We start from the raw sequence: 144,179 nt of genomic DNA, 5'->3' as shown, positions 1-144,179 counted from the left end.
AGTCTCAGCCCTTAGCGCTTCTTTCCCATATACATGGCATCCAAAACATATGAAATATTTAGGTATAATGATACCAAATAGACTTACCCAATTGTTCCCACTAAATCATATTCCTATGCTCAATAAGTTACGTTCAGCACGGTCTCAGTGGCTCCTGCAAAAATTCTCATGGCTAGGCAGAATAAATGTTATAAAAATGAACGTGCTCCCTCGACTTTTATATATGTTTCAAGCAATTCCTATAGGGCAACCCCCTCGCTTTTTATCGATTGCCCATAATATTATTCGTGAATTTGTATGGGGAGGCAGGAAACCCATTTCAAACATCAGGTATTGTTTCGGCGAACATCCCGGGGAGGTAGACAGCTGCCAATGATTTTGCCTATTGCCAGGCAACTGTACTGAGTAGGGTAGTGGATTGGACTAGAGGCTCTAGGGAGAAACAGTGGGTGGAAATAGAATCAGTATCCACAAATCTACATTTACATGTTATCCCGTGGGGTTTGAAAGTGGTATGTTCCGATCACCCGACAGTAGGACCTACCTTGACACAATGGAGGAAACTACGCACAAAACCTGACGTTTCTTCGGAGGCATCACCTCTTACCCACATAATACATAAACCCCTTTTTGTCCCTGGGACTTCGGGGCAGTGTCAAATTGCGTGGCTAAGGGTGTCACTAGAATGGGTCACCTAGTTTCAAACTGAGTATTCAAGTCTTATGAGAAGTTACTAACTGACATGGGATTAACTAAAAAAAGATTATTGGTTCTATTTGCAAATTCGCCATTTTGGGAGGAATCACTACATTTAATAGAGATCTGACTGCCTTTGAGGTTTTGTGTACTAACCCTACTGCCTACAGACATGTTGTCTCTGCAATATACCAAATATTATTGACGAGCATTCTTCCGACTAGCACGACATTTCAAGAGGCTTGGGAAATGGACTTCATCTCCAAAGGCATCCAAGTAGACTGGGATAAAGTATATCAGACAACTAGTGCCTGTTCATCCAGCCTAGAAGTTTTGGAAACACAATATAAGGTGATATCGATGTCCAACCATATTACACAAGTTCTCCCCGGGTGCGTCGCCTCTCTGAAGGAGATGTAATAAAGAAAAGGGAACATTACTTCATATTTGGTGGGATTGCCCACTTATCGTACCATTTTGGAGTGGGGTAATGGCCTTGGCATCAGAGATTCTTGGCTTTCCTGTTCCGATTGGTCCTGATTTTTGGTTACTATCTAAATAGTCCCTTTTAAAATATATGAACAATGCAGCCAGAGCAGTGGTTCCGGTTCGATCGCGCTCCCACATGCCTCCTACAGTGTGGGACTGGTGTTTGCGCCTTGACTTTTATATGTCGATGGACGATATATTTCATTCGGCCCCTGAGAAACAGTCGGACTATGTAACGAGTTGGTTTAGTTGGATCGACTTTAAATCCTCTACCTCCTATAAGGCCTTAATACCTGGGGACTTATGCTGAATATAACGCTTTAAATGGTTTTTGAGTTGTAGCTCCACAAGGTCTACAAATTGTAAGTCTACTATAGTTTCTTTTTTTTTTATTGATGTCTGCATCTGTACTTTCATTTTTATTTTATTTATATTACTCCAATTTTTTCCCCCTCTTCTCCTCTTGTTCCAATGTCTGTATTTCTTGTATGTTTTTACATTTGTTTGTATTTAGAGGTGATATGGATTTTGGTTTGTGTATATTATATATTTTCATGGGTATATGTCAGTAGGGGTCTATTATGACTGGATTTACTATTGAAGTGTGCCCACTTGGAAGATAATTGATTTGCTGATATTGTATAGCCTCTATTTTGCATTTCTGTATTGAAATTCTTTTGTATATTGCAATGATTGTTTTTTTTTATATGAAAATACTAAATAAAAAATGTATAACATTTTTTTTTAATATATATATATATATATATAGTGATAGGATCATTGGTAAAGTGGTCTGTGGCAGGTACATTTGTCCCAGATTCCTGTCTTATGTGTTTTAAACCCCCAGGAGAAAGTCTGCAGTGTAGCAGGCTTGAGTTTCGGCTTTTTGAAAAGCCGGTTTGGGACCTGGGGGTTGTGGGTGAGAGGAGAGGGAGGGCTCGACCCACGGCCACTCCAGGTTTTGGTTCTCGCAGCCTGGTAACCGGCTTGTTAGGGTTTCCAGCTGAGAGTGGCCAATATAAGCCTAGTGTGTTTAGGACTGAGTGTCTCACCTGGGAGAGCAGACAGGGAGTTTGCTCAGAGACACTTGAAAACCTATCCGTGAGTGTTGTGCTGTACTTTTGTTGCTGGTGAGGGCATTAGGCCCTGCCAGGTTCTGGTAGTGAGGGAACCACCTGTGAAGTTAGTGCCCCGACAGGGCTAGGATTTATGTTTTCTTTATATTATTTCTGACATTGTACAATAAAGACTGGCGCCGACCAGCTTGTACTCGAATCCAGTCTGGCGTACTGTTTCCCAGCTGCTGTGTGTGAAAGGAAGGAGTCCTCTACCCAGGAGAGGGACCCCCTAACCTGACTGTGTCACAAATTATATATATATATATATATATATATATATATATATATATATATATATATATATTATCACTACTTGTTATTTCACACATACATTCTCATCTGAGAGTTTCTGGTAAGGAGGAAGGGCAAGCCTGAGTTTCTTATAATTCAGATTTATTTAGAAGAAGAAAATAAATAACCTAACCCACAGGATATGTGCCCATAACAAACACAAAAATCATAAAACATGCATTTGTTATTTTAAAATTACATTTGTGAATTTTATTCAAGCAATTACAAAACCTAAAAGGCAATATAACAGAAGACCACCCAACACTTCATATATAGTATGCTGACTTGTTATAGCATAGCTAATACATGTCATGTTACAGACTAATGATTCAGCTTGAACTGCTCTTGAAAATAACATGTTTCCAGCATTATTAATACGTAGTACACGCTCTCCTGTATGATGGTCCAACAAAAGTTTATTTAGTGTTCTTCCAGCATCGATACTTTTGATTGGATCCTATATTCAGGAACAGGAAGGAGTTGTGTATCCTTAGCTTTTCTCCTGTCTGTTGCTGTAAAGAACAGCTTTAGGTTTAAATTCCAACCTTTCCTTCAAACTGATGACCTTGGTAGGATCACTTCCTGCTGCCTCTAGTAAGGCTCTCTCTTCTCTCTTATCTAGAATGCTCTGCTCTTCCACAGTCTGTTGTGGGGTTCCACGGATAAACCTCTCCAGGTGGTATCCCACAGCGCCCACCACTACTGCCACAGGAAGGGTGATATATGGAGCATAGGTCCTTGCAGCAGCCCATAATAAAGGCAACATTTCACTTCAGATATATGTAATGCTAGTCTGATGCAGAGGTACAAATCCAGATCACAGCCTACAATGGAGACAAAGGCACTGATTACTGTTCTATTAATAATACAAGTTTTTCAATGTTTTTTATAAATAACACCAAAAGCTGCATACACATGGTACAATCTGTACCACCGACTTGAAAGATATCTTTCAGTGAAGTCATCCTGCCACATCTCTGAACAGGCAAAGTTGACAATATCGTGCAAGTTGGCCTGCATGTAAGGACGATCATAGATATCGTTATCGTTCATGCGGGAACGCGTATCGTTGGCTGCATAAAAATGAATAATATATCGTTGAACGATATCTATATCGTTCCGCGTGTATGCACCTTTACTCTGCAACAGAATACATCCTCAGATTTGCATATATTAACACAAATGGGAGCTGCTATGTTGCTTGCCATGCAAAGGCAATGTTATGCATATCAAACACCGCCCTCAATTGTCATGTCATTACAAGCAAAATATTTATTCTACTACATAGCTAACCAAGTACTGGTGTATTTTAAATTAACTTCTAAGGTTGAGTCTCCCATATCCAAAATGCTTGGGACCAGGGGTATTTTGAATAACGGAATATTCCGTATTTTGGAATATTTGCATTTAATAATTAAATATCTTGGGAATGGGACCCAAATATACACACAGAATGCATTTATGGTTATATAGACCCTATACACACAGCCTGTAGGTCATTTTATACATTATTTTTAATAATTTGTGCATTAGACCAGGGCTTGACAAATATTTCTACAATCTAGGAGTCAGGATGAAAGTGTAGGAGCCAGACCCGGGCAACCAACCGCCATGGCCACACCACTAACGGGATACCCTAGGTAAACCACCCTCCCACAGCCACATTACTGAGCAGCTAACCCCCCTCTCCAGGCGGAATGGGTATGAAATACCGCCGGCGGTTCGACTCCCGTCAGCGGCAGCCCGACAAAAGCAGAGTTAGAAGCAGCGGAAGCCCGATCGTGGATAGGCGAGTATATACTAACCTAACCCCCCTAACCCTCCTTAGGGGTGCCTAACCCTAACCACCCCCTTCCCCGCTGCCTAAACCTAAGTCCCCCGGGGGGTGCCTAACCCTAAGTCCCCCCGGGGGTGCCTAACCCTAACCCTCCCTCCCCCTAGCCTAACCCTAACCCTCCCTCCCCCTAGCCTAACCCTAACCCTCCCGGGGGGGGGTGCCTAACCCTAAGTCCCCCCCGGGAGCCCTAAACCTAACCCTCCCCCCCGCGGCTGTCCGCTCGTGGCGCCCGGCATCCCTACGATCGGGATGCCGGGCGCCGATCTCCCGGCGTCGGGGAAATGCGGGCGTCTACATCTAGACGCCCGGCATTTCACCCTTGCCGGGAAATGACAGTCGGGAAGCCGGCTGCCGTTATTTAGGCAGTCGGCTTCCCGATTGCTTCCCCTCCAGGCAACCAACCCCTAGAAAGACCACCCAAGGCAAGCAAAGTCACCGCCAGCAGTGGCCGAACTAGAGTGGTGGGCCCAGGTGCAAGTATATGCTTTGGGCACCCCTATGCAGTGTCCACAGTAGTGCCCCATTAACAATGCCCCTTATACAGTGCCCCCAGAAGTGGTCCCCCCTATACAATGCCTCCAGTAGTAGCCCTCACTATGCATTGCCCCTAGTAGCGCACCCCCTATACAGTGCCCTAGTAGTGGTCCCCTATGTAGTGCCCCTTTTTAGCAGTGCCCCGAGTAGTAGTCCCCCTATGCAGTGGCCCCAGTAGTAGTCCCCACTATGCATTGCCCCTAGTAGCTGCCTCACCCTGTACAGTGTCCCAATAGCGCCCCCACCCATACAGTGTCCCCAGTAGCGGCCACCTTCCCCCTCTGCATTGCCCCCTGTAGCAGCCACCCCCCTCATGCAGTGCCCCTTACACACAAAAAACTACTGTATCATTCACTGCCGGCTCCCACGCCCCCGCAGGCTGCCCGCTTTCCTCACCTCAGGAATCAGGATGATGATCGATGACAGTCACACACTGTGACAAACAGCCAGGAGCAGCCATCCCAGCCCTGTATCACCGACCGCCGGCTCCCATGCCCCCGCAGGCCGCCCGCGGTCCTCAGCACTGCACTTTCAGTCACACAGTGACACACAGCCAGGAGGAGCAGCCGCTGCCCAGCCAGCCCTGTATCACCACGCCGGCTCCCATGCGCCCGCTGCCCGCCTGACAGTGACTCCAGTTTCAGTCCAGTCTCCAGCGCAGGTACAGCAGTCAGCGCGGCTACCTCTCTCCCCTCATGTCTTTAACGCTGGTGCCGCCCTTGTTCAGTGCCACCCCCAAGCCACCGCGAGGCTGCAGGGACAGTAGATACACCACTGGGAGGCAGGGGGTTGCTGAAAATCTAGTCGCCAGGCAGCCAAATCTGGCCCCCGGGTTTTGTTGAGCCCTGCCTTAGACAAAGTTTGTGTACATTGAACCATCAACAATCAAAGGTTTCATTATTTCAGATTATTCCGTATTTCGGAATATTTGGATATGGAAGACTCAACCTGTAATTAGTTATTCTTAAATTAAACCATACACAAATAAAAATTGGTAAATAATTAAGGCATATTCAAGAGAAAAAGAATGAATATGAAGTAGTGGTGCTGAAGCCAGTCTGACATCTCCATCTCCTATAAAAAACGTAAACGTTTTTAATGAAGCAAGCCAAAGAAGGCAGTCCACTACTTGTTCCTTTGTCTAAACCACAGGTTCCCAAACTCTGTCCTCAGGACCCTAAACAGTGCATGTTTTCCAGGTCTCATCACAGAATAAATTATTATTTCCACCTGTGAACCTTTTAAAATGTGTCAGTGAGTAATGAATACACCCGTGCACCTGCTGGGTGAACTGTGGGCCCGATTCAGACCCGGTCGCAAGCGCTGAGCGATGGTGGCCCAAAGCGAATGCGCACGACGGAGCCGGCTCCGTCGTGCACATGTGCGAGGCCCGGATAGCGACAGGCAATTCGTCGCCTCGGGTCTCGTACCAAAGGGGGCGTGCTGTCGATGTTGAGTGACAGCATACCCCCTTTGGTGGGCGGGCCAGGGGAGTGGCTGCCCAAACGGAGGCGTTCCCATGTGAAAGCCTCCGTTTGGGGCCGGCCCCACTGACATCACGAGTGATGTCAGTGGGAGAGATTTCGGCTCTGTTAGACCCGAAATCTCTCTGGGGCTTGGGGCAACGAGACCCTACCACAAGGGTCTCGTCGCAAGCCCGATGGTTGCGATGGTCTTGACCATTGCGACCATCTTCCTGGCCACTCGCTATAGCTGTGGGTGGTCACCAACAGCTATGTGAGTGGCCAGGAGGCCGTTCTAAAAAAAACAAAAAAAAAAAACAGCCCTGATTCAGAGCGAGCGCTCTGTCAGAGTGTCCGGCTCTGAATCAGGGCCTGTGTGGGTTACTGAGGACAGAGTTTGAGAACCACTGGTCTAAACTGAACTATTTACACATTTATTTATTTACCAGAAAATTTATTAAGTCTTCATTCTAGCACCCTGCACCTGTCACAATCCATGCAGTTCGTCTTTCCTGCTTGGGGTGTCGCACTCTGCTCTTGTGATTATAGCACACTCAGCTGATGCGCAAACTGCTGACATTCAGCAATTTGTGTGCTGGAAGAGTAGAGAGCGACACCCCATGCAGGAGAGACGAACTGTCTGTGACGGGTTGTGACAGGTGCAAGGTGCTAGAATGAAGACTTAATACATTTACTCGTAAATAAATAAATGTGTAAATAGTTCAGTTTAGACCAGTTGTTCTCAAACTCTGTCCTCAGGAACCCACATACTAGAATGTTAAACAAACTTGTTTAAGTGGGGACAAAGTACTTCTTTAGCTGGCTCTCATGGGCAGGAATTGCACTTCCGCCCTCACTCGCATCACTTCCAGTTTCCTAGTACAAAGGGGGAAATACAGCCAACAGTAAAATAATGGAGGTGGTGGGTCTTTCACAGCCATTGTTCCAATTGCCTCATCACTTACATTTTTACTCTCTTCCCTGAAAGGAAGAATCTCTTAAGCTAGGGGAACTTTTCTTATGATTTGTTGTTAAGGCACTTAATTCTTTGTTACCCCAACCCTAACAATTGCAAAATATACGGGGAGACACCCAGATTTGAAATTGTGTGTTGAAAAACAATTAGCTCACCTTTCATCCCTTTCTATTAAACCATTCTAGTGAGGCAACCAGACCAGAAGGCATGAAAATCCATATTTTCAACTGTTTGCGTAAATATAATTTAATAAAATAAATGAAACATATTATTCTGCTGCACCATCTCTTGGTAAATTTTGTGTGTTGCAGACTAAAGGTGCATACACACGGTCAGATTTGTCAGATGAACGATTGAACTATCTGAATGATCTGATGAACGATTTGACCAACGATTTGACTACGAACGATTTTTGACTGCATTAAAATGAATGGAATCGTCCAAATCTGATTGCAAACACATCAGATGTCAGATATCGTTATCTGACCATCGGGAACGCGCATCGTTCAGACATGTCAGATTTTCCTTGAGATATGAACGATTTTTTAAATAGTTATCGTTCAGATCTGAAGAAAAATCTGACCGTGTGTATGCACCTTTAGGTTACAAAGGTAATGGATGCCTCATTAGATGGTCTAGTTTCCTAAGAAAATTATCGATAATAAACATTATAATGAGCATGTGATGAGCACAAACCTTGCCAAAAGTTTCAGAACAGGGTTGGAAAAAATGCCATAGCAGCAACAAGGTGAGTAGTACAGAAATTAGTACTGTATGTACAATCTGGCTTTTATGCTGAGGCATGTAAACATCATTAAAAGATGTCCCAGCTGCAGCAGGAATTATTTTTTTATTTCCATTGTGCACAAATAATAAAAATAATGAAGATTCAGTCACATTTTGCATTTACGGAGGCAGAATGAAGTAGGGACATACTTGCCGACATTCTGGTTCTCCCTCCGGGAGAGGGTAGCCTGGACTTCACCATAGTGGGGAGTGAGGGGGCATCGTGTGGCCTAGGTGGGTGCAGCGGGGTCGTGCCAGCATGATTGCATGATCGTTGCCACATCCCTACTATACAATGCTGATATTAACAGCATTGTAAAGCAGGGGTCAGGGCTAAGAGGACGCGACTCAGTGTGGATTGCGTCATCAGCTCAACCGAGCTGCCCACTTGTACTCGCTAAGTGGGTGGCTGCAAGGCAGATGGCAGCTGGCTCCTGCATACTCTTCCAGTCGCTGGGAGCGCCGCCCAATTTTCGGAAGCCTCCCGGATAGGGTTGCCACCTCATCCATTTAAAACTGGCCACATATGAATTACACAGATTCTGTGGCCTTTATCTCCCACGTCTTGTACAAAATAAAAGATAAAAGTGAGCTCTCATTTAATGTGGTAGGTCGTCTACTTTTTAAAATGCTAAGGCCGGTACACACTAGACGATGTCTAGAGTGCACCGACCTCGTTAGCGAAGTGACCCGGCATCGTCAAGTGTGTACGCACTTGCCGATGCAGGTCCGACGGGCAATGTCACTAACGATGTGCAGGAGAGTGCATCGTCAGTGACCTAGCGGGTACATACTGCCCGATATGTTGTTCAATCCGCCGGAGGGTGTGTGTGGGGGAGGGGGGCTAATGAGAATAGGACCTATTGAGGCCTATGGACCCAAGGGCATTTTGTTTTTCAATGAAATATTTAAATATATTTTTAAAAATACTTTATAAACTTTATTAAAAGTTTCTGACCGAATTTGGGGGGGGGGGGGGGGGAATTTTCACGGAAGTGGTTAAACATTGAAAATTTGTCAAAACCTACACAAATGAGGGAGCTCAATTGTTTTTTGGTAATGGCGCCCGACAGAGCTATTGAACCATTGGTCCAATAGGGCGCGAGTGCGGCAGAATCTGGCATTTCTGTGTGTATTTGAGTGAATTTAGTGGAATCCAACTTTTCCAATATACTTAGGGGTCAATCCAATTAGGTGCGAATTGCTATTTTCTCTTCGAATTCGCATAGAAAATTAATTTTCCAATCCAATTAGCAACTCGCACTGAAACAGTCAGACTGAATTCGCATTTTTCCATTTGCACTTCCCTGAGGATGAGAGATGGAATTAAAATGTATTTTAAAGGTAAAATGTCAGGACACTGTGCTGAACCCCTTGGACACCCACTCCTAATGACTAATTAGGCAATCGGAAGTTTCCAATTAGCTTAATTAGTCCAATAATTACATCATTTTTTAGTGTAAAAAAAATAAAATCCTAAAATTACCCCAAAATCAACTTTTTAGTTAGTTTAGGCACCCCAAATGTAATTTATATTTTTTTTTAAATGAACAACAACTGATTTTTTATCTTTTTGTTTTCTTCAATTTTTCAAAGTGCCCTCAAAGTACCCCAAAATCTCCTTTTTATCTTACTTTATTTTGCATTTTTTGATTAATTCGTTTGAGATGAAACGAAAAGATTGTTTTTGATCATTTTCTTGCATTTTTATTTTTTTTTAAAAGCACAAATGCGCCATTTGACACCATTTAAAACCTACAGTACCGTCCTAATGCCCACAAACAGCCTTCTATACAGTCCTGCTCACAAAATGATCCATTTTGGGAGGTCCAGGATGGTCTCCCCACTTTTTCATGCACTTCTCTCAAAACTCATTTGGCAGTCAATTCGTAAACCTCCACTGCGAGTAGTGCGAATAGGCATTTTTAATTGGTTTGGAGAGTTCTTGGGAGCACGCATCGATGAAAAGTCTGCGAGTTTCAAGAAACTAACTTGCTACTTGCAATTCGCACCTAATTAGATTGACCCCTAAGAATGGATCCAACTTTTACCCTCTTCCTTCAGTGACTGATCAACCAAACTGAAAATAATTATAATAATTAACAACTCGCACTGAATCAGACTGAGTTTGCATCTTTCCATTCGCACATCCCTGAGGGTGAGAAATTGAAAGGAAAATCTTTATTTTAAGTGCAAATAGGCATTTTTAATTGGATTGGAGAGTTCTCAGGAACACGCATCGATGTGAAGTCTGCGAGTTTCAAGAAACAAACTCGCTACTCTCAATTCACACCTAATTGGATTGATCCCTAAAGGCGGGTATTCCACTAGACTAGTGGTTCTCAAACTCGGTCCTCAGGACCCCACACAGTTCACTTTTTGCAGGTCACCCAGCAGGTGCACAGGTGTATTCATTACTCACTGACACATTTTAAAAGATCTACAGGTGCAGCTAATTGTTTCACTAGTAATTATGTGAGGAGACCTGCAAAACATGCACTGTTTGGGGTCCTGAGGACCGAGTTTGAGAACCTGTGCACTAGACGATATGCTCCATGAGCAATATCGTCTAGCGTTTGCCTTGCAGTGCCGGGCTCAATGTAATTAACGACATTGAGTATCCACACTGAACGATATCATTAACGATATCATTTAGTGAAGGCACCCTCCCTCATCTCCGTACTTGCAGAACCTGACGATATCAGGTTGCTCAGCAAGTACGGGCAATGAAAGATATCGTCAACGGCCAGCGGGAGCGCACATCGCTGGTCGTTGATGGCATAGCCACTGGACGATACTGCAGACAACGAACGATAACGTTATAGTTCGAATCGTCCAATTTATCATCTAGTGGATACCCGCCTTAAGAATGGTTCCGACTTTTACTCTCTTCTGTCATTGACTGATTAACCAAACTGAAAATAATAAATAATAATGTTGTTATTATTATTATATAGCTGCCAACTTATTTCCCAAAGTCACTTTTCTGCTGGGCAAGCACAGTGAAATTACAATATAGTTAAAGTACAAACAGTTCTAGTTGTTAAACAACACTGCAGGTGGCATCACATAATATGCTGAGCAGGAGATCTCCAACTGAGTCGTGCTAGATGTAAGTAAAGTAATAAACGTGACCTAAGAAAGCAGGTTACAAATCAACAGAGCATAACAAACTGGACATAAGACAATTAAGACAGTCTACACTATAAAACTAAGCTTTTTATAGTGTACTACAAGACCTGAATTAATATAATGTATAGCAAACTTTCCAAATCATGTAATATTACTTTTATCAGTCACCCACGCAATAACACGTTCTATACTGGGCCGCTTACCTATACGACGTAGGACACACTGAGATCACACTGCTGCTGCTGTGTGTCTGCTACTTCCTGGATGCCAAAACTGCCGTTATTGGCTGAACACTGAACTATGTCTGACTGGCTGAACTCTGTTCTTCATTGGCTTCTGCACCTGTCACTCACACAGCAGAGTCATCCACACCGTGGGCTATTTAACCCCTTCGCTGCTGGGGGTTTCTTGCCATTGTGCTGATGTAATTTTTTTTTTCACATTTGAGCTCGTCACATTCCAGCATCAATAGCAATGATTTCTTTATGCAGTACCTACACAAATTATGCCTTTTTTCCCCAGAAGACTATGTATTTTCAGAAACCACCTTTAGTCTTTTTTTTACTAATTCTAACATGTCAAACATAATTTAACCCCAATAGCCAATAAAAAGTTGGTTTGTTTTTGAAAAAGGGAATCAACAGGAAACATTTTTTTTACGTATTATTTTACCAATAATCCAACTTTCCAAAATAGTAAAAAGCAGGAATTGTAAGTTTTGTAAAAGAAAAAAAAAAACCTGTACTTGAAATGAAAATGCACTAAGTTATGTGCATAAAGAATATTGTAGCCCAACAACGGCAGGACATAGACTACTCACCTGGGCGGCCAGTTGAGTACAGGGTAGTCCGTGACCCGCTGATGGGGAAGTGCAGAAGCCGCACCCTCTGTGCCGGCTTCTGCGCACGCCTATGGAGACTGTACTGACTAAGGTTGTCATTGATTTGACAACTGCTAAATAAATAGGCCATTACTCACTTCTAACGGGATGCCATCAATATCCTGTCCGCGGGGATTCTGGCGGTCAGAATGCCGATTCCGGAATCCCGACACTAGTCATAATGCCAGTGCCGGCATCCCGGCTGCCCGAAGGTAAGTACTGGGGTTAGAGGGAGGGTTAGGGGTTAGGCACTAGGGGGAGGGTTAGGCACTAAGGCGCAGGGCCGTAACTAGGGTAGTGCGGCCGGTGCCATCGCACAGGGCACTGCAGGGCAGGGGGCGCTGTTTGGGCCTGTCAAATTTCTCATTATTATCATTCTCACTTATAACTCACTTATAACTTTCTCTTATTTCATCCCCAGCATCTCCTGGCCTCCCCTATCTCTTCCCTGGCCCTTCCCAATGAGGCAATTCCCTTTTTTTTGGGTGCATCATGTCCCTTTGAAAAATGAGGGGGCGCCAATGCTCTTTCTGGCACAGGTCACCAAAAAGTCTAGCTACGGCTCTGCTAAGGCGGGAGGGTTAGGTTTAGGGTGTGGGGAGGGGTAGGCTAGGTTTAGCACTGGGGGGAGGGTAGATTCAGGCACCGCAGAGGGTGGGTTAGGCATACTTACAGACATTGTAATATTTCCGGGAGCAGCCCGGTTCGGGGGACGGAAACAAATTGTTGATGTAATTAAGCCTTTAAGGCTAAAGGACGCAAATTGTGCCGTTTAGCACCGCCCCCTTATCGTGGACCCGCAAATTCCTCATAAATTATCCCCATCTGGCCCCCTTCACTAGGAAGTGGGCAAGATGCGGGGGATCTGCCTACACTCCCGAGGGTGTGGGGGGCTACCTGAAAAATCGGGAGCTTCCCGCTACTTCCAGGAGTGTAGGCAAGTATGGGGTTAGGGTAGGGAGAGGGGGAAGTTAAATCTGTCAGGATGCTGGCGTCGGGATTCTGACTGCCGGGATCCTGAGCGCTGGCATCCCGTACCCATCCCTTTTTAACTCTCCTTGCTCTTTCTGCTTATTTTGATACTGACCACTCTCTTCTTAACTGAAAGCTATTCTAATAAATACACTGAGAAATATCAGATGAATAGCTTCCATTGTGAATCATAAGGAGGAATTCAGTTAGCCACACGATATGCCCCACAGCTAATTGATTGTGCCACGCAGGGAAATGCTATTTAATTAAATAGCATTTTCCTTGCGTAGTAAACCAGGGGTTAGCGCGCGCTAACCCATTGATTCCGCATAAAGGGCCTGATTCAGCAAGGCAGCAGGCAGCTTTGCAATTGCGATCCTTGCAGATATGGTAATACACAGGAGTCATCACGCCTCCTGCTGCATTACTTATCCGAGCTGCATTATCCAACGCAGCCTCGGATACTCTGCGGGAACATCAGCCGGCTAAGGTGACCCCAGTGGCATCCCTCCCCATGGTGTCACCTGGTGCGAGGACGGACATTGTGGTCTCGTGGGTAGGAGGCGTGGCCTCGCATCCGAACCCCCGTGGTCCCGTTATCACTGGGACCCTGGAGGTAGGGGGGAGTGCCGGAGGTGCATGCAGTGCCGGCTGGCTCCCTCACAGTATGAGGAGGAGCCGAGTGCTGCACTTAATTATACAATGCAGTACCCGGCTCCTGTTACTGAGGGGGAGTCTGCACCTTGGTGTCACCCTTCGGCGAGTGACACCCAAGGGCGGCCCGCACCCCCCTTGTGATGCTACTGGGTGACCCATAGGGTCATGCAAGCCAGCCGCTGCAGATGAAAGGAAGAGGCCAGGAAATCTCCGTCAGCCTCCCAACGGTGGCGACACGAAACGGAGGCCATCAATGCCCTCTCCCCGGCCACAAACGACAGCAGACTGTCAATCACTAACAGTCTGCTGCCAGTCTGCATGCGGGATCTCAGGCCCGTTCTACACATGCGCAGAACAGGTCAGGCACCTGCGCAGATTCCCAATCATCGGGAATCTGCGTTCAGCAGTAAGGCCCAAAGTGTGGAACCAATGGGTTTTCCCCCCACATTAAAACTTTTTTTTTTTTTTTTTTAGCAGACCACCTCTGTGGTTTACATTGATTCAATCTGCAGACTGTTATAGCTACCACTGCAATAAAAATACCCTACATTTACTATATTTTTAATCATATTCCACAGTCTGTATTTCCTAATAATTATTTTTAAAGAATTAATAAAATTGAGCTTTAATATATAAAAAAATATATATTTTGTCTTTGTGGACATGAATGCATCATCTTAACCCCTTTCATATTTTTCATTGCTTCCTGTTTGAAATAAAAAGTGCTATATATAGAACGTTATACACAGGGAGATCCAGTTTCATTTTCTTTAACTAATAATATTCCTACCATTCAACAGAAATAACCTACTGGCGTCCCTATCTCTGTTGATAACACAACAAATAACTAGAGATGAGCGGGTCCGGTTCTCCGAGAACCGGACCCAACCAAACATAGGGGATCTGAGTCCGGCTCGGGTTTTCCCACTTAACTTGGAATCCAAAATAAGGCAAAACGTCATCATCCCGCTGTCGGATTCACGCGGGTTTTGGATTCTATAAAGGTCCCGGTGATAGGCGCTATTTTCACTCCAGCTGTGGAGAGTGTACAGAAGAAACGTGCTCTGTTTCTTCTCTATTGTTCAAGAGTGCAGTGTCGGGCTAGGGCTGCAGTACATAAAGTGGGGTGTGCTGTTGTGTCACTGTTGTCCTGTCAATCAAGGGGCTAGGGAAGCAGTTCATAAAGGGGCGCTGTGTTGTCCAGCGATGCTCTGTCAATCCAGGGGTGCTCTTCCTTAGTGTAAAATTAATAACTATAATTCCACAAAAAATAAAAAGATCTTTTTTTTTCTTTTCTTTTTTTTTGTGTGTGCTAACTATGCTATTATTGTTCGGTGACACTTCCGGCCAGGCCGCAGTTTATCATCCACTTATTTGTGACTCTCCAGGTTGTCCGTCCGCACTCCGCAGGGGTGCTTTGTTGTCCATAAAGGGGTGCTGCGTTGTTCATCAAGGAGCTGCTGCCTCGTCCAGTGGTGCTCTTTCCTAATGTAAAAATAACTATTGTTCGGTGACAGTGCCAGCCAGACCGCAGTTTATCATCCACATATTTGTTACTCTGCAGGTGGTCCGTCCACACTCCGCAGGGGTGCTGTGTTGTTCATCAAGGGGCTGCTGCTCGTCCAGGGGTGCTCTCCCCAGTGTAAAAAAAATAAAAGTTAAATAACATTAGCATTCCACAAAAAATAGAAATAAGATCTTTTTTTCATTTTTTTTGTGTGTGTTAGCTACGCTATTATTGTTCAGCGACACTGCCAGCCAGACTGCAGTTTATCATCCACGTATTGTGACACTATAAGTTGTAGAGCAGTGTATTATTCTTATTCATAAAAAATATTGTGACACTGTAAGTGGTAGCGCTGTGTTTTATTCATAAAAATCTTGTGACACTGTAAGTGGTAGCGCCGTGTTTTACTCATAAAAAATTTGTGACTGTAAGTGGTAGCTCAGTGTGTTATTCTTTTCTTATTCATAAAGAATATTGTGACACTGTAAGTGGTAGTGCAGTGTTTTACTCATAAAAAATCTTGTGACACTGTAAGTGGTAGCGTAGTGTTTTACTCATAAAAAATCTTGTGACTGTAAGTGGTAGCGCAGAGTTTTACTTAAAAAAATCTTGTGACACTGTAAATGGTAGCGCAGTGTTTTACTCATAAATAATATTTTGACACTGTAAGTGGTAGCGCAGTGTGTTATTCTTTTCTTACTCATAAAACATTGTGAAGTGGTAGCGCAGTGTTATTCTTATTCAACAAAAATTTTGTGACACTGTAAGTGGTAGCGCAGTGTGTTATTTTCTTATTCATGAAAAATTTTGTGACACTGTAAGTGGTAGCACAGTGTGTTATTCTTTTCTTATTCATAAAACATTGTGACACTAAGTGGTAGCGCAGGGTGTTATTCTTATTCATAAAAAATATTGTGACACTAAGTGGTAGCACAGCATTTTACTCATAAAAAATCTTGTGACACTGTAAGTGGTAGCGCAGCATCTTATTCTTTTTCATAAAAAATAGTCTGACACTGTAGGTCATTGATACCGCAGTGTGGTACAAATTGGCATTTGTGCTGTACCCCACTTGATTCGTGCTTGTTGATATGGAGAACGATCAGTTCAGAGGAGAGCAGGAACCACATACTAGTGCTGGAGCTGCTGCCAATGCCACCAGTCATGATGATACTAGTCCGTCTACATCATCTACTAAAGCCAATGCCCAAGGGCATATAGGGCTTAAGTCAGGGCATCTACAATCAAAGAACCAATATTCTACAGTGGTAAAGAAAAAAACCTCAAAGGGAAAGTTAGCTGTAGAAAAACATAAAATTGGCAATATGCCTTTCACCACAAGAAATGCCAAGGAAAGGCTAAGGGCTTGGCCTTTATTTATGACTGGTGGTTTGCCTCTTATGATGATGTAAGCCCTTCTCCCTATAGACATTTAAAACAAATGAAAATCGTTAAGGCACAGGAACCAACTGTGCACTTAGAAATGTCACAAATCCCTGAGTAGAGTCTAAGGCCCTCATTCAGAGGTGGTCGCAAGAAGCGATCGCTCTCTCTGAATGAGGGCGGCTGCTTGATATTTTAAGTGCGGCCTCCTGGTCGCTAGCTAAGCTGTGGGTTACCACAGCTTTAGCGACCGACCAGGGTGATGGTCGCAATGGTCAAGACCATCACAGCCATCGGGGCTTGCGATGAGACCCTAAGGTTGGGTCACGGCAACCGCAAGCCCCAGGGAGCTTCCTGCTCTGATCGAGCAGGAAGCTCCCCACTGACATCACTGCTGATGTCAGTGCGGCCACCCACTAAACGGGAGGCGTTCCTACAAAACGGGGCGAGCTGTCGATCAACATCGACCGCCGCCCCTTTTGTAGTGAGCTCCGGAGCAAGAGAGTTTCTCTCTTGCTCCGGGGCTTGCGCACATGCAGTGCGGCCGCTGCACATGCACAGGGCCTTAACATCGACCCAGTTGCGAGCTCTCAGCGCTTGCGACCGGGTCTGAATGAGACCCTAAGTGTGTCGGCGGGTGCCATGTGTGAGCCTGACCTTTCCAAAACTGTACACAAAGAGGAGCCTCCTTACACCACTTGTGCGTCCTCTGCAAATGTGGGGATGAGCAGCACAAGTCAACATGCTGACATAGAAATCGAGGATGCTTCTGTGGAAATGCACCAGGATGAGGATATTTGTGTAGCTGATGCTAATAAGGATGCTGATGATGAGGATGTTGTTGATGATTATGTTATTTGTGTAAATCAGGCCCCAGTGGAAACAGTTGTTGCCCATGATAAGGAAAAGCCCATTGTCATGCCTTGGCATAAAACAAAAAAATCTACTTTTTATGTGTGGAATAATTTCTACCAAAATCCAGACAACAATTGTCAAGCCATCTCTACCCATTGTCATGCCAGAGTAAGTAGAGGTAGGGACCCTAACCATCTAGGAACCTCCTCCTTTTTACGTCATCTACAGCGCATCCATCAAAGTGTTTGCAAAATTTAGAAACTTTGGCTAAAAAAGTAACAACAAGCAGTCCAGCGTCAGCCAGCTCCCTTGTCTCTGCTAGATCCAAGCACCTGGCATTTTTCCCACCAACACCTTCATCTACAATATCCTCAATCATAATCGGAAGTATTCCTGCATCCAGTTTGATAAGGCTAACTCAGTCCTCCCCTATCCTGGATTCCTCAGAAGAATTCTTTAGTGCTACGCCTGCTGCTGCTGGGAGTGGAGCTTCATCCCAAAAGGGGACCAGGAAGACTACTAGTAGTAGTTCTAAAAAGCAATTGACTGTTAAACAATCCTTTGCAAGAGGGAGCAAGTATGATAGCAGTCACCCAGTTGCACAGCGGATCACTGACATCATAACATCTATGCTAGTATTAGATGTGCGTCCGATATCCGCCATTAGTGCAGTGGGTTTTAGACAGTTAATTGAGGTCCTCTGTCCCCGCTACCAAATACCATCTAGGTTCCACTTCACTAGAAAAGACATTCCCAGCCTGTACAGGGACGTTAAAAAAAACTTAATTAAATGCCGTTCTACCCACTGTCCACTTAACCACAGATATGTGGACAAGTGGAACAGGGCAAATGCAAGAATACATGACTGTAACAGCCCACTGGGTGGGTGTATTTCCTTCAGCGGCACCAAAAGCAGCAGCAGCAGCAGCAGCAGCTAAGAAAAAAGCAACTTAAGCAGAGGCAGGCTACTCTGTGTATAACTGGTTTCATTAAGAGGCATACTGCTGCATACCTCTTAGAAAAACTCAGGGAAGTCATTGCAAAATGGCTTACTCCGCTTGGAATCTCCTCGGGATTTGTGATTTCTGACAACGCCACCAATATTGTGAGAGCATTACAGCTGGGTGAATTCCAACACGTACCATGTTTTGCTCACACTGGGTGGTGCAAATTTTTTTTTCAATGGCAGGGTGTACAGGAGATGCTCTCTGTGGCCCGCACAATTTCTGGGCACTTTCGCCATTCAGCAGGTGCATGTACGGTAGAAGATTGCAACACCTGCAAGAAATGTTGAATTTACCCTGTCACCAGCTGAAGCAAAAGGTAGTCACAAGGTGGAATTCCACTCTTTATATGCTTGAGCAGATGGAGGAACAGCAAAAAGCCATCCAAAGCTACACAACAAAGTGTGGCATAGGAAGAGGAGGGGGACTGTACCTTACTCAAGCTCAGTGTAAAATACTTTCCATGTTGTGCAGAGTGCTGAAACCCTTCGAAGTAGTCACTTATGAAGTGACTTCAGACACTGCCAGCTTGAGTCAGGTAATTCCCCTCATTAGACTGTTGGAAACTGAAACGAAGCGATTCCACTAAGTATGCTGGACTGTAGATCAAGTACTTCATTTGCTTTGCCAGGATCCAAGGGTTGTCAGGATCTTCCAATCAGAGCAGAACATTTTGACTATCATGCTCGATCCTAGGATTAAGTCATACATTGTATCTTTATTCCCAATGGACACAGTTCTGAATAGATGCAAAGAGCTGTTGGTAAGCAAACTGTCAGCTCAAGCAGCACGTGATGCAGCGATGACTCCTCCTTCAGTTTCTCCATCAAGTGTTGTTGCCAGGAAAAAACTAAACTTTCCCAAAAAAAAGACCCACTGGTGATGCAGATGAGTCAACACAATCAAGTTTTGACATCTGGTCGGGTCTAAAAGAATTTGCCTACAATTAATGAGACCTCTACCGTGACTCCATCTGATACGGTCACCATTCAAAGAATGGTTGAGGACTAATTTAATGATAACGTCCAAATAGGCATGTCAGACAGTCCGTTTCACTGCTGGCAGGAAAAAAAGGCAATTTGGAGGCCATTGCACAAACTGGCTTTGCTTTACTTTGAGCTGTCCACTCTCCAGTGCATACTCATAAATAGTTTTCAGCACACACGGGAACCTTGTCAGTGATTGGCGTAGTAGGCTACTTCCTCAAAATGGGGAGAAGATGATGTTCATCAAAATGAACTACAAATTTCACGAGAAAGACCTTTACCGCCAATTACATCCAAAAATTACAGAGGCATCTGAGGCTGTAATGGTGGATTCCAGCGGGGACGAATTAATATTGTGTGTAGATTATGTACACACTGATGAGGGTTAGTAATCGGATGATGATGGCGACAACACCTTGCCTCTGTAAAGCCAGTTTGTGCGTGGAAAGATTATTGCCAGTAATGTCAGCTGCCCGTTGGTAGCTTGTTTTGTGGGGGCCCAAACAAACCAATCGCTTCAGCCACAATTGGCAGTCCCTGTCGCTGAAGTGATTGGTTTGTTAAACTGTGCATGTCCTATATACAACATAAGGGTGGGTGGAAGGGCCCAAGGACAATTCCATCTTGCACCTCTTTTCTTTGCATTATGTGCTGTTTGGGGTATTGCTGCCTGACATTTTCAATTTTATAGTCTATGAAACTGCCAATCTGTCTGCCACTGCTGTGTTGCAAAAGTTTAATAGATGTCCTATATTTTTTAAAACTGTCATGCTTTTGTGCCGCTGCTCTGATGCTTACTTTTTTTTTTTTATAGTTTCATACTGTATTTATTTCAACTAAAATCACAAATAGGTATACTTGCAAAATACTGTTATGCCATTTTTTAACCTTGATTTGTAAATATCAAATACTGATAGAGAGAATAAAGAAATATCCACTGTGGTGCACTAAACAAATAATAATACATAAAACATAACTTTTAATAAATTAATACACATAATATCAAAGGACTAAAACAGCTAAATATTTTAAAAAAGGCGATTGTGTGTGTAATGTAAATGACCATGTTTAAAAGACGCGTGCGCTCCTAATCCACTAGATGTCCTGATTTTAGTATCTAATACAGGTTAGCATGTATCTGTATGAACTGATATAAGTAGAGATAGTATCACCATACAAATAATAACCCCATATATAGGTGGTATGTAGTCTGGATGCTAAAGTCAATGTGCAACAGGTTTTATTATGTTGTATTATAAACAAGATCTATCTTAATTCGGATAGTATAGGGGGCACCACCCTCTTATAGCTGTATGATTATTATAACTATCAAATCACGTGTCTAGGCAAGTGCTTAGTAGTATTCCACTATTTCAGGGGAAATGGACCCTTCCTTTGATATTCTTATAGAAATTAATGCACCGGCTATATCATATATTACAGTACATAGAGAATACTATTCCACTGTTCAGGAAAATAATGGAGAACAATTATCCTAATTAAGTTCTTGTACTAATCAGTTTTCACCTTATTATTCATATAGTGTTGATAGGCAGTTCATTTTTTATTGTATGTTTCAACATGTGACAAGTGAATTTCTGTGTACACAGGTATAACGTTCCTTATTTCTATTTTTAAACCACCATAGTATAAAACTTTATAAAAAACCATTTAACTTCAAAGTCTTTGTTAGGTCTTAACAAAGACTTTGAAGTTAAATGGTTTTTATAAAGTTTTATAATATTTATATATGTTTCTTAGAATGTCATATATGTCCCTGTTTTATTTGGTTTTATGTGATTTTAATATTTGATTCGTTACATTCTAGATTCATCATTCATTTTCTGTTTTTATTAACAATATCCGTGAAAATCTATAACAAAATGGCCGCCGCAAGTGAAGTCCGGATGTGTATTCCCCTGCAAAAGGAAGGATGTAAAAATAACTCCATGGATGCCGGATGTGACGTCTTAAACAGGACCACAGACAACGGAAGTGGTCATTATAGGATGCCGCTGCATTGACTTCCGGCTCCCGCAGGATGTGTGCGTCTGACGTGGTAATCACGCGACGCCTCTGTATCTCATTCTGGCTTCTGCCGGATGTTTGCATCTGATGGAACACATCATGGACTGTTTAACTGGATTCCACAAGAGCACCTGAGAAGCGGGGAATCGGGATAATATGAATACCGAAATGGCCTGAATCGGACTGGACTTTTTGCCGGATTTGGGTTAGGATGTTAGAGTTAGTAGATCCATGTCTGGCATTAGGAAGATTGTGTGTTAATAGGAAGGGGTATTTAAACCAGCCTCATACAGTCTCCCATCATGCCTTGATAAAGATACAAACCTAACATATAGAAACGCATTGGGTGGGAGAGACTGACCTTGGAGAATATTGTGGAACCTCTTGGGGGAATTTTGGAGTTCATCCCGGGACACTTGGAGGACTTTCCTAAATTCACTTTTTTTATCTACTCTTGAAACCGGTAGACAGAGGGGCCACCTTTTCTCCTTTCTTCTGTGTATATATTTTTAATGATTGTGTCTATATATTTTTGTGAATAAATGCAGTAATACACTATGGAGATTCTCTCTCTTTAAATTATATCTTCCATACATTGGACTGACGTACTAAATGGACAAATAAGAGAGGGATCATCATTGGAACAGCATTACAGCTTATATACATGCCTGTTTGTCTATACATGTGTGTAGACCACCTATTCTGGTAGGGGAGCCATCTACATACGTATCAGAACAGACAATTTATTTAGACTGTATTATGCTATGATATTTTTTTTTTTTTTTTTTTGAGTGTTATCATCTGACGGAGAACCCATGAGTGGGGTAGTTTGGAGAAATTGCAGTTGGTTAGAGCGCCAAATGGATCATTTTGGTGATATTTATTTTGTTTGTTCTTATTGTGTGGAGTTTCTAGGTGATACCACTACACCAAAGTTCTATAGGCAGCTTCCATATTAGCGCACCTATCCATTACACAATTTTTTTCTACACACCTATATATGGGGTTATTATTTGTATGGTGATACTATCTCTACTTATATCAGTTCATACAGATACATTCTGACCTGTATTAGATACTAACATCAGGACATCTAGTGGATTACGAGTGCACGCGTCTTTTAAACACGGTCATTTACATTACACAAACAATCCCCTTTTTTTCAAATATTTTACTTTTTTAGTCCTTTGATATTATGTGTATTCATTTATTAAAAGTTATGTTTTATGTATTAGTATTCTCTCTATCAGTATTTGATATAATATATTGTCCGTGGTAGCAGCCCCATTTTTCCAAGTGAGAGAAAGTGATTTTTGTGGGGCTCATGAAATGAAAACATTAGGGCATATATGGTGTCTGGTGCAACCGGAAATCCAATTTGATTTGTAAATACCAGCCTGGTGGGCTTGGTTTTCCTTGATCACAACAGCCATGTTTCGTCAGATGCAACTCAAACACCAAATGGAAAGGCTATTTTGTGAATGTATCTGGAGATGTTCTCGCTCATCCCCTCCCAGCCTTCTCATCCATAATCCCAGAAGCACAATGATAACAGATGTTTAGTACTAGACTTTAAAAATCCCTCTGCCCTCTTCCTGTTCAGAGCTTCCGTTTTGGGTGCTGTTACAGACAGCATCTCCTGCATGCCCCTTTCATTTAAAAAAAAAAAATACTGGACCACCACAAGAGCTCAACTGGGGCAAGGACTGATGTGAAGGATTAAAATATTATTTGAAAATTACTCCCTCCCTCATAAATGTGCTTTGAAATCAAAAGCTTAAATTAAATTTACTATGAATCAACCCTTCCTTTTCCTGCCTTCAATTACATACATACTCCATCTACCTCAGGCCTCTTGATTAATGAAAACATAGGTTTCCTTATGTGTCATGTTTGAAGTTGAACTGCCACTTGTTTGTGCCACCCACTGCTGCCACTTAGCCTAGTCAGCCAGCTAGCTTGGTGCAAATGATGGGCCTAAACTCGATGAAAATATTGTAAGCTGTGAGGTGGTCAAAATTGACTGAAACGAGTGGAAATTAATATTATTGAGGTTAATAATACTGTAGGAACAAAAACAGGCCCAAATGATGTGATTTTAGCAGTTTTTATAATTTTTTAGAAAAAACAATACAGATCCAAAACCAAAACACTCAAGGGCGGTTTTGCCAAAACCAAATTCAGATCCAAAACACGAAGGAGATACAGATCCAAAACCAAAACACGGGGGTCGGCGCACATCCCTATAAATAACCCTGCTCCTCAAGTCCATTACCTAGGTGCATATTTGCCGACTTTTCAGTCATCTTGTTGGGCTGCCATATTCTTCCTACACATAGGAAGCATTTAAATGGAGACAGTGAAATCTTGATATTGCATTTTCATTTAAAATGTAGATTGTTTTGTCCAAACCTACACATAGGGGGCGATTCAAATGTTTTGCCGGCCGCTTTTTTTTTTAAGAGGCCCGACACAACAATTCAATTGTTGCTCTGTCAGGGCGCGATAGCTGCCGGCGCCGGCATTTCTGCATGCACTCAGGAGGGTGCGAACAGAAATGGGTGAGAAACCCCCTGGTTAGGGCGCTCTAACTGCCATTTTACACGGCTAAACCTCGTCTCATAGGCAGCGAAGAAGGCGATAAATAATGAGCGCCCAGAACAATTGAATAGCAAACTGGGCACTCGTTAATTATCACGACCTAAAAAACATTTGAATCGCTCCTATAGAATCCTGTTTTTTCTTTTTTTTTTTCAAATTCTTTTTATTGAATCAGAGACAAATAGACAAATGATTCAAATCAACATTAAGTCACAAAGAAAGCAAATTGGTGGACATAGATTAACAAACATTTTTCAATTTGATATAATCAGAACATATTCAATACAATACATATATAACAGTATATTGAAAATAAAATTGTTTTAAATACTGTAAATAATATAAGTGAAGGGCGTGTTGTGTGGGATAACACTATGGAACCACTGGAGGATCACTGTCAAGCAAACGTAAAAGGTACCATGAAGAAGAAGAAAAACATTTAATGAGAAGTTGTTGAGTGATTACTGGGAGTGTAGAGATATAGCTCTCCCATATTTCAAAACATTTTTCCACCCTAGATTCTTTGTTCAAAGAAGCCTCCACCCAATCCATTTGGAATATATAATATAACTTCTCTTTAAATAGTGAAAAGGGGGGTGTACCTGGCTGATTCTACACCTGTAAAATGGTCTTCTTAGCTGCCGCGCTAACCGCCAACAGTAGTCTACGACAACCTTTTGTTATATGTTGATCTTGGGGAAAAATACCCAATACCGCCCATAAGGGGTCAAATGGCGCAAAATTAACTAAATTATCCATAGTATATTTGCGAACTCTCAACCAAAATATTCTAATCAAAGGGCAAGACCACAGACAATGAAAATATCCGCGTTGTCCTCTCCACAACGTCGACATGCATGTGAAGTCGAAGATCCCATCAGGAAACTACGATGTGGGCTAATATACGTTCTGTGGTAGACATTTAAAAATAATTCTTGATAAGAGCTAGCAGAGATAATTCGACAGGAGTCATATAAATTTTTAAGTAAAATATCAGGTGTGAGTTGGGGGAAGTGGCGCAACCACAAGGGCAAACCAGTTTGAAGAGTGTTGTAATCCAAGCTATCTCTCAAAAATTAGTAATGGTGGGATATCACTTTACATGAAGGTGGAGGGGCTGACAGTATGGCGTCCAAGTTATTGACCCAATCTTTTTCTGAAAAGTATTTAATGACTTGCTTTATATAATGTTGTGTTTGGTAATAAGCAAAGGGAAAACAAGATAAAAACTCAAATTTCTCTATTGCCCTATGGAACGTAAGAGGACCTCTAAGATCGAAATCTACCAGACAGCGCACAGACCCAATACCACGGGCAGCCCACATTGAAAAGGGAAATGTAGCACTACCATGCTGAAAATCTGGGTTTCAATGTAGGGAGACAAACAGAGTTTTATGGGCATTTAATCCCTGCTTATGTCTTAATATATGCCACATCCTACTTGTGGTCCATAAAAGAGGGTTAGATTTTTGATCTAAGGTAACCTCGCAGTCATGAAGATGTAAAAATGAGATTAGATTGTACTCTGTTAAGAAATTATCCTCTAGGGTTAAATCAATGTATATAGATGTGCCATTCAACCAATCTCGTAGATGGCGCAATAAAGCAGAATGGTTATAATGAACGATATTTGGGAAATTAATTCCCCCGTTAGATTTACATTGTTGGAGCCGAATCAGACCAATTCTACTCCATTTATTATTCCAAATAAACTTAACAAATGATTTGTTACGTTTTTTAACGTCCTCTTGGGACAGGAGTAGCGGTAGTGATTGAAACAAGTATAACAAACGAGGAATCACTACCATTTTGAGCAAGCTAGCCCGTCCCAGGTAAGAGAGCCGAAGATGCCCCCAACCATTTAGAACCCCAAGCAGAGTTTTAATGGCCCTTGATATATTAGTATAATATAAAGATGAGGGGATTTAGTTATCTGAACTCCCAGATATGTAAAACACCCCCTCGCCCAGGTAAAGGGTACAGTAGCATGCCACCGTGGGCGAATAAACCCCGGCCGTAAATATAGAGCTATTGATTTTTCCGAGTTTACCCGGAGTCCAGAAATATCCCTGAATTCTCTAAGTAAAGACAATAGATAAGTTATAGAATTTTTGGGTTGAGATAGATATAGGAGCACATCGTCTGCAAACGCCATCACCTTAAGTTCATTAGTACCTATCTTAATGCCCTTAATAGAAGAATCCTGCTGAATAAGACGAAGTAGGGGGTCTAATGATAAATTAAAAAGAAGAGGGGACATTGGACACCCCTGTCTAGTGCCTCTATGTAATCTCATCACACCTCCCAGTAAGCCATTGATTAAAAAATTAGTCTGTGGGGAGTTATAAAAGTAATGAATTAAATTAATAAAATCTTTTCCAAAGGCTCTACGTGACAAAATTGCAAATAAATGGGGCCAAAGAACGGTGTCAAAGGCCTTGTGTGTGTCAAGACTTAGCAATAAGTTGGAGGAGGATATATCTCGGGAAGAAATAACGGTAGCCGCTATTGCTGACCGAATGCCCTTGACTGAGTGTCTACCTTTTACAAATCCAAGTTGGTGTGACGTCAATAAATTAGGGAGAATAGATTGTAATCTATTAGCCATAATCTTTGCCAGAATTTTAAAATCAACATTGAGCAGGGATATGGGTCGATAGGAGGCCACCCACTGGGGGTCCTTATCGGGTTTAGGCAAAAAAATAGTATGGGAGGAGTTAAAGGAAGGGTATGGAGGAGATTGTCTATGTATTAAACGATATAAATCCAACAAAATGGGGGACACTTCCTGACGCAGCATCTTATAGTACTCACCACTAAAACCTTCAGGACCTGGAGCTTTATGAGAGCCCAGACCTGAAATAGTTTCCAAAAGTTCCTCCATCGATATATCCTCCTCCAGACAATCCACCTAATCCTGGGACAATTTAGGAAGACAAGCACTATTTAGTAAACTGTCTTTCCTAGCAGTGTCTACACTTTCAGAACTATATAATTGTTCATAATAAGAGTAAAAATGTGAGGTAATGTCTGTGAGACGGGTAAAGTAGGATCCTGTTGATTGATCCCTAAGAGAACGAATAAAAGTTTTTCTTTGTTTGGGCCTGGCCAAATTTGCGAGTAGTTTACCCGGCTTATTTCCCCACCTAATGTACTTATTTTTAATAAAGTCTAATTTAGACTTGGATTGGGACAAAAGATAAGACTCTAAGAGGCAACGGGCTTGTTTATATAATAAGAACGTGTCATCACTAGGCCCATCCACATACGCCTGAAAAGCCGAGGCCATAGTTCTCTGCAAGGAAGCATAGTGAGCTCTTTCTTCACGTCATTTTTTAGCAAGGTAGCTGATAATATGTCCCCGCATCACTACTTTGGACGTTTCCCAAAACAGAATTGGGGTATCCCAGTGACCAATATTGTCGTCTAAATAGTCGTTTCACTTACAGGTGAGTTAGTTTCTAAAGTCTTCTGAGTTTGATAAGTAGGAAGGGAATTTCCAAAGGCGTGAGGACAACATGGGGGAGGGGTAACATAAAGATATGCTTATAGGGGCATGGTCTGAGATTACAATATCTTCTATAGTCGCATTTTGTACATAAGAGATTAAGGATTCTCTGACTAATATACAGTCAATTCGCGATAGGGAGCGATGGACCGCAGAGAGGTGAGTGTATTAATGATCGGTGGGATTAAGAATACGGCAAGGATCAGCCAAGTCACACGATGTCATAAACCTAGTTAAGTGTTGCCAGGCAGAGCTGCGCAAAGAGGTAGGGGGCGGAGATTTATCAATTAGTGGATCAGTCACCGTATTAAAGTCACCCCCCACTACCAGTCCTGGGGTGTCTCGCTGAGCTAAAAATTGGGACAGGTCTAACAAAAATTCAGCAGGGTTATTGGGAGCATAAACATTCAATAAAGTATATCTAACCCCATAGATAAGTATGTCCAAAAGGATAAATCTGCCCTCCGGGTCCAAAAATCGGTCTAATATTTGGTATTGTAATGAACGACTGAATAGTATTGCAACTCCCCTAGCTTTGATGCGAAAGGGGGCAGAAATACATTCCTGGATCCATCCATCCCTTAGAACGGCATCTCCAGCCCTCCAGTGAGTTTCCTGCAAAAATACTATCTGTGCCTTATATCGCTTTAAATGTGTGGCAATTCTTTTCCTTTTAATAGGTGAGTTAAGTCCTCCCACGTTCCACGAGACTATATCAAGGCCCGAGCTCTGAGGCAGAGACACCGGATCCCGCTCCAAAGAACAGGAAGTCTAGTTGTTTGACCATCTATGTCAACTCGAAGGCTTGCCGGGAAAAGAAGAGCAAATCGAAGATTATTCTCCACTAAGTGACGACAAACTGGAGAGAAGGCCTTCCTTTTTTGAGCCACCGAGGCCGAGAAATCTTGGAAGATTAACACACGGTGGTCATCTATTATTATTTGGGTTTTTTTTCTGGTGGCTGACAAAATTTTTTCTTTAACCCTAAAATCTAAGAACCTGGCTATTACAGGACGTGGGCGGTCATTGACTCCGTCTCTCTCCGGGCCTAAACGGTGTGCTCTTTCAATTTGGGGTGGGATGGGGTCTGTAGATATGTTTAGAGCACGAGGTAATTTTGTACTGAGATAAGTGTGGGTTTTTTACTGATTCAGGTATTCCAATAAAACGCAAATTATTTCTTCGATTCCTGTTTTCAAGATCGTCTAATTTTTCAGAGTGTATAGTGTCCTCCGCGTCACTCAAGCGTTGTTCAAGACCAGAAATACGGGAGGTATTGGAATCTACTTTAGTCATAGCCACATCTAATGAGGCTTGCATAGTTTCGAATTGTTTGTTTATTTGGGGAAGAAAAGCCTTGGTCATCGCCTCCACCATCTCAGTGATTGATGCAGGAGCCATGACTACTCCCTGTTCTAAGGGGGCATTATCTGAGGTATACGAGGGACCTGAAGCCCCTTGTGAGGATGAGGCTTTGTTGTTTGTACCTCTATTTCTGCCCATTTTTGATGGAGTTTCCTGTGATATGTCACCGGGATTTGTTAACTTATCAACATATTTATCCATTCCACACTGATCGACCAATGAGAGAGGAAAAAAATGTTGCGGTCACCTGTTATAATATTTTGAACAGAAAATTTATGGCATGACAAGTATGATAGTAGACCTGGAGTGGAGTTCCCACATTTAAATTGAAAAAAATCACTTCATATTTTGCACAAGCAAAACACAGTAAAAGAGAGAAGAGAGATAAACAAATGAAAAAAGAATGCAGTAATTGTTATAGCTCTTATGGTTTAGAGAATTCAGTATGTAAAAAGAATGACATACGCAATAATTCACAGACACCACAAGAGGGCAACCTTGGCTGAGTAATATTGGGTATACAGAAATGCAGCAACATACATTAGAAATTTCTTCTCTGAATTTCCTATCCCCCAACCCTCCTGCTTCAACTACAAGTTACCATGTAAAATAAGAGATAACAGAAATGAGATATTAGGTCATACAAGCCTGTAATGAATTGTCAGCCAGTACCGGAAAGCGAACTTCTGTGCGGAAATGAGAGTCCCTTGAGAGTCCAGAACCAATAAGAGACAAAAGTCCCAGACAGTAGGTAACACAAAACTGTAGAAGATCCGTCTCACAATCCCACAGAAATGAAATCTCTTGTATTCCCTTCCTCTCCACGGCAATACGATAATTAGCTGTCAGCGGTGTGGATAGAGAGAAAAAAGGAGACCAAGGGGGGAGTAGAAAGGGGAACAGAGGGACAGAGATCGGGGTATGGAAGGAAACACCAGGGAAGTGAAAATAAAAGTAAATAAATAAGGGGGGTAGAGAACTAAAATGACAAACCGGGGAGGGAGAGACAAGCGGACAATTTCCAGCAGATATCCTCCGGCCGTCACAGCCAAGCGGGGAGCAGCACACCTCCAGGCAGTCAGATCACTTCTCTCGGGTGCAGGAAAGGGGATCTCAAGAAGGTGCCAATGTCAGAGGGATATCAGGAAATCTTTCCTCAGGGAACCCAGGCGATTGCGTCAGTCAGCAGCACAGCTCTGAACACATATTCCGGCAGCCACTGTTGCAGGCTCCTCACAGTAAACGGGCTCCAGATGCTGCAGTAACCTGCAATGTCAGGCACAGGTCTCAGCTCTCTTGCGCCGGGCAGACAGCTCCCCTCAGACGGAAAGACAACCTGACACACGCGGAGTCTCAGGCAGCCGTGTTCACCTCTCCAGCCAGAACAGCAGCCTCGCTTCAGGGATTCAGTTCCCGGCAGCTCTATCCCCCGCTACGATCCACGCGTCCTCAGCAGATGGGCGGGCAGTCAGAGGAAAGGACCAGTCAGCCCTGGCAACCCCTCGCAGCCAAAGCGGCAACACCAGACAGCAGTTTCCACACTACAAGCGGTGTCCACACAGGATTGAGAACTCGGCAGTCCGACCGCCGGGTGCAGGTAAGGGATTCTTGTAGGAATCACAGTGGTGCCGTCACAGCAGTCAGCGCAGCTTTCCAACAGCACGGCTATAACTCCAAGCGCAGTACTCCCTGCCTCCCCACGTTCAGGACTCTGCAGATGAAGCACTAGTGTGTACTTCAGGGTATGCTTAGCAGCTTACAGGGTAAGAGCCCGACAATTAGCTCTCTCTCCCCCCGCCAAATTTTTGCGCCAAATATATGGCGGTCATACAGGCCAGCAGTTCGTGTGGCCGGACTCCGGTGGATATAAATATCCTGCAGAGACAATATAGGTCTCAATCAGCTCACCCACTGTTTAGCTAACATATATGTCAGATGTGAGGAGCCTACGAATCCTCAAAATCACGGATTATCTCCGATAATATATGTCCCCTGCAGGAGCAAGACTAAAAGGCGGCCATGCTTGATGCCCCGCCCACCGGAAGTCCAGAATCCTGTTTTTTACTACTGGGGTATTCCATGAGAAGGTGAACCTAACCATTTTTTTTCAGAATCATTATCAAGGTTAATTTTTTTATTATTTTGATAATGAATACTTCAAATTTAATATTCCATTAAATAAAAATTATTTTCCATTTATTGTCTTAAATCATCATAGAAAATGATATGTTGGTAGCTGCCTACTGAAGAAGTTTTGTTTCCAAAGTTACCACCATTACATATGCATCAGCTGCTTATGTTCTGCAAGTTCTTAGTGAGTCTGGATGCTATTTAAAGTGTTTACTTCAAGATTCATCTGAGAATTTGTTTGAAAAGGTAAGTTTATGTATAGTATTTAACTTTCAAAAATAGAGTGATTTAATTGTCCTGCCCGTGACAAAAAAACAAATAAAAGTTTTTGTAGTGAGATAATGGTTTTGAGATTAGATGTACGGTTGATTAGAAGTAAGCATTTGCTTAAGTTCATTACCTCTAAAAATCATTATTGAATTATGCAGTTACATTATCAAGATTTAAAAAAAAATTAAACTGTCCCACTCGTTACACATTGAACACCAAGAGGGAATTCAAATAGCTGCTGTACTTCACCGGCTAATTGATTCACTCGGGCTACTTCAATTAGCCCCGAAGACTCGGGACTTATCGGGGGCGTGATCTAATCGCAGGAGGCATGGCCACGCCCCCTTTAAAAAAAAAAAAAGCTTCAGCTCCCGCAGCCTGACCAAAGGGGCAACCATTGCGAACATCCGCTGCGATGGTGATGTGGCAAATGCAGCAAGGAGTTGTCTGACATCCTTTCGCATTTACAATAATATTTGTAATACGATTAACATGTAATAGAAATAGGAGAGCACTGTTTTTGTTTTACATACATAAAATGGGTGTTACAGAGAATTATTTTGCACTGTGTCCCACCAGACACACATAATTCTCCCACCCTTCAAAAAAAAAATTTTGCATAAAACTAATACTAGTTTTTGTGTAACATATTCTACATTAACTTCTTACGTCACAATGGGTAAATATAAATGTTATCCCACCTGTACACTCACAGCTTGCTATGTGAGAAGGCATCCGTGACAAAAGTTTGAAAATCCATAATGCTATCAATGCAAATAAAGAGTTACTACACACATCTTATAATACCATGCACACTGCATGTAAGCTACAGTAATATTGTAAATCTACTTCATAATAGAAGAGATAGAGCCTCTTTTGATATGAAAACCTCAGTGCAAGTGTCCCACCCATGACAATGCAATGACCCGACTTTGGAAAGGTGGATTATTGGCGAAACAAGAACCACAACGTATTTCTTTGTGGTGCTGATAAGACAAAAAAAAATGCATTTACTTTTGGTTTCCTTTCTGAAATTTCAATAAAAAACACCTTTTCTTGGCCATTTGGGTTAAATTATTTTGATTTATTAGAATAAGTAAAAAGAGTAATGAAATTTCCTGAAAATATAAAGTTGACATTGATGTTGGAATGTGACAATTGCAAATGTGAAAAAAATCCCTCAGCAGTGATTGGGGTTAAAAGGCTATTGTATATAGTTTGTTTATGTTCCTATATAAATTATTTCCCTACATAAATGTAATTTTGCCATGCAATCATATTTATTTAGTTTAAAACTAAAATCTGTGAACCCTTGCATCGGTCCTCAAATGGGTTATGCTTGGGAATCTGTGTGTATTGGGGCCCAAACATGCGCGATGGATTGCCCCAATTCCCTGTTCTGCTGTGGTCAGCGAATCTGGTAAATTCAACAGATTGGAAATCTTCAATTCGCCATTTGACTGGCATTAATAACAACCAGACCCCTGTGTAGTAGTAGGCTGGAATTCATACTCCATTTGATTGTCTACCCAGCCTTTAAATAGCTGCCTTTCCATTTCATCTCTGTGTGTTGTAGCTTTCTGTTCAGATTTTAGGATGTAGTCATTAGGTCAACTATAACATTCATAATGTTGGCATTGTTAAAATGTGAACAGGAAGCATTTTGACAATATCCGAAAGTCATCATGTGAAAGGAATAGGTATGAAGTCCCAGCGACTGAATAGCGGCCAGTTCATATTTCGACACCGGCAGGCCAAAGGAAGAAGATCCCGACAGGGCAGGGAAGTACCCTATCCCTACCCCTCTAACCCTCCCTTAGTGGTGCCTAACTTTAATTCTCCTGGGGGGGTTGCCTAACCCTAACCCTCCCCTCTAGGGGTGCCTAACCCCCCCGTGGCTAATGCTAAGGGCACCCCGGACTTACCTCATTCGGGCTGGTGTCCTTCGATGTGCCGACATCGGGATTAAGATAGGCGTCCGTATTTTGACGCCTATCTTAAATACCTTGTCAGGATTTTCTTGTCAGTACTGAGACAGGTTGCATCACAGCCACCGGTCTCATAACTACATCCCATGTGAAATGCTGACATTGTCAAAATGTTGACATTATGGTTAGGCTGTGGGACAGGAGAGTTAGGCACTAGGGGTGGTTAGGGTTAGGTTATGGGTTGATGTTAGGGTTAGGCACTAGAGGTAGGTATAGAGGTAGGGATTAGGGTTAGCGATAGGAGGACTGCCCTTACCAGAACACCTATCCATCAGAATACTCTTCTAGAAGTGAAACGCACATGTCTGCTGGGACACAGAAGATGCAGATGGATCCGCTGCAGCTGTCGGGAGCATGTAAGACAGCATTGGGCTACCATGGACAATATGTCAACATTCTAACATGGCAACATTTTATTAGTGTCTACATGATGAATGTCGACATATCATACCAAACCTTTAGATTTTAGTTATGTTTCTGATTCGTTCTTTGTGGTTTCCTGGTGCTTTGCTAGTTCCTTGACTGTGATCCTGGGCTGCCTGCCCAGATCCTGTAGTGTTCCTGACAATTCCTCTGTCTCTGCCCTTGAATTCAGATACATTTCTGTTATCAGTTCTATTTACATCCATTATTTCTCTGGGCATTTGAGTAATTGACACGTATTTACAGTGGTGGGGTTTCCCTACCATAGTATCGCAATCATTAATCTGTGCGTGATACTGCTGCTGATACTCATACTCTCTATTAATGTTGAACCTTGCTGTTGATTCTTTATATCTGTGTCCCATATATAACTCTTGATGAGCCATTACTACCTACGAAGAAGTCCTGATGACGGCATCAAAGTATCAGTAAGGTACTGGCTTCAAGGGAAAAAAGGTTGTTTTAGGTGAAGCAATTGTTTCATAAAAATATGTAAATATCAACTATTATTGTGTAACATACTTTAGTCTAATTTAAAGTTAAATATAAATGCGTTCTGAATATAGGCCCTCATTCAGAGCCACTCGCTAGCGGCAGTACGCTCGTTCCGAGCGATGTTCGCACATCTGCGCATGCGTACGGTTTTTAGTACGCATGCGCGAACCAGTCAGTGCGGCCGAAAATCGTTGGTACGCAATATAGCGAGGGCCTGCTATTTTGAGTGACAGAATGAGGCGTATGTGGGTGGTAACAGGGGAAGGTGCTTGAAAACGGGGAGTGGAGATCCGAACGCAGGCGTGCTTAAAGGTCAAAACGGGCGTTTTAAGGGAGTGCATATTTAATACAGCAGCGTCATTGACCACGTCACTTGTTTTTTTTTAACTCAGAACTGCTCGCAAAATAGCGGTTGAAAACACCAACCACAAGAATAGCGAGCAGTTCATACGCTGTACGATGTACTCGATTAATCTAATAAATAGCGGACATGACGTATGGTGCGTGCGGCCAGGGGGCGTTTTTATAAAAAAAACGAGCGTATGTTTTGCTCGCTCGTTCAGACTTAGAGGTGGGAACAGACTGCAATTTGCGAACGGATCATTTGAATAGCCACCCCTTGTTTTTGAACGAACGACCACAAATAGCGAACGGCTCTGAATCAGGCCCATAGTCCCACAAACACATGAGTAAACATACAGTCTTACCTTGGTATTCTGAGTTTAGCAAATTGTAAGATACGTCTACTACAACATAAAGTCTAGAGATACATATGCGCATATATATATATATAGTTAGGGCTTCATGTAGAGTTGGACACAATTTGTAAAATGTGTGCAGCAGATAAGGCAAATTTATGTATTTATCTTGAGTAGCATATATCTTAAGATTATTGCAACTCAACAATGTCAGGATGCAGCCTGGGATCGGCCGTCACTCACGTCTGCGATGGCGTCTTCGGGCACCTAAGCGTCCGGACGTCAGCCGTGGAGACAGGTAGTGGCTGAGTATTCTGCCCAGGGACTGCTAGAGCTTTCATATGTGCATCCTGGTTGCTGGAGGTGCACATCTGGATGGCGCCATGTTGGTTCATGTCATCTGATCAGTATCCTCCGATGGTAGGTCTGCAGTCAGCTGATGTCTCTGGCCAATGACCAGCTACCAAGGGCACTTCCTGCAGCAGGAAGTTGCCTGTAAAACTTCGCTCCTATAGCGGTTTCTACTGTGACTGCATCTCAGGCTCCGCAGTATTCCTTCCCAGTGAACCCTCCTTGTGACTACCACCACTGTTCAGTGTTTCATACCAAGTACTAACTACCATCGCTTCTCAGTGTTTCATACCAAGTACTAACTACCATCGCTTCTCAGTGTTTCATACCAACTACTAACTACCATCGCTTCTCAGTGTTTCATATCAAGTGCTGGCTACCATCACCTCAGCATCTTATACCAACTATCGATTACCATCGCCACTCAGCATCTCATACCGACTATCTAGAACCATCGATTCTCAGTGTCTCATTCCAATTGCTGACTACCATCATCACTCAGCATCTCATACCAACTATCGTTCAGCATCGCTTCTCAGTGTTTCAAATCAAGTACTGACTACCATTGATTCTCAGTGTTTCATATCAAGTGCTGACTACCATCGCCACTCAGCATCTCATCTCAACTATCGATTACCATCGTCACTCAGCTTCTCATACAAAGTCCTGATTACCATCACTATTCAGCATCCCGTACCAGGTGCTGATTACCAGTGCAACTCACATATCAGTCTTTGGAGCATCATCTTTGCCCATCAGTGCTTATATAGTCCTTCCATATGTATCTGTGTTTTCTCCAGATACCTGCCTCAGGGGCCGTGACCTCTTCATTTTGTGCAGCGAAACCCACATCCCGCTTGGAGAAGTCAATGGTGAATACCATCGAGTGGACTAGACTCCGCACCCTGGGGTACGTCTCGCCAATGCCTGGGAGAGACGTGTTGGCGAGACCTACCCCAGGGCGCGGAGTCTAGTTCACTCGATGGTATTCACAATTGACCCCTCCTAGAGTCCGCGCTCTGGGGTAGGTCCCGCCAACAGCTGGGAGAGACGTATGAAGAGAACGTATATATTGCCTTCCTGTTTCCACTCACCCGCTTCCCTTAGCCCACCGGCCCAAGTTCCAGCAGTTGTAGCCCATATACATCCGGGAGTGACAAACAAGTGATCCAAGCACCAGCGCTCATAGCCTGCACTGGTTACCACAAATATAGGCAGATGAACAGAGTGGAAGTCACCACAAAATCCACAACCAGCAGCAGGATATGATAGCTGGCAATGAGGCCTGCAAAAATGAATACACACTCATCACAGCTAAAAACAACACACTGCTTATAGTTGTAAAAACCCTCCCAACACCCCTAGCTCGTAATTCATTGAAGTTAATAAAAAGAAAACATTTTCATATGTGGCACTGCAGGTCCCAGAAAGCCCTAAACTAATAGTAGTTTTATTATTACCCAAATAATTGTGAGGAACTCCAGTGCTATCAGCACAGATCTTTATACCAGGTCAAACCACAAGAGATAATCCATCAGACAGGTGTATCGGCAGATTAGTCCACCTTTGATTTAGTTGCAATTACAGTAACACACACTGAATTTTCTCAACCTATACTTGCCACCCATTTCCCCTAAAGGTGCCTACACACATAGCTAGATTTTACCCGATCTGGCAGATTCCGACGCATCGGAATGACAGATTGTGTCAAATATGTCCTAATCGTGAGTCCCCACTCACGATCACGATGCAGATGCGTGTCCCCGCTGGTGGCACATCGCATCTTCAGATCTGCCTTGCTGTAGGGCAGATCTGACAATCTGGGACACGATACACTGAAAAAAAAAAAGAAAGGATGCACGATGGATCGTTTGTACAAACACCAAATCATGTGCCAAATCATGAGCAGGACTGCCAGGGAGCTGCCGGGGGAGCTTCAAGGGAAATCGTACACATAGTCGGATCGTGAGCACATCGCTATGTGTGTAGGCACCTTAAGAGTAACAACATGTAAGATGCATCTATTGCGGGCCTGTATAGTATGGAAATGCAAGAGTAGAATAGAGTGTGGAGATGTACCTGTCTTGAAAGACAAAATAAAATAAATTTTATTCACCACATATATTTGTGCTTCACATAGTTCTGTGCGATATTTACAGCTTTGTATATACTGCATTTTTTTCACTAGACGCCTATCAGTGTTCCATTTACTATACCTGAACCCAGAGCCTGTTCTAGACCAATTAGAGCCCAGGGCGAAATGTCCCTTTGGAACACATAAGTTATATTCAAATCCCTGCAGCGTCAGCCCAACGTGGATGGAAATCCCGATCGTCTACAAGGTAAGTATTAACTAACCTAATCTACCCCCTAACCCTCCCTCCCCCTAGCCTAAACCTAACCCTCCCCCCGCGGCTGTCCGCGCTCGGCATCCTTTCGATCGAGATGCCGGGAACCGGTCTCCCGGAGTAGGTTAATTAACCCTCTCCGAGATTTTGTAGTGGAGATGCCAGTGGTCGGCATAGCGACCGCCGGCATCATAAACGCATCCCGTCCCTTTAGTGCCAGGTGTCCTCACCGAATCACAAGTAAACTAATTATTTTAAAATGTGTCAGTGATTAATGAGAACACCTGTTGGGTGACCTGGAAACCGTGACCTGTGTGGAGGGTCCTGGGGACAGAGTTTGAGAACCACTGCTTTAAATCCATAGAATGCTCATCAAGTCTTTAAGAGAGGGATTCTCAACCACGGTCCTCAAGGCACACTAACAGTCCAGGTTTTAAGGATAGCCATACATGTGTTAATTAGAAGCACAGTTATTTTGATTTAACCATATGTGCTCAAGCATGGATATCAATAAAACCTGGACGGTTAGTGTGCGTTGCGGACCAAGGTTGGAAAACACTGCTTTAAGAGGTATATTTTCGGGATCGGTACGAATGACATTGAAATCCCGACGCCGGCAGCTCAAACAGCGCAGATCCCAACAGGGCAGGAAAGTATGCTATCCCTACCCCTCTCCCATACCCCTAACCCTTCCTTATGGTTGCCTAACCCTAACCTCCCCCAGGGGTGCCTAAACCTAACCCCCCTCCCCGCACCCTAAACTTCCCGGGGGGAGGGGGTGCCTAACCCCCCCCTTCCCCTAGCCTAACCTCAAGTCCCCCTGGGAGCCCCTAAACTTAAACACTCCCAAGGCTGTCCACTTGCGGCACCCGGCTTACCTTCGTTCGGTATGCCGGGCGTCAGGATTTCAGCGGGTGGATAATGATAGGCGTCGGGATTTCGACACCTATCATTAGTCCCATGCCAGGATATCAGTCGGGAAGCTGCCGGTCGACAGTTCAACCGCCTGCTTCTTGACTACAAACCTATTATTCTGCCTTAGCATTTGCAGTCAATGAAATTCTCTGATATCTTTAATCATTTAGACATAAAAAGTTCTCCCTTGAATGTAGAATCGTATAGATTGCCCTGCAGGGCTATTGTATTCAAGTCACTCTCAATTGTCAGGCTCATTTTCTTCTACTCCATTTATCAATCTGTCAACTTTTATTGAATCAGCTTTCTGCTGAACTTTATCATCTGCATCCTGTAAGACTTTTCTTTCCTGTCTAAAGGTGCATATACGCTAGACTATTAAACAGGCCGAATGAACGATAATGATGTAGTTATCGTTCAATCGCTTGCAAATCGGCCACGTTAATGTCAAACACGACCAGGAATGCACGTGCCCGCTGGTCGTTTTTGACATCCATCATCGCCCGTACATGCTGGTCAACCTGACGATCACGTCAGGTTCAACATGTACGGGGATGAACGTTCAGTGTAGGAACATCACAGACTGTGAAACGACAGCATGATTACTATGTCGTAATCGTGCTCTCGTTTCACAGTCGGGAAGTGGATACGCACCTTTAGACTACCAAACCCATTAGTGATTGCGGCCATAAGAGGGCATACAAATGGATCGCAGCTGTACTCACTTGCCAACAGGCTCTTTCCTTTACTATTTCTCCTAATACAATAATCAAACCATTGAAGGTGCGAGTGAAGAATAATAAAAGTATATATATATTATTGCATTATTACCTTAGAAGGTACATACTTCAGCTTAGACTGCATCAAGGAGGTAAAAATTAGGGGAATATGCTTTAGTTAAAAATAAATGTTTATGACCGCAAGGGATTAAACCAAATCAAAAAACAACACTGTCCTGCTTGGCATTCCCTTGCTCTGTGAAATCCCTTTTTCTATTTAAGTACACTGGTATCTATTAGGTTGTGAATTAGTTGGATAGTTATTTTATAATTTGAAATTCTTTGTATTATTTGCAATATACATACACCTTTAAAAAAAAATATTTAAACATTAGCGTGAATAGTCCTTAAAACTTCAATCAACCAAAGTATGGTGGAAATTAAAATATAACAAATAGAGAGAAAACAATAAGAAAAAAAAAAAAACCACAAGTACGTTTTATTCAGATGAAAAGGAAATATTTGGGTCTCAAAACATTTAGTAGACATGGAAATTTAATATCAACCTTACATTGTTTCTCTCATTTAAGTTTGCTGTGGAAAGAGATAAAAACCTAATCCAGACCCAATTTTAACTTTATACAAAAGAAAAAAAAAAAAAAAAATGTATAGCTTTACATATTATAGTAAAATAATCCTGTTCACCTCCACAGGAAACAGAACATCCACTGTTAATAGTCTGAAGCATATCCTTTGATATAACAGTTTAAATTAAAGCACGCACAAAATAAAATGCAAAATAAGGCTCCATTGAAGAATTCAAATCATTTTCATTTAAAAGCAGAAAAATGTTATTTTATGAAAACAATGTACATATCATATATTCCTTTGCAGGTCTTTAAAATGCCCCCATGTAATGTATCATTGATACATGTAGAATTTTAAGTCTGCAATTTATTGTTAAACCATACATGGAGAGGACAAAACACAGCCTATTCATTCTTTTCTGTGAAGTTCTTTTCCATTATGTAGGTGACATTTTGTCAATCCTGTTTGTCACCTTTCAAGGCCTGCAGTCTTTCCAGTAATGGAGGATGTGAGTAATGCCACATTGAAAATATCCAATCGGAAACAGGAAATCCTAAATTGTCCTTGTTTAGTTTAATCAGGGCAGAATACAAGTCTTTTGCTTTCCCAAGATTCCTGGCAAATGCATCAGCCTGAAACTCAAACCTCCGGCTTAATACAGTAAGACAGAATGAGAGGACCTAGAAGAAGATATTGTAGAATTATAGTTAAGGCCTACAAAACCATTTTTGCTAGCAGCCAATTTAAAGGATCACTTACCATAAAACAAGTTACTTTATATCCAAGAGCTACAAGAGGCCATGATATTAACAAACTATGCCAATTTACAGTATGGTGCACAGTATGATGAACTACTATCTTTCCTATCTATCAGTAACAGCACTGGCTTACTGAGGGATGCAGTTTATATCCCGGCTGTCGGGATGCCTGCGTTCAGAATGCCGGCGCCAGAATCACAACACCTGTCGGAACCCGTCGCCAGCATCCCGGTGGTAAGTATTGGTGTTCGGCTGTTGGAGGAAAGGGAGGTGGTTATGGGGGCGGAGGGTGATTGGGTTTAGGCTGCGGGGAGGGAGTGTTAGATTTGGGTTTAGGATACTGACCTGCGAGTGTCGGTATCTTCACCCCGTCAGGACGCTGGCGTCGGGATAATGACAGCCGGGATCCTGACCGCCGGCATCCCCTACCCAGCCCCTTACAGAATGCACCAACGCAAAGTGTGCAGCATTGACATATGTATCAGCATTAGGGCATCAGTAACTTTGGGGATTTTTATACATAATGTCACAGGAGTATCAAAAACAGAACATGTCACAAAACTAGAGAAGTCCATGATAGGTTCCATTGTAAAGTGACATCAGCTTAGCCAAAACTGGAGGACCACAGCAGACCAGGTACTGAATATAATCACAGAAAAAACTGGTGGAGCGCTTCAGGGTAGTGATGGGATAAAGCAGCTGTTAATAGAGGTTAGTCAAGCCTCTAAATAGATATACATGAAACAACAGAATTACAGCGCTAGAACAACATTATAATGTCATAAAATTGTATTTAATATATAAAATAAAAATTAAGAAACATGTGCAATGAATTCATTCATTAAAAACAACATCCAATCCACATATCCTGGGAGGCGTGTGTGTCCAGTATAAGTAGTGCTCAAATACTGTGTAATCCAAGCCTGATATTTACAAAGTCCAATGTCCAAATATTATGGGGTCCCAATTAGCAGTGCTGACAAGCTTCAGCATACATCCGATCCCCTGTGCCAAAACCACAGCTGATAAAGCTGTGGTTTTGACACAGCGAAACGTGTCAGACTGTGGTTGTGATAGCCTCCACCACTCCATTTCCAACAAGGAGTGCGAATTTTGATCTTCACGTGCCTCTTCAGTTGTACCAGCAAATCGCCATACCTATGACCAGGGGATCGGATGTTGTTTTTAACTAATGAATTCATTGCACATGTTTCTTAATTTTTATTTTATATATTAAATACAATTTTATGACATTATAATGTTGTTCTAGCGCTGTAATTCTGTTGTTTCAGGTACTGAATATAGCCAACTAATTTAGTGGCACATTGAACAATCTTTTAAGCCTCAGAGTGACAAGAAGCAAGGAGTCTAAATGTACTTGCCCGTCTATGCCAGTGCTATGTACTGCATGTAACAACAGAGAACCACCTGGAACAAAGTACAGTACATGGAAACACAGCAAGTGTGCATAAAACATGGAATATCTGTTTCATGCAAGATACCTTTTCATATTTAAAAAAAAAAAAAAATGTCAGTCACTATTATGAATTCTCACCTCATTATATGGAGAGAAGATAAACTGAAATATAATCATCAGACCAATAAGTGTGGGTTGTGTTGTGTGAAATCCAAATGCTGCAAATAGCTCTTTACGTCCAATGAGTACCGCAAATAAAAAAAAACAAAGGAACGAATTCATCTGAAAGGAAGAGAAACAAACAAAAAAAAAACAATTTAAATTTCAATTCTATAAAAAAGGTCATAAAGTCTACAGTTCTCAAAAGAAAAAAAGTGTCTTCGTGAAAAAAAAAAAGCGCGGACTGAGACCTATCACAGGAGGTAAGCAGCAACACGCATCCTAGCTGGGATCTCACTATTGGGCGAGGTCCGGGTAGGAAAGGGGGAGGCTGTGAGGATGCAATGTTCGGCTCCAGTGCTGGGTGGGCCATGGTCGAGGTGGAGGCTTGCATTCTCCTTCTGGTGGGAATAGCTGAGAGCAGTGAGCTGCACTGTTATGACCAGTCAGTGATGTGGCCCGGTCAGTGCAGAGCGACTTTCAGCCGAGTCAGTGTTGGATGGCAGGGGAATTTTGCTGGGTGGACCATCCGAGAAATAAAGCATGGGGAGAGCACTAAAGATCTTAAAAAAATTATGTGATCATATTTGCTGCACTAATCCTTTACTTGCTGTAGGCACAAAACTGAGCTGCAAATATTATTAATTCCTAGTTTTAAATGTCAGTTTTCTATAAATCATTTGCCCCTAATTGATAACTATTTGATACATTGCCATCAAATCTGCACTATACAAAGTAACTATATGAATATGACAATAAATTAGACAAAATGGATTGCTTGGGTTTCTTTACAGGATGGCAGTATTACTATTATATCAACATTTACTTTTACAGTGCCAGCATACTCCATTGTGCTTTGCAATTGGTAGAATGTAATTGTTTCAGTCAGCAGATTGCATTACAAATAAACAGGCCACAATGATGAAGAAGAATACAACGTGATTTAATGCATTAGAAACAGGGCTTCTCATACATACCTGGCTAATCACTATGTTCTTTACAGTGTGTCCCAGCTTCCAGTGGCCCAGCTCGTGTCCTAGAACAGCGAGGACCTCTTGGTTGTTGCAACCCTGCTTCTTATTTGCATTCTAGTTTTGGAAAGTACACAGATCAGCTTTACCAATTGGTATCTAAAGACAAAGCTTCTGGAGTACTTATATACTATAAAAGCACAGTGTTATTTAAAATATATAAAAATTCAGCCTGAATCATTTTAAATATGAAATTGAAATACAATTAATAACTATATGAATTAAAATCACAAGAAAACCACAAACACTGACGTGGTGTCGAAGCTGAATAATTGGCTGAGACAAGTTCAGTTTAAAATTTAATCGCGGTGACGCCATCTTGCGACTGGCCGCAAGACGCCATCTTGAAAATGAGATCGCAAGACGCCATTTTGCGAATGGCCGCCTAAGCACCATTTTAGATAAACTCACAGTTTAGTACATGTGGCGATAATACTAATAGCACCATGCGTTTGCATCTTTCACCATTTCTCATACACACAATTGCGCTGTTAACTAGTCGCATATTAGCGAATGCATAGGACTTTGTATAAAACCGCTGATTTATTAGCTTTATGCGCACACATCTGCCCCAAGTTAACTAGCGTCCATATATCAAACCCGGAATACCCATACATTACATATTCACACATAAGGTTCAATACGCTTTAAAGTGTACGATTTAAGTTGGTTCAGTTAGTTTAAATGCTGAGAAATAAAGATATTTGATAACTAAGGTATTATACATGCCAAACAAGTCATGTTTGGATTTGTACTGATGTGTATTCTTTTTACAGTATTCCGGTGTTATCGGTGGGGAGGTCGCATCATGCAAACTCAAGTTATGGATCGCAGAGCCTACAAGCAATAAAATGTATATTTTATGAACACCTGTTAGGATGTTGCAGGGGGCGTGAAGAGGAAGATCCCCAGCTGTTAGAGGCAGGGAGAGTCTGTTTGAACCAGCCTGTTAAATGTGCTGTAACAGATGCTTCTCCCCTGGGAACCAATGACATCAGCAACAGACTTCCCTATTGTCCTGTTTATTCTGGGGGGTATAAATATGTGTGCACGAACGCTGGTTCTGAGTCTTCGTGCTGAATGCTGTATGACTAGGGGTCTCTTGCTGATGCCTATCTCCGGTTCCGGAAGCGCCTGCGTATGTATACTGTACTTGGGTCTGTATAATTTCCTTTTGCGCCTAAATTGTGTCTAGATCAATTGCGTGTAACTGTCTGAACTTTTACCTGAATAACACTTGTGCTTTGGAACCACAGATTCCACGTCTAAGTCTTTATTTATGGTATGACTGCGTACGCAAATTAGCGTCATCCTTGGAGGTTTATAGGAAGGGTTTTATAAGGTATAGGCAGGTGTGTATAGAGGTTCTGATTAAGTATCGTTAGTGGCATTAAAACACAAGAAAACGGTTAATTTCTGCCACAGAAAAGATGCCCCCACAGACATAGCGATGTGCTCACGTTCAGCCAATGTGTACGATTTCCCATGAAACTCTCCCCGGTAGCTCTGCACACGATTTGGTGTCCAATCTTCATATGATCTCTCCTGCATCCAGACTTTTTACAGTGCATCGCATCCTAGATTGTCAGATCTGCCCTACTGCACGGCAGATCTGACGATGCGATGTGCGACCAGCGGGGACGCGCATCGCATCGTGATCGCGAGTGGGGACTCAAGATTTACTCAGGATTTGGCCATATTTTACACGATCTGTCGTTCCAATGTGTCGGAATCGGCCAGATCGGCTAAAATATCGCTGTGTGTGTGGGCAGCTTTAGCACTTGGGAGGAGATCTAAAAGGTGGTAAGCGCCAAATGTGCTATAACCAGCACTGTTTGACACATACATTAAACCTTGCTATGGTATGTATGAAAGCAGATAACTTACAGAAAAGTGGTTTTTCTCTGTTATCTGCAAATATCTAACAATTTCACAGTCGAGATACCATTGTATGGCGATGGAAATCATTCATATGCGTTACCTGAATGATCACCTGCTGGCATGTGTGCTAACATTGGCAGCTGGGCATGCACAGTGGGGCAGGAGGTAAGGCTGATGCACTGTGGGTCTTGCACAGATTGCCAGACGGGGGGGGGGAGTTTCTTCTCCTACACTCTGGCGGTTGAGATGTTAATACATTTTGGCGTTATTGCTTCCTGTTTCGCCTTGATAAGAGGTGAAGCAGGAAGAGCTATAGAGGTGCGGTAAGTGCCGCTATAGTACATCTGCCCCATGGTGAAGAAAGGGGTGTGGATTGGACCAGCCAATTAAATTTGTTTTTAATTCAGCAATACTTCCTTATATAGGTCATTTGTTTCAGAAATGTATTTCATCCATCTCTATAATTAGCATTGGCATGCATTTTCATTGTAAAGTTATAAAATACTTAAGAAATCAGTCTCTTCCCTTTCAAGTGCACTCTAACCAGTCTTCCTAAAAGTCCCCCACTCTGTACAAATGAAAGGACACTTTATGAATAAATATTCTCCCTATCAGATTACAAAAAAAGGTCATATCACTTCAGATTGGTAAAATAATGGAAGATATCATTACAAAAGTCTCCTAAAATTGTAAAGAAGAGTCAACAAAACCAGATCAATTAGACAAAAGTGATGTAACATGGGGATGACAAGTGTAGTGTTCCCACTAGGCTTCTTTCGTGTAGCGCCGTGCCCTGCCCCTTTACCAGCGCCCTGCTCTCCTCCGGGTGACCTTTTATAGGATTTCCACGCTGACAGGCTGCAGAGCTGTCTCAGCTCACTCCAGCTGTCAGCTCTTCCCGGGTACATGGCATCTAGTCACACCGCGGGGAGAGCTTGGGGGCAACCCAGCATCTCCGCGAGTGCTGGGCAAACCCCCTACAGTGATGAAAAGGGAGCATGTCTCAAGAACACCCCCCTTTTTCTAGGGACCACACCCCTTTTTCGGGCACACATAGTGCCCCTATCTGCTAGCTGCCCTGCCCACAAGTACAAAAGGAAACTACATAAGTTTTATTTAAAGTGCACTATTAATCAAAGAAAGTTCTAATGTTAACTCACTTTGGCTTTCAATCTAACTTCAGCGGTTTCATTTTCCAAGGTCTCTTCAGTTTCATCTTTGTTTAGAGGAGAGTAGTCCTCCAACAGCGTGTCAAACAAAACTATACGCTTGTTTTTAAAGAACCCATAGAAATATGCATTGCTGTGTGAGGAACGTTTGGAACCTAGAGAGAAGGCATTCAATGATAATTAAAAAATTATACACACATCCAACAGAGGCAAAACATAAACTGCAATGAACTTTCAGCAATGCATCTGAACAATAATTGGTGTGTCCTTGCTGTAAACGGAGTAAGAAAACACAAAAGTGAAGCTGTAAAGAAAGAAAATAAATGCACCATCTACCTCCCATCTGAGCTCCCACGTTTTAGCTGCATTAACATTTTGAGGAAGCTCAGCCTCCTATCCAGAATATAAATTAAAAATTTAGTTTTTACCTTCAACAACATAAACTTTGGTCAATGGGAATTCAATACTTTTTGCCATTGTTTCAATAGCTTCCTTTAACTCTCCTTCTGGAAGTGGGATAAACTTGTCAAATAAGGGTGCAATATAGTCAGCATATATTGTCACAAGAACCTACGATTAAGGAATTGAGAAATAATCAAGTACAGTTTGATAAAATATTAGTATATCCATAAAAGAACTTGGAAGCAAATATGATCTTACCAGAGACACCACCAAAGTGAAGAGCCATGCATAAATGAAGAAGTAGTCTCCACCAATTTTGATAATGTACAACAAGAGAGATGTGACCGGGAGGAGAATGCATTGTGTAACCAAGAATTTCTTTATGGCATCTTTGAAAAAGAAGCCCAGAGTCTGCAAACATACAAAAACAGTTTTGTTTCTATATAAAAATAAATTAATTAAAAACCCACAAAAACATACGTCCTACTTGGATGTTCAGGTCATTCCTATTCTCTATAATAGATTAAAAACTTAGGGCCGTATTCAATTAGCGGTGAAAACGGCCGTTATTTTCGCCATTGGCAAAAACAGACTATTTTCGCAAAAAAAACTGCGATATTTTTGCCAAAAAAACAGGCGAAAATGCAACTGGCGAAAAAAAACCTGGAGAAAAGTTCTCCATCCCAGACCAGGCGAAAAAAAAATGCAAAATCCCTATTTTTGGCTAAAAATGTGGGGATTTTTTTCAGAACCATCTGGACACTGCCCCTCATGATAAATGAACCAACATTTTTTTCGTAAGTTGTGCACTTTGGCGAAAAACAACCGCTCAATTTTGGGTAAACTCTGACCTGTATATACAATGCATCCTAAAGCTGTGGAATCCCATTTCCAGTTTGTGATGAATGAGAACAACCTTTCACAAAACTGCAGTGGGGAACTGCATTTACCTTCATGTGGGAAACTAATATTTCTTTGGAAACTTGTCAGTCAAATATTGATTTTTTTCTTTGATTTTTTTTTTAAGTTTTATAGGCACAAGAACAGTACATTTTATACACTTCTAAAGTCCTGTATCTTGAATAATTGAAGTTTGTATTTTAACGAGTTTGTTCTATAACTGGTCATCACGTTTCTTCCCACAGCTTGTTGACATGCTAGGAGAAAGATACTTTAATAGCTGCACAGATGAGCGTTAATGACAGGCTTGCATTGTAGAAATGTGTTGTGCAGATTACTGAATTCATATACGAAGCCTGTAAAGGCAAAGCCGTCTGACTGAATCTTCAGTTTTTAGTCCTGTATCAGATTTCACTACATCTATCATACTGCTATTCTAAGCGGCAGAATCAAGTCAATGTGAGCTGCCGCGTTGTGCGATTTTTTTACTGCACGGAAGTTGCCGGTAGACTTGAGATTTACAGGAGGTTGCCCAGCCAATCTATTCAGTGTTGAGGTTCTACCCCTCTTTGCCAAAATAGGAATAAACCACCCCTCCCAGAGTACACAGCCAGTGCCAACTGAAATGTCAGCAAGTGCCACAGTTCTTCATCTGATCCCAGCAATCAGTGACTGAAGTAGACTAGAAGGAAATACAATTGTCTTGTTATAGGTCTCTTAAAAAAAAAAAAAACCCTGACACTCTACGTTTAGTATACATTTAAAAGTTACATCTCGTTTTTAAATTTAGAGCTATGCCTGTCGGAAATGAAAGTCTTAAATTGGCCCTCACAACCTGCATTAGTTGTAAATAAATTTTTAGTTGGAAATAGCACCACACGCAGTGTGGGGAGAGTTGGTAAATGTCCTGCTCCCCCTTTTTTTTTTTTTCTTATGTATCCCAACTGTTAATTCAAAATTCAATAAAAGAGAAAAAAAATAAAATTATTCTAGATTTTTTTATTTAAAAAGCCAATTCTTAAAACAAAAAAATACTTTGTTCTGCCCACATTCATATCAAAAATGAAACATTACCTGTTGGTTAAAGCCATGTTTTTCTTCAATGACAAAAGTATTATATAAGCTCCACGGGAGACCAGTCAGGGCACTGAACATAGTAGCAAGCAGTAGAAACATCAGCGAATGAAAGATCTAAAACAAAGATTAAAGGACTTGCTTTCAACTACGTCATAGTGGTCATTTTAGAAGGAAAGGGAAAATAAAAAAAAAAAAAACATTTACATATTCATGGACCCTTGCTACACAATAACATTTTTGTCATGCTTTACTTTTCATTGGCTGCTTTTATCTTATTATTTCTTAGACATCTTAAAATTAAATTATATTATAAAACTAAATGTTGAAAAGGCATGATATATAGGAGAAATAAAATTAAAGAAATAAAGGCCTGGACAAATCTATCCAAAGTTCAGAGCCAGGGCCAAAAGCAAGAGTCCAACTGAAACCTGAGTATCCAGTCCCGCCAGATGTAGCATCCTCCGACTGCAAAAGTGTGCCAGCCCTTATCCCTATATATGTTAGGAGCCTTAATTCATCCAGACCAAAGAAATTAAAACCTCAACTAAGTAACAACGGCACTAGTCACCTCACAACCACAAGTGGAGCAACAGACTTTCCTTTTCAGCATGTCCGAAAGGTTGGCTTGGTCAAAAGCTAGCAAAACATGTTTTGTCACCAAGATGATCAGAGAAAATGCTTTGGTGAAGAATAATGATGAATTCCTCATTCTTCTCACCCCATTATCTGAGATGGAATTGAGCAGACTAAGAAGATAAGTAAGCAGGCTTCCTCCACAGGATATCCTGCCCATCGAGACTGCTCCACTAAAGTCTTGGGAGCTGGACACTCAGCAGCACAAGACCATTGCCCTGCTAGTCTCCCATGAAACAGAGAATTCTCTTTAGGAGTCCAAATCATCATTTAACATTGTGGGAGAAAAGGAGCAAAACCCCAGTCCTTCGGTCTTGGAGCTTTGATGGGTAGCAAAATGCATGTCTCCACTGTGAGCCTACAAATCTCTATCGGTGTGCCCGCATACATCCATGCGCTACAAAGTCACGCTACACAACGCGAGAGCTCAGTGTGACTTGGTAGCGCAGAGCGTCTTTTCATGCGTCTTTTTACCTTCAAGTGAATCTTTTTAGCACAGTGATGCAAATAGATAGCACAAGCAGCTTCTGCTGAGTAAAATGATATGCAGCATGTCTATGTTCTCTGAGCAAGTGCGGGTGTATATTTCGGCACTACCGAGTCACGCCACGGCATTGCGCAACTAGAAGGGCTGTTTAACGCGCCAGGGGGCTAGATGTATGTGGACCCATCTGTATTTATCTATCGATTGATCTACCTATCTGAATAGGACAGTTTCAGAAAGAAAATAAAAAATTAAAAAATAAGAACAGTAAGGTCCCCCAACCACCCTGTATCTGACAGCCAGGCCATAAGTTAGCACATGTGGCGCAGTATCAGAGGCATGTCTAAAATGGTAACCTGAAGAATCATGTATGTGCTCAGCACCTCCACACAGGTCCTAACTGCCTGCAAAATATTTACCATGCTTGAACCGATCTTGATGATTATGGTCTAAAATGTCACTATACGAACTCCAACCAATAAGTATATTCCTAGTTATCCCTATATTTCCAAGGGGAGAGGATAAAACAACCTACAAGAGACCAGGAACATTCTATCAAGTGTGGTTCATGCTTTGCAAAACAGATCAGTCAATAATGCAACCGACTACACGCTGTTAAGAGGATGTAGCAGAATGCATAAGGCTCTCCTAAAATCTTACTCCTTGCTGCCCATAGAAATCTCAGCCTCTTGGAAGAACTCCTCAAAATCTGACCTTCTAAGACTCATGTGCAGAAGTTGTCTCGTGCTTCCACAGCTTATTGAAAAGGTGCATTTCACCATTCTAAGTAGAGGACACGAAACACAAAAGGACCATATATTGACTTTCCCAGGCTTAGAGGCCAACTGTTTCATCTGTTGATGCAGCAGCTGGGCCAATATGCCCCAGCCACATGTTACAGAAATTATTATTGGTTCCCAAAGCTCCCTCAGAGGAAAAAAAAATCCTGATTGGCCCTCAGTAAAAGGTGGACAGCTATAAGAGATTCATCCAACACGACGAAACCCCCTACAAGTGCTGCTGGACCTCGGTCATGCTGCAAAAAGTATAATCGCTGATTAAGGATCGAGTATTAGCCCTGGATCGAGTCCCACAATAGTACATGATGAGGTGAGAGAAAACAGTTGCAGTGCACAAATTCAAAATGATAGTGGACAAGATAGACCATAACGCAGATTGCATTGCACAAGCAGCAGGCTACTCCCATGTCTGACTTCAGGCAGGCTTGTCTCAGTGTGGGAACCAATAACAGGGTGGGGGTTCTGGAAATGGATTGCACCTCACCCCAGACACAACAGCGAAACCGTCCAAAGAAGCTCTCCATTCCAACACCATCTCTTTATGAGTACAGCGCTGACCCCTACCCACCTGTGCAAGCTGCAGCATCAGAGGGGGAAACCACAGTTACAAGTTGTGCACCCAATGTGCCCATTACTATGGGCAATTTCCCCTCCAGGTAGTATAGATATGAATTAAAGTTGAAACACATTTGCATTTGGCTGAGGGTAAAAAAAAAATAGGAGGATGGAAACAGTTTTAAAGTGGTCAAATACTTTATTTATAGTCACTGTACTACCATCTTCAACATCCCAAAAAACAATCCTGCTTCGGTCATGTTGAAGGATGATGCAAAATAATTGATGGCTACAAACAATGCATCAAATGTTTAATAAGAATAAGCTCACCTCATATTCTGGACCAAAGCCTGCATGATCCAGTATCTGTTCTGACACATTCCACAGGAAAGGTATACCGCCAAGAACAAGTATGAGCTGTAGATAGATGCAACAAGTATAAAATTGTACTGCATAGAAAATTATACTTATATGGTCTAGTATCACTAGGTATCTTCTCTGCAATAAAAGTACATTCAAATATAAAAATTCACTTTTGGTTGCAGTTTTAACATGGTAGTATAAAGAAGAATCACAATGAAAAAAGGGATTTAAGGTAAATCAACATCAATTTTCCATGCCAAAAAGCAACACTATCCATTAAATTATTCCAAACATACACATTTGCCAATACATACATACATACATACATACATACATACATACAGCAATTCCTGGATTTCTGTGGAGGTAAACTGCTTAGTTTGGCTGCTTGGTGGAGCAGGTACTACTGGCTCATTCCATGAAATTGTTGCAACAGTTACTATACAAAAGCAAATAAATTATGAATTATCAACAATTTTAACACTATAAAAGGGACTATTATTTTATATCAAACAAGGGTTTTTGTTTTTTAAAGTCGCAAACTTTTCATACTATGCAAACTTTGGAATTGCCTGGTCCATGCCCCATTTCAGACTGCATTTTTGCACCTACCAAGCTGACGGCACCCGTGGAGTGGATGCAGCGCCTGTCTGCTGTGCAGTCTTGCAGAACTATACTCACGAACCAGCAATATAGTGGTTCGCAGAGCAATCGGCACTTAGCAGAGAGACTCCTTAACTCGGCTAATCACATTCATCTGGGCACGTAAATGAGGCCATCGCAATTAGCGTGAGACTAGTCGTCCAAAACAACTGAATAGCTCCCGGTCACTTTAGACAGGAGCAATAAACAACTGAATTCCCCCACACGTATCCAATTGTTATTGTTTTTGTTATGTTTTTTAACAACTGGAGCGGATCATTTTCCATCAATTACAGTAGCTCTTGGAATATATATAGGTTTTTCCACCCAAGCTTTTAATAGACTTAATTTCTAGGCTAATGTGCACATTTCAATACATGTGATTTATGTGCATATTTAGAAGTTACATACACTGAGCCTATTACCGTTGACAACAGGAAATGCATGGTGCAGGCTCCCAGTGACATTACTGTAGACCCTAGTACTCCACTGCACACTATCACTTACTCCAGAACTCAACAATTTTTAATAACTGTGGAGATTTTCCTACAGGCAAACAGCAATGGATCAATCACACTGCCACAAAGAACCAGTCTCCACAAGAGAGTACACCACATACCCAAATAATTAAAGGCTTGTTAACAAGAGCGGTTTGTCTAGCTATGCTCCTAACAAAACAAGAGAAAACAGAGGGAGAAATGATGTGGAAATCCTCCTCTCAAGGTGATCGCACAGCTGCACATTTCACTGCTGTCGATGTAGAAATGGCATAGCAAAGAGATTAAAAGAGGCCTAGGTCACTGTATTTCTCTGGTATTTTTCTCACGCTGCTTTTTGTTTGGATCCACAGAAACTGCTCATGTGGTTAAGTCCTAACTAGTTGCCTTACCTAATGCCTCTGTCTCATCCAACCTTTAATGGTTAATTGTATGCTAGACAACATTTGCAACAAACTGAGGGCCTGATTAATTAAGGATCGCAACTGCAACAGTGTATGAAGTTGACCGATTGTTGCGTTTTGTGCATGCATATCAGTGTGTGTATCGGCCACTGCGATCGGGGCTGATCACGCAGACCCATCGCAGAAAGTGCCATTTGTGGGGGGAGACGGGATGTTGTCGGCGAAATGCAGGCATGTCAGTGCATTTCAACGCCGTTGCATGGGCGTACAAAAATGACCCATTGCTATAGGATACTCAGCTTGAGCTCCCACTGCGTGCAATGAAATTAGCAATTTCTAAGTAAGGTCAGGGCTGCTGTAATTCTGCGTGAGGGACCGATGGCACCGATGATTTCTCTATTTAGCCAAGTATTACGGATGTGCGTCCTTATATTAGGCTGCGCCGGCATTACAATATTAGCATATTTTCGCAGTGGTTCTGCGTGCGATCACGGAGCTGCGATCACAATAGCGATCCTTACTGAGTCAGGCTCTGAGTTTAAGGCTCTGCACTAGCTGGCCTCAGTTTGTTTACCTGAATAGTAACCAAAAACAGCTTAAACAAAACTCAGTATTTTTCTATAAACATATTAAGTGCAACGTACTGTGCCTTCTGCTTCAGAGTATAATCCAGACCAAAAACTGAAGGTACTTTTATCAAGCTGATAAAGTCGAGACTTCTCAAATGTTTCTGGATCCATAATATTACCAAGTTCTGCAGGTACATGTGTTGTAGTTCGATAAATCTTCCGCTACAATGAAAAGAAGAAAAAAAAAAAAACACATTAATAAATAACTATATATTTTAAGTCAGAACCCCCATTGTTGCTTAGAATTATTCACATGAAAAGTTCATGGGATTGGGAAGCAGTGGTTAATTTTTCAGATATAATTGAATCTCTGAATAATCACTACTTGGACCGACACTGCTGGTTCGGGAGATCATTTACAAAACCGGCAAAGATTGTGACTTTATTACAGTGCATATGCTGCTCTGGCACGGACCATCGAGGGACTGCACTAAGACGACAAAAACTGGAACAAGCTATATTTCATGGCAGCTTACTGGAGGATATAACATGGACTGCTGTGAAGGAGCTTCAATATTGACCATCTCAGTGCCACTAAGGATTTTACGCAGGGGTCAGAAGATTTAGATTTTAATTAGTTCAAAACCAGCTCACACCAAACTAAGAAACATGACTGTAATAGGAGGTAGCAACCTAATTCAAAGAACAGGAATAGCACCTAGTTTCAGGTCATGTGGATATGTGGGGGTTTGGGCTGGGGAGGTGCATGCTGGGTAAAGATATACAAGTTGAAAACAACCCATATAGCCGGCTCTCTCCTCTGCCACTGCCATCCAAGACACACTCCAGGTTTCCTGAGATCTGGATACACCACACTTGCTTTAGAAGGTCTGTGTACTATTATTGTCTGCATGTACTTCTGTAATAACCATATTACACGCACTTTTTGCTACTTAGAGCACATTTTCTTTATACACACTCGCTCTATGCCAGGGCTTGACAAATGTTTCTAAACTCTAGGAGCCAGGATGAAAGTGTAGGAGCCAGATCCCCCCTTCCCCCGGGGCAGCATTACTTAGCACCTACGCCCCGGGCAACCAGCCCCATGGCCACACCACTAACGAAGTACCCCAGGTAAACCACCCTCCCACAGCCACATTACTGAGCAGCTAACCCCCATCTCCAGGCAACCAATCCCCCAGAAAGATCACCTCTCCGCAGCCAAAAACCCCGGGCAAGCAAAGCTACCGCCGACAGTGGCCGTACTAGAGAGTGGTGGGCCCAGGTGCAAAAATATGCTTTGGACACCCCTATGCAGTGCCCCCAGTAGTGGTCCCCACTATGCAGTGCCCCAAGTAGTAGTCCCCACTATGCAGTGCCCCCAGTAGTAGTCCCCACTATGCAGTGCCCCCAGTAGTAGTCCCCACTATGCAGTGCCCCCAGTAGTAGTCCCCACTATGCAGTGCCCCCAGTAGTAGTCCCCACTATGCAGTGCCCCCTTATACAGTGCCCCAGTAGCATCCCCCCTTAAACAGTGCCGCAGTAGCGGCCACCACCCCATACAGTGCCCCCAGTAGGCACCTCATATACAGTGCCCAGAGTAGTGGTTCCCCAATGTAGTGCCCACAGAAGTGGTCCCCCCTATGGATTGCCCCCAGTAGTGACCTAAGTAGTAGTCCCCACTATGCATTGCCCCTAGTAGCAGCCCACCCCTGTACAGTGCCCCAGTAGCGGCTCCCCATACAGTGTCCTCAGAAGCGGCCACACACCCCCATGCAGTGCCCCCTGAAGCCGCCACCACCAACCCCTATGCAGTGCCCCTTACACACACCAAAAAAAAAAACCTGCCCGCTCTGCACTATGGGAGAGACGTAATGACGTCTCTCCCATCACCAGCTGCGGGGGGAGCCGGAAGGCGCAGCTCATGAGTGAGCTCCAGCCGGCTCACTCCGTGGACGCAGCAGCCAATGAGAGTCTGTCTGACCCTCATCGGCTGGCAGCTGTGTTTATTATGGTGTAGTGTGGACCGCGCTCGCGGTCTGAACTACACTAGCGGTGGCAGATGGTTGCTGCAAATCTGGTCGCCATGGCTACCTGGCCCTCGGGTTTTGTCGAGACCTGCTCTATGCAACTCCCTGGACCCTCCTGGCTCTGTATTAACCCTTTCTCTGTCTGCATCCTGTACTTTTCTGCAAGATACATAATTCTCTGCCTGCATAATTATCTATATAAACCCTATCTAAAGCTAACACACTACATAACCATAAACTCCCTTTAAGGGTTTATAAACACACTCACACTGGGTAAAATAGATAGGACAATTAATCTGAAATCTTCTCTCTTTTTCTCTCATCTCCATGCTCAGACATGCTCACAAATGCCATTTATTGACACCACCATGGCTGCCTGAGGCTCCACCCCTCCTCCTACACATAGCAACACAAAGCACACTAATATTTCTCTCGCTCTCTCTATCTTATACACCACACTTCCACCCACACATGTATTCTATATTTTCACATATACACAAATAATTATTTTCTCTGATAGATTGCCATCCACAATGTATCTATAGATTATTAATCTCGCCGGAAGTGCAAGAGAAAATGTATCCCTTAATTATACATACAGTACATCATATATTCCCCCATATACACACACATGCACATTTCACACTACTCAGCCTTGTGCTTTCTTTATCTCACATTCTTATACACACGTACACAGAGAAGAGCAAAATGATATAACACTTGCCTACACCTTTCTTACATAAACATATCAACACACACATACAATATATATATATATATATATATATATATATATATATATATATATATATATACCTGCATGTACACCAAGAAGAAGGATTAAATAGAATCTGCATTGAAGTTTATTTAGCAACTGCATGGGGTAATGCATTACTGTGATTAAAGATAAAAATTCACTACTGAGTTATTTACTGTACAGTGTTTGCAAATACGGGCTATAGTGCATATCTTACATGGCATTGAGAACCGGGGACTCACATTTGTAGAATGGGTGGGTCCCCGGGGACGCGCTCCGCTGCAGGCCAATCCCTGGCTGCCAAGTCGGCTAAGATGCTGTGCGCTGCAGCCAATAGCGCTACCCTGTCTATCCCTTCAGAAGCGGTAAGACATAATTCTTTGCCACCCCTCCTGCTATTTGGAGGCGGAGCTGGGACCAAGCTCACAGTCAGAAGCAGAAGACAGAAGGGCTGGGCCGCTGTACAGAGTGGCCGGTCCTATTTTAATACCTCGGGGTGGCCACCGTTATCCGCTGAGCTGCGTGTGATGTCTATTGCCAGCAGTACAGTGCAGACCCACGGCCCCGCCCCCTCACTATGTGCGGCCAGAAGCACTATGGAGACCCAAGGCCCCGCTCCCAGTCTCTCGTCTCCTGTGGACAGCGCGGCCAAAGCCAGAATGTTTGGAATAGCCAGCCAGGTGCCTGCTGCAAATGAGGACGACAGTACAGCAGCGCACCTGGTCCCCAGCAGTCCCCGACTTTCTGGCTCTAATTCCCGCCTCCCCTCCACCCCTAATACCCGGTGTCACCCATACCCCTTTCTACTGTCCCTGCCTGTTCCTCTTGTCGCCAGCTCCCCTCCACCTCCTCCTGATTGTGCCACCCCCTCTAATACCCAGTGTCTCCCAGACCCTTCTGCTGTCCCTGCCTGTTCCTCTTGTCGCCAGCTCCCCTCCACCTCCTCCTGTATGTGCCCCCCCCACCCCCTCTAATACCCAGTGTCACCCAGCCCCTTCTGCTGTCCCTCCCTGTTCTTCTTTCCACAGCTCCCCTCCACCTGTATTGGCCCCCCACCCCCCTTTAATACCCGGTGGCACCCCTCCTGTCCCTGCCTAACCTTCCTGTTCCTAGCTCCCCTCCACATCTGATATCTTGAACCCAGCCCCTTCCCCTGTCTACTTCACTTATCCCCAGCTCACCCCTATCATTTCCTGTATGTGGCTCTCATTCCCCTCTAATACCTGGGGGCACCCAGCCCCTTCTCCTGTCCCTGCCTACCCCCAAATCCCCTCCCAAAATCCTCCTGTCCCCGGCTCCCCACCTCTTACTCCTGTCCCCGGCTCTGCCTCCCATACATCAAGATAAGGAGCCAAAAGAACCTACAGCATGAGCGCAGCGGCCCCCATCCAGCTCCCACAGAATTAAAAGGACAGAAGAGTGCACAGCTAGACGCAGACAATTGCTTAAGCATTCAAAGGTAAGAAAACAACATTTTTTTTTAGTACTTTTTTAAAATTTATTTATTGGTCCGCGATGTTTCATAAAATTATGCTGAAACTACAGTTTCTGCATAATTTTATGTAACACCGCTATGTAAGAACAGTCTAATGCAGAAGATTCACAGAAATATCCTGCAGAAGGCTAAGTACAGCAGTCCCCATTATTGTTAATGGGTACTGCAGTCTGACCGAGTCAATTGGGAGTAGCAGAGGGGCATTCAAGGGGTATATGGGCATGTGGGGAGGTCTGAAGGTCCAATGGGGAGCTCTAAAGCATAAATTATGATGGGACCCAGAAATGATCAGGTAGGACCCCAGTTTTTTAAAGTGGCGGGTCCCTGGGACCCACATATTTTGAAGCTCGGCGCGATCACTGCTGTATTATCTCTTTGTATTATTCGCATGTAAACCATCTATTACCTTGCAACTCCCGTTTATGGAGTAAAATACTTTTAATATCATGTACATGGTCTTTGGATAACTGAGTATGATTTCAAGGTTTAATTAATATGCATAATACATTTTGGGTACGATAATCAGGTGACTTGATAGATTTGTCAAGGGTATTTGGGCGGTTTCGGCCCAGTAAAAGCTTGCATGTTTAGCTCACATGGAGCTTTGGTAGCGGCAACACTCTGTCTGGGTTTTCATGATAAGAGACGGAAAAAGTGAGAAGACTGTATGGAAGATTAATAAAGAAATCTAGGGGGTCACAGATTTAGCAATATCAGACAGAGAAAATAGATTAAAGAGGAAACTTGTGTCCTATTCCTATAATTCTTTATAATGGTCACTATTGATGAAGAGAAGATTTTGTGCAACTATTAGACCCTCGGAGAGGAGGTCGCGCAGACCACCAGATAATACACTCTTACAACTGCAACAAGAACTTTCACGAGGAGCTGGAGTTTATCGGTGAGAAGGGTCTGTCCCAACCATACCTATACGGGTTTTCTTATTTTTGCATAATATCAACCAAGCCATATTACAGTATTGATGTCTAAATAACCATCTGTGCCTAAAGACATGCTCTTTCTCAAGCATTGCCCTTAACAATGGAGACAATCCAATTAGGTGCGAGTTTGCAAAAGCGAGTTTGTTTTATGAAACTTGCAAACATTACAAGAATGCGCAATCCTGAGAAATGGGAGATCCAATTAGAAATGCCTATTCGCGGTACTCACAGCGAGGATGTTTGAATTTTCTATAACACAAGACTTCGGAGAAGGCCATGGAAAAATGGGGAACCATGCTGGAACCCCAAAATGTGACAAATTTGTTGGCAGAATCATACAGAAGGCTGTTAGTGTCAATAAGGAAAGTAATGGAGGTTTTTAAATGGTGTCAAATGGGTGATTTGTATATTTGTTTTAAAATGATTTGTATTTGTTTTAAAATATCAAACTTTTTTTGTTTAATCTCAAACAAATTATTTTGGTGGTCACTTTTAAAAACAAACAAAAAAAATGATAAAAAGCAATTGTCTTATTTCACCATTCATTTCATTATGTTTGTTTGATTTTAAAAAATGAAAGTAATTTAAGCCATTTTTTTTTACACCCAAAAATGACATGTAATTATTGGGCCAATTAAGCTAATTGAAAACTTCCAGATGCCTAATTAGCCGTTAAGGGGGTTGTTCAAGGCGTTCTGCACTGTAACAACATTTTTACCTTAAAATAAAGATGTTCCCTACCTTTCCACACCCTCAGAAGGGTACACACAAACAAACACAGTATTTCTTTGGAAAAAAAAATTAGTTTGGAATTGATCTGCAACAAGCCAACTCGCACCCAATTGGATTGCCCCCAATATATTTATTATGACATCATGTCTATATTGTTTTTTAAGTAAGGAAAATGGTGTCAAGTTTTTATCTAGAAGTCACAGGCAACTTTGACTTTTTTAGTCTTCATTCTAGCAACCTGTACCTTTCACAACCCCTGCAGCTGCTCTTTCCTGCCTGGGGTGTCACACTCTGCTCTGGTGCTTCTAGCACAAGGCAGGTACACACTAGACCAGGGGTCTTCAACCTTTGGCCCTCCAGCTGCTGTGGAACTACAGATCCCTGCCACAGTTTTAGCATGCTGTTATATCAAAACAGTGGCAGGGCATGCTGGGATGCTGTTCCACAGCATCTGGAGGACCAAAGGTTGAAGACCCCTGCACTAGACGATGTATAGTGTGTACCAACCTTGTAAGAGACGGGACCCAGCGGGGTGCATACACACTTGCCAATAACGGCAGCGACAAATAGACAGAAGGGGCCATGTTGCATTTGGCAATGTGTCCCCCGCTGACTATGTCGCTCATCATACCGGCATGCAGGTCCGATGGGCGATGTCGCTGATGATGCGCGGGAGCATGCATAGTCAGCATCATAGTGGGTACGCTCTAGACGATGCACCCGAGATACATCGTCCGATCCGTTCGGATTGGGTGACAGATAGTCTAGCGTGTACCTGGCAACACACTGGTCTGTATATCAGAAGTTTGCTGCATTAGCTGTGTGTCACCCTAGGCAGGAAAGAGGAACTGCATGGGTTGTTACAGGTGCAGTGTGCTAGAATGAAGACTATTGTTCACTCACTTCATTTACTAAAGCTGATATCTATAGTGAGAGTATTTGTAGTATGTGCTGAATATTTCTCTCTAATACTTTCTCCTTTAGTCTGTCTCTCTCATCTTTAGGGTCTCACCCAGTCAGACTTTTTTTGCTCTCTACTTTAATTTGTCTGCCTGCATTAGGGTTTCTTCCTCTCTCCTATGAATTCACTCCTCCTTTAGGGGGTGAACTTAAAAAACAGAAGTGGTTGCCAGTAGAGAAAAGGTGCTTTATGCCAGTTTGTTAAAGGCCATACTAGACAGATCCAGCCTTTCAGTAAAATAAATTAACCCTCACCTATTTGGCCAGTTTGCATGTTTGGGGAGGGTGTAAGTAGACCAGGCCAAAAGGGTTATGATTAAAGTTTAGTTATACCTTCTTTTTCACCAAAAACCAGGTCCGACCTAGGTTTTTAGACATAATTCCAACCCAGGTCAGACACCGTTTACACAGCACTATCGATCTGGGTTATTCTCTGGTCAGCACCGTTCACACTGAACCCGGGTCTGCCCTGCTAAACTTGGGAGGTGACTGCTCAAAAACCACCAATCAGCTCATTTTAGGCATGACCCAGGTCAGATAATCCGGGTTGCGCCATTTACACTGCACCATTACCCAGATCCATCCTGGTAGCTACCTGTGTTGGATTGCCGGGTCACTTGAACCAGGTTATTTTTCAGGTACCCTTTTAAACTGAACTGCGACCCGGGTAGAACTCAGCAATAATAATTTTGAGCTGTCCTGTTCCTACTAAATTAGGATAGTCAATTCCATTTGACTGTCGCGATTCATACACGGAGGTACAGACTGCTCCTACAGTGACTGGGACTTTACTCTGTCGGGCACGCTGGTTAGCGCGGCTCTCCCCTCCAGGTTCACAGAGAGCCGCCACGCTGACGGAGACTCCAGGAACGCAGGCAGACACCACTTCACTGTTTATGACTGGGACGCCGGCATAGCATTCCCGCTAGGCTGTTTTAGCGGGGCGCGGCGCCCTGCCCTCCTTCTGGAAGGCAAAAAGCGCCCTGCCCTAACAGCCTGCGGGAGCCGTGTTCACCCGCGGGTCGCAGTGTCCCGCGGGTGAAGAAATGTGCAGTGACCCGGTCACCGCCGGAGAATAGACGGCGGGCGCATGCGCCCGGCATCTATTCTCCCTGTCTGCAGGGCTTGGGGGCTGCCCGGCGTGTCCGTAAGTGCCGGGCACGCCCCCAAGAGCGACGAAAAGGGGACGCGTCTTATAGACACGCCCCCTTTTCGATGGGCGCGCGCACGAACGTGCCCTCTCGTGCTCCGGTGCCCTGCCTCACGCCGGAGCTAGAGTGAACGTTACCGGCATACAGTGTTATTACACACAGAGCAAGTGTAGTCCCAGTCATGGGGACACCACTGTGTGATTTTTATTGAACTCAGGGCCTGACTCAGAGCCAGACGCTCTAACCAGAGCGCTCGCTCTGAATCAGGGCCCTCCTACCTAAACTTGGAGCGGCATCTTGGACGCTCGCATAGCTGTGGGTTACCACCCACAGCTTATGCGAGCGTCCATGATGATGGTCGCGATGGTCAAGACCATCGCGACCATCGGGCTTGCGATGAGACCCTGCGGTAGGGTGTCGGTGACCGCAAGCCCTGGAGTGATTTTGGCTCTATCAGAGCCAAAATCACTCCCACTGACATCACTAGTGATGTCAGTGGGGCCGGACCCTGACGGTAGGCGTTCCCATGGGAACTCCTCCGTCTGGCAGCCACGCCCCCGGCACGCCCACCAAAGGGGGCGTGCTGTCACTACCATCGACAGCACGCCCCCTTTGGTGCAAGACCCCGAGCGACGGCTTCCCCGTCGCTCGCCGGGTCTCGCGCATGCGCACGACGGAGCAGCCTCCGTCATGCGCATGCGCATTTGGGTACCATCGACTCGCTTGCGAGCGTCCTGCGCTCGTGAGCGGGTCTGAATGAGACCCTCAGTCCTTCCATACCTGTAGGAATTTTATACCATTATCTGGAGTTTGGCTATATGTGCAGGACTCGTTGCTATTTGTACCTATGCAGTTTCACCTATACGCTTGTGGCTGTAGATGCTTTAAGTGCATGATGCTTTCTCACTAAGCCTTGCTTCCACTAACATTTGCTGCCATTTTTATTCTATGCCAATCGATCTGCACTAACAAACTGACCATTTTCTAACCTCTGAAGTGCTCGGCGTTAAACTGAACTTTTCAGCATGTACAAATTTGGTTGATCCTGGTTTTAGTATCATTAATTTTTCTATTGTCTATTTTATATATTACGTAATTTGTATTAAATGTGTGTGTTATAAGTGATATTAAATATAAATATTATACCTTTGTCCAGCGCTCTCCCTTATTCTCTTTGTTCAATTCCATTCTATTCCTACCTTAAAATAAACAATTATAAGGGACAGCCAATTCAATTCTTAAAGTGCCCACACACACCGACTTTTCATCCAATTTGGCCGATTTCGACAAATCGTGACGACAGATCATGTAAAAAAATATGAGATATGGTAAGAACTTACCCTTGTTATCTCTATTTCTACGAAGTCCATAGGGTTCCACAGGATACCTTGGGGGTATAGGTGTGACGTCAGTCGCAGGGCACCAAAGAGTTAAGCTTTCAGCCTCCCAGGATGCACTAGGTCCCCCTCCTATACCCCGCCCCCGGGCCAAGGCACCTCGGTTAGTTACCAAGCCCTAGGCCGGAGGAGGAGGAGAAGGAAGAGAGAGAACAAAGATCTGGACACATACAAGAATCACATTCTCACCAGAGGGAGACGGAAAACCGGTGACCAGAGCAAAGCCCATCTGCAGCACAGGTGCGACAGGGCGGGAGTCCTGTGGAACCCTATGGACTTCGTAGAAATAGAGATAACAAACTTAAGTTCTTACCATATCTCATATTTTCTACTTCAGGGTCCATAGGGTATCCACAGGATACCTTGGGGATGTCCCAAAGCAGTATCCTTCAAGGGTGGGGACGCTCCTGTGCAGAAAGGAGAATCCGCCGCCCGAAGGAAGCATCCTGAGAGGCGAAGGTGTCAAACCTGTAATACCTCACGAAGGTATGGACAGAAGACCACGTAGCAGCCTTGCAGATCTGAACTGCCGAGGCACCACGTCAAGCTGCCCACGAAGGACCCACAGACCTAGTGGAATGAGCCTTCAGAGAAGGAGGGACCGGTAGGCCTTCATGAAGATAAGCTTCAGAAATAGCCATACGGATCCAGGCTGCCAAAGTTTTAAAGCAGGCCAACCCTTTTACAGAAGCCATAGAGGACAACAAAGCGTCCGACTTCCTAAACGAAGAAGTGCGGTCAACATAAGTCCTTAAGGCCCGCACAACATCCAAAGAGGCCTCACCCACGGAAAGACCCGGTGAGTTAAAGGCCGGAACAACTATTTCCTCGTTAACATGAAACTGGGAAACAACTTTGGGAAGAAACTCGGGCCGAGTGCGGAGCACTGCCCTGTTCCCATGAAAAACCAAGAAAGGGGGTCTACAAGAAAGAGCCCCTAACTCAGAAACACGTCTGGCCGAAGCAACGGCCAGAAGGAAAACAGTCTTAGCTGTTAGCCATTTAATATCCACTGAGCCCAGTGGTTCAAACGGCGGTCCTTGGAGAGCCCTCAGGACCACAGCCAAATCCCAAGGCGCCACAGGTGGAACAAAGGGCGGCTGAATACGGAGAGCACCTTGCATAAAGGTGCGCACATCCGGGATTGTAGCAATCCTACGGTGAAACCAGACAGATAGGGCCGAAACCTGTACCTTCAAAGAAGCAAGGCGAAGCCCATGATCTAGTCCCGCTTGCAGGAAGGCGAGAATCCGAGACAGATGAAACTCCCGCGGTGCATAACCTCTCGGTCGACACCACTGGAAGAACGTATGCCACACGCGATGGTATATCCTCGCGGAAGACGGTTTCCGAGCTCGTAACATGGTACGCACCACAGAGCTGGAAAACCCCCGGGACCTCAGCATGGCCGTCTCAACAGCCACGCCGCCAAAGACAGCCGAGTCAGGTCCGGGTGAAGACAAGGACCCTGAGACAGAAGGTCCGGTCGTAGCGGCAACCGCAGAGGACTGTCCACGGACAGACCCTGAAGGTCTGAGAACCAGTGCCGTCTGGGCCACGCGGGAGCTATCAACAGGAGCGTCCCTCCTTCCTGTTTGAATTTCCGGATTACCCGTGGAAGAAGGGAGACCGGAGGGAACAGGTATGCGAACCTGAACGTCCACCGGACGGACAGAGCATCCACCAGAGACGCCCCTTCGTCTCTTGTGCGAGACCCGTACACCGGCAACTTGTTGTTGTGCCGGGACGCCATGAGGTCGATTTCTGGAAGACCCCACCTGTCCACCAGTAGTTGAAAAACGTCCGGGTGCAGGGACCATTCCCCTGGATGAACGTCCTGGCGACTTAGAAAGTCCGCCTCCCAATTTAGCACTCCCGGGATGAAGACCGCTGATATGGCCGGAATATTGCGCTCCGCCCAAACCAGGATCCGAGAGACCTCTACGAGAGCCGCCCGACTGCGAGTTCCTCCTTGCCTGTTTATGTAGGCCACGGTGGTAGCATTGTCCGACTGGACCTGCACCGGGTGACCCTGGAGAAACCGCTGTGCCTACAGGAGAGCATTGAAGACCGCACGGAGTTCCAAGATATTTATTGGAAGCTCCGCTTCTGTCGGCGTCCACCTGCCCTGGAACAAGTGTGGACCCGAAACTGCTCCCCAGCCCCGAAGACTGGCGTCCGTTGTCAACAGGACCCAATTTGGAACCCAGAACGGATGTCCCTTGTCGAGGTGGGTCGTCTTTAACCACCACGCAAGGGACAGGCGAACCTCCGGGGTGAGCACAATCGTCTGGAACTTCAGAGACTGAGGCAGCCCGTTCCACTTGGACAGGATCAGGTGCTGCAGAGGTCTGGAGTGAAACTGGGCGTATTCCACCATGTCGAACACCGACACCATGGAGCCCAGTAACCTCATCGCCGAGTGTAAGGACACCCGGCGGCTGTGCAGACAACTGCGCACCCTTGACTGTAAAGCAGAGATCTTGTCCTCCGTCACGAAGATCCTTTGCTGTCCCGAGTCCAATAAGGCTCCAAGATGCAGAATCCTCCGAGACGGGATTAGAGTGGACTTCTGCCAGTTGATTAGCCAGCCGTGCTGTTGCAGCAGTGCAATGGTCAGGTCCAAGTGGTGTAACAGGAGCTCTGGAGATCCTGCCACCAATAACAGGTCGTCCAAGTACGGCAACATGCGGACTCCTTGCAGCCGCAGAGAAGCCGCCATGACCGCCATCACCTTGGTGAAAACACGTGGTGCTGTCGCCAGGCCAAAAGGTAACGCCCGAAACTGGAAGTGGTCGCTGCGGATTGCAAACCGAAGGAACTCTTGATTGCGCAAAAGAATAGGGACATGCAGGTAAGCGTCCTGTATGTCCAATGACACCATGTAGTCCCCAGGTTCCAGCGCCAGAATGATGGACCGTAGGGTATCCATCCGAAACTTCGGGACCCGCAAAGACTTGTTGAGTGCTTTGAGGTTGAGAATCGGACGATATGACCCATTGGGTTTCTGTACCAAAAATAGATTTGAATAGAAACCCTGGCCCCTCTGGGAGAATGGAACAAGCACTATAACTCCAGCCTGGAGCATAGTGTGCAATACCTTCCGCAGCTCCGTAGCCTTGTTCCGGTCTGATGGTAGACCCGTGGTGAAGAATCGAGCCGGGGGTCTGTGCCGGAAGGAGAGGGCGTACCCGTGGGAGACCACCTCCAGAACTCAAGTGTCTGTCGTAGTGAACGACCAACACCGGGAGAACTGCAGCAAGCGGCCTCCCACCCTGGGATCCCCCAAGGGGAGACCCGGACCGTCAGGCCGCAGGCTTGTCATCTGGCTTGGGGGCCGGACGTCTGGTACTCCATGCCTGTTTCCGGGGCTTGACCGATTTCTTAGGGCCAGCCTGTCGAGGAAACGACTGTGGTTTGGGCCTGCCCTGGGCCCTAGATGACCGAAAGGACGATGGTCCAGAACCAGAAGGAGCAGCGGCCGACGGGAGACAAGCAGATTTGGCTGCCGCCAGCGTGGCCACAATCTTATCCAGATCCGGACCGAAGAGAACTTCTCCGGTAAACGGCAACGCTTCCAGACCTTTCTTGGAATCTGCGTCCGCCTTCCAGGATCGCAGCCACAAGGTGCGACGAGCAGCTACCGCTGCTGAAGAAATTCTAGACAGCAGAGTACTAATGTCTAGAGCCGCCTCGTTGATGTAGGTGGCCGAATCACGGAGATTGCCAATCAACTCCGCCTGTTCGGCCGGACAGTCGGATTCAAAAGAAGCCTCTAATGAATCCGCCCAGCGCTCCATCGCTCTGGCAACCCAGCAAATGGCCATAGCCGGCCGTGCTGCCCCCCCTGCAAGGGAATAAGCGGACTTCAGGCAGATTTCTACCTTGCGGTCCGTAGCATCCTTAAGGGAGGACATGGATGGCATCGGCAATGTGGCACTACGGACAAGACGGGTCACGTGAGAATCCACCTGTGGAGGGGATTCCCACTTAGCAAAATAATTATCCGCGAACAGATAAGCCACCGCCAGGCGTCTCTGCGGCTGGTATCTTTTGCCAGGTTGTTTCCACGCCTCCTCTAAATGGTCCACCAACTGACCCGAAAGAGGAAAGACTGTGGCATCGCCCTTCACATCTTTGAAAAAGGCATACTTAGATTTAGCCGCTGGGGGAACTTCGTCATCAATCACCAAGGCTGTGCGGACCGCCCGAATAAGTCCAGGAATATATACTTTGGACTTAGCATCAGCGTCCTTAGTATGGAGAGGTTCCTGATCGTAAGGATCCAGAATCTCCCCATCATCAGACGTCCCTTCGTCATCCTCATAAGGAGCGGACAGAGACGCCACCGGCCTTTTATGAGGCCGCATCACAGACTCCCCTTGCAACACATCCGACAAGTGCTGTACAGAACTCGTCAGGGAGTTAACCCACGCTGGCTCCTGAGAACCCGGGAGCGGGGAAATAGGGAGACTGTGGGGTACCACCAATTGTCGTGGGAACCCCTGCATGGGTGACGACACCACAGACTGCTGGGACAAACCCATCGGAGTAAACGCGGGCTGCGGAGCTAACTGGCCCACTAAAGCTGTTAACGCCTGAGCGAAACAAGCCCAGGGCGGCTCCTGTACCGGTGCTGTAACCGTAATAGGCCGCGCCATGGACAAACACTGCCGGCAAAGGCCCTCCGCGCTACCCTCCCCCTCCGCTAACGGTACTTTGCACGTGGTACACTGTAGCCGGAGGGGAAAATCACTTTCAGACATGATGGCACCACGTATGTGACCTCTCTCACCAATTAAGTATTAAATAGGCGAGAGACCACCCTGCAGCACCGCACCGCAAGGGCTTTAGCAGAAAGAACAGGGACAGTAATAAAGCTGACAGTTTAGAGAAGAAAAGTTACAGGCAGCGCTAGCACAGTCACATACAATGCAGAGAAATAACAATTCCTGCACTAACAGCGCTGATCACTCAACTACACTACAGACACAGGGCCTGGTAGGACACAGCGCTGCATACACAGACCTGAGCCACAGCGGAGGAGAGGTATGCGGGGGGACCCAGACCACGATGCTTCCTTCCAGACTTCCAGCAGCGTTCACCATGCGTTGCAGAGAAGATGGCCGCCGAGGAGCAGAGAGAAGCTGGCCTGGGGGAGGAGCGCTGACACAGGACCAGTCAGCACAGTGCAGAGAGGGCTGTGTGCAGCGGGGGAGGCGCCGGCTGTGAGACAGGGAAGGCGCGCTCCCCTGGCATGCATTTAACCCCTGGGACGCCGCAGCGCTACCGCTCTGCTGCGGTCCGCTGTCCCAGGGGGTAGTGGAAAGCGCAGGTTCAGTACCTGGCTCCACGCTGCAGCCAGTCCCCAGGGAGCCCCCTGCCTGGGGACTTAGGACCATGTGACCAGCGGGGACCCACCGCGGGACCCCGCTGCTTACCTTTGTCCCCCTTGGATCCGGCCATGGTCCGGAACATCTGGGGTCACCGCTAGCTGTGACCCCAGATGCTCACCAGCATCCCCGGATCGGTACCGGCGTTCTGGTACCGGCGGGGGTGTAGGGAAGACAGCATGGACGTCAGGACTGACTGTCCATGCTGTACATCCAGATGTGCAGCCACAGCTGCACTGAAGAAAGCTTCAGGGGCTCTTCTAGCCCCCACTCCGACAGGTGCACCCGATGCCGGACGGGCACCAAACTAAACTGAGGTGCCTTGGCCCGGGGGCGGGGTATAGGAGGGGGACCTAGTGCATCCTGGGAGGCTGAAAGCTTAACTCTTTGGTGCCCTGCGACTGACGTCACACCTATACCCCCAAGGTATCCTGTGGATACCCTATGGACCCTGAAGTAGAAATAGCCAAATCGTGAGTTTCTACTCTTGCTCATGATGCCGATGCTCGTGCCCGCTGATCGTACCTCGCATCTTCAGATCTGCCGTGCTGTAGGGCAGATTAGCAAATCTGGGATACAATGCACTGGCTGCAAGATAGATCTCAAGTCAGATTAGACATTTTTAACTCCAAATCTTGACCACGACTGCCTGGGGAGAGTTCAGGGGAAATAGTGTACATCGGCTGATTGGGAGCAAGTCGATATGTATGTGGGCACCTTTAGTCATTATGGGATTTTGGTTATATATGTTTTCTGGGATGTAAGTGCATAATGTCTATCAGAGTATGAGCAACATTAAAGCGAGCCATGCAAGAGACATGGATATTAACTCCAGAAATTCATGAATTAGGCTGTACTAGGTTAAATGGTAGCCAAACCATAAAGTTATTAATGTACGAGACATTTTAGGATCAACTAGATCACAGGTTCTCAAACTCGGTCCTCAGGCCCTCAAACAGTGCATGTTTTCCAGGTCTCCTCACAGAATCAAAAGTGAATTATCTCCACCTGTGGATCTTTTAAAATGTGTCAGTGAGCAATGAATACACCTGTGCACCTGCTGGGTGACCAGGAAAATGTGACCTGTGTGGGGTCCTGAAGGCAAAGTTTGAGAACCACTTAACTAGATTATTGACTTCCTTGAAACTCCTTACTCCAAATCCGCCAGGATTAAACTGGCATTTGTGGACAGCCAATCCTATAGTCAATTGTGTAGTTATGATTGAAAATCTTATAAGTCAAAAAAACAAATTGGCCCACATAAGCTACCAGCCTACCAGGTATTTAATGACAAAAGATGCCCTTTCTCCTCCCCTGCATGGTGGTATCACAACAGTCCTCAGAAAATGCAGTCGCCAACCTACAAATACTTCTGCTGGCTGACAACACACAGGGCTCAATTCAATTATCTACTCAGCTGCCCCATCTCACCCTGGACTTGAAGAATTTTTGTACGCAGCGTGCTAATTAGCATTGCAGACAGTATTATCATTAATGGGACACTATGGTCTGATCCCTAGGTACGTAAACTGCTTTATGCCTGTAGAGCAGGGGCAGAACTATGGGGGACAGTGGAGGTAGCTGTCGCTGGGCTCCAGCACTGAAGTTGCACCTCCTCCATCGCCCAGAATATATTCACCCCTCTTAGGGCTGTAACTATATACGCAGGGTGTACCGCATGGTCGCCCAAAACATGGCACCTCTTCCTGGCACCTGAGAAGCCACAATACACTACTGGAGAGCTCCGTGTTAGACCATCAGCTTCCGTCTTCTATGGCCTGTCCCTACTCATTGGTATTGCTGCTCCCCAGCAGCTTCTTTTGTCAGTGTGCCACGTCCGGTGCCCCCCTCACCCACATTTGTCTCACTCCTCCCTGGCATGCATATATTCTGTGTGCAACTGTGGGTATATCTGCCTGAGAAATGCTACATTACAGTGTCAGTGGCTGTGATGGTGGGGGCGCCAAATTATAACTTGCCTCCGGGCGTCTGGGATGAATTTACGCCACTGCTCTAACTGTGTGGAGTTTGTATATTCTCCCTGTGCTTGCGTGGGTTTCCTCCGGGTACTCCAGTTTCCTCCCACACTCCAAAAATATACTGGTAGGTTAATTGGCTCCAAAATATTAAATTAACCCTAGTGTGTATGTGTGTGAGCATGTGGTAGGGAACATGGGGCAGAGACTGATGTGAATGGCCAACTATTCTCTGTACAGCGCTGCGAAATATGTGTGCGCTATATAAATAACTGGTAATAAATAAATAATAAATATAGAGGCATATTCACAGTTGAGAATTCCTCTGGAAACCGACACTGTGCGCAACATTAGATTACCAGGAAAAAGACTCCTCTGATGCGGCAGGAATCTCTCGCGGAGACAGTGGTTATCGCTAACCACTGTCCCTGCATGTTACACTTAAAACCAAAGCAGAAGAGACTGTTACTATTTTGCTTGAAAATAGTTTCAGGATGAAAATTATAATTTCATATTTTTAAACACTATAGTTACAGATCCATCAGACACAATAACATGATTTCTGCAAAATCAGATTGTGCGTGTCTGGTTACGGTTACATCCAATAAAACCCCATTAATATGTATTAGGCAAACTATGCGCTGCGCCCCATCTCCCTGTGTCAGTAGTACGGGCAGCATGTGAGGCCTTATACTGCGGGCACATTGCTGCCGATCTCTCTCACGGACGTCAGGGATCAATAGTCTCTCCTCTCCCACGGAATTGGAGCCTTGTGCATTGACAAAGCCGGGCACTAGCCTGAGCCAGCCGCTGCCGCCACACTCACCTGCCTGCTGGCTAGGTAGGCCTCCCAGACGTACACGACCCATGAGAAAAGTAGCACCGAGAAGAAAATCTGTCGCTCCGCAGAGAGCTCTGACAGCAGCATGGTGACGGCGGCCGGTGGCAGCGAGACTAGGTTACGGCAGCACCCAGTGACTCCACTCAGTCAGCAAACACCGGCTTGGAAACGAAACCAAACCAGCTCTGCTCTGATTGGTCAACGAGAGTTACGCTGCCTGTAAGGACAAGACTCCTTGGCTACATGGCTCTAACTGCTGTAGTTTCTCATTGGCTGCCGTGTCAGAGAGCGCCGGCCTTGATTGGTTGTACTTCCGTTCCTCAAGCTGTGTGTTTTGCGTCTTCGTTGAGATAATAGGGCGGTAGGTTATAGATCCCCTTCATGCTAAGGACCTGGAAGTGACGTGCAGTGAGGGCGGAAGTGCGGTTCCATGCCCATAAAAGCCGCCGAAAGCAGAAATTGTTTCGTTCCCCCTCTATATCCACGTGGATAGTAGGGAACAACGTTGAACAGTAACTGATGACGTCAGGGTGCGCTCGGTGGAGGGCATATAAATGTTGGCATAATTTTTTTGGGGGGCGGGGGTCACGTTCTCTGAGGCGGCTTGTGTTGTGATTGGCTGGAGGGCATCCTGTATTTACACTACAGTACACACATGAGCTTAGGGTTGCTGCTATTTCCTATGTGGCTAAAGGACCTCTGTGACGTATCCACCATGTGACCGCTGCAGGAGGCTGGACCGCTCCTGTGTTACCATCCACAAGGGCATAGAGGGGGAATAAATATTTGTAGCGAGCCACCGTGGCCGAAGCATGGTGAGTGGACACTTTTGGTCCCTCATTAGCATCCCCACCCCTCCCCCTTTCAGGCCGGGTCACGTGGGTGTGACATCATAGGTCCATCAGCGCTGTATAGTCTAGACCTAACTGCATACGGTAGAGCTGGCCCGCTGCGACTCGTGCAAGGAAGCCGATCAGTTATCTCGCCGCAATATTCTTGATCACAACAAGATTGTCAAATCTGAACTTATAAAGTGATAAAAAGAAAAAAAGCCATTGCGAACAATATAGATATTCCCAAAATAAATCTTGAATGGTGCGCAAGGGCCACCTGCTGCAGCAGGTCAGGGGCTGTAGAGCGGCTGCTGCTCTGAGGATGAGAGAAGTTGATCTTGATGTCTTCTGATTGTCAAGATGACTGGTTCTTAGATTCGGTCTTCAGGACCCCAAACTGCATGTTTTCCAGGTCTTTTCACAGAATAGCAGGTAAAATAATTAGCTCCACCGTTGGATCTTTTAGAATGTGTAATACCACTTTCAGACAGAAAATGGCAAAAAAAACCAAGCTTTTACCCGGCATTTGCGTGTCAGGTTTTTTGCCATTTTCTGTCCGATACCCCTTTAACACAGGAAAATGAAAATCCGGGTAATTCACTTTCACCCGGTAAGTTGCTAAACAACCTGGGTTTTTTCCATGTGTGGAAGGGTCAACCGAGGACTTAATTCCCGGGTCTACGACCCTGCGAAAAACCAGGGTCTGAGATCTGGGAATTTAGTCCCGGGATGACCCTTTCACACAGGGTAAAAATCACAGGTTGTTTAGCAAATTACCAGGTAAAAGTGAATTTCCTGGGATTTTCATATTCAGAGTGAAAGGGGTATTGTTGTGTGAAGAGTACGCCTGCTGGGTGACCTGGAAAACGTGACCTGTGTGGGGTCCGGCGTACAGAGTTGAGAACCACTGGTCTAAGAGAACCTATCTCAAGACAGCCTAAATTAAATGCAGGAGAGAGTTAAACTGGCCATACACTTAATATCATCTGTCCAACCATCCAACTGGTTGGAAGTTTGGACCAAAAATCTAGTTCTGTATGGGTGCTAATGACCATTTGCTGCCAAACACTGGAAAAGAAAGACAGTAGTTCAGACAAATTGCTTAAAGCAAAGCATCTTTGTCCGCTTTCCCATACATTACCGATGCCAACTAGCTAAATGGTTGGACAGATAATCTTAAACTGGGTACACACTGGATCAATGTGTACCCGGACGATATGGCAGCCAAAGATGTAAAAAAAGGACGGAACAATCCCTCGTTCCTACATACCGTGCATGGCATAGTATGCAATATTGTCCAGTTGGCCGTGCAGCACCGCTGACTGAAAAATATAGCGGGAGTGTGCAGATTGGCCATACTCACTGGACGATCCGGCCGAAATGTTGTATCTTTTCGTCTGAAAACAACATATCAGGCCTATATCCCTCCAGTGTGTACAAAGCTTTAAACTGGACATACATCAGAACAATATTGTTCCAACCTGCCAACTAGTTGGCTGGTTGAAATGATAATCAGGTGTGTGGTAACTAACAAATCATTTATTTGCTTCCATATGCCAAAAACGGTCGTCACAACTAGTTGGAAAAATTAGACATGTATTATTATGCCCGTTTTAGTGTAGGGGGAAGTTTCCAACGATAAGAAGGTGGACACTGGTTGGCAGTGTCGACCTACTATTTCACCATCCTTATGTCCGTCACTGTCAAGGCTGCCCCGGTCAGCCCATGATTCCTGGCAGCAGTGGAGCGAGAGGAGAATCGATGGTGATACTGCTGCTTGATAAGCCCTGCTGCACGTCAGTAAGCTATTCTTTCTCCAGGAGTGTTCACCTCCTTATCTGGTCAGTATTTTTGTGCTGGTGTCTATGAACAGATCTCTTTATAAGTAACCAATGGCATTCATATGTCTCACATATGAAGCTGCTGATCCTGGCCTGAGATGAGACTGTCAGCCCTGCATTGAGCCAACTATGAGGGTTACCACTAATTACATCACACAGGGGGTCAACCAGATAGAAGGCTGAGGGTGATAATGTTATCCTTCAATCTATTTACACACACATCATACCACCATCACTGCCCCTACTCTCCACCATTATCACTTCTGGATCCTCTTCCGTCCTCCATTTATCCCCATTTAATTTACCTGGTCTGAACTGGACTCTCCATCACTGACCACCAAGTATCCTTTCAACTCCCCACAATTTATATTCCGTTATTTACCATTGTAGTGTTAATTTATTTTCTACATCCATTGTTTCTTTTTGCATTTAACAGCCTTTTGTCTAACACATCTTATTTTATGTATATTCTGCTATTTCAGTGCCTTCATTACATCATCCATTGTGCTTCTTGTACCAGATTACCAAATCATTATTAGTTACAATTTTATTTTTGCACTGTATCTTTTTACCATTTCATTTTCTGCTTCAATCTTCCATTTTTTATAATACACTTCCATTGTTATCCTAAGAGTACGGCCTTTTATTTTAAATTCCATTTTAAATCAGGCTTTATTATTGTTGTCCTTGTTTTGACTTATGTGCTGCAGAAATCAAGGGGTTTCAACAGATGTTGGAGAGATCTGCAGCGGTCCCTCCATAGTACATCCCAGGAATCCTTAATATATGCAGGTCAGTCGCCCCCCCAAAAAAAAAAAAAAACTACAAGTGGCAGCTTGTCTTGATACCAGCCATGCTGACAATTGTAGTTCGACAAACAAAAAATGGGGAAAAAAAAAAAAACCACTGACATGTTATTAAAAAAAAAAAAAAAAAACATGTAACAAAGACTTACTTTAATCCTTCATATACAGTCAGGTCCATAAATATTGGGACATTGACAGAATTTTCAGATTTTGGCCTCTATTCACCACCACAATGGCTTTGAAATGAAACAAACAAGATGTGCTTTAACTGCAGACTTTCAGATTTAATTTGAGGGTAATTACATCCAAATCAGGTGAACGGTGTAGGAATTACAACGGTTTCTATATGTGCCTCCCACTTTTTAAGGGGTCAAAAGTAATGGGACAAACTAAACAATCCTAAATCTAACATTCACTTTTTAATACTTTGTTGCAAATCCTTTGCAGGCAATTACAGCCTGAAGTCTGGAACGCATAGACATCACCAGACGCTGTGTTTCATCCCTGGTGATGCTCTGCAAGGTCTCTACTGAAAATGTCTTAAGTTCCTGCTTGTTCTTGGGGCATTTTCCCTTCAGTTTTGTCTTCATCAAGTGAAATGCACGCTGAATCGGATTCAGGTCAGGGGATTGACTTGGCCATTGCATAACATTCCACTTTTTAGCCTTAAAAAACTCTTTGGTTGCTTTTGCAGTATGCTTCGGGTCATTGTCCATCTGCACTGTGAAGCGCCGTCCAAAGAGTTCTGAAGAATTTGACTGAATATGAGCATACAATATTGCCCGAAACACTTCAGAATTCATTCTGCTGCTTTTGTCAGCAGTCACATCATCAATAAATACAAGGGAACCAGTTCCATTGGCAGCCATACATGCCCATGCCATGACACTACCACCACCATGCTTCACTGATTAGGTGGTATGTTTTGGATCATGAGCAGTTCCTTTCCTTCTCTTCTCTTCCCATCACTCTGGTACAAGTTAATCTTTGTCTCATCTGTCCATAGGATGTTGTTCCAGAACTGTAATGGTTTTTTTAGATGTTGTTTGGCAAACTCTAATCTGGTCTTCCTGTTTTTGTGGCTCACCAATGGTTTGCATCTTGTGGTGAACCCTCTATATTCACTCTTGTGAACTCTTCTCTTCATTGTTGACTTTGACACATATACATCTACCTCCTGGAGAGTGTTCTTGATTTGGCCAACTGTCGTGAAGGGGTTTTTCTTCACCAGAGAAATAATTATTTTGTCATCCACCACAGTTATTTTCCATGGTCTTCAGGGTCTTTTGGTGTTGCTGAGCTCTCCGGTGCATTCTTTCTTTTTAAGAATGTTCCAAACAGTTGATTTGGCCACACCTAATGTTTTTGCTATCTCTCTGATGGGTTTGTTTTGATTTTTCAGCCTAATGATGGCTTGCTTCACTGATAGTGACAGCTCTTTGGATCTCATATTGAGAGTCGACAGCAACTGATTCCAAATGCAAATGTCACACCTAGAATCAACTCCAGACCTTTTACCTGCTTAATTGATAATGAAATAATGAGGAAATAGCCCACACCTGTCCATGAAATAGCTTTTGAGTTGATAATCCCATTACTTTTGGCCCCTTAAAAAGTGGGAGGCACATATAGAAACCGTTGTAATTCCTACACCGTTCACCTGATTTGGATGTAATTACCCTCAAATTAAATCTGAAAGTCTGCAGTTAAAGCACATCTTGTTTGTTTCATTTCAAAACCATTGTGGTGGTGAATAGAGGCCAAAATCTGAAAATTCGGTCAATGTCCCAATATTTATGGACCTAACTGTATTTCAGACTTCCTTGGTTCTCCTTGCCCACAAGTGGCTGAAAGGGTAAATTTTAACAATTTCAAAAATAAAAATCACTACAGCAGATTCTGAAGTACAGATGCCAGGGTGCGCTTGTACTAGTGGGTTTCTAAGTACCAGCTTACTTTGGCAACCCGACCATGCTGGGACCTGTAGTTCATTTTTTTTTTTTAAAAATCAGATGTAATAAATATATGTTGCTGGAAGGGAAAAAAAACACACCCTGATTTATTGAAATTCATAAATAGATATGCTAAAGTTTTTTCTATTTTGAATTTTTTTTTTTTTATTTATTCAAAACATAGGGAGACACTGGGGTGATTCAATTATTTAGCCAGCGGCTATTTTGTTAAGGCGTCCGACAGAGCAAGTCAATTGATGCTCCGTCTGAGTGCAATAGCCGCCAGCATCGGTATTTCTGCTTGCCTCCTGAGGAGGCCTAATAGGGCGTGAAGAGCTAGAATTAAGGAGCACCCAGAACAACTGAATTGCAAAACTGAGCACTTTAACTATCACCGCCAGCGCAACAATTGAAGCACCTCACTGACTTCTATGACAACACAGGTTGGAGAGAAGTTGGCTGGTTCGCTAGTCTGATCAGGACTGATCAAAAAGATGGTAAAGTGTGTGTGAAGCAAAGTTTTAGTTGGACAGACAAGGTGAACAGTTGGTCAGTTTGATGGTTGGAGGTCAGTTTATCTAAGATTAGATGCTGTGGCAGGACTCCCTGAGACATTGGAAGCGTTCCCTTCTGGGTTCCAGGGGTGTGTGTGTGTGTGAGTAAGAGGAGACACAAGTTGCTAGTACAGTATACTGTAGCCCGCAAACTAGGGAGCTGCATCTTGGTCTGTCATCTGATAATCCATTTTTGCCAAAGTGGAGAGGAGTGTCCCAATGCTGGGACAGAGTATAGGAGCCTAGCACTGGAACAACAGCAGAATTGTGTGGAGGTGTGTCCCACTGAGGACACATCTCTGATCTGTGAAGGAGCATTGGGTCCCGGCGCCAGCCATTGAAGAATGCAGCATCCCCCACCTTGCCTCCACCATGAGCTTCATAGGGTTCGGGATGGCCGTGGAGCTGGACATAGCGCTGACTAATGTGGGGAGCCATCAGTGGATGGAGCATAAAATGGAGGACACAATTTTCCTCTTCTATGATGGGAAGACCGTGTTTGGTCTGGTCACTGTCAAAGTCTGTGGAGCCCAGCCAAGTGACTGTAGAACCAGGGCCTGAAGATCAAATTCATAGGTCAGATCGGTGAGATGGGGGTCGGCCAATAACTGACTAGGGGATGGATGAGGGGGAAACAGGACGGAGGAGGGGGTCACTGCAGAGTATGGATTCCCAGCAGTGACGGCACTACAAGTCCCAGCAAACATGACAGAACATGACCTACACTAAAAGTCCCATCACGCAGGATGCCTTATGCCATAGGATGTACTACAAGTCTCAACAAGCTTAAAATAGCATAGGATGCACTACAAGTCCTAGCAAGCATGACAGAACAGCATGCACTACGTCCCAGCAAGTATGATACCTTATTGCATGTGATGCACCTATGAGCAGACTTGCAAGATTGGTCATTTGCTCTGAACGCACATAATAGTTCCCATGGGGTGCGTTAAATCTATCCTGTATTGTGTGTGTGTGTGTGTGTATAAATGTAGCCACCTACACGTCAGTTTATACGTCTGACTGTAATTTGCTAATCTGGCCAGGTCACTGGTGGACTCTGGTGTCTGCAGTAGTACAGTGTTATACTGTAGATTGGAGAGAGGCATACAGCCTATTGTTAAGTCCTGTTGGCTCGCGGGCTAGAAGCCAATCAAAAGCAGCAGCGGTGGCAGCTTCTCATTGGCTAGCTGTCTGGTCACGGCTGGCACCCAATTCAAAAGGCCGCCTGCCAAGTTCTAACTGCAGTGCCGCTGCAATCTGCGGTGGCTGACACCGGGACCCGATGCTCCTTCCCAGCGCAGATCAGTGGGACACCTCTCCACACAATGCCATCGCTGGGGGAGAGAGAGAAGCAGTTAGTGAGAGTGGCAGTGGGTGATAGAGGGGAGGCGTTAGTGAGAGGGGTGGTAGTTAGTGGTGCAGTGGGAGAGAGAGGGAATCACTTAATGAGAGGGGTGGTAGTGGTGCAGTGGGTGATAGAGGGGACCAGTTAGTGAGTGGGGCAGAGGGGTGGTAGTCAGTGGTGCAGGGAATGGGAGAGAATTAGTGAGATGGGCAGGGAGTGAGAGAGTGACCATAGATGACCTAAGAGGTGGCCAAAGTTTGTTCAACATATCCTGTTACATCGTGATAAAAGCATGTGGATTAAAATTTCCATACCCCCACTTCAAAATTCCCACTTTTCAGCACTGGTGTGAAAACTCTGTGCATGACAGGGCAGTAATGTGGATAACAATTTGGCATTACAGCCACAATGAGACATGCTATTGCTAAATAGATATTCATACAGATTTTTATTTCAAACATAATAAAACACATTTAATTACAAAATAAAACAAACATTAAATAACAATTTTATTTGCTAAATAGAAAAAAATTGCAGTGTACATACTTACAAACTTTAAAGAAAAGAAATGTATGGATACAGGTAACCAATGCTCCCCTATTGCCTGTAGGTGGGTGTTCGATTTGATGAAGGGGCTCTAATTTATTGTGTAGAGACCCCAGTACAAACATTAAGCAAAATTCAGGTCTTGCGGATTGCCACAATTTTCTGACCAGCAAACTGTAACATTCTAAAGTGAAAGTCAGTGTGGCTGTAAAGTTAACAGGGAAACTCTCCCTTGTGACACCAGAGTAATTCCCACTGTGCAAATCTCACATGGAGCTCTTTGATAGCAGAGTTGTTCTCGTGTGACAGGAGCGACGTTCCCATAAGTTACATTGGGAGAGCACATCCTCATTGTAAAACGCCATAATCTATTATACAGAAAATCACAGCAGTCTAATGCCCATTTACTGTTTTTAAACAGAAAAAAAAGGCATTAGTTTTTGTAAACATGATTTTACTCAAAAAGGAAAGTTTGTATATTGTATTTTACACATTTGAAAAAAGACTTTTCAAGAAACACAGGAGTTAAAGACTTATTGGGTGTGTTAAGTTTTGAATTCCTTCTTAAAAAATATATTTATCACAATCAAGATTTAATGCCTGAAGCAAAAACTCTTGTTACAACATAAAACAAATCTTCAATAGTACTAGAAAGAAACAAAGAATCCCTTATACGAGTGCACAATGTCTTGCGATGAATTAATTGCGAGACATTGTGCACTCGTATAAGGGATTATTTGCCTCTTTCTAGCATTATTGACTGCTTTGTGTATGTCCCTGAGTTGTACCCCTTCAGAGTAATCTTAAATACTAGGGTGTCATTTTAGTTTCTGAATAGGGAAAATCACTAAAATTACTCTTTTCTGGTGCGACAGTTTTCCATTTCCCTTTTTCCTTTGGAGCTCAGGAGATAAAATTATTATTGCAAGAATTGTTGTAACAAGAAAATATTGAGAAGTTGGTTAAGTTAGGATATGCAAATTCTGGTATAGTTGCATGCATATATGTTTTATGTTGAACTTTATGTAAACAGAATTGTAACTTAAAATCATTAGAAAATGCTCACTTTATGTAATGCTAGATGTCATCATCATTTCTCCCCTGGTACTTTATAAATACAATCAGCATTATAATGGCAAGGAAAGTACATAAAGAACCAAAAACAAGATATGCAATTCCCAGGAATGGATTCCGTCCTCCCATCCAAGACACACTGCTGAACACAATTTTCTTTCGTCCACCAAAACTTAATACTGGATAATCTGTTGATTAGGTTAAAGGTCTCTCAACTATCAATAATGACTTTATCAGCAAATCAGAATTAAGTAAAATTAAAATATTTTGCACAATGTAATACAACAATATGCAAACACCCAAATATTCATATAGATACATTCAGACTAAAATATTTGGTAGCATCGCAGTAATGCTGGATACACACTTGCCAATGTGTAGCCGGACGATATGTCAACCTGATGGGTACACATTGAGCGATATAATAAACAACCTTCCTTAATTACCTGTGATATCGTCTGGTTGGTCTTGCAGCACAGCCAACCAGATGAAATCGCATGCAACCGCGAAGCGTGCAGATAGTCCATATCCATACACACATACTGGATCCACACGATCTATTGTTCCGATCCGCGTGGGAACAATAGTTCGTTCACTAGATCACATAGTGTTGTCAAAACCGGATAATTGGCGAAGACAGAATCTGTTTGCAATTGGAATCTGCGCAATGCTGTCTTGTAAAGGGCCAAGACTCCATCTTAGAAATAAAATCTCACAGCACTATTTTGTAAACAAAAGGTACATAGTCAGCCTTCCTCAAACACAGGCAGACTAGACAGGGAGGCTCCGACAGCACAGCTGGAAGCCTCCTTCCTGTATGAGAATTAAATTCACTGTACAAACACATTTTGCAATTGCAGTTTAAAAACATCAGAAAAATACACGTGTGCTTGTATATATATATATATATATATATATATATATATGTGTGTGTGTGTATATGTGGCCCATTTATAATATCACACAGACTTATATTTGAAAAGTAGCAAAATTCCCTGCAACTCATACACACAATGTTAAACAGAATACAGTCAGTTTTTTTAGTGATCCTTCCCAAAATCATACTGGCATGGCCACACACACACATAGATGCCCTTCCAGCTTAGTGCTGCTCGCTGAGTGCCCCACCGACCCTCAGACGCACAACGCAATTCAGTGCTGTTTTCCCCGCATACATACATTTAAAAGCAATGGTCCCGTAACGCAAAAAGGATAATTATTACTTGGTTTAAACGCAATGTCAGTATATAAAGAAATGAATGTTTTCTGTAACTATGGCTTAATATATGACAATTGGACTGTGTTTGGAACCGTTCTGATCTACCTTGTTTCCACAGCATTCCGGTGACATCAATATGAAGATCAGAACATGCGGCTATGAAATATGAATGTTAGAGAGAATATCTATTTGAAATGTTGTTTTCCATAGCAGCTTAGATTTGCATGTTGGGGGATACAAAAGGAGGTTGGAGACATTTTGTATCCATTTGGAATTGTCCAATAAATGCCCTGTAACAGATTTCTAACCTTTACCAAAAGACAATAACATGGTGTAGGACTGTTTACATTTTTGTCCAAAGGACTGGTTATTCCAGTCTAATCAATAGAGCTAGCTAACTGGGAGTAGAATTTAATTAACAGTAGTTTCAGATAACCAAAAGGATACTCCCTTTCTGATGACCTCACAGGTAAAAGGGGGCGGGAACATAGCATGCACATCCTGAGAAAACACAGTTTAGCAGAGGCACTTGGAGATTTTGGAAGGAAGAGAGAGGTACCCTCCCTGACCAGACAACGGAAGAATGGGTCTCAGTTCCTCTGGGTTATTATAGCGGAGTATAAAATGTGCAATATTTAGCCTATTTGGGTGTCTGTGGCTTTTTGGTGTTAATCTGTTATTAGCTTAGCATGGTGTGTGGTTTGTAGTTTTCTAAGGATATTCATGGGTCTGTGTTGGCATGCAGTGGATGATGTGTTGTCTGGTCTGTGCTTTTCATCTGCACCGTAGGGTACAGTGGTCTGTTGTCAGCATGCAGGAAAGGGATTGATTGTGGAATTGTTGTGATATTTGTGAATGATTGATGCTGGTTGATTGAGATCCTCTGATGTGTTCTGTGTTGGGGCCTGCCATGTGTTCTGTGTTGGGGCCCTGCCATGTGTTCTGTGTTGGGGCCCTACCATGTGTTCTGTGTTTGCCTTCCCATTTGTGAATGATTGATGCTGGTTGGAGAGATGAGCTTTGTGTGTGCTGTATACTCATGAATGTGATCATAGGGTGGTGTCAGTGTTGTTTCGTGGAGGTTGAATTGATGGCAGCTTTGAATGGTCATGGGTGGTTGCCGGGTGGTGTTGTGTGAGTCAGATGGGTATGTTGTCTGCGGTTTGTTGGAGATGGCTTGCCTCCATGTGGGGTGAACAAGGGAAATTGTGATTCTGCCCAGTTGTGGTGTTGTGTGGGTCAGATAGGTATATTGTCTTTGTTGTGGTTGTGGTCATTGATGGATGATTTGCGGAGTTGCAGCTTGGTGCAGGATGGAGTTTGCCTAGGGATCATGAGGCTTGCAAACAAAGGAAAAACATGTGCTTCGGCCCAACCCCCCCTCACACACAAACAAACACACACACACTCCATCACCAGCCATCTTGAACATGTGCTCTCAGCAGACATTGATATATCTCTCATTGTATTTTAATATGTCTCTTTCTCTCTCTCTCTTTCTCATATTGCTCATTGTATTTTGATCTTTAATAACCGTTTCATGTATTTTAACTGTACCTTATGACCTAATGTTTGTACAATTTATTTGCGCTCATTATTAGATCATAGCGTTGTAACATCTGTACTTTTACCTGAATAATAATCTTTAGCGCTTCGGACCGCTATTCAACTGTCTCGGTATTTCATTAATGGTATAATCAAAATAGCGACATCTTGTGGTTTTAGAAGGTATAGGCAGGGTTTTGTCTTAGAGGTTTTTAGGCAGGGTTTTGTCTTAGAGGTTCTAGGCAGGTGAATCTTAGAGGTTTATAGGAAGGAATATATTAAAAGGTTTATTTACAAATTTAACAGTGTGTACTGGGCTTTAGGGCTGATACAACTAGAAACACATTCAATTGCATGTCTCAAAGCTTCTCTTCCACATACACCTATCCTCAAATCTCACCAGATAGCCCCGTTTGGTGCACCATGGACTTCTCGACTAAGCCCTGCTATGTATCGCACTATAGACTTTCACACAATATGCATATTATCATCTCTAATGCGACAAAATTACAATGAACGGGTACCCTGGACATTGGTGCTGGTATTGCGTGCAACTGCTGTGTGTTATAAGGCAAAAGACTGAGGTCCAATGCGGGTGAGCCGCACCATGCTTCACATCACATATCATTGTGCTTCATCTGCAACTTTATACCAATTCCATTTCGACAAAACTACTAATCCAATGTTCCTAGTACACCAGAAGCGACTGTATGTGGCTACGTTTAGAATAAGTTGCAAAATTTTGAAAAAAAGAGTACAAAAGTCCGGGCGTTGTTACCCATGGCAAAGCGTATAAGTTGCGCCACATAACATAAAAAGTGTAGGTGTATGATATGTGTAGTATACTAAACATTTAGGGGTCTATGTACAAAGTCTTGGATAGAGATAAGGTGGACAGAGATAAAGCAACCACCACCTATCAGCTTCTAATTATTTTTTAAACATCCTGAAAAGTGACAGGAGCAGGTTGGTTGGTACTTAATGTCTGTGCACTTTCTCTTTCCAAGCCTTATGCCGTGTATCCACTTGCTGATTAAACAGAGCGATTGAACGAGAACGACATAGTTATTGTTCAATCGCTCATTAATCGTGCACAAATCAGGCATGAAAATGTTGGAAATGACCAGCGATCAGGGCCGGATTAACAATGGGGCAGATGGAGCTGCAGCTCTAAGCCTCACTATGTAAATAGGCCTATAGGACCCAAGATCTGCTCTTGACGGGAAAAAAAAAAAATATTCCTGTCAAAGGCTGTCCGAGGTCCTGCACATTCATTGCCCATCGGGCCAACATCAGGCACCTCTCTGCCTGCCTCGGGGGTCAAATTCCGGGAATGCTATAAAAGATCTGAGTCTCAGCCGCTGATCCAAGGAGTCTGAATCATACTGTCTCTGTTACTGCAGACTCCTCAGATCACTGGCTGAGAGTTCCGAGGAGTCATCAGGCCCCGCCCCTCCTCAGTGCTCAGCAAATCCAGTCCTGCCCAGCAGCAGCTGCAGAAGCAGAGAACGAGTGAGGCAGCCAGCAGCAGTCCTTCCAGGTCAGAAGAGCCAGCTGCCAGCGAAGATGTTGTCAAGTAAGTGCATTGCCGTCTGGGGAGGGGGGCGGAGAGGAGCACAGAATGTAAGATGATCAATGTGCAGGGGGATAGAGCCTCGGAGCAGTGAGCATAGGCAGATCATATGGAGACAGGGAAGCACACCGCATGGGATTTGGATGAAAACAGGGGTATACAGTGTGGGAGGGGGGGGGAAATGAGCACACAGTGGGATGTGGAGGGGGGAACGGGACTGCACAGTGTGGGATGTGGAGAGGGGAACAGGAGCACAGTGTGGGATGTGGAGGTCGAACACAAGCACACAGTATGGGATGTGGAGGGGGGTCACGAGCACACAGTATGGGATGAGGAGGGGGGAACAGGAGCACACAGTGTGGGATGTGGAGGGGGACACGAGCACAGTGTGGGATGTGGAGGGGGGACATGAGCACACTGGGATGTGGAGGGGGCAACAGGAGCACACAGTATGGGATGTGGAGGGCGGACATGAGCACACAGTGTGGGATGTGGAGGGGGGACACGAGCACACAGTGTGGGATGTGGAGGTTGAACATAAGCACACAGTGGGATGTGGAGGTTGAACATAAGCACACAGTGTGGGATGTGGAGGGGGGTGGACACGAGCACACAGTGTGGGATGTGGAGAGGGAAACAGGACTGCACAGTGTGGGATGTGGAGGGGGGACATGAGCACACTGGGATGTGGAGGGGGCAACAGGAGCACACAGTATGGGATGTGGAGGGCGGACATGAGCACACAGTGTGGGATGTGGAGGGGGGACACGAGCACACAGTGTGGGATGTGGAGGTTGAACATAAGCACACAGTGGGATGTGGAGGTTGAACATAAGCACACAGTGTGGGATGTGGAGGGGGGTGGACACGAGCACACAGTGTGGGATGTGGAGAGGGAAACAGGACTGCACAGTGTGGGATGTGGAGGGGAGGAGGAACAGAACTGCACAGAATGGGATGAGGGGGGAACAGGAGCACACATTGTGGGATGTTGAGGGAGGGGGAACATGAGCGCGCAGTGTGGGATGTGGAGGGGGGGACATGAGCACACAGTATGGGATGTGGAGGTCGAACACAAGCACACGGTGGGATGTGGAGGGGGGGGGACATGAGCACACAGTGTGGGATGTAGGGGAACAGGGGAGCACATAGTGTGGTATGTGGAGGGGAAACGTGAGAGCACATAGCATGGGATGTGGAGGGAGAACAGTGATGCACAGAGCATGGGGTGTGGAGGGAGAATGGGAGCAAACAGTGTACGATGTGTTGGGGAAAACAAGTGCGCACAGTGTGGGATGTGTAGGGGGAAACAGGAGCACACACCATAGGATGAGGAAGAGGGAACGGGAGCAGACAGCGTGGGATTTGGGGAATGAGAGCACAAAATGTAAGATATCAGGGGGGAACAGGGAAGCACACCGTGTGGGATGCAAAGCTGCTTCTTTTAGTGGCACCTATTTCTGGGGAAGAAGGGGGGGGGCCCCGACACAAGCTAAAATTTTACCTAAAGCACCAATTTGTTCAGGGATGGCCCTGAGTGGAAGGTTTCACAAACCCTCCCCCCCTCCTATACTGTCTAGCACTGATCACATTCCTCACATCACTAGTCACACCTCCTGCATAGGCACGCAATAGGCCCTTCGTAAAATTAAGCTCCAGGCCCATGTGGACCTCAATCTGGCACTGCCAGCTATACGTACTCCTGCTGGTCGTTTCAGATATCAATCATCGCCTGAACATGCCTGTCAGTCAATCTGCCGATTACGACAGATTGGGCATGTTCGGGGATGAGGGAGGGTGCCTGCAATGAACGACATATCGTTCAGTGTGGGCACCTACAGGATGAGGAACTTGCCTCAGTCGGCAAGTGGATACGCGGCTTTAGTACATAGACCCCTTAATCAGTGCTCCTATAAAACACCTTTGTAAATGCTCTATTATTAATACTTAACATTGTTGAAAATGACAGGGTACAAAATAGGTCTACTCAATCACATATCAGTGTCAAACGGACTTTAATAGACTACACTAGAACAAGAAAAACCATAGCGTGTCAGTCATCCAGCCCTAGCCTGTTTAACAAGTGAATGAATTCTCTAGGAATTGGGCCTGCAAAAAAAAAAAAAGGCCCTGTGGAGTACTGAAGTTTAAATTATTATATTTTTGTGGGTGCACTACCAGTTCCAGCAATTCCTTGCATGCCTAAAATGATTGGATATGTAGCTGGTAGCGCTACAAGTGCCAGCATTTTCACAGCATGCTGGCACTTGTATACATACATGTTTTGGCATACCCAAACACATTAGCATGCTTGGGCTTGCCTGGGCCAGTAGTTTGGCAGCAGGGAAAAAAAAACAAATGTAACCTTTATACCCTCCACCACATGGGCATGGGAAGAGCACTAGTGCTCTCACCTTGACTGTTTTCTTACTGGGATTCGTGCCCACGTAGTCTAGAAACAGCTGACCTTCTCACAGGGAAACCCACAGCCAAATGTCCCCATCATAGTGTCACCAGTCCAACCTTTTGTTTATTCCCATAGATCTCGTATGTGTGTGGTTTAGAGCAGGAGTCAGAGCAAATCCTAATTTTAAAAGGCCAAAATGTTGGGACTAGGCTCAAATCAAAACCCCTAGGATATCCCCCTACCAAATTAATAATTAGGCAATTGAAAGTTTCCAATTAGCTTGGGTTAGTTCAATAATTACATGTCATTATTGGTGTGAAAAAAAAACCTTTTAAAATTCTCCAAAATTTGTTTTTATTAGTTTATGCAACCCAAATTTAATGACAGTATTTAAATAAAATATAAGTGGCCTTAATTACCCCAAAATCATTTTTCTCTAATTTCTTTGAACATTTTTTGTTTTATGCATCTGTAATTAAATTAAAGTTTTTTTTTTTTGTTTTTTTTTACTTTTAAATGCTCAAATCAGCCAGTTAATGAATTTTTAAAGGTCAAAATATTTTTCTTTGTGACCTCAATAATTACCCAATTTAAAAAAAAATATATATATATATATATATATAGATCTTTTGTTTTAGAGTAGAGACTGTTTTTTGCAGGTTTTGCAGTAAAAATGACCACAACCATTTTCTTCAATTGGATAGCATGGGTATCAGGAGCACACATACCTGTGGTAATGGAAAAAAATGGTCACGATGGCACGGCAATTTTTACCACAATAAATAGGCACACCTAATTGGATATGCACCTTACTGTTGTCTGAACTTTTAGTGTAGGACCAAAGGAAAGAATAGTGCACACTGTGTAATGCAAAAGAAAAGCTTACTTGCTCACATCATAAAAGTATAAAAATAGAATCTTATAATCTTGTGATTCACAATACTGAAATAAAATTTGTAATAGACACTCTCTGAAAGACCATAAATGTGCTTATAAATGTACATAATAGGGAAGACTGTAGTTTAAATAAATATGAAGAAACAATTGACCTTTGTGATCAACTATTACTAGGTGATTCACTGGCTCTTGAAATTTAAATTCTTAAAATAGTCTTCTCAGAAGAGTGACAGGGAATTTAATATTGCTAGTGGGTATTTAAATATTTAAAGGTGAGTTAACCAACACCAGAAAGACATGGTTAATGTTTTAAGTCAGTTGCAGTTAGTTCATTAGTCTTGTTGTGGGTGGAGTTAGTGGTGTGTTATTTTAGGCTGGCTGGAACATTCTGGTTCCTCTTTGAGTTGGCATCCCGCCCTAGTTGTTTGCTTCAGGGGTTTGTGGGAAAGAACGTCTGCAGTGAATACTTTGTCACTAGATCTTGAGATGCTCTCCCCAACCTATACAAAAGTTAGGCTAATTTTATCCTACCAGGTCAGCGGCACGACCAGTCCGGGTGGGCCTTTCGATTTGTGTTATTGGGATGGGAGTTTGATACCTCAAATGGAGTATGATTATTGGGTAGAAGTCCCCCATCTAGTCCTAATGTGTTGTGATGGACTGGTTTGTGTTACTGCCGAGAGTTGAGCTGTTCTTTTTTTCACCACCATACTACCCCATTTTTCAATTAAGACTAATTTAAATAAGTAAGACTGACCCTTTTCAGTGTCAATACTGGTCTGTGTCGTTATTTTGACTAAGTTTGTGTTTGTTTACTGTCTGGGAAGTGTGGCTTACATTAGCCGATAAGGAGTTTATATAAATAAATCTATACTGCTCCCTGTATTAGACTAGAGAGTGCGCCCTTCACAAATTTATTCAACTTAAATCGTACGGAAAAAAAAAAAAAAAAACAGTAGTAACCATGGTTAAGAACAAAAAAATAGTTTAGTCTGTTCATAGTTTAATAAAACCCCCCCAAAAAAATTCTATAAACAGTGCTAATTGAATATAAAAATGAAAATCATAATTTTCCCTCAACCCTTGACACCAAGACAACTACATATCTACATTTTGAATTTATTAAAGAGGTATAGGTCCACCACATTTCCTACCATGCCAATATCTGATGGACAAATCATATGAATCTTCAATTAGCTGGAAGAAGACTTGGAGACATTGTGCAACTAAAAATATCACTGGTGAATGATAATTGAATTCTAGTTCTCCTAAAATCAGCAGCAGAACTACTGGTGGTGCAAATGGTGCACCACATTGTGGCCCCTAGGAAATCAGGGACCCATAGCCGGGTGGAATACTGTGAAAATACTCATTCATCTGTCCATGTAGCGAGGACTGTCACAAGTTCACAGCACCTAATGTGCAATGCAGTAGAGACTCCCTCTCATCTTCTGGTTGTTGCTGGGGAATGAGACATTGTACATCACAAAGTTTCAGTCTGATGCCCGTGCACCTAGGTCCACCACTCACTAGTTCTGCTACTACAGAACATAAAACACTATCATTAAGATGGCTAGGGGGTGTTACACATATAAAAGGATTTTAAAAATGTGCTTATTAAAGCCTATTGAAAAGCTCTGGCTGATTCAGTGACTGCATGTGAAAGTGCAAAAGCCTCTACCTAGATTGCCATCACATTTCCATACCAACCCAGATATCTTCTAACTCAGAAATGGAGTCAGTCAGCATTATGTACAGATTATATTTTACATCTATGAACCAGCTGTTTTTTTTTAAATTAATAAAACGGAAACCTTCCTCTACCTAGTGACATTAACACTCATTCGACTTGGGTGGTGGCATATATACAGATGCCATAGCAGTCTATGCATTAATGGGGGAAAATATCCAATAATGGTAGAGGATAATGTCCATGCAATGCAATGAAAGGTTGGCTTATTAGGTTGACAGGTACCATGCCAATATTTACCTACCCTCCAACATGACCACTTCCACCAGGTACAAAATGCTCTGCTCCTGGACTTCCCACCTAATTAATGACTGCAATCACCTGTATTGAGCTAGTTAATTGATAAGAAGGGTGTTTTAACACAGGTGGCTGCAATCATCAATCAAGAAGGAACTCCAGGAGCAGAGCATTTTGTAGTTAATGGAACGGGTCATGTTGGAGGGTATGTATTTATAATGTCGACAAGAAAATGTTGATGGTGCAAATGTCGACATATTCAGCATGTATTACAGACTGAAGTTGTATTATATACTGGTTATTTATGGGGAAATGCAGAAGATTAAGTAGGGCACAAGTCTTGTGTTTATCTTGATTTTTCCACCCTAGGGTTTTTATCTGAAATCGGTGTGTAATGCCGGCTGTCGGGATGCCTCCTGTCAATATACCAACAGTGGCATCCCGATGGTTGGTATCCCGACAGGGGTCGGGCGAGTATACTTACCCTTCCCTCTTCTCCCCCTAACTCTCCCTTCTTGTAGCCTAACCCTCCCCCCTAGGGGTGCCTAACCCTAACCCCCCCTAAACCTAACCCAGCTACGCTGCCTAAACCTAACACTCCCCCCCCTCCCGTGCGACTAACACTAAGGGTGCCCCGGACTTACGGCGTTCAGGCAGTCGTCCTTCTGGATTCCAGCATCGGGACTAAGTGAAGAGTCAGTATTTCGATGCCTATCTTAAATCCCGTGTCGGGCTTCCCCCATCGGGATTCAGACCAGTGGCATGCCGTCCGCCGGTCTGATAACTACATCCTGTTTTTTCTGGGTGTGTCACTGACTGTGGATTTAACTCAGCAGCTTTTATGCTAGTTAATATTTCTGACAAAATGTTGCAGATGAAAGTAGTGGTGTCACTTTGCAAGTGTAATTGGCCATCTTGAAGATCTGCTCACTTACTTTCGGAGCATGGTGATGCTGCAATTAGGTTTTAGATAGACACATCTCTCTGAAACTATGTATTCAAGTAAGCACAAGGTCCAATAGGAGCCTCCCATGATATGTTCCTATCAGCATTTCCAAGTCTTACACTACATAAAACATAGCTTCCCTTCTATGAGGTACTAACAAAAAGAAGCAAAGCATGGACCCTTACAGAACCTCGCACATTATTGAATCTGTGCACGTTTGCAAAAGGATACTATATGTAATGTTTAGTCGGTACTCGCCATGAGGTAGACCTGCTGTAAAATTTCCACTGTCAATTCTGCGGTATAATTTCCGAAAGGTAGGCAGTGCTGCTGTTCTCATCCATACAATGAAGTCTTCATTTATAAACCCTGTATTATTTATGTCACCATTTGACAGTTTGTATGCTTCGGTTGACCAGTTCGGAGGCTTGACTGTCCCTGAGGTTATAAGAGGATGAAAGTTAGCAAGTCTAGTATGGATAAACTGTTACATGAATGCTCTTAGGTTTATCATATTTGGAACAAGAAAAAAAAAAACCTTTAGCAGCAGCACAAGGCATGATGTGGTAATAACTGGTATAGATAAAATAGTAGCAATGCCACATCATCACACCTCCAAGTTATACCAAAGGTTTGTTTTTCACTAAACCTCAACAAAACTCCAAATTAAAATCTGCCAAACAAATTGTGGTAATATTGATTTGCATTGTTTGACACAGTCGGGAAAGGGGTCCCTCTCCTGGGGTAGATGGACTTCCTCTTTACACACACAGCAGCCGTAGAAACAGGATACAAGTCTGTGGTTCTCGTACAAACTGGTCGGCGCCAGTCTTTATTGTGCCAAATGAATAGAAACAAACAAAACATAAAACATAAGTCCTAGCCCTGCTGGGCACTAGCTACACAGCAGATTCCCTCTCTATAATAACGGTAGGGCCTATTGCCCTCACCATCAACAAAACACATGCACAATACTTACAAGGATTATCACCAAGTGTCTCTGAACAGGCTAGTCTGCCTGCCCTCCCAGGTGTGAGACACTCAGCCACAAACAAATCCAGCTTATATTAGCCATTTCCAGCTGCAAGCCCTAATGAGCCTGTTACCAGGCTGAAAGGTCCAAAACCTGCAGTGGCCTGTGGATGGAGCCCTCCCTCTCCTCACATCCACACCCCCAGGATCCAAACTGGCTTTTCTCTAAACCAACATTTCTAGTCTGTTTTTCCCAAACATACTTCTCCTTGGGGTTTCAGAACACATATGACAGGAACCTAGGACATACATAGAGCCATTCCACACTTCTCCAGCACTTCTATCACATATCCCCCCCTTTGTTTCGACCTGTGGGGCGGAACAACAGCAGCCCCCAAACAATGGGCATGTGATAAAGCATCTGCATTGGCCAGCTGGCTTCCTGGCCTGTGTTCTACCGTAAATGTAAAGGTTTGTAATGCCAAGAACCATCTAGTTATTCTCACATTACTGTCCTTGTTTTCGGACATCCACTTCAGAGGGGCATAGTCAGTGATCAATCTGAACTTTCTTCCCACCAAGTAGTACCTGAGAGTTTCTAACACCCACTTTATGGCCAATGCTTCTTTCTCGACTGGAGCATCGTTTCTTTCATGTACATTTCATTTTCGGCTTAAGAAAATCGGGTGTTCTTCACCCTCTTTGCTTTGGGACAGGACCTCTCCGATGCCTACATCTGAAGCATCGGTTTGTACAACAAACTCTCTCAAAATCAGGGGTCATCAGAACTGGTTGGGTACATAATGCTATTTTTAACTCCTGGAAAGCCTTCTCTGCTTGAGGACCACATTCCACCATGACTTTCTGTTTGCCTTTGGTAAGATCAGTCAGTGGGACTGCAATGGTGGCAAAATTGGGTATAAACCTCCTATAATACCCAGTGATCTCTAAGAAGGCTCTCACCTGCTTTTTATTCAGGGGTCGTGGCCAGTTTTGGATTGCCTCAATCTTATTGAGCTGTGGCTTTATCAAACCTCTGCCAATATCCCAGACTTAGAGAGATACCATTCAGCGTGTATACTTAGCCAGGCAAGGGACTGGTTCATAATAGACTCTCCCAAACCCTGGGTAATTATTCAAAGGGAACTTATGTGCCCCTTTCCCCTTCCTGATCTATTCTGGCTGCCCTCTTCTGAAATCTCCTTCAGACCGGGATTCTGTAAAGCAGTCCAGACTACAATAGTATGTTGGCATGCCTGTGTTTCCTTAGATGAAGAAATTTCCCTGCCTTCTCCTAATCTCTCTCTCCGATCAATAGCCAATTTGATCCCTGATATGCACTTAGGTTCATGGGCGAAGGCGGGCCTCTCTCCTTTGGAGGATGTATTCACGGGGGAGGATTTTGCTTCTTTTGTGTCCCTTCAAACTCAATTTGGTTTAACGAGGCAGGACTTTCATAAATATTTACAGCTGAGACATTGGTTGCACAGTCACCTCCTCCACTTAAAAAACCCGCCTTCCCATCGCTGCTGCTGACTCGCCTACGATCCTCTAATCACAAAGGTGGTATTATCTTGGTGGTATCAGTATCAGAAAATTTCAAAAAAAAAAAGGGAAACTTCCATGTCAACTTAATGGGAGAGGGATCTGGCTGTGAACCTTTCTGATGAGGACTGGAATATTATTTATCATTTCAGTTTTACTATAGCCAAATGTATCAACCATTCAGAAATGTACTACAAATTACTTCAGAGAGCATATTTTACTCCTGAAAGGCAACATAAGATCTGGCCCTCTGTCTCGCAATATTGCTGGAGAAGTTGTGGTTTGGTGGAAGACATCTTTTGTGTATTTTGGTCCTGTCCTCTACCTCGCCCCTTGGGGAAAGCGGTATTTTTTATGATAAGTAAAATAGTTGGTGTAACCATTCAAGCGGAGCCTCTAATTGCCTTATTCCACTTTAATCCTGGGGAATTATCAAGTGGCGAGAGATTATGGGTCATGTGTTGATTGCTACAAAAGCTACAATTGCTCAGAGGTGGAAGACAGCCCCTCTCCCCAACATCAGAATAATAGAAAACCAGATTCATAAGCATTTTGTTTTTGAAACAACCGATACCAAAACCTCCTCCGTCTATTCCATCCATATGAAATGGTTTAAATGGGGAGAATATAGGAAAAAACAAGGCCATTCAACCATTTATAGTGTTTCGGTTGATCTCGGTGTTCTCTGTTCACCTCACGCAGATTCGGGGTAGTTCCATTAACTGATTATTTAGTATCTTGTCTATATTTGTTGTGAAGTGTTTTATAAAACATCTTTCTTTTCCCAAAATGTTTAAGTATTAATTATATGTAAATTGACCAAGATCAATTGATTTATATAGTGATATGCAATATGCCTGGCTTCCCCCTCTTCCTTCTGTATCCCCATTTCTTTGTATTAAACTTTCAATAAAAACTATTATTAAAAAAAAAAAAAAAAAACACACCTCTGCCAATGGTGTACCCAAGATATTTTACTTCTTCAATCCCCAGACAACACTTTTTGGGTTGGCTGTCAAACCTGCCTTATAGATGGAGTCCAACACTGCTTGTACTCTGGGCAAGAGTGCAGCCAGGAGTGTATGACACAAAGACTGAGTATGCCCATCATTATTCCATATAGGGCGGTACATGACATATGAATGGTTGCAAATACCTACTACTCCCCTGGCGACCAACGGTGGGTGCAGTGCTATTAGTGGTAACGACTGATGTCAGATTGGAGAACGGGACACAGGCAGTGAGAGCTCTATTGCACCGGAGCAGCTGCTCATTATATCCTATTGATGTTTGCCTATTATAAGACTCAACTATTTTACAAGGAGAATTCAACAAGAGGTACTATTCCTCAATTGATGAAGGACTCTTTATATTACCTCTAAATAAATGACTAATGGTGGGTACACACTACACGATATGCTCCCTGAGCGATATCGTGTAGTGTGTCCCCGGCAGGCTGTGCTCAATGTCGTTCATGACATTGAGCACAGCCGCTGAACGATATCATTAACGATATCGTTCAGCGCCGGGCTCTCTCCCCCATTCCCTGACATGCAGCAACCTGACGAGATTGTCAGGTTGGCCTGCATGTCAGCCCGATGAACGATAATGACGAACGACCCGCGGGAACGCGCGTCGTCATCATCATCGTTCATCTTTTTGGGGTTAAAAATGGACGATAAAGTGGACGACTGAACGATAACGATATCGTTCAGTCGTCCACTTTATCGTCCAGTGTGTACGCACCTTAAGAGACTATCAACTTATACTCCATAGGATATATGAACAATTCTTGCAGCATTTAACTGTTGCTACCTTGAGTGAGATTGTGAAAAGATTACGATCAGCTGCTTGATACAGTGGTCTTTAAATATACTATCTTTTGTGCCTACTTGTAGCAGCAAAGTGGGGTTATTTCAGGATATTGTTCCAATATATTCATTGGTATAACTATTATTGATAGAATTGTGTGGTGTATGTTTTTATAGAAGCCTGGTTGAAGGCTAGGTATTTTATATATCATATTATCAATTAAATACTGACTATTTTTTACATCTGTGTCTCAGTTAATCTAGGATATCGCGCACCCTCAAGTGGAGTAGTTTATTCTATTCCTCTTGCATATATATTTTCCAATTCTAAACCGTTAAGTAGTAACAGAGCTACTTTATTGGGGAGCTGCGTACTATAGATTATGTTATTATAAACATTCTAATACGATCTAAATTTTAATGCTCTATTAGCACCTGGAGATTGAGTTTGTGGTTAACTCATTTTGGTTTTAAACTCTGGGCAAGTGAGACTGCCAATCAGGACTATGAATGACCACATCATCCAGATAAGCAGCAGAATACTGTCTATGGGGCCTTAGAATCCTACCCATCATTCTTTGAAAGGTAGCAGGTGCCCCATGTAGCCCAAAGGGCAACATCTTGTAAGTCAAGAGTAGTTAAATATCTGGCTGTCCCCAGCCTTTCAATTAGTTCGTCCACCCTAGGCATCGAACTTTGACACACTGTTCAATTTCCGGAAGTCATTGCAGAATCGCACACTCCCATCGGGTTTTGGAATGAGCACAATGGGACTTGACCACTCACTATGCAATTCTTCAATTACACCCAACTCTAAACGTATTTTAAAATTTCCTTCGACACTGATTCTCTTTGGGCTTCTGGTAACCTATAGGGCTTTAGGTCAACGTTAACCCCTGGGTCAGTGATCATGTCATGTTTGAGGACCGTGGTTTTCCCTGGTAGGTCAGAAATCAGCACCCTATTTCTGACCAGAAATTCCTTTACTTCCTGCTGTTGACTGGCTGACAGGGTTTTTTCCCCACTGTCACCTCGGGTATCATGGGCCCTGGGTTTACTGGACGGCTGACAGTGCTGCTCTATCCTTCCAGGGTTTTATAAGATTTACATGGTATATTTTTTCTGGCTTTCGCTTCCCCGGATGGTAAACTTTATAATTGATCTGTCCCACTTTTTCTAAGATTTCAAAGGATCCTTGTCATTTAGCCATTAATCACCTTGACATTCTCCCTGGCTTTTACCAGAGTAGGGTCATTCAACTGGTCCACGGCAAAGACCTCTCTCCTGACTTCAAGATCAAGCAGGCAGGCCACGGGCTCAATAACCCTTTCCACCTCAGTGGGAAGCACACCACTTGGCGAGCCACCACCACGCTTCGCATTCTCTAGTTCGCCAATCATACTAGAAAAAGGGAACATCTCTGACTCTGCTACTAAGTCAGTAACCTCTCAAACGAGTCAGGGTGATTTACCTCTGTGCAAAATCTGCTTTCCCACAACTTCCAGAAGTGAGCAAAGTCTCTCCCCAATATTGCATCATACATTAAGCCCTCTACCAAACCCACAGAGACTATCGCGAAACCACATGGTGTTTGTATGTTCACTTCTGTAGTAACATAATACAGAGTATCCCCATGTATGCAGGTCACACCAACAGTTTTCCCCTTACGCTTCAAGGGGTACACCAGTTCAGCTTTCATAAGTGTAACCAGGCTACCAGAATCTAACAGAGCCTCTACTCGGTTGCCTTCTACAGTGAGTATACACATGTGCTTATCGGTCCCAACCGGCCGGTCAGCAGTACAGGCTGGTTGTGCAAAGAAAGACATCCTGCGGTTGACATGAGCAGTATCACATTGCATAGGTTCAGAGGTAAGCGAACAATTAGCCGCAATATGGCCGAAACCACCACATCGGTAACAGTGAATTACATTACTATCTAGTCTTTTATGGGGTAGGAACCTTCCTGGCCTGGCTGGCCCGTCTCCAGGTTTCACACCCCCAGTCTTGAGTACATTCCACTGCTTCTCCCCTGGACCAGTCTTACCAGTGTCAAAGGGAGTTCGCCGATGTGCCATCGGGGCATACTCAACAGCTCCTCAGCCGCCACGTACCTCTCCACCAGTTTGACTAGCTGGTCTGCGGACTTCGTGTCTGCATGGCTCACCCACTTGCACAGAGACGCAGGTAGCGATCGCAGAAACAGCCATCACGACTCTTTCCACAATCTGTGGTCCTGTCAGCATCTCAGTCTGCAGCCATTTGTGGTTAGATGGACGAGGTCATGCATCTGTGAGCATGGAGGTTTTTCCATTTGGAACTACCTGAGGTGGACTCATTGGGCCCGAACAAATGAGGTAACTCCCAAGCGGGTTAGGATCTCCCGTTTTAACTTTGCATAGTCCTTGGCATCATCCAGGCATAAATCATAGTATGCCTTTTGTGGTTCTCCAGACAGGAGGGTGCCACAAGACTTGCCCACTGCTCTTTAAGCCACCTCTCTCTTTTGGCGGTTCTTTCAAAGGCCGTAAGGTACACCTCTATATCATCACTCTGGGTCATCTTTTGCAGAAAGTAACTGGCCCATATGGTGTGTGTTAGTTAGAAGAGCAGGGGAAGAGTCTCCGGACTGGACTACAAGCTGTTGTACTGTGACACCCCGGAGTATCTTTAAACTTCCAATGGGATTTTCTCTCTCACCTTAATGTTTGTTCCGCTGACTTCGTATTTTTCTCTCACTTAACGGAGAGGCAAGTTACTCCCAGCACCCAACACAGTAACGGCACTCAGTAAGAAAAGGTTCTATTTTATTCAACAGGAACTCTTCCACAATCTGTTTATCGTGAACTATCAGTTGTAATTTCTGCACAATAATAATGCAAATACATACAATGCGTAAATTACAGACTAATATCCTAATAAGCTAAAATTACTGCATTCATAACCTTTTGAACTTAATACTAAACTTTACTTAACTAAATTAAAGTCCTGCCTGGCCAGGGCAATGTCGGTGCACTTATCAACTTATCAAGTACTAATAGTTCACTGCAGACAGTTGGTAGCTACTGGCACTCCTTACGTTTCCTTCCTCAATTATGGTTGCATGAACAGTTTAAGTAGTTTCAAATATTGTCTGCCTGTTTTCTTATCCCCTCAAGAGCAGGAAAAACTCTTTTTGTTGGATGCTATATCTGTATCTTCAGGGGGCAGGATAAATCATTAAACTGACTGCTCAACTCCTTTCCTTAAAGTTTAACGTTGTTCGAGCTGGTATTGTGGCTAGGTACCATTTAACTGATTGTCGTTGAAAGGATATGGAGAGGGTGATATTGAAATCCTAGCTGTGTCCCTGCAGTTAGAATGTATTTAGGTATACAGACGGTGACTAACTGACTAGTAATCTCCTTTTCGGGTGGATAATGGATCCCTATCCAAAGGTTTAAAGTCTTAAGGGAAGCAGCGGTGACAAGTGCTGCTTTATTTTACTCACTGTCTTGAAGTTCAGCACCTCTGATGGATGGACAGCAATAGCAGCTGCTGCGATTTCCTTTGGATCACCTCCACCATTTTGTCACCCCCCATCTCACTAGAGTCTTCGCCTCCGGGTTCCCCGATTTGTTGTGCCCGACTCAGGCTCCACCCCTCTCCGGTTTGGTAGATGTTGGAAGATAGTCTGGCAGTCTTCCGGTCAGCGTCCAGTACAGGGCTCGGCAGTTACCCGATCCTTCATCTCTCTGCAACCGCCACCAACTGCTGGTATCTCCCCTCTTGTTTCAGGCTCCAGTACCCGGATCTAAAAGACGGGCTAAATTCACTCGCGGGGGTGGTCGGGCGGTTGCACGCGGCTGTTCTCCCGCGGCTTTGCCCGCGGTTGGGCTTGCTCTCCCATCTCTATACACGGGCAGGGTGCATGCGAGTAACAGTCATGATCTCTGTCTCACGCACATGCGCGCGCAGCAGGGAGCAACAAGGACACTCTCTCTGGGGCTGCAGGGGATCCACAGGATGCCTCCAACTAGGGTCCCGTACTGGGGCACACATACACTGTCCTTATCTGGGGTATCACAGCACCACCTCTTTTATGGCCTTACTGTTTTCCGCTATGGCCTGGCGGGTTTCCTCGATGGTGACTTGTTGTTGCCTCTGGGCTGCCTCCAAGGCCAATAGTTTGGCCTGTAGCTTCTTGCTGCAGTTTGTTCGTTTCCTGCTGAGCTGCCGTAGCTTGGAGCAAAGTCCTCCATTTTGTCCTGGGGTGTAGGTTGTGTCCACCTCTATGGACTTCAAAGGACGCAACTTTATATCCACACAAGAATTGGTGTCGGTCCCTTTGAAATTCTAAATGAACATTTTTGCTTGCTGCAATTTCAGTGTGTAATTGCCCGCATTCTTCACCGAATGTGACACAGTTGGGAAAGGGGTCCCCTCCTGGGGTAGATGGACTCCCTCTTTACACACACAGCAGCCGTAGAAACAGGATACAAGTCTGGGGTTCTCGTACAAACTGGTCGGCGCCAGTCTTTATTGTGCCAAATGAATATAAAACATAAACAAAACTAACATAAGTCCTAGCCCAGCTGGGCACTAGCTACACAGCAGATTCCCTCTCTAGAATAACAGTAGGGCATATTGCCCTCACCATCAACAAAACACATGCACAGTACTTATAAGTGTCTCTTAACAGGCTAGTCTGCCTGCTCTACCAGGTTTGAGACACTCAGCCACAAACAAACCCAGCTTATATTAGCCATTTCCAGCTGCAAGCCCTGATGAGCCTGTTGCCAGGCTGAAAGGCCCAAAACCGGGAGTGGCCTGTGGATGGAGCCCTCGCTCTCCTCACATCCACACCCCCAGGACCCAAACCGGCTTTTCTCTAAAGCAGACATTTCTAGTCTGTTTTTCCCAAACAGACTTCTCCTGGGGGTTTCAGAACACATATGACAGGAACCTAGGACACACATAGAAGCCATTCCACACTTCTCCAGAATTCTAATCACAATTGTTAATGTTCTTGTTTATTACCTATACCACTAAAAATTACATTACTCTACCCCATACTTGCCTACTCTCCCCCGAAATGGTCAGGACATAAAAGTAAGTAGTCAAGTCTCCCACACCACCCAGACACCCCCCCATGGTCCACCCTCAATCAGCTTGCACTCCCTGAACCACCACACGGCCGCCCATTTACAGAGTACTAGTGGGTGGTATGCGGGGGGCCGATAATGTGATTCGTAGTGAATACAGTCATCGTAGCCCGTCCCCGCTATACAATGCATGTATTCTAGGAACTGTGCACCGGGGGGGGGTTGAGTAGCCACGTCGACACCATCGTGCCACCTCGCCCCCTGTACCATCCACTTTCCCCGGAGGAGGGGTCATGAAAGTTGGTAGGTATGCTCTACCCTCAATCAACCAATCAGGACTGGCAAGTGTGTAAAGTGCAAATGATTGGTGGCAAAAGGGAGACTAAACTGGCAGAATTGTAGGATTCTTGAGGGGAGAGAAAAGGTTGTCGTCATGTGCGGTACATGACAATCTTTTCCCTTTAGAACTAGTGGACAGTTTTCCAAGAAGAGTGTATTCTGTAAACACTGCACAAGGAGGACCTACAAAGTACGGACGTCAATAAAATCCTGTTGATCTATTTGCAGTCAGTGTCCAATCACTTGTCTACATAGTGTGTATAATATAGATAGGTAATTCACAATACAGCACTTATATATTGAAGATAATTCAAAGCTTTAATTTTCAACATTTCGGGGTGAAACTAAACTTCCTCTGTACCCCTGTTATTTCCTGAGGAAGGGGAAGTTTCACCCAAAATGTTGAAAATAAAGCTTTGAAGTACTGTATCTTCAGTATTCCTTAAGTGCCATGCCATGAATTACCTACCCTTCATTTTGGTTAGCAAAAACCTCCAGACGCCCAGGACTGTGGCCGGACTTCACGTGGGACATTAAGGGAAGCAGCAGGGTCCACGGCGGGCGCCCGCTGACATCACAGTCCTGTAGGCTTCCCAGATGGGGGTCCTGTGGAAGCGGCTGCGCGTGTTAACAGGTATTGCCCCTGCTCTGACACGATACCATCAGGGATAGCGAACCACAGCGTGTGAACGTTGTCGGCATCCCGGGGGTTAATAGCATGCCAGGGGAGCGGGCCTTCCCTGTACTGCACAGCCGACCCCTCCCCCGCTGCACTGCGCGTCTTTCCACTGCGGTCTGGCAGTTGCAGGCAGCTCTCCTCCCTCAGACACACTCCCTATGAGTCCGGTGGCCATTTTATATGCGCTGAAGCGCTGGTCTCACTGGGAGTTGCGGTGCTGGGCCCCCCTACATACAATGTAGCACTATTCCTACTAGACACAAGGTCTAGCTAGTGGATGATGGTGCAGGTTTTTCCTGGCATTGTATGTGTCAGGGACCTCCGGCCGATCTCTGCAGATACGCCAATCTGAGAATCGCCACCCATGACTTATACCAGTTATCTCAGTGCTTGTGGTTATTAACTCCGGGAACTGCCACCAGCAGAAGACCAGTTTAACGCTAAGCGTAAGGCAAGCTTCTGCTTTCACCTGTACACACACCTTATCAATAGTTCAATATAGGTAACATGCCAAACATGGGTGTTTGGGGTCATAAAAACACAGTTCCAGAACTAGAATTAATGTTTTAATTCAAGAATACTTCAAAGCTTAGTTACAAAAAGTTACAAGATTAGAATATTAAATAAACAGGTTTCAAACACATTACTTACAATTTCAGAAATAAAATAACAGGGAATAACAAACCACCTTTGTCTTAAGTGATTTGGGGGACAGGGCAGCCCCTAATGACGAACTCCTATTCACTCTGTTCATTTTCTGAGGGGCTGTCGTCAAGATACACTGACCCATAAGTCAGCTACAGTCTTATGCTTGATTCTCTAGGCACCCCCCGAACCCCCTCCCTCCCCTCCCTGAGGGATGTTAACCCTTGGTAACTCAGAGAGGGTTGCCCAGCTGGTTGTATCTTTGGGGTCTCTCTCATTCGGACAGGGGTTTTATAATTACCTTTCAGCCCTTTTTTGAAGTTTAGCTGTAAGGCTTATTTCAATAAACCTACCCCTGGACTTAGGTGACAAAATACACGCCCCTCGCAGCCTGAGTGTCTTTGGTACAAGCAATGCTGGTTTGACCTTTGTTCAAGAACAATACACAAAGCTCTTAATGACTTCTGGCAGAGCCTGGTCAAATGGCTGGTACTTTCCAGGGTCATTTATCTTATGTGAGATACACATGTTGACACAATTATTACTGAAGCAGGAAACGCAATATTTCCTAACCTCTTTCATTACAATCAATTAACCACAGGGCAAGTTACAGGTCTATACCAATTTAAAGAAACAAACAAGAAACACCACATTACATGTTTGCACCAATTAGGTATCCTGCGCAGTTATGCCCATTCGGGCGCAGAATCAGTCTTTTCGCGACAATATGTGTCTGTGCTAGCGCTGTCTGCCTGTATTTCTCTGTCAGCCATTTTATCTATCCCTGTACTTTCTTTCACTAGCCCTTGCGGTGACAGTGCTGCTCAGGGGTTAATTTGTTTAACAGTTCAAACGATTATTGTACTGAGGAGTTTGACACATACATTTAGAATGTCTGGCAGGGAGTCTGGTCAGACTGATCTACCCCTCACACAGTCTGGAATAAGAGAGGGAGAGATTATTGTGGGAGGATTGTGTACCCTCTGTACCAGGAATGCAGGATTACCTGCTGGGCCCAGCTCTTATCCAGAGCCTCCATGGGCTTGCTTTGCACAAGCACTAAATACCCTGATGGATCAGCTTGCTGCACCACCAGTGACCCCACCATTGGTGTACACTCCGCAGCTTGCTATGCCATCTGCGTCACAGGGGAGCCCCAGATAGTTGGCTGTGGCTAATAGTATGCCTTTACTACCTACTCCCTACCAAACACAGTCGGAACCTGTGTGGATTAATACACTCTCCAATACGGTGCAAAACCTGACGGAGGTGTTATAGGGGGGCCTTTCCAACGTTCTGTTAGGAAAGAGATACTGTCTTCCCAGTCTACGTACCATCAGGATGATGTGTCAACTGATGATGGGGAAATACAGGACTTGATCTGAATCTGAGTTCCCTCTAAAAGAGGCGGAGCACAAGTCCAAAATATATGTGCACGGCCTCATCCGTGCGGTCCGTGTGGCCATGGATATTGGGGATGAGGATACCCCAGCAGCCATATCCAAACATGCTTACTTTAAAATTAAAAGTTCAGCGACAGCATTTCTGCTGTCTGATCATCTGGTTGAACACTTGGAAGAAGCATGGAAAACTCCAAGCAGCAGATTTAACATCCCGCATTTCATCGTCTGCAGTGTTGGCTAGATGCTCTCTCTGGTTGCGATCTTGGAGGGCGGATGCTGAGTCCAAGAAAGGGTTAGAAGGTTTACCCTTTAATGGCCAGGTACTTTTTGGTCCAGATTTGGACAAAATTGTGGACACTTTGGCGGCTGCCAAGTCTGCCTGTTTACCTTCGGCCCCATTACCCTCGAGTTCTGGAACTCAGTAATTTCGGACCTTCCGCCCTCAGAGTAAGGCCAAGGCTCAGTCCTTTCCCAGACCGTCTGGAACTAAGAAAATCACAAAGCCCAAAAAGCAGGCCTGGAGTGCTAGGCATCCAGCTGCCAAGTCAGAGGCTAAACCTTCAGCATGACGGGACAGGCCTCTCCTTGGGGAACCCCAAGGTGGGAGGCCGACTTCTTCAGTTCACCCAGTGTTGGTGTCATACCACAACAGACACTTGGGTAAGGGAAGTGGTCTCTCAAGGGTGCGCCCTTTCATTCCAAAACAGACCTCCACATCAATTCTGCCTTACGGGACAACAGATGGATCAGGAAAAGGCATTGGAACTGCAGAGAGTGGTTCGATCTATGCTCCTACAGGAAGTTATAGTTGCAGTACCTATTATAGAACAGGGTATTATTCCACTCTCTTTTTGGTTCCAAAACCGAATGGTACATACAGCCCTATCCTGAATCTCAAGTCCCTAAACAAGTTCCTCCGAACACCCTGGTGCAAGATGGAAACCCTGCGGTCAATTATACTGGCTATGAAACCTGGGGATTTTATGGTGTCTCTGGACATACAGGATGCCTACCTGCATGTCCCGATAGCTTTGGCTCACCAGAAGTACCTCAGGTTCGCAGTGATACATCAACACTTCCAGTTTCAGGCCCTGCCGTTAGGACTGTCCACGGCACCCAGGGTGTTTACCAAACTTATGGCGGTAATGGTGGCCCGACTGTGGCTGCAGGGGATCCGTCTATTACCCTACCTGGACGACTTGCTATTGCTGGCCAGGTCTCCGGAATTGCTTTTTCAGTATCTGCAACTGACATTGACAGTGCTACAAAGCCACGGTTGGTTGATCAACTGGAAGAAGTCCTCACTCATGCCCTCACAGAGGATGCTACATCTCGGGGCTTTGTTGGATTCTCAACAGAGGCTTTTCTTAACCAGGGACAAGATAACCACGCTGCTGCAGCGGGTTTGCAGCTGCCTGCGCATTTGCCGCGTGTTGATCCACTCGGCAATGCAGTTGCTGGGCTCCATGGTGTCGACCTTCGACATGGTGAGTACGGCCAATTCCATTCCAGGCCTCTACAGACACTGATCCTGTCCAGATGGGATGGATCTCCACGCCGGATAAGAACACAGATGTTGGTACTGTCTCCGGAGGTACGTCTGTCTCTGACTTGGTGGCTTCATACAAGTCACCTTACCAAGGGCCGCCCCTTTTGGATTCCAGAGTGGGTCCTCCTGACGATGGACGCCTGTCCCCGGGGCTGGGGTGCAGTGACAGGTCCACACTTCTCCCAAGGAAGGTGGACAATGGAGGAATCCGTGCTGCCAATAAATATATTGGAACTAAGGGCGGTTCTAAGGGCTCTTCAACAAGCACGGCTCATACTTCAGGGGAATCCCGTGCAAGTCCAGTCAGACAACGCCACCAGTGTGACCTAAATAAACCGCCAAGGAGGCACTCGAAGTCAGGCGGCACTAGTGGAAGTATCCGCATCCTGACTTGGGCAGAGGTGAATCTCCCAGCCATATCAGCGGTGTTTATTCCGGGGGTCCTAAACTGGGAAGCGGACTTCCTAAGCCATCACAATGTACACCCAGGGGAATGGTCACTTCATCAGGAAGTATTTCAACTTCTTGTAAACAAGTGGGGCCTTCCCGATAGATCTGATGGCATCTCGGCACCACCACAAGCTGCCAAGGTACAGATCCAGGACAAGAGACGTGGTGGACGCCTTGTCGGTCAAAAGGACCTTCCGGTTTGTGTACCTGTTCCCTCCTTTCTCCCTTCTACCTTGGGTAATCCAAAAGTTCAAACAGGAAGGAGGTCTGATGCTGCTGGTAGCTTCAGCATGGCCCAGACGTCACTGGTATGCAGATCTTCAAAGTTTGTCAATAGACACTCCGATGCTGTTGCCGCAGTGTCCGGACCTATTATCGCAATGTCCTTGCCTCTACCCGGACCTGAGTTGTCTGTCTTTGATGGTGTGGCTCTTGAGACTCCCCTCTTGAGTTCCAGGGGTTTCTCTAGCTCGGTGGTCAACACCATGCTCAGAGCTCGCAAGCCTGCTTCTGCGAGAATTTATCAGAGAGTGTGGCACACTTTCTTTGAATGGTGTCGCTCCAGTGGTTATAATCCTCATACATTTGGATTATCCAGGATTTTAGCTTTTCTACAGGTGGGCTTAGATCATGGTCTTTGCCTTGCTTCTCTGAAGGTGCAGGTTTCTGCCCAGTCAGTACTGTTTCACCATAGGATTGCTACCCTTCTGGATGTACATACCTTTATGCAAGGGGTGCTTCGCATCCAACCTCCTTTTATCCCACTGGTGGCTCCGTGGGATCAGACTGTGGTCCTTATGGCTCTACAAGGACCGCCATTTGAACCACTGGGCTCAGTGGATTTAAAATGGCTTACTATTAAAACTGTATTTCTTCTGGCCATTGCTTCAGCCAGAAGGATATCAGATTTGGGGGATCTTTCTTGTCGTCCCCCCTTTCTGATTTTTCATAGGGGCAGGGCGGTTCTTCGTACTCACCCTGGTTTCCTGCCTAAGGTGGTATCCAGCTTCCACATTAATGAGGAAATTGCAGTGCCAGCCTTTAACTCCCCAGACCTCTCAGCTGGTGAGGCCTCCTTGGATGTGGTACAGGCTCTAAAGACCTATGTGGACCGTACCAACTCATTTCGGAAGTCGGACTCATTGTTTGTCCTTTTAGGTTTCGGAAAGAAAGGATGGCCTGCCACTAAGCAGACGTTGGCAGGCTGGATTCGCCTGGCAATATCAGAGGCATACATTCATGAGGGTCTTCCTGTTCTGTCCTCTGTCAAAGCTCACTCTACTCGGTCTGTGGGTCCCTCGTGGGCAGCTCATTGTGGTGCCTCAGCTGTTCAGCTGTGTAAGGCAGCCACTTTGTCTATTGTCCATACATTCCTAAGGTATTATGCATTCGATACCTTTGCCTCTCAGGATGCCTTCTTCGGGCGGCGGATTTTTCTCTCTGCACAGGAGCGTCCCCATCCTTAAGGAGACTGCTTTGGGACATCCCCAAGGTCTCCTGTGGAGCCATATGGACTCTGCAGTAGAAAATGAGATATGGTAAGACCTTACCTTTATTATCTCTATTTCTACAAAGTCCATAGGGATCCACAGGACTCCCACCCTGCTGCACCTGTGCTGCAGTTGGGCTGTGTTCTGGTCACCAGTTTCCGTCTCCTTCTGTATGTGAGTGTGATTCTGTATGTGAGTGTGATACGCAACCAGCCATTGGCTTGTTAAGAAACGGAGGTGCTTTGGCTTATGGGCGGGGTATAGGAGAGGGGCCCGGTGCATCCTGGGAGCACAAGTTTAACTATTGAGGTGCCAGAGACTGACATCATCACCTATATCCCAAGGTCTCCTGTGGATCCCTATGGACTTTGTAGAAATAGAGATAAAAGGTAAGGTCTTACCATCTCTCTTATTTTCAAGCTCCATCCTCCTTTTAAAGCTTCCAGTCTGTTATTCTAACTCAATCAGCATGACAGAGTGATCTCCAGCCTTGTCCTAATGTCCTGTGTTAACAACAGAATCACTAACATGATGTCAGCAGGTCCTTTTGTGTCAGGGCTGAAATGCAGCAGAAATGATTTTGGGATTAAGTTCATTGTCATGGCAAAGAGGGACTTTGAAATTAATTGCAATTCATCTGATCACTCTTCATGACATTCTGGAGTATATGCAAATTGCCATCATAAAAACTGAACCTGCAGACTTTGTGAAAACTAATACTTGTGTCATTCTCAAAACTTTTGGCCATGGCTGTACTTCACCGACAGGGGCTTAATGCTCATCACTCATTGCACCTCCCTTTCTGTAAAAATCCAGAGTTTTAGGATGGCATGGCTGCCTACCCCTTCAATATTTGGAGGACGTGGTGGGGGGGTGGGGTTTTAACTCTTTAAATAGTCTGGTCCACTTTGAGAACAAAAGACCTCTTCTATATTCGGAGGCGGTAGATAAATTTGAGATAATTCAGGCTTTCCCATTGGCGTTTTTACAAGCACAACATTATATAGCTACTGTGATGAGAGCTGGGGGACTCAGATTGGGATAATCCTTTTGATAAATTATTGAGACTGGGACCTATGTGTAGGAAGGCTATATCCTATTACTATGTGTCACTGGACTAGACCACACGGCTTCTCAAATAGGAATGGGACAGTGGCTTGTCCACTTTCCTACTCTTCCTACCCAGGATCTCCTACAATTTGTCAATACCGCCTGTAAGCTACTGCCCTCGAGTATGTATCAAGAATTTTTTACAATATGATTCACAGAACTTTTCTCCAAATAGACAATACCTTATGGGATTGTCTTCGTCATATTGTTGTCCCAAATGTAATAACCAGGTGGCAGACTTATATCATTCTTTTTGGGATTGCCCCATAATCAGAGGATTTTGGATGAGGATGAAACGGGATGTAGAAAGTACATTGATTAATTATGTCCCCTTCACATCAGAATGGGCTATATCTGGATTTCCTCCTAAATCTCAACAGGTCACTAAAGGCGGTAGAAAACTTGGTGGCTATAAGCTCTGCAGCCAAGAAAACCATACTTCAGAATTGGGTTAATCCAGGTCCTCCCGTACTTTATACAAAGAAAACCTATCATATTTTTAGGACTGACTGAGTTGAAACAATGTTTGAGAAAGAGAAACGAGTGGGAGATTTATATAGGAACCCTGCCTAATACGATGCAGAGAAAGATACATGATTGTTTATGCCTGACATCTTGGTATGGGTTGAGATTGTTGGAAGGGGGCCCTCCGATTGATGTATAGGAACATAGGTTTTCGTAAAAACTCTTTATCCGGGAGACACATTCCATTTATTCATTGTATATTTCATATGTAAAACATGTACTATGGTTATATCGTTACAGCTTGTGAACCATATTATATAACTTATCTATTACTGCGATTTGTCCTTCTCAAAAGTTTTAGAAAGTATAATTTTTTTGTTCCCCTGTTATCATTACCATTGTACAAATTTTATATTTTATTGTCTTCTACATTAACTTTAATATTTCTTATCCAAGAGTGCACCACAAAAGGGAGTCTTCTTTCTTGCTCTTTGTGACTATGTATTAATTTACTAACTGGTGCACCGCCAAGATTACATACTTCAACATTTCTTAGGATATTAGTAGAAGAAGCCAAAAATTTGACAATTGAAGGATCAAATTCCCAACTGTTGCTGAAACCTTCTCCTTTGCTCCCTAATATCCTCCTGAGATGACGAGCAGAACAGGGTTGTCTTAACAGCAGTGTGGGCCCTGGGCAAAGCAGTGCACTGGGGCCCCTACCCACCCATTCACGGGAAAAAAATGTAAATGGTCAATAAAATTAAACCCTCCTGCATGCCCATTAGACCTCCCACACATGCCGAGAGACTGTCTGACTGGTCTGAAGCCGGCGGATGAAATGAGTAGTCGTCACCAGGGGGGGGGGGGGGTTGGGGTGGGTGAAGTTAGATCAGAATACAGTGCATCGGCGGCCGACTTCTAAAAATATCACAAATTTACCAACTGGCCGTGGCTGCAGGGGGGCATGTTGGCGGGCCCCTACAAGCTTCAGGCCCTTGGGCAACTGTCCAACAAGCCCAATAGAAGAGATGGCCCTGGAGCTGAAATCTGCAAAGTCAGGCTTTTGGGCGCCCCAACGGCTGTTTATGCACTAACCAGGATGTAAAGTGGCTAAACCTTGTACATTTGTGCATGACAGTGCTATTAGTAATAGGCACCCACGGCATGATCGGAGCAACAAATTGAATTGCTCTGGTGGGCACCCATTACTTAGGCGAGCAAAACAATTGAATTCTCCCCTTAGAAGCATGAAAAGTTACCAGTAAAGATTTCTCCTAAGGTCTTATTTCCATCAGTGGGATTCCGGAATTTAATGTTATAATCAGTCCACCAGGATATCCCTTTTCCAGTTAATGGAACTTCAACATACATTCCATTGTCATTATAATCCATGGTAAAAGAGTCTAAAGAAAAATAATAAATATGTTCAGTTTGGTCTGGAAACTTGGACTTATCTAAATCAGCCTAGTAACAGTGCATAATCCTTACCATTAAACATACTGTTAGCAACAGCACCACATGGAGCATATGGCTTCTGATCAGAATCCAACATATACGGTGTACAGTCATTGGAGGGTTTCTAAAATTAAATGTAAACAAACCCCAAAAACATGGGTATAAGTAAATTGAAATGCTCTCTTAATTTTCCATCATTACATAGGAGTTTTGACAAACTACAAGGAATCAGTCTCAGACTGCAGGTTTGACACAATAAAATGTAGGCAGGTCATTAAAATATGCCTAATTAGTAATTAGTGGTTTGCACATTGCTTCGAAAAAAGGACATTATTTGCCTATTGCAACTGCTAGAGCTGAAACTCTGTGTAGGCTTTCAAATCCCTTTGGAATAAAAATGAATGGTTTCTTATTACTATAATGTAGTTTTTGTATTTTTATTTTACCGTCATTTAGAGACGCTCTTATTTCTACTTGCTTTTCTGAACAGTGGAGCATTCAAGCTTTGGACAAAATCTCATCTTGTAACTACTCAGAGATCTTCAGCCAGCAAGATGCTACATGTTGTATGTAATGCTCTCTTTCTCCTGTGTCACTGCACAGAATTATCCCACTAATCATTTTAAATAAGTTAATTCATAGGCTCCACAAGATAATAACATAAAATATAATATACAGAATGGTGATGGGACATTAGTACTTGCCTGGACAAGTCTCCAGCTAGCCGCCATTTGCCAGCAGCCCCTCGCAGGCGTCCCCTTTCCCCTCCTCGCAGCAACCCAATTATACAATACAAGTGGGCGGTCTGAGGGAGCTGATGATGCAATGTGTGCTAATTGCGTCACTGTGGCACCAACCCCTGCTGCACAATGCCGGTAATCTCGCATTGTGTAGCAGGGGCGGGACTGCGATAGCGCAGTCACGCCCCCAAACATGTGTCATGCCCCCTCCTCACGCCCTCCTGCCTATTCCTGGAGGAGGCAGCCAGATTGTCGGCAACAAGAAACTGCTGATTTACAAATGCATATTAGGTCTATTACCTTTGACATAATAGTAGGTGGGGCTAGTATTATCATCGGGGCTAATAGTGGGTCAGAGTATTATCATCAACGCACACCTAGCTGGAGAGAAATGGGCAGGTTCTGTACATGCAGCAAGAGCCATAACCGGGGCTCTGAGCACCTTGTGCCAGACCCTCTCCCTTATGCACATGACGTCACGAAGGAGGGGTGGGGCCGCCAGTACCCGGTACTACTGCAGTGCCCGGAGCATCTTCAAGACGCTCCAGGCACTGGAGCATCCTGGTGGAACCATCTGATTATCCGGTCAGTGTTTCAGTGCTGTAGGGCGGGTGTTCTTAAATGAATAATCCTAATATGCAAGATCGGCCTGCAAAAACTGTAAAAAGGACATTACTTATTATCCAGATATATAATGCAGTGTCCTTTTTACTTTCACAGGGTATATGCACAGGATATATGGGAGTGTGCTGCTGTGGTTAAATGTCCTTCAATAAACAGGTTTTGCTGCGAGTGTATATTCTGTCTCTCCACCTCAAATTCACACTTTCTGCAGATGACCTTACGTATTAGCATTATTAAATTTAAGAACACCCATCCTACAGCATTAAAACACTGACCCAATAATCACGTTGTTCACACCGGGATAGAGTATTGCTCTCCTCCAAGCAGCAACATTGGGCACAAATTACAGATACATAATCTAATAATACCCTTAAGTGCATTATTTTGCACCACTGTATAAATGATCATATGTACCTGAGCTTGGGTTGGGGACATCTTATATGTGAATAGCACCTAGGGGTATGACATATGCCTAAGTAGTAGCACTGACCTGATGAGGAAACAGAAAATTGCCCTTATGATGTTAGTATGGTTAGATGGCCTTTGGCTGTTTTCTATTTCTCCGCTAGGATTCAGCCTACTATCCCATCACAGCAACAGCCCATGGCACAACAATAAACGTAAATCAATCAGTGTTTCTTGTCACATATTTTCCCACCCTTACTTACTTCATGATAGACACCTTCAGTTAATGAAGATATAAATTACTAGAAATAATGTGTTCATGCAAAACTGGATCAACCCGCTCCACTACCACTTGACAGTCCCACTGACAGAAATGACTGCAGTACCATATATACAGTAGTTACTAGGCTTTCTTTGGGATGCAATAATTTTTCTGCTGCCCTTCAGGTAAAATGTGATACTCCTGAAAAACCATCACCTTTTTCCACCACTAACTGACATGACTGGCTAGATTTACTAAGCTCCTATAGGGTTTTCAGCTGAAAATGTAAAGTGGCACTAGCATTAAGTGTAAAAAAAAAAAACAGGCTTTACATGAGGGGGGTATGTACTAAGTGGAGAGAGAAAGTACCAACCAATCAGCTCCTGTCACATTACAGGCTGTGCTTGAAAAATTATAGGAGCCGAGTGGTTGGTACCTTATCTCTCACCAAGGCTTAGTACATCTAGGGTGGGATGCATGACGCATCGCATTTTGAAAGCGACGCACCTTACCACTTATTGTAAGCATAACTGAGTTTACCAACGCTGTATGCTTGAAGAAAATCAAAAAGGAGAGCTTCTCTGGTAAGATCGGTCCTTTACAATAGAAGGACTTCTCTGTTTAGGACCTGGAAGTCCTTCTGTGCTTGAGTAGAGTGCTGCACATGTCGTGTGGGGTGCTGGAAGGGATCCAATTGATCCCTCTCGAGGGGGAATTGTGAATAGAAGTCCACAGGCTTCTATTGGGTATCGCCATCTAAAGATGGTGTTGTCCACCGCATCCAAGCACTGGAATATATCGCATTCCAGAGCTTGGTACATATACGGTAAGCGCCCAAACCTCCAAAAACTTCATTTTCTGAGATTTGACTGCAAATTATACATTTATGCATCCCGTCCCTACCCTTTATGTGTTATTGCTGCTTTTCATTTTCAACTATAAGCAGCCCCTTCATAAATATAGCCCAAGGTTTCCCTACAAATTGAATAATAAAGTCAAACCTACCTTTAGACTACTAAGGACTCCACTTAACTGCGTATCATCTCTAGATATCATATACCGATAGTGGTTCTGATAGAAATTAGATAGTTCATAATACATAAAAACAGGACCCTAAAATAAACAGGACAGCGATAAGATGATGCCGAAACACTATTTTGTTTGAAACAAAGATGATCAACTTATTCAGTCACAATCTGGACAGAGCATGAAATGTTAGATGATAAACAGCAAACAATGGGCCAGTTTCAGAGTTGAACGCCTACAGTATATGCATACTCTGGAACCAGACTTACGCAAGTACAGACTACTGCAGCGTGTACGTATTTCAGTCTCATTTTCAGTTGTGACTTAAGTGAAGTAATGGGGTCATTTCATTGCGAGCTACAATGAGTTGGAGGGAAACGTAAATAAACGTTTCCATGCATAACGTTTGCACCAAATATAGACTGAACGTACAAGTGCATCCTGATGATGACATCTGTAACAATTAAACACATACGGAAGTACAACACTGCATATGGGTGAATATATGCCTTTAGTTCTATGCCCACAATGTGGGAACAATAAACTTATAGTACATGCAACTATGCATCAGCCTGACTGTAGTTCACACAATAAATATACAACAACTTTTCTCTATTATGAGTTAAGCACTCACCAGACTTTAACAACCTATGGCTGTCCACTTGTTGTAAAGCTACAAAATATACCAACATGCCTTCAGAGGCTCTCAAAGCATGCTGGGGCTTGTAGTTCTATAACAGCTGATCAGCCACATCTTTTTACATTTGTCCTTACAGTCTTGAACACTGAAGCGATGGATGGCATCAGGTGTGCTCTATTCAATGGCATCATTGTACTGCGCTCCCCTAAGATTGAGGTAGACCGGGTACCATGCAGCGTTATTATTAGATCGTAGGAGTCTTTCAACCCTACTTTATCTAATAAGAAACTGTGCAATTCCCAATACTACTGAATTAAAGAAGCAGTGTCTGAAAAGCTGAAAGCCCATTCTCATCTACAACCTCTACTGTGACAATGGAAGGCAATGATTTTGGGCAAACATGGCTCTGTGTACAAACTTTATATACAGTACTTTAGTATTTTGTCCAAATAGGGACCTTCACTTTAGAATAGCTGGATGGGTCATTTGATTTTATTTTGCAGCTAAATCATGAACACTAGTTTTGAACATACAATGTAATTTGTTATAAGCCAAAACATGAATATCAACGAAAAAGTAGAATTAAGCTTACTTTATGAGGTGTGTACGTGGTTAAAGAACAGTAGCATATTGTTGTAATATACAGTGTTCTAAAGGGTTTTTTTTTTTAAAGTAGTGAAAACCCTTAAAACAGGATGTCTAGGTTTATTATGGATGCAAATTTAAATATAAAGTTAGAGGCATATTTTTTATTTTTAAGCCAAACGAACATGAGCCCATTGTCCTAAATCTATAAGAAGGTACAATTGCACGGCTTATTCTACCTTAAGATAGCATGATGGGCATGTAAAATAAAAAAAAATAATACTGAAAGCTGTATTGATGAGTAATTCAAGTAGAAGTTTGTAAAATATTATAGTTTATAATGTATAACGTAGCCATTCATAGAAATAGAAGACCGTAAGACAACACAATACTCCCCTCACTATCTTGGTTTGAAATACAAAACCACCACCATAAACTCAAAAACAAACAAAAAAACAAAAAATTATGGAACTTACCTGAAAGGATTCGGTTAGATTAAAAGTGAAGTTGCAGTAGCAAGGCTTTGAAGCATATGCACAATTAGAACAATGGTCGCCTGACTGAAAACCTGTGTAGTCATACTAAAAAGAAACAAATCAAAAAGGTCATAATAACAAATAGCTATGCAAATTACTCCTTGCTGCCATCAGTTGATGCAAATAGGTAGATTTCTTTGGTAAAATTTTTATAGATCGTATCTTGGTAAAATCATCAATAACAGTCAAAGCTGATGTTTGGGATGGTCATAAATGCAGCAAAATTGGCACAGCGTGTCCACAAAATAGCTGCTATTTCCAACAGTTATGTGATTGAAATCAATTAGTCTCCTCTCCAAGTATCTTTGCAATATAGTCATCAGATGAGTGCACACACAGGCAGATATAAGTAGTATGTATTAATGAATGTCTGGATCTCGTTAGATAATGTTCCTGCTGCTTGGTACGAGCTGCATGTACAGCCAGTTTATAACATTGCTTTGTGTTTGCGAGGGCTAAATCATATATGGTTTGTTAGAATTTGGAAAGCAGGTCTGAAATTGTGAACTCTGTCAATGACCCATCTCATAATATTGAATACATTATACTTTGCTTCTGACATTCTCCAAATACAGAAACATATACTACATTAACTGATGTTAAGGTGATTGAGTGGTACACAAGTATTTTTTTTTAACCAGTCCAGATTTAAATCAGACACAGGGATGTGTGTTTTCAACTAAACACACAGTAGGTGGATAATTTTGTTTCATTGGTCAATGTAAATCAGCCATCTCTTTTATTGTGATAGTAAAAACAGTAAAAGTTTGGTTGGTTCCGTTCTGCTTTGAAAACACATCTCAGGGCAGAATATGACATCTTCAGCAAGTTAATGTAAGCAGTCAGTCAGTTATTCAATTTACATTTATCAAGTACTTGTATTAAGATGATGGCCAACTAATGGTCACATTGAGGTAATCATTAGTAATGCTGGGTATACACGGCCAGATAAAATGCCCATCAGACATTTTATCTGGCAACCTGCCAGCCGCAGATGTCCGCGGCATACACTGTGAGATATCTCACAGTGTATTAGCCCAGATATCTGCACTCCGCCCCTGGGGTAGGAGACATTTCACCGTTCCTTCCATGGAAAGGAACACAGGGAATGTCTGTCGGCCGCGGCTGGGCATACACTGCCCGATGCGGCCAACATTTTAACTCACAAATATCACATAGAACGGGCATGCTGGTCGATCCAGCATGCCTGACCTAGCGATATTTAACCCTCGGTCGCCTGCACACACGCTATCGGGGCGATCCGTGGATATCGGGCAGGATGGCCCCGATAATTGTAGTGTATATGCCCAGCTTAAGCTGTATTGAAAGGTAGGAGACATTGAAAAATGTATAGTAATTTTGAAAAACCCAGAACAAAACATGTAGCGGTGAGAGAACTATAAATTTAATTTAAACAGCTAATGGATATCCAGTATTCTCATGAGTTTTGCTCATTCCTTTATGTATTATCAAAAAAATTATTTGAGGCAGATGGGTTGCATCATGAATAAAGTTTGAAAGCCCTAGGTGTATACTGTAGGCAGGTTTTACCACCTCTGCTGACACAGGGGCCATTACAATATGTTGTTATGGGACCCATACATCCTGTTCTAAACTCTTACCTCTGATTCTTTGATGCTGTTTGATGAATAATATAATCCAATTCCAATTCCTATAAAGGATAATCCTGCAAGGAAGAAACATGGCAATATAATGCTAGCGGAGAGTAGAGGCTGCCAGGCGGGAAGTCTCTGCTGAGTGAATGCAGTGTTGTCAGGTCTCTGAGTCTGAAGAGGTTGGTGTTTGTTTGTAAAGGCCATGGAAGCAGATTAAATTTTCCCATGCAGATCTATTTAAGAAAAGAGTGAAAAGTATTAGAATATATATGTAAAGGATTCTAAAAGCATTGTTGATGCTACCATTCAAAAGTCATAATGAGGAAAGAATCATGGCATCAGCATTCAGCAATAGATCAGAAGACTAGTAAAAAATCACTATGTTCTACGAATAGGTGGAATATATTGCTTTTTATTCACAATTTTATTTTGACATTTTTAATTTATTTACAATTTTACACATAACTGGTATAACAAGGATATAGTCTGTACAACAGTCTATACATATTTTATACCCATTTGATATCTTGATTGACTAGTTTAGTTTAATTGATAACTAGCTGGGATACCCGGTGTTGCCTGGGTTGAAGACTGGACCCTACAGTACACGTGCAGCATTTGTTTACATTGTCCTCTCCTATAACCCCATACCACTGATCCTGAAATGGACTTCACGGTTTGTTAATATGCATGCAAACAGTGGTGTAACTACTGTGGGTGCAAGGGGTGCGGCTGCTATGGTGTCCGAACTGCCTCTGTGGCCCGCCGCTCGTCCTGCACCCAGTCACGCACACAAGATGGGCCAGTCCAATTAGGGCCATCGAGAGGGGCCCAGGAGTCAGCTGTGTTTTTAATTGGTCCTGGCCGACCAGCTGATTACAGCTGGTGCACCAGCAGGCAGACATGGAGAGACAGTGCTCACGGACTGGCAGCCAATCTGCAGTGGTGGCTCCGGATTGGCTGCTGGTCTATGAGCTCCGATTGGCTCATGACCAGAGATTCAAATTGTGCCAGTGCTGCCTGTCCATGTCTGCCTCTGCCTACCGATGCGCCAGCTGTAATTAGCTGGTGGCCCGGCACCAAATCAAAACCTCCTGGCTACTGATGCCACACAGGGGGGAGGCAAGAGGCTGCTAGAGGGACACAGGGCCCTTTTAAGATCTTGCTATGCTGCCCACAAAGTTCAAGTTACGCCCTTGCATGCAAACACAGACGGCTGACATATATATGGTCACTTTAAAAAGAACTTGTATGAGTAAAAGTTTAACACTTGCTAAAACTGTAAGGTTAAAAGGATACTTTTGTAGCTTTCACACAGGTTTTTGGGAGACTCCCAATTTCCACGAGCCAGCGCTGGAACCTGTGTAATTTAAGAGTGTCCTCATTTTCAGGGATTGTGTGACAGTATGAGACGAAGTTCAAACTTAGGCAAAAACCTAATCCTGGTCAAATTACACCACCATGCCACATTTGGTGGAGGTGGGTCAAAAACTCTGGCCGTGCATAAAGACCAAACAGACAGAAAGACATACAGACATGCTTTTTCACTTATTATATAGATATCACAATAATACTGTGGCTTCTACTGTTGCAAGAATTCAATTATGACTTAATGCAGTGGTTCCCAAATTTTTTAGAGTCACAGCGCCCTAGAGTTTCAGCATTTATTCCACGGCTCCCCTGGGGCAAAAGTTTCTTATTGAGAAATTCAATAAAAACTTAAATGAAGTAAGTTGTCCTTTTAAGTCGCCCTTAGGTTCAGTCACGCGGTGGTTGACAGGGCTCCATTTTTTTTTGTCCACATATTTATTGATTGGCAGCAGCCAGCACTGGTTCTGCCTATCACACTGACTAAAAATAATTTTATTTGTACTGGACCTCCAACCCAAGGTACCCTTGCAAGTGCCCTGAGGTACCCCTGGGTGCCACGGCACCCAATTTGGGAACCACTGACTTAATGACATAACTGAAATCCACCATTAAAATTGCATGTATTTGAAAAATGTCTTGTAAAAAGGGTCAAGCAAATTGATATCAGAAAGGTTTAGATTATCAATTCTAAGGACAACTTCCAATTATCTTCACAAGTTAATTATACTTTGTAATTTAGCTTAAAGAAAACTGTATATATTTTTTATACTTTAATACAAAAACAGTATTCTATTTCATTAGTGCTAACAACATTTTTATTTAATTTTTACAATCTTGACTTCTCGGATGCAAATGTACATAACTGTGTCAGATGATTTTATTAACACACAGAACTAGACAAATTACAGATTTACCTACTTCAATGCACAACTTTTTAGAGTATAGTGCCATTGTAATTCAAGATGACTGGTTTGGTTTTGCCTCAGAGTTTCCCTCCAATTTCGGATCTGTCCACGAAAAAATTAAATTTTTTCGTGGACAAATATGATGCTTTGCCTCTTGTGAGATCTGAACTTGGCAGGAAGATCAGAGCCAAAATGGATCTGCTCATCTCTAATTGTAATGTGTTTGTGGACTGAGAAGTATCCAAGTCAAAATTAAACCATTTTACATTTTTACTGAGAACAGCCACAAAAATAATTTTTGTAATTTTTTTTTTTGACTTAACATACAGGAGGGATGATTGCGAAACTCCAGGCCAATTCATGAAATTTAACATCTAATTTAACATATAAATATGGAAACATCTGGTGCCTAGATTTACCTTTGGTTTGCTAGGAATTATAATAGATCATGACCCATCTTGGTACAGCACTTAAGCTACATACACACACAAACGATTTTGTTACCAACGATTTTATGAACGATTTTCTGTCAAGATTATTTGTCAGATTTTCTAAAGTGTAATGAGCGATTTTTTTGAACTACAAACTATTTTTGCATATTCCCTTAATGAAAATCATTCAGTTGACAAGTGTGACTGAACTACAAACGTGAACGCGCATGAACGATAATCGTTCATAGTTTGACTCAGAAAGTGAACGATTTTTTCAAATGATTATCGTTAAACAATATCGTTTAACGATAATCGTTCAAAAAATCGTGGTGTGTGTATGCAGCTTAAGAAATAGATTTGAGTAGTTGTATTAGAAAGAAAATAAGAAAATTATTAATTGCACCAAACTCAATTGTTAAAATGACAGGACAGCTTCTAACCACTAACCTTAATCCTTCCCTTTCATTCCTACTGTAGGGTAAATATTCCATTTTTTATGGAAACTGAGAGACACATTCCATTTAAGCATTACACAGGACAAATTAACTAACTAGATCAGTAATGCTAATAGTTCTCTGACCAACAATATAAAATACTGTTATATACCCCTTTTCTTTCATTCCCTTTCCGGATGACTGCCACACTCCTTTTACCTTTCTTCCCCCTTTTCTCTGCTCTTCTCATGTTGATTCAGTACTTATGTTGTGTACTTCCATATTCCTATATTACATGTAAAGGTGCGTACACACTAGACAATTTTTTCTTTTTTAATTTACTACAATCCGCATTGCGAATTCAGGCAATATCACAGGGATTTACTACAAATCCCTTGCAGGGACAGAGCTTGCGAGAAAGCTCTGTCACTGTGAATCCCCTCCGCGCTCTAGTCCCGATATTTTCACAAAAAAATAGCGTGACTAGTGCCCCGCACAAGCGCCGACCGTCCGCCGCTACCCCCCCAGGCGCTAAGCCCCGCCCCTGACACCAAGACCCGCCCCCACGATCGCACACACCCCCGCGACCATCCCTCCCTTAATAGCACTTACCTGCAGTCATCGGTGCTCCGGTGATGTCTTCCATGCCTCCAGTCAGCTGACATCCCATACTGCACTGGGACCTGATCACCTGATGACCGGCCCATAGTGCAGCATTGGAGACCAGCTGACTGGAGGGGAGTCATCACCGGAGCCCCGACCACCGGTCCCTTTAGTCAGGTAAGTGAATTTTTTTTTTTTTACTTTTTTTTTTTTTTTGCAGTGTATCATCTTGTGGTCTGTTTAGACCACACAGCTGATCACTGGGACCGGCTCCCGGCTCTGCTCTGCCTTTTAGAGTAGAGTAGGAGTCCGGCAACCGGGGGAGACCCTGAATAACGCCACCTATTGGCACAGGGCTTTCCCTGGTATTTTTTTAAAATTTATTTTTTATTAACTTTGGTCGGATCACATTTCCCATTACAATTATGGGAAATGCGATCGGCTTACTAAAAATAAGTGATACTTAAGGGTTGGATTAGAATTTTACGGATTCTACCCCAATTGCCCTGTAATAACTATAGGCGATACTAAAATAATGTGAAAAGGGTGTGAAAACACCCTTTTTCACTTTATTTTAGTAAAAATAATGTTAATAGAGCCCTTAATACTTTAGGTTTCCTTCATCTATTTTTTATTAAACTAAATTATTTAGAAATATTTAAAAAAATATTTAGAAGATCTAGTAGAAAGAGAAAGCCAGTGGCAAACGCAGGATTTCTAAAGGGGGGGGGGGGGGTTCCAAATGCCTGTTTTTAGAGTGAGTGTGGCCAGTCCATGAAGAGAAAATGATTACCACTTATCCAGCTTTAATATGCATCCTACAAAGTGTATTGTGTGTCATAATTCCAGCATATACAGGATCAGTGATCACAGTAAGCCATTATATGCGGCAGTAGGGCCATCCTGCCTGAGCTGAATGTTTTTATTTTAGATGTGGGCACCATTCCAAAGCATAGGAGCAAGTCCAGGAGTCTGGGGGAGCAGCAGAAGAACCTAGCACTGCCCTGGACATATATGTAAATATTGGGCTCTATAGCAGTGCATCCCTAACAGTGCATGTTTTCCAAATCCCCTAACTTTTGCACAGGTGTATTTATTACTGGCTGATATATGTTAAAAGATCCAAAAGGTGGTGCTAATTATTTGATTAATGATACTGAGAAGAACATACAGCGCTAGTAAAATTCCATTATATTACTATTTCTACTGTGGTCATGGAGTGGGCTGGGGAGGGGGGTTTCCAGGCAGACGGAAACCCCGCCTGCATTTGCCTATGAAAGCAATACACTCATTCAAAGAAAACTCAACTTTTAAAAAGAATAACTACACATTCTCTCTCATTACTGATTAATTCTTTACTTGTCGTTTATTACAGTTATGCCTTGTAACCTTTGATTCTGTTTTGTCTGTAACAAACCTAAATTCTTTCAATGGAATATAGTAAATCATGTGTAAAACTACTTAAAAGTAATCCTCCTTCAGGTCTAGCCGACAATGCAATTCTTCGGCTAGGACAACTTGTTTTTAAAAACAAAATCATTTAAATTCTTATATACATAATTATATTTTATACTGTCTGGATTCAATATATAAATATTATATATATATATATATATATATATTATTTTTATTTTTATATATATATATATATATATATATATATATATATTGCCTAAAGTCTATTGCCTAAAAATCGTACTACACCTCATTAACAAATTAGGCTGGGAACACAATATGCCGACGGACACAAAGACGGAGTGATCTATTTTTGGTAAGCATCCGCACTTACCGATTGGCCACAAGATAAGTCTGCCCAGACATCACAACTGGGCAGGCAATTAAATTGGCCCACCCTTTTGTGATGTCAGTGTCGGCGTTTCCTGCAACCAGCATATGGGTCAAACGGCGGGTCGCCCGTACACACAAGCAGATGTACCGAAATATGCAAGATAAATCAGCATCTGCTGTGCTACAGGGCCGACGTGATATGTCTGTACAATGTTGTTCACATAAACATCTGCTGTACATACAGACAGATGCACTTAGCGATATATCGTTTGCTGACTCTCTCTCACCAAGGATTAGTACATCTCCCCCATAATGTGTACCTAGCTTAAGAGTGCCAAGAGCTGCCTGTTAGTTGATATTAGCTATTAATTGATGAATCAGACCCCACAGTAGATGGCAGGGAACTTAGGCTCTCATTCAGAGCCGTACGCTCTGAGCAGAGCGCACGCTCTGAATGAGGGCCGGGCTCCATGAAAATGGAGCGTCCTCCTGGACGCTCGTATAGCTGTGGGTCACCACCCACAGGCTATACGAGCGTGCATTGTGATGGCCGCGATGGTCGTGACCATCGCGACCATCGAAAATTGCGAGCCGGAGCCTGCGGTTGAGGTTTTCAACCGCAAGCTCCGGAGTGATTTTGTCTCTATCAGAGCCAAAATCACTCCCACTGACATCACTAGTGATGTCAGTGGGCCGGCTTTTGACGGGAGGCGTTCCCGTGGGAACGCCCCCGTCAGGGAGGCACGCCCCCAGCACGCCCACCAAAGGGGGCGTGCTGTCAATCAACATTGACAGCACGCCCCCTTTGATCGGACACAACGAGCGAAGGACTTTCCTTCGCTCGTCGCGTCTGGCGCATGCGCACGACGGAGCTCCCTCCGTCGTGCGCATGCTCAGTCCATAACATCGACCCACTTGCGAGCGGACAGCCGCTCGCGAGTGGGTCTGAATCAGGCCCTTAATTTTCTATATAAAAAAAGGTCAATATTAAAAAGTAAATTGGCATACATTCAAATATGCACAGCAATATCTAGGGCAAAACAGTGAATTCGGGTCTGGTTTGTACCCACATAAATGAACTGCTAAAGTCCCAGCAATACCAGATAGGCCGTTTCTTGTTAGGGATATTTACCAGTCCTTGGATTTTGAGGTCCAAACAGTCTTTAAGCAAGATGTTTTGCATTGGTTTTGGATGTGGATCTATGGCTGGAGAGATGGAAGATGGCCGGTGTTGATGTGTCTGGGCACATGTTAAGCAGCTTTCTACCTTTAAGTGGTGTTTTAATTTAGTCAGACAGACTCTCATTAGCTGCTGCACACACATCGCCGCCGCCCATGTATAAGCCGAGAGCTGACTCACCTAGGAGGTACCCCAGAAACCTCCAAATGGCACTATACGTACCAGCACATCCTCCCAATGCTGGCTCCCTTCATGCCTTACAGGACTGCAAACAAAGTATGGTGGTCGCCCACATCAGCTTAATGACATTGCACAGGTGTTTGTAAAGGGCGGGGTTTACACTGAACTACAGAAATAAAAAAAAATAAAGAAAAAGGGATTTTCCCTCCAGCAATATCAACAAAAAATACTTGAATCCTACATCAGGGCCAGCTCTAGGGGTGTTCGACCATTGCGGTCGCCACCCCTCCCCAGCATCCTGATTTCAGCCGAAGTGGCCTGCGGGTGGTCAAATCGGGAGGCTGGGGACCCCCACCGCCGCAGCTGTGCCGGACCCCCAGAGAGTGAGAGTGAAACACTCACCCCAAAATAATTGTTGCTACCTAATAGTAGCACCCACTCTGGGTCATATAATTACATATAATTTCTGTAGCTCAGTGTAAACCCCGCCCTTTACAAGCACCTGTGCAATGTCATTAAGCTGATGTGAGCGACCACCATGCAGGTGCATGCTGAAGGTGCATTTTTAACGTTATTTAAAAACGCACTTTAGCGAATTTGTACCTCACATTTGCTGGGACTTTTTTTTTGTCAAAAAAAAAAAAAAAAAAAGTACTGCAAAATGCTATTCTTCACCACTTATGCACAGACGCAAAATAGCACTAATTGAGACCATTTTAGCACCCCAAATACGTTCAGCAGGGCTATTCGGGGGTATCCATAGTGATCCCCCATGTCAGTGCATCTTTTGTGGGGTGTCAGGGTGATTTCCCCAAATCTGACAGGACTTTTCGCCGGGATGTGTTTTCGCGTCCTTTGGAATTGAATACGGCGAATCACGGTGACGAGCGCGATACTTCTCTGGAGGCAAAACAAGCGATGACAGGGAAAACTCCGGCAGGCGAAGAGTCCGGGACTTTTCGCCGGCAATTGCATACGGCCCTCTAGTTTGATACATTTAAACATCGTATTCTAAAACCTGTTGCTAGATTATTAATATTTCTCTGTACTGTTACCTTATTACAGATATGCTCAGGTGTTTTGCAGCCTATCTATTTTATATGTAAATAGAGGTGTATATTACATTCTGAGAAGAAGAAGAATCAACAACTAATATTGTTTTTTGTTGTTTGTGGATTGTATTGTAATTAATCATTAAATGAACTATTTATATACATGGAGTGATTTACCTAATGACATTAAGGGGTCAATTATTATTATCCTTTATTTATATGGCGCCACAAGGGTTCCGCAGCGCCTTACATAGTACATAAACATAGTGCACAAACATAGGCCCCCATTCAGAGCCGTACGCTCTGAGCAGAGCGCACGCTCTGAATGAGGGCTGGCCTCCATGAGAATGGAGCGTCCTCCTGGACGCTCGTATAGCTGTGGGTCCCCACCCACAGGCTATACGAGCGTGCAGTTTGATGGCCGTGACCATCGCGACCATCGAAACTGCGAGCCGGAGCCTGCGGTTGAGGTTTTCAACCGCAAGCTCCGGAGTGATTTTGGCTCTATCAGAGCCAAAATCACTCCCACTGACATCACTAGTGATGTCAGTGGGCCGGCTTCTGACGGGAGGCGTTCCCGTGGGAACGCCCCCATCAGGGAGGCACGCCTACCAAAGGGGGCGTGCTGTCAATCAACATCGACAGCACGCCCCCTTTGATCAGACACAACGAGCGAAGGACTTTCCTTCGCTCGTTGGGGCTGGCGCATGCGCACGACGGAGCTCCCTCCGTCGTGCGCATGCTCAGTCCAGAACATCGACCCACTTGTGAGCGGACAGCCGCTCGCGAGTGGGTCTGAATCAGGCCCATAGTACATAACAGTGTCATACAGTTTAAGACACTACAAGACAAGTACATGGTATATAAACACTGCTGCAACAGAAGCAGGATGGCAAAAGTCACGGGTTAGGTGCTTTTGAGTATAGAGCAGATAATATAAGTAAAGAAAGTAAAGATGGGGTAGACAGTGAGTCAATCCAATTAAATGCGAAGGGAACAAGTTGCTGTTGCAACAGCATTAAAACGCCGGCAACGGACCGGCACCTTGCACCCTTTGCGGCCCACTCAGAGCCCGAATTCGCCTAATTTTAGACTTCCATTAGGCAAAGCCATCTATAGATGGGGTACAAGCTCCAAAGTTTCACTTTCCAGAGCTTGATGTATATGGGGATTGTGGACACTGGCCATTTTTGGATTTTTTACCAATTCAGAGGTGGACTCTAAGGCAGTAGCGGCTGTGACTTTTGCTGCTGCAAATTTATTCTAATGCAGGGTGTAGGGACCGACCAATACGCCGGCAGGGGGTGGGTCGTGTGTTGCATTGCTGGGTACACCAGGCTTGCCTACCCTCCCGATTTGGCCGGAAGCCTCCCGATTTTCGGGTGCCGCTCCCGGCCATCCGGAAAGGCAGGCAAGCCTCCCGGAAGCCTGCGACCATCCCGACCTCCCCTCAAAAAAATAGAAACCCCCGCAGCAGGGGGGGGCGGTGACGCGATTCAGCATTGTGAAGAGGGGGCGGGGCCACGATGATGCGATCGCGTGGCCCTGCCTCCAGTGTGATGTCAATGGCCGACTCCGCCCCCAATGTGACATTAATGGCCGGCCCCGCCCCCATCTGTTAGCAGACAATCAGCTCCCTCCCGGAAGGCTGGAGCTGATTGTCGGCAAGTATGGGGTACACACGTCGGTTAGTGTGTACCCAGCTTATTAAGGGAGGAGTAGTTTTGTATAAGTGTGCCCTACTTTATAGCTCAGCAAAGGTAGACATTAGGGGTGTTATGTAATTAGTTCCTAGATTATGGAACCGTTGTGATTTCAGCTACATTTAAAGTGTCAGTTATAAGGCTGGTTTGGTTTTATAACTGATAGCTAAAAATCACATCATAACCTCGGAGCTTTTAAATGTGCTCAACTATCATTTTATGTATTATAGATTTATGATCAAAGTAAAAGGTTAAGCAACTTCTGTTCATCACACTTCCCAGTGGCAAGTGCTCATAAACACACTGGTTACATTCCTTCCATTGCCTACTGCAGCCTAGAGTATATACAAGCAGCAAACAGGAAGGTACATAAACGCTCAGCAAAAGTAAATTCCATCTTCTCTATAGTAACACACAAACAGGGAGGGGAGGCAAAACAATTCATCAACAAGGAAACTGAGATATTGCCTATGCACCTGAATGGTTAAACATGGGAGTGTATATTGTCAAATGATAGGGCTCTTATCTTAATTGCATCTGACAAGGTATTCAAGTCAGTCTTAAAATAACTTGTTTCTTCACAAAGACGACATATACAGCTGCATAAGGCAATTTGAAAGTATACTATGGTTTAGTTCACAAATGAAAAATAAGGGGGCATTATTATTATTATTAGTAAAAGTCCCATTTACATATCTACAATAAAATAAATTCACCAACGCAGCTGACCAATACTCAGCTGCTGTCTTAAGGTGTCCATACATCAGCGACTGCATGTCGTGATCCAGCAATGCGATGGGAAATGCCGGCGTTTTAAAACTATCATCAAATCTAACAGAGTTTGGGTCATAGATCTACCGGTTGCATCCTATTGGTCGCCTCCTGCAGCCTATGTCACACTACCAGGCATGCAAACAAGTACATAAACCACCACATGTTGGCTGCAGATTACATGTAACATGATTAAATTGCAGTCTAGGACACAGACGAGTAGTTTAGCGAATGCTTTCATTCAAATAAAAAGCCAGGTAAGTGCATATTTGCTATTGAAAAAGCATTTCAGGCAGATTGTGAAAGCAGCACCCATGAGCGCAGCGGTAAAGTGGCAAGTATTGCTACATCTGAGAGGTGTGTCATAAAATAGACTTTCAACCAAATGTAAACAAGCCCCAAAGCAGTCAGTAAAGTGGGGTATCCACTTAGCGATTTTTATGACCAATTGAACGATGAACGATCGTTTGATCGTTCAAGCGTTTGCAAAAGTGTCTAAAACGACCAGCGATACGCGTGCCCGCTGGTTGTTCAGACATCTATCATCTTTCCAACATGCTGGTCAACCTGACTAGATCATCAGGTTCAGCATGTTTCCAGATGATTGATGACCCTGCACTGAACGACTGCTCCTTCAGTGCAGGCTCATCACACGACTGAACGATTACAATGTCGTAATCGTGCAGTCGTTTTCAGACCTTTTAGTGGATACCCACCATAAGATTATTTGATGATGAGCAAGCCCTGAAAAGTATCAGTTTGTTTTCATGTATTGTGTTTTACAAGGGGTTCCATTTAAGTGGCCACGAGAAGCTTTATGTGAAATTGCATGCAGCTATAGGGATCATTGTTCCTTATAACCATTTTTACATGCTTTTTATCTCCTCCCCGGGAGAAGCCCGGGGAGGAGAAGCAGGTGGGTTGCGATGGGGGCAAGGCCTGACTGTTTGCGTCATTAAGCCCCACCCCCTTCACTGTATATCACCATGATTGGCGAATAATGTCATTAAGCCCCACCCCCTACATAGGGACCCGCGATCGCCGTGGAAATTCTCCCCATTCTGCTTCTGCCCACTTCACTAGGAAGTGGGCAGAATGCAAGAGAAATGCCTACTCTACCGGGGGGGTTACCTGAAAAATCGGGAGCCTCCCGCGACTTCCGTGAGAGTAGGCATGTAACCAATGCAGAAAATGGCACGGATTATACCATTTGTATGTATATATCTCCGATATCTTTTTTTCACAAGTATATAATAGCTTCATAATGGGGGGTAAGGTGTAATCAGGGAGATTTATAGACTCTTTAGGGAGTCAGGGAGATTGTCATGGAGACTCCCTGAAACAGTAGCAATCAGGAAGAGTAGGAAAGTACAGATAAGTGAAAGTAAAATTACGTATGGCAACCCATTACAGGAATTCGATATTTCAAAACTCATTAATGAACTATTAATATGCCAGGATTTGTTTATTAACCAATTTTTTTTTTATCCAAGCTTTTGTTTAATTGATTGTTATAACCCTTTCAGACATACCGGGATCCCCGAGTATTGCCGGGGCTCGGCCAAACTATCCGGGTCTCGCATATGTCTGAAAGGCACCAATCCGGGAACACGTTCCTGGGTCACCACGCCCTTGCAATCATCCAGGGCTTTTCCCGGGACATAAGTCCCAGGTAGATAATCCGGGTCAAGTCTGGTACAGCTCATGATTTTACTCCTAGCCTGCACCTAGAAGCTTCTCATTGGCCAGCGGCAGCCGTAGAGCACGTGAGGCCACATGCGGAGGAAAACTGTGCCAGTGGGGACAGTGCGCAGGAGAACATTGCCAGTGTGGATATATATATCAGGCTTGCTGACAATCTGGCTGCCTCTTCCGGTAGTAAACAGCCAGCGCAGCACAGCATATGGGACGGGTGAAGCTATTTTGAGGGCGGGGCCAGGAGCGTGACCGTACAGTTGCGCCATCGCGTCCCGCCCCTGCTACACAATGCCGAGATTACCGGCATTGTGTAGCCGGGGACGGGGCCATAGTGACGCGATTCAGTGTGAATTGCGTTATTAGCTCCCCCCGGACCGGCCACTGATGAGGAGGGAGCAGACACCAGCAGGGGTACAGGAGGGTTTGGGGGATCGTGCCGGGTGGGAGACTTGCCCACTCTTCTGGGGGGCCGAGAGCGACACCCAATTTTTGGGAGGCGTAGAGAGAAGAAATTATATATATTTTCTATCTCTCAAAATAAAGCCAGCACTCCACAGGTTAAACAAAGTACATATGCCTAGGTGCCCTCTGATGTGAAAAAACAGCGGCACTCACAGGACTTATAAAGAAGACTCAAGACTCCCAAGGTCAAGTTCAATGTTTCAGTCTAATGACTTTTATCAAGGGTTCATGATAAAAGTCGTTAGACTGAAACGCTGAGAGTCCTGAGAGTGCCGCTGTTATATATATATATATATATATATATATATATACACACACACACACACACACACACACACACACACACACTCTCTCTCAACATGAGCTATTCAATCTTTTTAAATGGAACAAATATGGAAGTAAGCTCTTAATCAGAGGCAGAGCTATAGGAGACAATGGAGGTGCCTGCCGCCGGGCTCCAGCTCTGAAGGGGGCACCTCCTCCATTGTCCACAACATATTCACCCCACTTAGTGCTGTAACTATGTACGCGAAGTGTACTGTCACGGACGCCCAATACATGGCACCCCATACCGGCACCTGAGAAACAACCAAGCTCCATGTCAGACCATCAGCTGCTGCCTTAATCTATCTATTGCCTGTCTGCATTCAAATTGCTACATTACAGCAGCTGTGACAGGAGGGGGCACCAAATTATAACTTGCCTCCGGGCGTCTGGGGTGAAGTTACGCCACTGCTCTTAATACAATGTCTTTAAAAAAAAAAAAAAAAAATTGTTGTGGAGTGACAATTATCTTGCCTTTTAATTGTTGGGCCATTATTGTGGCCCAACAAAGTGAAAAAACTGTGAAAAACCCTGCTTACGTCTGAAAGGGGTCGGCCTGGGAATTTCCTAAATCTCATATGTAGTGTGAAAGGGGGTCTCGAGCAAAAACCCAGGATTTTGCTGAGGTGAAAAACCCAGGTCTGAGCAGGGAAATTCCCAGGTCGTATGTCTGAATGTAGAGGGGATGTAGTTATATGACCGGCGGCTGCAAGGTCACAATCCCGACGCCGGAACGCCAGCTAAGGAGTTAAGTTACGTGACCCAGCACATGGTAAAAATAAAAAATTGCTTAGTCTTGTGCCATCGATGGCAGTGAATCACTGTATATCCGGCAATACAATCAATGGTTAATTATCATGCTTTTTAACCATTAATGGTCAACCTTACCCTAAATCACTGGAAAGACAGAAGGGTGCAGTGCATATCAGAGCGACTCCTCTGTTTCAAGTGTTTTTGTACCCATAAAGTTAACAAGTACCAAATAGTGCAGTGTTTCCCAACCTGGGTCCTCAAGGCACACCAACAGTCCAGGTTTTAGTGATATCCATACTTGAGCACAGATGGTTAAATCAAAATAACTAAAGTACTAATTAAGACACCTGTGCTCAAGTTTGGCTATCCTTGAAGACTGTGGTTGGGTACCCCTGTAATAGTGTATAAGTAATTCCCTTGACATAGAAAGATAAATGCAAACAGATTAAACAAATGGTATCTACAATTACCCATTATTTGGCATATACCAGACACCAACACACAATGGAGGCACCATTTTGTGGGCAATATGTGCATAAGAATAATAATAAACAAAAGCAGCAAATAATAATCCTAAAAGCAGTGATGTGCAGTCAGGTGAGGCAGGGTAGCAGAGCCTTTTCTGTCATACTTAGGTATACTCCAGAGTTTTGACTAAAATAAAAAATATAAGAAAAATGTAAAGAAAATATTATAAATATCTTCTTTGTATTATTCTAATACATTTTACAAAAGTCTGCAGTAAAAAATAATAAAAAAAAGTGTATGGCAGGTGAGGCACTGCCTCCCCTGTCTACCTTTTCAGCACATCCCTGATCAAAACACAACAAATTTCCAGCACTATATACTGTTGCACCTTAATATAATGCCCACATGAACCCTCGGGTTCATATACAGTATGTATGTGTAATTCTGACTCTGATACTAGCCAGTGTCTCCCCAGCCATTTAGCTCACAGCACAATGCCTGTCCTAAAGTATATGCTTAGGTTTACAAATAATATAGTTAGCATGAGTTTCTGAAGCAAAGCGACTTTACTTAAACAATTCAGTAGCGTAAAAAGTTGTGTTTGAAAACCCCTTTCACATTATTATTGTGCCTGTTAACAATATTTCATGATAAACCAGATAAAATAAGATAGCCAAGAACTAGGAAGTGGACGATGGAAATATAGAAAAAAATAAAATAATATATATATATATATATATATATATATATATATATATAATCAAACCCTAATATATATCATACAAACGCAGGTTAATAAAAATCTGTTTAATTTTAATAAAAATAGAAGTAACCATGAGAAAAATAGCACCAATACCAATTGTTTTAGTAAAAATACTAAATATATTAAATCTTGTAGTGTCTAACTTTAATTCATGTGCCTTGTTATAGTATGGATTTTTCAATAGGAACATAGCCTGCATTAAGCCAGGTGGTGTTCATTGTAAATGTCTTTAGTAGTAAACAGATTACAAGATGAGCAGTGACCGATCCTGGACGTCAGTCTCTTTCAAACATTGAGGAAGACAGAAAAGTGCATTCAACCTTCTATTAAATGTACCATGATACCATACTCATGATGAGACAGCACTAACCCATATCAACTTATTTAGAAACATGTCAATAAGTTCTCAAAAAAAGGACAATTTTCAAAAAACTTGAGACACACTTACCACAGACACACACGGACACAGGATGTTAGAATGCTTGTTAAGCCACTCCTTTATGGAGATGTAGATAAACCAGTTATCCCACTAGCAAACATTCTCTTACCTCTGCTCACACTCATTCTGACACATTTCTGTCATGTGCAACTTGTTTACTTCACACAACACATGTAGCTAATTTAACAAAGTATAATCTATACATAATTATACTTCCTAACTGATACACGAGCATGGCTGCTAGGCTTTCATGATCGTATATTAAACATAATATATTAGATAATTACATAGCTGTATTGTTTTATGTATACATTGTTTTCACTATTATGTGAAGTAGACTCATGGAGATGTTGCCCATAGCAACCAATTAGATTCTACTTAACATTTAACTTGCACTTTTTAAAAGATAGTAGCTAGAATCTGATTGGTTGCTATGGGCAACATCTCCACTTCTAAAAACTCTCACTTTAGTAAATTTACCCCATAGTGTAATCTGTAACACATTTGTTACCTCACATATAACAAAAACTGTGCTAAGAAAATAGCCTATTGATCTGGATGCAATGATCCAGGGACTGTATTAGGGATGGACATCTGAAGCCGGTGTTTAGCAACTATCGATGTTCCCGATTCAATTAAAGTACTTTTTCAATTTAATTGTGAGTATTTGATGGTTCCTGTCATCAGATGCAGCTTTCTGATGCAGTGGCAAACGCAGGATTTCCAGAGGGGGGTTTCCAAATGCTTAATAATACCCCTTTTACACCGGAGCTAAAACCCGGGTTTTTGAAGGGTTAACCCGGGCAGCTCCCTGGTGTAAAAGGGCAGAGGGTTGGATCGCCGGGTCGAGTGACCCGGCAATCCAACCCAGGTAACTAGCAGGGTTTAACACGGGCGTAGCCCGTGAAACCCTGCTATGGGAACAGCGCACTCCTTGTCACGATGACCTGGAGTGCGCTGATAGCCGGCCGATTGGTCCGGCTTCAGTGGCGCTTGGAGATGACGTCATCTCCAAGCGTCCACTTTCACTCCGCAAAAGCTGGGTCTATGCAGACCCGACTGCGGTGTGAGCGGCGCTGACTCGGGAATATCCCGAGTCAGCGCCGGCAAAATTCCGGGTCTGATCCGGATATGAACTTTGTTCCAACTCCGGGTCAGACCCGGAATTTAGGTGGAAAAGGGGTATTACCCGGCAATCCAACCCAGGTAACTAGCAGGGTTTAACACGGGCGTAGCCCGTGAAACCCTGCTATGGGAACAGCGCACTCCGGGTCACGATGACCTGGAGTGCGCTGCTAGCCGGCCGATTGGTCCGGCTTCAGTGGCGCTTGGAGATGACGTCATCTCCAAGCGTCCACTTTCACTCCGCAAAAGCTGGGTCTATGCAGACCCGACTGCGGTGTGAGCGGCGCTGACTCGGGAATATCCCGAGTCAGCGCCGGCAAAATTCCGGGTCTGATCCGGATAGGAACTTTGTTCCAACTCCGGGTCAGACCCGGAATTTAGGTGGAAAAGGGGTATTATAGAGCGAGTGTGGCCTGTCAATGAAGAGGGCAGAATTAGTACTTAACCAGCTTTAATAAGCGTCATACAAAGTGTATTGTGTGTAATAATTCCAGCATATACAGGACCAGTGATCACAGTAAGCCATTAGATGCGCCAGTAGGGCCATCCTGCCTGAGCTGAACGTATTTATTTTAGATGTGGGCACCATTCCAGACTATTGGAGCAAATCCGGAAGCCTGGAGGAGCAGCAGAAGAACCTAGCACTGCCCTGGACATATATGTACATATTGGACTCTATAGCAGTGCATCTCTAACAGTGCATGTTTTCCAGATCTTCTAGTTGGTGCACAGGTTATTTATTACTGGCTGATACATGTTAAAAGATCCACAGGTGGTGTTATTATTTAATTTGTGATACTGAGAAGAACATGCAGCACTAGTAACAATCTATTATATTACTATTTCTATTGTTGTCATTGTGTGGGCTTGGGAGGGGGGTTTCCAGGCAGATGGAAACCCCCCATGTGTTTGCCTATGTGATGCCTATCCGATGACTAGCTGCTTCTGTGGAGCTGCGGACATACGGAAGTGGTGGCCACAGCTCAGCTAATGTGTGCATTAGCAAAGCTCTGAATGCTTATGTAAATGCGCACAGTAAAACTATAGATGGGTATACAATCATATGGTTGCGATGCGATGGCTAATAACTATCGCATCTCTGTATTTGATATCAGATGCCAGCCAACCCTTTAGATGCCGCACTTCCGATTTCAATCCCTAGACTGTAAACACAAGGGTTGTGTGTGTTTTTCTCGCTCTGATTTTAATTAATTGCAAGCTACTTAAAGAAAAATCAAATAAATTGTACAATGTAACATTAATCACCATGGGGTGTATGTAATAGCCTGTGAGTGGCAGTTTTGCCTTTTATATTATTGGGTTCCAATCTTCGACATCTCGTGGCTGCCTGCAACTCGCAGGCTATTACAGTACATATACTTTTATGTGTAGCTTGGTATATTGTATCATTTATTTTTCTAAGCTTAAAAAAGAGTTTGTCTCCATTCTATTTGGCTGAAATAGAAAATTGTTGAAATATGGAGTGCGCTACTGCACAGCCTCCATGTTTCTTCAGGGAAGTATCGTTACCTTTAACAAGATGCTGCCGTTTGGTTTTCTGCGCATGCGTGGTGCCATCTTGTCACCATCTTGTGTAAGAGCGCCACACAGGGCTCTGACTGTATATAACTGTGAGTACGACTATAAAAATATGTATGGGACAATTGACCATTTGTTCCCAAACACTGGAAAACCGACAAAAATGGTTGTTCAGACAATTTGGTTAAATGTGTTTGATTTAAACAATTTGTATGAGTGACCATTTTTGTCTATTTTCCAGGGTTTGGAAGTGGAAATGGTTGATTGCTATTTGCTCCCTTAAATTGTGTATATTCGAGAAGAGAGAAGAGAAAAAAGATAGACTCTATTTCTGGGGCACTCTTTTAAAGTATAATTATAATTATTAAAATAAAACTTTTATTATATGCTTTTAAAATATCTCTTGGACAAACAGACAAACAAAATTCTTAAAAAAGACAAATTAAGTTTTTTAATAAAAATATGTATGTGTGTACTCCTAATTTATATACTATATACAATCATAGTCAGGTGTATTCACCTGTAATAAATGATAAATGTGAGGAGCAAACCTCTATAGTAATCTAAGAGGAGTATATATGTGGCGAAGTATTCTGGGGGTTATCATAATACTAATGCTGGGCATACACTATACAATTATCTGTCAGATATCTATTCAATCTGGCTGGTTGGAATGAAAACCTGGTTATGTATGGGAGCAAATGACAGTCGATCATATGGTCTTAAACACTGGAAAACAGACAAAAAAAAATTGTTCAAATTGGTTAAATTTGTGTGTCTTAACCAATTTGTCTGAACGACCATTTTTGTCTGTTTTCTAGTATTTGTGAGCAAATGGTTCATTGTCATTTGCTCACATACATTACCAGGTTTTCATTCCAACTAGCCAGATTGGACAGATATCTGACAGATAATTGTATAGTGTATGCCCAGCATTACTGGTGTAATGTCCTTAATAAAGTGATAATAGTACCAGTATGTATTTAAATGATAAACCCCACCTGGTTGTGCTAATGGACTCATAGTCTGTGTAGTATCATAGACCTGTGTACGCAATACTTAGTTTACAATGTGATTGTTCTTGGTGCAAGGTTCAAATGATATGTTTATGCAATAGTGATCAAATCTCGACACTGAGTGTCCTTTTTCTTTCCAATTACTAACCGTTAAAGATAAAGCTATTGCTGAATTGGTCCACTAGTTGCTGAGTCATAAGGACTCTTGGTGAGGTATCTCACAATGCAATTAGAAACAATCATATATTCTGACCGACATGTAGCTGTAATTTATCCAATCTGTTATGCAGAGAAAATGATAACACAGTAATCCATATATATCAAAGTGATATATGCAACTCTTCATACAAATAATTGAGGTGTGAGACATTCATATGTGTAAAGCAAGAGCAAAAGCCAAGTGCAGAGAAAATAACACAATTCTGTATGCACAATAACATAATAGCCACGGTTTATTATGTAGACCAGAGGTTCCCAAATGCAGTCCTCAAGGCTCCCCAACAGTACAGGTTTTAGAGATATCCATGGTTGAGCACAGGTGTTAAATCAAATTGACTGAGATACTAATTAGGTCACCTGTGCTAAATTATGGTTATCTCTAAAATCTGTACTGTTGGGGAGCCTTGAGGACCTTGTTTGGGAACCGCTGATGTAGACACATACAGTTTATATATCAGTCAGTTATTGCCACGTATTTGCCCTTTTATATGAAAGAGATCATAGTTCAGTAGTTCATATATATCAGAGTAGTACATATAATTTCTCATAGAATTGTTAAAGATTGTGATGCACACAGTTTGCCATATAAGTAGGCATATTGTGCATAATTATTCTTTACACATAAATATAATGTATCACCAAACCCTGGATTTACCCCTCTGACACCACTGCTCCTGCAAAATTCCTCCATCACTTGGCTTCCTGGCTCTTAATCTTCAAATGGGCCATCAAGACCCATTTCTTCCTCAATGCTTTCCAGCGCTCATCCTAACCCACTACTCTATGCTCCTTCCTCACTATGTAGCCCATCTGTGTCACCCCTGTTTGTCTGACCCTCCCCTCAGAATGTAAGCTCTCGCGAGCAGGGCCCTCTTTCCTCACGTGCTTCTTCTTGCCATACTTTTACTTTCATTTACAATGGCACCTAAAACTGCTTACTGACACCCTGCTGCTTATTTAGGTGTTATGCAGCATTGTTTATAAATCATGTACTTGCACTGCATTGTCTGTACTGTTAATAGCTGTTGTCTTGTGTGCTCATTTGTTTCTGTACTTTGTAAGGCGCTGCGGAACCCTTGTGGCGCCATATAAATAAAGGATAATAATAATAATAATGTATGCATCCCCGGATAGAATGGATATCATAGACACAGTTTCTCATGCAAAAAATATAGTAATGTCCACAATTTTATATGCAGGTTAGTATATCATTTAGTTGTGTGCAGAATATCATAGACACACTTTCATAGTTATAAACACAACTTCTCATGCACAAATTGGTGATGTCCTTAGTTTTTATGCCGAAGAATGATATCATATATAGCTTTTTATACAGATGGCTGTGAGCGTTCCAGCTCTTCAATTGTGTGTCTATACTAGATACCATCTGTATATTTCAACCAGATTATTTGCACCTAATTACTCTATATATCAGTTTATTAATATTATACCCTAGTTCTTACGGTATAGGTGATATTCACATATAGGTTCTTAGCCCTGGTTCAGGGTAGGTGTGAGGAGAGTGTGCAAGTACACGGTTTGTGACAGCCAAGTTGCATCTGCTTCTCATTTGTATGCTAAAGGTGCCCATCCACTTGTCGATGCGGGGACATCGTAATGGTGCCGTCGTCTCCCTAGGGGTGAAGTATATACACTGAACGTTCAGTGTATGCACATCAATCATCTCCGAACATGGGCAACCTGACGATGGTCGTCAGGTTGACCGTCATGTTCGGGCGATGATAGATGTCGGAAACGACAAGCGGGCGTGCGCCTTGCTGTTCGTTTTAGACATTTAAGTGCCCGATTTGCAGCCGAGCGCTTGCATGATTACGATGTCGTAAATGTGCAATCTCTCAGTATTATCGGCAAGTGGGTGGGCACCTTTAGAGCAGGAACAGATTAGTGAGAGTACAGGGGGACTGGTCTGCCTTGATTGAAGGTGAAGAAAATCTGCTGTTGCCAAATACCTCCCATACATTACCAGATACAAAGAAACATAGAATTTGATGGCAGATAAGATCCACTTGGCCCATCCACTCTGCCCTTTTTAAGCTGAGAATACATCTTCAAACTAAATCACATGTTAAATTAGCTTTAAGACAGACTGTTTTTTTTAAACAGAATACTATTTATTCCAATATTCCATTTTGATTATAGGGAAAATGCCTTTTATATAGAATATATATTAAGTTGAATATACATCCCATTTGGCATAAATGGGTTATTGGCCAGATAATCTTATAGTGTGTACCAAGCTTAAGTCCTGAGCTTTTTAGTGCAATCAGTGAATCTACTATTTACTCTGCTTAAAATTGCCAAATAGTACACACATATCAACAGGTAAAAGATACCTAAATGCTAGGTACCAAGAGCTGTGTGCCTAGACCAGTGTTGGCTAACCTTGACATTCCAGCTGTTATGGAACTACATAACCCAGCATGCACTGCTACAGTTTTGCTATTAGGGCATGCTAAAACTGTGGCAGGGCATGCTGGGATATATAGTTCCACAACAGCTGGAGTGTCAAGGTTAGCCAACACTGGCCTAGACACTATACACAAGTGTCAGTACAGAAAATTAACACAGTGTTCAGCACAGAGTGTTTCAGTACAGAGTGTCATTAAAGCAAAATCAGTGAGGCTGCATCATTCCTCTTTTCCACCAAAAACTCGGGTCCGACTGGGGTTTTCAGACATGGTTCCAACCCAGGTCAGACACCGTTTACACAGCACCATCGATCTGGATTATTCTCAGGTCAGCCCCGTTCACACTAAACCCGGGCCTGCCCTGCTAAACTTGTGAGATCATAAAAAGTGGGAGGTGACTGCTCCACAAGCACCAATCACCTCATTTTAGGCATGACCCAGCTCATATAACCCGAGTTGCTCCGTTTAATTAAAGGGAAATAAAAATAAACATTAGGGGTAGTATCAAACTGGGATATGGAGGGCTAGATATATTCCAATCCACTAAAGTAATTCCACCAGGGGAATCATCTGCTGATGAGCTGAGCTTGAAGCACATAAAGAAATCAGTGCGTCCATACTGCTTGCGTGGTGTGGGCGGAGCCACAAGTGTAGCTCCGCCCACACCATGCCCACTTTCTGGAGGCACTGATCACTTTATGTGTTTCACACTCAGCTCAGCAGGTGCTCTGCCCTTCGTCACATGGCTGATCTCCAGCGCTCTGGCCGGAGCAGGCGCCTGGAGCTGGTGCTCCACTGGAGCCACCCTCACTACACCCCTGACCATAACCCAGGTCCATCCTGGGTCTGACCCTGGTAGCTACCTGGGTTGGATTGCCGGGTCACTTGACCCGGGTTATTTTTCAGGGACCTTTTACACTGAGCTGCGACCAGGGTAGACCCAGCAATAACCCGGGTTTTAGCTCTGGTGTAAAAGAGGTATAAAAGGGGTATAACTATGTCAGTATGAAACATGTACACAGTAGCTGCATCCATTACGAGGTTCATTAAGTTGGAAGGTGCAGAGATTACACTTCATGGAAATTTTCAATGGAGATGCAATTAAAGCGTGAGATGTTGTGGAAAGATACAATTGACCCATGGGAACAATAGGCTTTAAATATGGAACAACACGTGTATTCTATCATACATGGGAAAGTGTCAGCTAAAGACATGTGGACAGCACTGCAGGCAGTGTATGAGGATGGGGGGTCTGATGAGAAGAATTATATAATACTAAGCCTGAGAATACACACTATACAATTACCTGTCAGATATATGTCCGATCTGGCTGGTTGGAATGAAAACCTGGTAATGTATGGGAGCAAATGACAGTCGATCATATGGTCTTAAACACTGGAAAATGGACAAAAAACAATTGTTCAAATTGGTTACATTTGTGTATTTTAACCAATTTGTCTGAACGACCATTTCTGTCTGTTTTCCAGTGTTTGTGAGCAAGTGGTCGACTGTCATTTTCTCCCATACATTACCAGGTTTTCATTCCAACCAGCCAGATTGGACAGTTATCTGACAGATAATTGTATAGTGTATGCCCAGCATAAGAGTGACTACATTGACAAAGTGATGTCTATAACCCAGTAGGTAACATCTGTAGGAGTCTAAGTAGATGATGAGAAGATCCATATGGCGATGCTACAGAACTTAACGCCTGTATTTGACTTTCTTGTGGTAGTGTTGGAAGCTAACTACAGAAATTGTCAGGACAAAACTGCTACAGTTCCAAGAACTTGTGCCAGGTAAGTTAAATGCTCTATATACTGCATTACACAGTAAAAGTGAAAAGCCCAGAAAATTCTAATACAAATGTTATGTATGATATAAGATAGGACACAAATGAACTAAATGTAAATTGTAAAATGTAAATGCTAGAAGTAAGAAGGGCAACAGCAAAGATGAGTCAGCATTGAGTGTCACAGACAGGATGTTTAATCGCAGCAGGTGTCTAATGACTGGCGTCGAAATCCCCACGTCGGTCATTACACATACGCCGGGGGCCCAACACCCGGCTTACCGATCGAAGGTAAGTCGGACGACGGGCGCGGACAGCCGTTGGGGGGGGAGGCTAGGTTTAGGGTTCCCGGGGGGATTTAGGATTAGACAACCCCCCGGGAGGTTAGGTTTAGGCTAGGGGAAAAGAGGGTTAGGGTTAGGCACCCCCGGGGGGAGGTTAGGGTTAGGCACCCCTCCGGGGGACTTAGGTTTAGGTGGCGGTGAAGGGGGTTTAGGTTTAGCCACTTAGAGGGGGGATTAGGGTTAGGCACTTGGGGGGGGAAGTTAGGGTTAGGCACCTCTAAGGGAGGGTCAGGGTTAGGGGGTAAAATTAGGTTAGAACATACTTACCTTGGATGTTCTAGATTTTCAACCCTGCCCAGCTCACGCTGTCGGGATTTGAACCGCCGGCCAATCGTATGTATTCCTCACAGACAGCCCATAAAGAAATTGCTGGTATATTGACTCTTTTGTTTAGGCACTAGGAGGACTGTTAGAGATAGGCACTAGGGTAGGGGGCATTAGGGTTTGGCACTAGAGGGAGGGTTGTTAGTCGACCCATTGACTATCGATCTAGACCAGTGTTTCACAACCTCGGTCCTCAAGGCACACCAACAGTCCAGGTTTTAGTGATATCCATGCCTCGGCACAGATGGTTAAATCAAAATAACTGTAACACACGTAAAGATTTTCTGTCCACCATCCAACTAGTTGATTGGTTGGAATGAAAATCTGGTAAGGTATGGGAGTAACTGATGATCAGCAATTTGCTCCTAAATGCCAGAAAACAGATGAAAATGGTCGTCAGACAAGTTTGTTAAATGTTTGATATAAACAATTTGTTCAAACAACAGTTTTTTTCCATTATCCGGCATTTGGGAGCAAATTGCTGATTGTCATTTGCTTTCATACCTTAAAAGATTTTCATTCCAACCAATCAACTAGTTGCATGGTTGGACAGAAAATCTTTACGTGTGTATGCACCTTGAGTGTGCCTTGAGGACCGTGGTCGGGAACCCCTGATCTAGACAATGTAGATCTATTATGCAACACCTGTCCCCTGAGTAGGGCTAATAAGAGGGTAGGTGCAATCAATACTGTGCAGGTTATACACACTGTGATTGTGGGCTTTCTATAGTATATCCAACCCTGATACAGAGACTTTAGTGTGGTTATTAACTGATGAGGGCTGAAATAAACACGGCTTATTAACGAAAGTGTGGAAAATTTGCAAGTGTACGGACATAGGGGCTGATTCAGATTTTTTAATAGAGTCATACCCCTTTTACACTAATGTCCGGTGTCTGACCCAGGATTTGGAACACAATTCAAAACCAGGACAGACCCCTTTCACACCGCGGCGCCAACCCGGGTTATTCAAGGGTCGGCACAATTTTCACTGCACACGCATGCAATTGTTCTCTCCTGCCAGCACTTGGGGACGACCCTGGTTACCAGTTTACACTGCAGGGTTAGACAGATCGTTCCAGTGTTAAACCCTGCAAGCTACCCGAGTTGAGTTGCCGGGTCAGTCGACCCAGAAATCCAACACTGGCACCTTTTACACTGGGCTGCGACCTGGGTTTACATGGCAATAAAGTGGGGAGAGGCGGCGATGTAAAAGGGTATAAGAAAGAGCAAAAATATGTATGTATTTGCACTCCTTGCATTGCAAAATGGTTTGTCCAGGTCCACAGTTAATTGCTCTATCTTGCTCTGTTCCCAAATCTGAATCAGGCCCGAAGTGAGCACATAATTAGAGATGAGCGGGTTCAGTTCTCAGAGAACCGAGCCCACCCGAATTTTGCAGATCCGAGTCGGATCCAAGCAGGCTCGGAGTTTCCCGCCTGACTCGGATCTCGAAACCGAGGCAAAACCATAGAGTCGGAAATCTCGCGGTTCGCGAGCTTACGTCTCTATGATCAATGTGGTATAGAGGGACCATGTGACGGACGCCATTTCACTCTGGCTGTGGAGACTGAACAGGGAGGGTGGGTAGTGTAGGGCTGGGAGAGTGGTGCTGTGTCCTGGGCTGGTGCCCTGATGATCCATTCCGCTCTAGTGCTGCTGAGTGCTGATCCATTCTGGGCCGGTGCTCTGCTGTCTGCTGTGTCCTAGGGTGCTGCAGTGCTCATCCATTCTGGGCTGGTGCTCTGCTGTCTGCTGTGTCCATCTGGGCTGGTTCAGAATACATCTGGGCTGGTGCTCTGGGCCCAAATTCTTGAGCATAAAAAAATTAAAATCAATTATCTTTTTTTTTATCTTTTATTGTATGTGTGTGTGCATGTATCCAGCCAGCAATGCAAGTTGCAACCTAGTGCTGCCCCACTTCAGTCATGATCAATCGGTGCTCTGGGCCCAAGTTCTTGAGCATAACATTTTTTTAAATCAATTGTCTTTTTTTTTTATCTTTTACTGTCTGTGTGTGCGTGTATCCAGCCAGCAATGCAAGTTGCAACCTAGTGTTGCCCCACTTCAGTCATGATCAATCGGTGCTCTGGGCCCAAGTTCTTGAGCATAAATTTTTTATAAATCAATTGTCTTTTTTTTAATCTTTTACTGTGTGTGTGCGTGTTAGGCTTAACTGCACAAGATCCAGCCAGCAACGCAAGTTGCAACCTAGTGCTGCCCCACTCCAGTCGTGATCAATCGGTGCTCTGGGTCCAAGTTCTTGAGCATAATTTTTTTTTTAATCAATTGTCTTTTTTTTATTTTTTACTGTCTGTGTGTGTGCATGCGTGTTAGGCTTAACCGCACAAGATCCAGCCAGCAACGCAAGTTGCAACCTAGTGCTGGCCCACTCCAGGCGTGATCAATCGGTGCTCTGGGCCCAAGTTCTTGAGCATAAAATTTTTTAAAATCAATTGTCTATTTTTGTCTAATATATTTGTGTGTGTGCACGACTGCACGTGTGTGAATTTTGTAACCGCACCTTGGCTACACTATTGGTGCTTGTGACACTGCTTCAAGACTGCAGAAAATATGGAGGGTTGTCACATGACAGGAGAGCAAGGCAAAGAACCACATGTTGTAGCTGCTGCCAACAGTGCAAGGCCGTCAACTTCCTCGTCCTCTATGAAGGCCCATGCCCCAGGGCTTAAGTCACGCCATCGATATGGTAAAGCTACTTATACTGAAGTTAAGAAAAAAAATTGAAAGGAAATTTGCCTTTAGATAAACAAAAAATTGGCAATGCCCTTCACTACACGAAGTGGCAAGGAAAGGATAAGGCCTTGGCCTTTCTTTAGGAAGACTGCTGATTCTGATAGCCCTTCGGAAAAAACAACTGTGTGCCCTGATAAATCGAAATCACAAATCCTCGAGGAGAATGCAAGTGTGCCCGCAGTTGCCATGTGTGAGCCAGATGTAAATACTAGTGTACTGGAGGATCCTTCAAGTTCCAACATTTGTGTGCCCTCTGTAAATGTGGGGAAGGGCAGTCAACATCTTGCAGACATAGGGCCTGATTCAGAGCCACTCGTAAGCGGCAGCTCGTTCGCTCTGAGCGATGTTTGCCCAACTGCGCATGCGTACGGATCGTTATATGCATGCGCGAACCAGTCAGTGCGGCCGAAATTCATGTGCTCGCAAAATAGCGAATGCCTGCTAATTTGAGTGACAGAAAGAGGCGTATGTGGGTGGTAACAGGGGAAGGTGCTTGAAAACGGGGAGTGGAGATCCGATCGCAGGCGTGCTTAAAGGTCAAAACGGGCGTTTTATGGGTGTGCATATTTAAAACAGCAGCGTCATTGACCACGTCACTGGGTTTTTTTTAAGCCAGAACTGCTCGCAAAATTGTGGTAGCAAAAACCAACCACAAGAATAGCGAGTAGTTCATACCCTGTTCGATGTACTCGATTAATCTAATAAATAGCGGACATGACGTAGGATGCGAGAGGCCAGGGGGCGTAGATTCCCAAAAAACTACCGCAAGTTTTGTACGCTCGTTCAGACCTAGAGGCGTGAACAGACCGCAAACAGCGAACGGTTGATTTGAATAGCCACCCCTATTTTCTGGACGAGCGAGCGCTAATTGCGTCCGGCTCTGAATCAGGCCCATAGTCATTGAGGATGCTTCTGTGGAATTGCACATGGAGGAGGAGGAT

General features: G+C 43.8%; 3 protein-coding genes across 5 annotated transcripts; all 3 read right to left on the bottom strand.

The window, feature by feature from the left end:
- Window positions 1-2,679: 2,679 nt before the first annotated feature.
- SMIM12 (small integral membrane protein 12) lies at window positions 2,680-11,625 on the bottom strand. Its single transcript, XM_088460586.1, has 2 exons — window positions 11,526-11,625; window positions 2,680-3,418 (listed from the first exon to the last, which is right to left on the bottom strand). Exon 2 carries the CDS (start codon window positions 3,358-3,360, stop codon window positions 3,085-3,087), a length of 276 nt encoding a protein of 91 aa, XP_088316712.1. The 5' UTR covers window positions 3,361-3,418; window positions 11,526-11,625; the 3' UTR covers window positions 2,680-3,084.
- Window positions 11,626-39,878: 28,253 nt separating this feature from the next.
- On the bottom strand, window positions 39,879-71,741 carry ZMPSTE24 (zinc metallopeptidase STE24). The gene is made up of 10 exons (XM_088460585.1): window positions 71,393-71,741; window positions 53,810-53,956; window positions 51,590-51,676; window positions 48,785-48,901; window positions 47,069-47,221; window positions 46,837-46,978; window positions 46,400-46,563; window positions 43,305-43,415; window positions 42,307-42,450; window positions 39,879-40,673 (listed from the first exon to the last, which is right to left on the bottom strand). Exons 1-10 carry the CDS (start codon window positions 71,492-71,494, stop codon window positions 40,449-40,451), a joined length of 1,392 nt encoding a protein of 463 aa, XP_088316711.1. The 5' UTR covers window positions 71,495-71,741; the 3' UTR covers window positions 39,879-40,448.
- Window positions 71,742-79,218: 7,477 nt separating this feature from the next.
- CDC50B (cell division cycle 50 P4-ATPase accessory subunit B) lies at window positions 79,219-132,224 on the bottom strand. Of its 3 annotated transcripts, none has more exons than XM_088462602.1 (8): window positions 132,205-132,224; window positions 116,375-116,601; window positions 114,693-114,797; window positions 112,971-113,078; window positions 109,968-110,058; window positions 109,739-109,882; window positions 91,167-91,373; window positions 79,219-80,549 (listed from the first exon to the last, which is right to left on the bottom strand). In XM_088462602.1, exons 2-8 carry the CDS (start codon window positions 116,570-116,572, stop codon window positions 80,365-80,367), a joined length of 1,038 nt encoding a protein of 345 aa, XP_088318728.1. In that variant the 5' UTR covers window positions 116,573-116,601; window positions 132,205-132,224; the 3' UTR covers window positions 79,219-80,364. The 3 variants fall into 3 exon arrangements, with proteins under 3 accessions (XP_088318728.1, XP_088318720.1, XP_088318711.1); XM_088462594.1 differs by lacking the exon at window positions 132,205-132,224 and adding an exon at window positions 131,803-131,835; XM_088462585.1 differs by lacking the exon at window positions 132,205-132,224 and adding an exon at window positions 131,703-131,792.
- Between the last annotated feature and the right edge of the window lie 11,955 nt (window positions 132,225-144,179).

This window comes from Taudactylus pleione, unplaced genomic scaffold, assembly GCF_031769625.1.
Source record: "Taudactylus pleione unplaced genomic scaffold, aTauple2 ptg000007l, whole genome shotgun sequence".
In the NCBI taxonomy this organism is placed as follows: domain Eukaryota; kingdom Metazoa; phylum Chordata; class Amphibia; order Anura; family Myobatrachidae; genus Taudactylus; species Taudactylus pleione.
This window is presented reverse-complemented; position numbering and strand designations above follow the sequence as displayed.

What these genes read in the sequence shown, in the direction of transcription:
- SMIM12 (XM_088460586.1), bottom strand. Translation starts at nt 3,360, where the DNA reads ATGTTGCCTTTATTATGGGCTGCTGCAAGGACCTATGCTCCATATATC.
- ZMPSTE24 (XM_088460585.1), bottom strand. Translation starts at nt 71,494, where the DNA reads ATGCTGCTGTCAGAGCTCTCTGCGGAGCGACAGATTTTCTTCTCGGTG. An exon ending in CCTACCTAGCCAGCAGGCAG is followed by an intron (nt 53,957 to 71,392) that starts GTGAGTGTGGCG and finishes TTTTCATTGTAG; the next exon opens with CGGAAGATTTATCGAACTAC. An exon ending in ACTCTGAAGCAGAAGGCACA is followed by an intron (nt 51,677 to 53,809) that starts GTACGTTGCACT and finishes ATCTATCTACAG; the next exon opens with CTCATACTTGTTCTTGGCGG.
- CDC50B (XM_088462602.1), bottom strand. Translation starts at nt 116,572, where the DNA reads ATGGCCTTTACAAACAAACACCAACCTCTTCAGACTCAGAGACCTGAC. An exon ending in GAGTCCTTAGTAGTCTAAAG is followed by an intron (nt 110,059 to 112,970) that starts GTAGGTTTGACT and finishes ATTTAATTTTAG; the next exon opens with AAACCCTCCAATGACTGTAC. An exon ending in CCGACTAAACATTACATATA is followed by an intron (nt 80,550 to 91,166) that starts GTATCCTTTTGC and finishes CCTAATCAACAG; the next exon opens with ATTATCCAGTATTAAGTTTT.